Source organism: Phascolarctos cinereus, unplaced genomic scaffold (genome assembly GCF_003287225.1).
Source record: "Phascolarctos cinereus isolate Bilbo 61053 unplaced genomic scaffold, phaCin_HiC Scaffold_8;HRSCAF=390, whole genome shotgun sequence".
Taxonomy (NCBI): domain Eukaryota; kingdom Metazoa; phylum Chordata; class Mammalia; order Diprotodontia; family Phascolarctidae; genus Phascolarctos; species Phascolarctos cinereus.
In genome coordinates this window covers 52,630,119-52,774,297 of record NW_027556291.1, presented here as the reverse complement: position 1 = coordinate 52,774,297, position 144,179 = coordinate 52,630,119, and the positions used below count along the sequence as shown (strand labels likewise).

The 144,179-nt window shown below is 37.2% G+C and overlaps 1 protein-coding gene, 1 non-coding gene and 1 pseudogene across 2 annotated transcripts; 2 read left to right on the top strand and 1 right to left on the bottom strand.

The window, feature by feature from the left end:
- The first annotated feature begins 25,499 nt into the window (after positions 1–25,499).
- On the top strand, positions 25,500–25,601 carry LOC144455080 (U6 spliceosomal RNA). Its single transcript, XR_013483743.1, has one exon. It is a non-coding gene; the product is annotated as a U6 spliceosomal RNA (small nuclear RNA).
- Positions 25,602–47,989: 22,388 nt separating this feature from the next.
- On the bottom strand, positions 47,990–136,813 carry LOC144454980 (uncharacterized). Its single transcript, XM_078147796.1, has 5 exons — positions 136,419–136,813; positions 134,633–134,731; positions 133,998–134,091; positions 48,206–48,291; positions 47,990–48,126 (listed from the first exon to the last, which is right to left on the bottom strand). The coding sequence occupies exons 1-5, from the start codon at positions 136,520–136,522 to the stop codon at positions 48,111–48,113; spliced, it is 399 nt and encodes a 132-aa protein (XP_078003922.1). The 5' UTR covers positions 136,523–136,813; the 3' UTR covers positions 47,990–48,110.
- Positions 65,341–66,733, top strand: LOC110203378 (ubiquitin-protein ligase E3C-like; annotated as a pseudogene).
- Positions 136,814–144,179: the final 7,366 nt, after the last annotated feature.

The window sequence follows — 144,179 nt, the reverse complement described above, 5'->3', positions numbered from 1 at the left end:
GGTGGGTAATGTGACTGCTTTCTATAGTGGAATACAAGTGTTGGGATGTCACTTCATCTTCTCTAAGCTCACCAAAAGAATTTTTGCAATATCTCCAGGAGCAGACGGGATGATGGTGATGACAAGAACCTCATCCTGTTCCCACATGGTTTTGATTTCTTCCACTAGGACTTTATATTTTTTTCAATATTTGGCCCCTCATAGTTTGGGTTAAAGTAAAAACCTAGGTTCAGGGATTTACAAGAAATTGGTATTCTGGAAGCTGGTACAAATGTAAGCTTTTTGCTATGCAGTGCAGCAAGGCAAAAAAAGTATACTATATGGCAATATAGTTAGATAGAAGTTTGGCCCCACAGATGCAAAGAAACTCACTTAGCTTGAGTGGGAGAGAGATGTGCATGGTGGCAAAGCTCTCAGTGGAAGTATGTGCTTAGAGTGGGGGAAGCAATGAAGTTTTATACCTTAAAAATGGTCTTGGTTGAAAACAGATAATTGATGCAAGATATGGGAAGGGGCATTCCGAATCGGACCCAGATGTGGTGAGGAAACTCACTAGGTCACTTATCGATACTAGACTCAGGTGGGAGGAGTTTCCTTATTTGGATCAGCAATTGGGTGAGGATTTGAGTTGATAATCTGAGAATCCAGGAATAGGTGTGACTCACAGCCATTTCAGTTGGCCAGGAGTCTTGTCCAATCAAGAAAGTCCATAGTTTACACGTTTGGCATAAAGTCAGAATGATTCAGGACAGTGGAAAAGTAAGACTGTCTGTCATTGTTTATATGTTTATGGTCATTAGGACCATTTAGCTTAAGTGACTCCATATTGGAGTCCTATCATGTATAACCACAACCTCAAACAATATATTTCAAAATTCACAATCATCACATTTTTTGAAAGCTTTTCATTCTATGTAGCTTGGAAATTATGCAATTTGGTATGTTGACATCTATTAAAATGTTGTCATAAATGTTTATAGGTCAATGTCATATCTGGGTGATTATGAATTACAGTTCTGTCTGTGATAATACTCAGGTTACAGGGCAGTTTTTTGGTGAAATTCTCAATGGCTATATCTCTAGGACAGGGATTTGTCATCTATTAGTTTCTGAAAGATATTGATCTTCCAATGTGTAATTCTAGCTACGAGGTCATATCTTACTGCATGGTGCAGCATTCAATAGGTGCTAATTTTTGCAGCCTGAATCGCAGTTTCTACCATTTTCAAATAATCTACATTGATCCATAAATTCAGGTTCCTTGATGATAATCAGTCTGTAGTTGCTGGTGGCGATGACCATGGTCCTGAAATGCCACAGCAACAGACCAAAGCTGCCTGACTCAGCCGTTTGTTTGGCACTTCTGTCAACATCTTGTCGGTTGAGTTCGTGTGTGTACATGCGTGCATGTACGTGCTCGTTCACACACTCATGGAGGATCTTTTGATTCCGCTGTTGAATCTTAGCTGTTTCAAAGGCTCCATCTGGAGGCAAAACCATGTTTGGTTAGATTCAGCTATTGCAATGGCATATGCCTATCCACCTTCACTATTGCTCCGTGGAACAATGTTTGCTTGTTTCAAAACTAAATTGTTAATCTATTTATCACGTGCTCTGACAATGTCTATCAATCCCCTTACTTTTTTTTTGTTGTTGTTGTTGAGGAAATGCTCATCTTTCCACAGCTGCCTTAGGGGGGATGGACCTTGGATTTCATTAATATAGTATGGGTTTTGGTCAGGGATACTTTCCAAATCTGTTTTGGTCTATTTGACAGTTCCAAAAATGTATGTTAAGACTGGTGTTCCATAGGTGTTAATTGCTTTAAATGGGTTCTTCTATGGGGCTTTGATTTCAGGGTACCAATAAATCTCTTGACAGACACAGCCACAGATATCTCACTTGGAGGATACCGAGGGATCTGTTAAATATCACCTTATGTCTTTTGGTTCTATTTGACCTCCAGATTCAAGTTCATAGACTTCTGGTCTCTGTCTGTACTTAGCATACATATAGAATTTTCTACCTCCCAAGTCCAAATGACATTTTAATATCACTGGAGAAAGAGGCCACAAGATGGAGAAGCTATTAGTTGTGTTTTGGGGGGAGCCACATAATTATATGTAACTGTTGTTGTTTGCATTATTTGTGTGTAGCAGGGGCAATCAGAGAATAGCTGGGCTACATTAGTAATACTGAGAATTTCACCATAACCACTGTCTCCTTCCTGAGTTAAACCTCTAGTGAGGGCTGCTAAGTAGTGGTCTGACTTCACCAGTTGGGGTTTGCCTCTCCTCTCTCTTTCCCCTCTGGTGCAGATATAAAGGAGTGGGAGGAATAAGAAGCCAATAGCTTAAGTGACTGGACCACTCTGAAGTGGTTTAGATTTCCTCTCTCTATGCCTTTGTGCTATTTCCCATGCTTGGGATGCTCTGCCTCCTCACCTCTGCCTCCTAGTTTCCCTGGCTTCCATCAAGATTCAGCTCACATCCCACCTTCTGTAGGAGGCCTTTCCTGGTGCCTCCCCTTCCCTCTACCCATAATGCCTTCCTTTCTGAGATAACCTCCCACCTACTCTGCGCATAGCCAATTGTTTGCATATTGTTTTCCCATCATAGGGGAAGTCAGGGACTATTTTTTTTCTTTTGTATACCCAGTGCTTAGCACAATGCTTGGCACAAGATAAGCACCTAATAAGTGCTTGTCAACTGACTGATAGAACACAGCATCCAGAGGAACAGATAACTATTTTGTTTTCCACTGATATCTTTTGCTTTTCCATCACCTTCATTTCATCTCTCCCCTACACCCAGAGAACCATCCCTTATAACAAAAAATAAAAAAGAAACAGCAAAAAAAAAAAGCAGTTCAGCAAAACCAACCAATGCACCAGCCATGCATGTGTGGCAATATATGCAACATTCTACACCCATAGTCCCCCACCTCTGCAAAGAAGGGATGGAGGGACATTTTGTTAACCCTTTTCCAAGGCCAGACTTGGTTGTTTTAATTACACAATGTTTGTTTGTTGTTGTTACTGTTGTTGATTTTGTTGAGGTGACTCTACTCTTATCATCACAAATGCAAAATGAGGATTGGGAAATTGAATTTGAGGAGCTACCATGACTGCCAGATAAATCCCCCCTTTCCAGGAGGCAGCTGGACTACTCTCCTCTCCCTATTTGACAGGAAAATTGGCATTTATCTCCAAGGGCTTGAGGAATAGGCTGTTCTGATTAGTTGAATTTTTATGGACCAGCAGAAAGTCCCTTTTTTGTCTTGCCCTTTGTAGCGAAAAACCTTTCAAAAATGTCTGAGTCTGTGTCCTTGTCACAGCTGGGACAGTCTAGTGACTGCGGATATTGCAGGACTTGGCCCAGAGCTGTGTGACTTTGGGCATCTTATTTTACGTCTCTGGCCTTCCACTTCCTTATTGGCAAAATAGAGACAAAGCCTTCTCTACCTATTTCCCTCACAAGGGTGTTTGTGAGGATCAAAAAAGGTCATTCATGTGGGGCTCTTGCTTTGCTTTCTGGCAGTGTTGCCATGGAGACAGGATGTAGGAAGTGACGATTGTAACTGACGTGACATCTTTTCCCAGCTTTCCCAAATGCTCATGACGTTGAACTCGAGAGACTTCCACAAAGGGTATTTCAAGCAGGATTGGCACTTTTTCTGCTCAAACTGACTGCAAACTCCCCTCTTTCTGCCAAGGGTCATCCATTGTAACCTCAGAATGATCTTGTGCGCCCCATATCCAATCGGTTGCTAAATCTTGCCGTTGCTACCACTACAGCACCATGGTGCTTTCTCTCTCTGTTCACCCAACCACATCTCTAGTTCAGGCCTACACCTTTTGCCTGGGCAGCATCCTAATTAGTTTCCTTGTCTCCAGTCTCTCCGGTCTCCAATATGTCTTCCCCACAGCAGCCAAAGGGATTTTTCTAAAGCATAGATCTGACTGTATTACTCCCTTACTCAATAAACTCAGGTGGTTCCCTAATGTCTCTAGAGATCAAACATAAAACTCCTCAGTTTGACTTCAAGCCATTCATAAGCTGATCCATTCCTCCCTTTCCAGCTTTATTATACATTATTCTCCTTTCCTCACTCTAAGGTGCAGCCAAACTGGCCTTCTTTTCTGTTCTTCACACATGACATATCTTCTACCTCTGGACCTGTGTTCTGATTATGCCTGGAATGCTTTCCCTCCTCACTTGGTCCCTAGAAGCCCTATGTTTCTTTGAGATAGTTTTCAAGTACAGCTTTGTTTAAAGGAAACAATAATGCTTCATTACAGCTTTCAGAGTATAGAACATTACAAAACTGGTGATAAACTCACTTCAACATATTTGTCTGTTTTCAGTTACTAAAAACTTTACAGTTTCTCATAAAGTGAAAGCTTTTTCACATTTCACATTTGGATTTGCATTTGTGGAAGGTTTGACAGGAACTATGGAAGAAAATCACCCAAGTTCCTTGAAAGACTTCATTCAAAATTGCAAGCAATTTAAAAGATATGATATCTTCTAAGAAGAGTAAAATTGGAGATAGGTGCTCAGTTTAAATAGCATCACCTACTGGAATCCTTTTCTTGACACTTGTTAGGCTTTCTCTACTCTTCTTAAATGATCACACACCCACTTGTCTGTTTTTATCTGTTTATGTGTTATATCTCCCCCTCCTCCCCCCCAAAACCATGTAAACTCCTTGAGGTCTGGTTCTGTTGAGGTTTAGAGGTTTAGGGGTACTGGGACTCCAAAATCACTATACGAGGGTCCTGCCCAAATGAATTCGACCCAAGCCCTCTTTCAGCCAAAGACAAGGTTTATTAGAACATCGATCAGGGGTGGGTGAGATTTAAAGAATCTGCCATATTGGCCAGACTCCTAAGGTATCTAAGCATTTGTATTGCTAATGCAAGCAGGCCTGATATTAAGAATCTGAGCCCAAGCACAACTTTCTATAGGAAGCCTTTCCTGACTCTCTCTACCCCCTCCCCCTGCCAACTGCTAGTGGCCTCTTCTCTCCCTAGAAGGTGATATGGATTAATATCTAGACCAGACAGGAAAACCTGAGTTCAAAATCTGACCTGAGGTATTTACTAGCTGTGTGACCCTGGGCAAGTTATTAACCTCTCTGTGCTCCAGTTTCCCCATCTATAGAATGGGGATAAAAATAGTACTTACCTCCCAGGGTTGTTGTGAGGATCAAATGAGACATTTGTAAAGTGCTTACACAGTTCCTGGCATGTAGTAAACACTTAATAAATTCTTGTTTTGGGGTAGCTAAGTGGTGTAGTGAATAGAGCTCTGGCCTTGGAGTCAGGAGGACCTGAGTTCAAATCCAGCCTCAGACACTTAACACTTACTAGCTATGTGACCTTGGGCAAGTCACTTAACCCTGATCACCTCACCAAAAAAAAAAAATTCTTGTTTCCCTTTTCTTCTTTCCTCCTTCTATCCTTTCCTTTCCTTTCCTTTCCTTTCCTTTCCTTTCCTTTCCTTTCCTTTCCTTTCCTTTCCTTTCCTTTCCTTTCCTTTCCTTTCCTTTCCTTTCCTTTCCTTCCTTCCTTCCTTCCTTCCTCCTGTTCTGAATATATCCTCATAAAATATATATATATGCACATTGGCTCCCCTGTAATTTTCCCCATTTCAGTGATTCTGAACCCCAAGCTGCTAAAGAACAAACCCTTCTCCCCAACCTCTACTGACTGTTTCTTCCTTCCCATCCCCACCAACCCCACCCCAATACTCCATTCCAGATCTGCCTGCCCCTTCCCATGTGACCTGTTCCATAACTGATAAACTTCCTCTCATTTTAAGCCTCTTCCTTTCTCACTCTTCCATTTTCTGGCAGTCCTCCTCCTGATGACATGGCATCTCTGGCCAGTACTGGTTACACTTGCTGTCAAACCTTCTCCCTCATTGGTCACAGTGTGGGAGTCAGAATACTCCTTGTTCCACTTTGCCCCTTCCAGACTCTGCCTCCACCACCATTACTCAGCAGCTTCTCCTCCTTAGAGGTTCATGCTATCCCAAGTTATTACCCAATTCAGATCCTAGTGGCCATTATCTATCAACTTCCAGCATATCCTCTCTCCTTTCTCAATAAATTAGTGCTTTGTTCACAGCCTCCTTCTCCATTCTAACTCCTGCCTTCATAACAGAGGACTTAAAATACAAGCTGATGTTTCCTCAGATACCCTAACTTCCCAGTTCCTCAATCCATTGGATTCCAATGACCTACTCTTGAGATGGCCACAACCCTTGGGTCTCACTCACAAGTGTTCTGCTTCCATATTCACAAACTCTAAAATCCTTTATCTAATCATAATCTTTTGTCATTCCATCTTTCCTTCTGCCTTATGACCCCCTAACCCTATTCTTTGCCCTCACCAGGACCTCTAACCCCTCTAAACCTCAATATTATCCCAAGGCCATGACCCTTGCACTGGCTACTCTCTCCTCCCTTCCTGATTGCTACCCTTTTGTGAATCAACTCCACTTTACATTGTTATTATCCACTCTTGAAACCTAGCCCTCTTATATCTCTAGTCACCCCTGGCCAAACACCAACCCTAGGATTACTCCCATCATCTGCCTCTTTCTTTCCTGTGCCAACTGAGTCCACTACAAATTTATGTTATCTAATCTCAACTGGGCCCTCAGTGTAGCAAGGTAATCCTTCTGTTCCTCCCTAATCAAGTCTCTATCCCACTCATTCCAGGGGCTATTCTAAGGCTTTTTACCTTAAGCATCCCACAGCATGCTTTATTCCTTCCTCTAAACTGAGGCCCCCATTTTATACTTCACCAAAAATTGAAACCATTTACCAAGAGCTACCTTTTCTCTTCCCTCTTCATGGCCCTCTAACATCATTCACCCACTATCTCCTCCTGCATCTTGTCACTGTTGACGTGGCTTTTCTCTTTGCCAAGGCCAGTTCTTGCCCTGGCTTCTTCAGCAGATTGCCCCACTCCTTATCCTCCTCTTTCTCTCTAATCTTTAATCACCCCCTGTTCTGGTCTCTATTGCCAGCAGATCTATGTAGCCAAGAAACAAGTCCCTGATTGTTTACTGTTGTTTTACATATTTTTTGCAATATAAAATTTGTTGGTCACCAACTCACACAGATGCTTAATGGCAGTGTGTGTGTGGAAAAGGGGAGGAAAGGAGAGGGAGAGGAAGAGGGAGAAGGAGAAGATGGGGGAGAGGGAGGGAGGGAAGGAGGGAGGGGAGAGAGAGAGAGAGAGAGAGAGAGAGAGAGAAGAGAGAGAGAGAGAGAGAGAGAGAGAGAGAGAGAGAGAGAAAAGGAGAAGGAGAGAGAGCCAGAGCCAGAGAGAGAAAGAAGAGAGGAAGAGAGAAAGAGAGAGAGAGGAGAGAGAGACAGGAGGCAGACAGAGCCAGAAACAGAGGTAGAGACAGAGCCAGAGAGACAGCCAGAGAGAGCCAGAGACAGAGAGACAGAGAGAAACAGAGAGGGGAGAGAGGGAGAAAGAGAAGGAGAGAGAGGGAGAGGGAGAGAGGAGAGAGAGAGAGAGACAGATAGAGACAGAAAGAGGGATAGCGACAGAGAGAAAGAGAGAGAGAAAGAGAAAGACAGAGAGAGAGGGAGAAGGAGAGAGAGAAGGAAAACGAGAGAGGGAAAAGGAGAGAGAGGAAAGAGAAGGAAAGAGGAGAGAAGGAGGAGAGGAGAGAGGGAGACAGAGAGAGAGAAAAGAAGGAGAGAAGGAGAGAGGGGAGGAGAGAGATAGAGAGAGAGAGAAGGAGGGGGAGAGGGAGAGAGGAGAGAGAGAAGGAGGAGGAGAGAAGAAAAATAACAGAAGGAAAGAGGAGAAAGGGAGCAGAGGAGAGAGGGAGGAGAGAGGGAGAAGAAGGAAAAGGATAGAGGGGGAGAAGAGAGAGAGAGAAGGAGGAGAGAGAGGAGAAAGCGAGAGAAAGAGAAGAGAGAGAAGGAAAATGAGGAGAAAGAAAAGGGGAGAGAGGAGAGGGAAAAGGAGAGATAGAGAAAAGGAGAGGAGAGATAGGGAGAAGGAGAGAGGAGAGAGATAATGTGAATTCTTATGATCCCCTAGATATCAATACGGAGACCCATAAGGAAAAGCAAACCAAGAAAAAGCCCAGTAAAGCTGAGTGCTGGCGAATCAGTGCTGCGTCTGCCAGGGGTCCCGAAGCTGCTTGACCTCCATCTTTCTGTGGCAGGCTAACTAGCCTGTAGCGGCTGCTTGCTGTTGGAGTTCTCCCAGCACCAGGAATCGACCTATTGCCCCTTCCAATGAGGCTACAGGACATCTGGGGCTCACTTTCCATGTCGATTATATTGCACACAAGTCATTACATGTGAAGAGAGGCAGTAGTCGCTCAGTCAATAAACATTTATTAGGCACTTACTATGTGCTAGGGCTACAAAATTCTAAGGGCTACAAAGACAGGGAAAACCAGCCCCTTTCCTTGAGAAGTCTGATGGGGGAGACGACATGCAAACACTCAAGTACAAACAAGATATATGGAGCCCAAATCAGAGATAATCAACAGAAGGAAGGCACTAGCCTTAAGATAGAAACAGGGAAGGCTTCCTGCAGAAGGGGGGGTTTTAGCTGCGACTTGAAGGAAGCCAGGGAAGCCAGGGGCAGAGATGAGGAGGGAAAGCATTCCAGGCATGGGGGGCAGCCAGAGAAAATGGCCGAAGGCAGGGGATGGAGCATCTTTTTCAAGGAATAGCAGGGAGACCAGTGTTACAGGATTGAAGAGTGTGTGGTGGAGGGGATTGCGATGGTATATGGTGTAAGGTGCAAAGGATATAGAGCCAGAGGACCTGAGTTCCAATCCTGATTCTTCCCTTCACTAGCTGCAACATCAATGTATCTGTTTGAGCTGGAAGAACTCTTGGATTTTTTTTTTTTTTTTGTTGTTGTTGGTTTTTTTTGGTGAGGGGAGAAGGTGCTAGTCCTCTTCACCCTTTGGAAGATGGGAAAACTAAAAGAGGGTGAGGTCTACCTATATAACCTTGAGAAAATCCCTTAACTTTCTTGGGTGGCAGTTTCTTCTTCTGTAAAATGAGGGCGTCAGACTGGATGGCCTTAGAGGTCCCTCCCAGGTCTATTAGGAGACTATTTGTGATCTTGGGCAAGTTAATTCCCCTCTCTGGGCCTCCGTTCCCCCCCTTCCCATAAAATGAATATGCTTGGACTTGATTTCTGAAGATCCCCCAGCTCTAAATCCCATTGCTATGGGGGTTATCAGGGGAGCACGCATGCTCTCCCCATCTATGGACTGATCCGTATTCCCTGGAGCACCGAGCAGGTGTTCGGGCCTCTTACTAAAAGACATTGAGAATTCAGGGGCTTTTGGCCGATTCCTTTGTGCCTCCCCCATTCCCATAATGAGGCAGTGCCTCAAAGAGCATTGGGAACTGAATAAGAGGCACTCACTCAGTAGTCTTGAAAGAGACAATTTTGCTTTCATTATCTTTTGTTTGTGTGGCTTAAGAGCCCAATAGCTTCCTTAGACTTCCTGTGAGGGGAGGGAGGGAGATTTTTTTCCCCGTCCCCTCTCCCCTACCTCCTCCCCTTCCCTACCCCCTCCTCCCACTGGCAGCAGTGGCAACTGCCCACACATGGCAACCAGTACGTGTACTGGTCCAGGTGGACCTGAGGCTGGATCTCAAAGCTATAGTTGATAACGCTTCTTCTTTCTCTTCCTCCTCAGCACAGGCAAATCCTGAAATCCTGAGATGAACATTTCCTGCATATACTCAAAAAGTGGGGAGTCATTGAGAAGTCTGGGTGACCAGCAGCAGGAGGGGCTTCCTGGAGAAAATGGCCACTGCCAAGAGGTGAAACCCAAACCATGCGGGGCTTGCTAGAAGACACCGACCTTGGGGGAGTGCCTTTAGCCAGTCAGCAGCCTCACAAATTGTGTGGGATGCCACTCAAATTTAAAAACACACACACACACACACACACAGGTATCCAGGGAGAAACAGAAAGTTAATTTATTATTATTATATCAAACCTCGAGATTTGGGTGTCCCTCCACCAGAATGCTCTGACGAAAGGAGACACAGACAGAAGCAAAGGACCTGATTATATACCCTAATGGGCAAATTCCTCCCTCCCACCAACTGGCCAATATTTGGCTCACATTCTCAATGTCCACAGAAACTGAAGACAAAACAATGAACACAATATACATACCTATATTTCTTAGTTTGCTGAAGTAATACCAAAGAAGCAATTAAAGATGTGCAGTCAAGCTAGACACTGTACTGTACAGCCAGGTCACCATGACCGAAATATAGCAATAGGTACATCAACAAAATACAGGGGGGGCTTCTTCAGGAGTTTCAGCCTTGGCAAACTTTAACTACTTAACAATGGCATAAGAGGGGTGGTACTTGGGGTTGAATTCCTGTAAATCAGGTGATTTCTAGTAAATTGAAACTTAGGCCTGTCAGGCTGCTATGCCTGCCTTGAGTCTAATGCAATTTCTATTTATTGTTCTAAGAAGTTTTCATGGGACCCTCATCCCACTCAGCCTTATCCCAAACCTTAATTACACTGAGGAGTCTTCACTGGGACATCCCATTCACAAATTGTGGCTTCCTTTAATGTTTTAAGTATCAGCCTCATGGGAGAGCATAATGGAAGCCATGGGGTTGTTGTTTCATTTTTTTATTTGTCCATGTATGTTTATGAGTCTTTTGTGTTTCAAGCATTTCTCTTGTCCTGGGAGAAATAAAGAGCTTTCTTATACCTGATGCACATTGACCCTACTGATCCTTTTTGAAGAGACCCTAAAAATGAACCAAACCCTAAGCTTTATGATTTTCCCCAGAGTTTCCCCCTGGAATCAGGTAATAATGAGTCAGAAACAGCAAGAAAAGCCAGCCTGCTTGAGTCTTTAGTGAGGATGCCTTTGTGGGAGAGGGCACCCCAGCCTCTGGGCCAATGGGTCTTAACATGATGAGCCTATGAACCCAGGTGTCCTGACTCCCAATCCCATGCCCCCTTTACTCCACAGTGTTGCCTCTCCTATAGATAGATTCCTCTTAAAATGGGCTCTGATAGATTAGATGGATTTGTTGCACAGGTGGGCACCATCGTAAGTAATTTTAGCCTCTTATGAGGCCATCTAATCCAAACCACACATTTTACGGCGAAGGAAACTGAGGAGTGCTGGCCCTGGAGTCAGGAAGACCCCAGTTCACATTTGACTTGGGACACATATTAACTGTGTGACTCTGGGTAAGTCACAATTTTTTCGACTGTAAAAAGGGAATCATAATAGCTACCTGCCTCCCAGGGCTGTGAGGATCAAATGAGATGATATTTGTAAGCACTTTGCACTGCCCCTGGCACACAGTAGGCAGTATGTAAATGCTATCTAGTATTATTAATATATGTAAAGTGCTTAGCCCAATGACTGGCACATAATAGGTACTATAAATGCTAGCTAGTATTATGATTAATATATGTAAAGCGCTTTGCACAGCCCCTGGTACATAGTAGGCAGTATGTAAATGCTAGCTAGTGTTATTGATATATGTAAAGCACTTAGCACAGTGCCTAGCGCAGAGCAGGCACCTAATAAGGCTTGGCTTCTGCCATCCTTCCAATAGTCTCTGAGTTTTTAAATGGTGAGGCACTTTGGAAGAGGGCAATGTCGGGCTCTGGGAGCAGTTAGGTTTCCCAGGCTATTGGGGAAAGTACTGCCTGTCTGCTTCTTAATGAGACATGGCGGGTCAAATCACTCGCAGGCTGTTCTGCATTTCTGGGTAACACCGTGGGGATTCTTATTGTAATTCAATTAGGTCAAGCCCCTGCAGCATCTTTCTGTGTGTGCAGATTGTGTGAGTGGGCTGGGGTAGCTGGAGGAGTTTGTCTCCTCCCTGGTTCAGCTGGGAAATCCCAGGTGGAATTCTTCCATTTAGTACCACTGCCGAAATGTACCCTTTTCTTTCCTGGGACCACCGTGTATTGGGCTGTTTCTTTTGCTAATTGCTGTCAGCTCCTTGGAACAGCCTGGGCCAAGTCTTTAATTTATTGCTCTGGAAAGGAGGGGAGGGAGTGGGTGCTGAGATTTCCCCTTTTGTTCCTGTGGTCTTATTAAATATAAATGCACTAATGCTACATCAGGGGAAATCGCTAAATCAGATGAAATTTGTTGCACTTTGCCTAATTATGCATTGAGAACAATGTATAATTAATACAGTGATCCTGGATGAAGAAGTATATAATAGTAGTTAACACTTAGATGGTGCTTTTCATCTTTAAAGCACTTGAACAGACATTCATTAATTCCCATACCACTCTATAGGAAGAGGTAAGTAAATATTCTTTTAATTGATGGGCGGAATCAGGCAGAACCCCACTGAGGGAGCTGGGACTAGTCATGGCAATTATCTTCTGAACTCAGACTGTTTCTGGGCCATGGCTACAGACTGCAGTTTCAGCTAATGTCGGAAATAGGGAAGAACAATTAACAAATTCGGTTGCCCCATGCCCTGGGGTCTAGCCTTGGCCCTGTATTGCTAAAAGACTTTTTTTCTTCCAGGAACTGGGATAAAGGCAGAGATGGCATGTGGGCTGAATCTGTAGCTGATGACAGAAGAAATTACTGATGTACTGGTTTGCAGCCAGAAGCCAAAGAAAACTCAGCTGGGTCAAACAATTGGTTGAGCCTAAAAAGATGAAGCCATCACTCAGACTCTAACTCAGAGGTATCCTTGATTCTTTTCTTTCCCTTATCTCTTGTAAGAGGCTTTCTTGCATATACCTAGATCACCTAACATGGAGTCACACCAGCTTCTGGGAGAAGACATCCTGTGTTTCCCTACCATGTGGATGGCAGTAACGGAGGCATAGTGGGAAAAGGCTTTGTCATTCAAAACTGTCAACTGAAATTAATGTCCTGTTCACTCAGGGAACTGACTTGGGGTAGAGTGGAAGTCTGCCTTTCCCAATTTTACACTGTGGCCCTGAGAAATGGGCTTGGGTTTGGGGTTTTGTTTTGGTTTATTTCATTTGTCCTTTTTAGTCCTAGAGGCAAGTGGTGGAATTCCCAGTGGACCAGTATATCAGCCAGCCAACTCAGCCAGGAAGCCCTGAGAAGCTAGGATTCCGGGGACTCAAGCCCAAGGGGTGTATGTGTGTGGTGTTGTTCGGACTTGGATTGAGGTAGGACTGTGCTATGTACGATCTGAGCTAAACTGCAAACCTTTCTCTTTCGCAGAGACTGAGGTGGTGGTGGTGGGGAATTATGTTTCCATGTGTTGGGAGATGTTTGTGTGTTCATTCATGCTTTATCTTTGAAGTAAATATTCTTTTGTAAAAGCAATGTGATATTTAAGTGGAACTAGGGTTCAGGGGATCCTTAAAATTGAGGCAATACTATTGGTGGGAACTGGGACCAGTAGCAGAGACCAGATACCTGCAATCCCCCTTAAAAGTAAAGCAGAACTCTGAGGGGATAGGTGAAATGAAATCTAGCTGGCCTTCAGGCAGTGGGGGGCAGAGTAATCACTGTTAGGTCACCATATTTAATCTCTTGTTAAGTCTTGTTAATGCCACGTCCACCATGTCTCCTGTACCTATCTACCTGGACTATAGTAACATCCTCTTAATGGAGCTCCCTGCCTCTTCAATCCCCTCCCCATACATTTGTTAAAATAATCTTCCTAACGCATGGATCTGACCACGTCACTCTTATCCTCAAAAGCCTTTAGTAGTTCAGTCAGTCAGTCCAGACAGTCATTAAGCACTTTCTACATGCCTGGCACTATGCTATGTGCTGGCATCACAAAGAAAGGTAAAAGACAGTTCCTGCTTTCCAGGAGCTCACAGCCTCATGCAAATAATTATGTACAAACAAGGTATATGCAGGATAAATTGGAAACATTCAACATAGGGCAGGCTCTAGAATTAAGAGGGATCAGGAAAGGCTTCCAATAGAAGTGGGCATTTGAGTTGGGACTTGAGAGCATCCAGAAGGCAGTGATGAGGAGGGAACAAGTTCCAGGTATAGGGAAAAGCCAGAGAAAATGCTCCAAGTTGAGAGATGGAGCGTCTTCTATGAGGAACAGCAGGGAGACTGGTGTCACTGGCTCTAAGAGTCTGGGTGAGGTGGAAGAAGACTGGAAAGGTAGGAAGAACAGGTCACGAAGGGTTCTGAACATCAAGGGATTTTATATTTGATCCAGGAGGTGATTGGGAGCCAATGGAGTTTATTGAATAGGTAGGGGGGTAACGTGATCAGCCATGAGCTTTAGGAAGATCGCTTTGAGGGCTGAGTGGAGGATGTACTGACGTGGGGAGAGACAAGCAGAGAGACCATCCAGCCATCTCCATATGATCCACAGGATAAAATACAGATTCCTTAGTCTAGCATTTATGGCCATCCTTCAATCTGTACCTCTTGTCTTATTTCACAGCATTCATGCATCTCAACTAGACTGTTAGCTGTACCATGAACTTGAAATTCCCTGTCTTGACTTTGAGCCTTTGTAGAAGCTGTTACTTATTTCTAGAATCTAGCCCCTTCCCATCTCTCTTAATCCCTATCTTCCTTCCAAGCTCTGTTTAGCAGATGACCACTCCCTGGTTGAGTATTTTGTGATACCCCGAATTGTTAGTGCTTTATTTTTCTCAAATTACCACATATTTATTTATCTCCACCAATGTGCATGATGTCCCGAGAGGCAGGGACCTTCAGGGTTTCTGTGTTTATATCCCCAGTGTCTACCAATGCCTTGCATAATGGGAAGTAAATATAAAATCCTATACAGTTATTCCTTCCACGTCTCAGGGGTTAGAGGTATAGTGCCTCTAGAAAATCTGTGTAAAACTTTTTGGCCCTCCCTTCACACGAGAGAAGAAGTCTGAATTTTTTCTCTTTCTTTTATGGGGTATTTAGAATACCTTACTGTAAAATTTGGGTTAAGTATTTAGTCATAGGCTCTGTGCTGTCTGGTGGTCTTTGCATGTCATCTGCGGCTTCTGCAAAACCCCCCAAATTCCCATTTAGTTTCTTATGCTGACCTTTAATATATCAAAACCGTGATGGGGAAAGTTGCAATGTGGAAGGAATAATTGTACTTACGTTTTTAGAAAAAGTAGCACTTGATGTATGAGTTGAAGGACTGTGGTTAGACACCAGTTCGTGTAACGGAAGATTGGACAGCAAGTTCATTCTGAATCAGCTGGGTAGCCAAGAGAGCAAAGGTGATCGGAGACTGAATTCAAAGAGAGAGTCTATGAACAACACAGGTAGCACTGCTATTTTCTGTCCTGGTTAGACCGCACCTAGAGCATCAGGTTCAATTCTGGGCGCTACATTTTAGAAAGTGCTATCACCACCCCAAGAGTAACCAAAAGAGGGCAAGTGGGAAGATGAGCAGACTAGATGACCAGGCCTTGGGAGGACTAGATGAAAAACCAGAAGAAGAGATTGAAGGAGATTATAGCAACATCATTCAAGGGGCTACTGTCATATACAAGATGAAATTGCCCAGAGAGCCCGACTAGGAACAAAAGCGGAGAGGTAAGGGAGGGGGAGGAAACAGAGTAGCAGATTTTGTCTCAATGGAAGGGAAAACCTCTAAACCATCAGAGCTAGCCTCAAATGGAGTCAGGCTCCCTTGGGAGGTGGTGGGGTCCCTGGGGAGGTTTAGGGGGATTGGGGTTCTCAAGAAGGGGCTTGAGGACAAACTATAGGAGAGGCTTTAGAGCAAATTGTGTTTAGCCAGAGTATAGGACCTTAACATACATTTGTGTCCTGGACCCCTTTAAGGTCTATCAGTGCAAAAGTGTGGATGACCTTCTCAGGAAAATTAGTAAACCAGCAAGGTGCCCTAGGGGATGGAGTAGGGCACTGGGAGGCCAGAAGACCTGAGTTCAAATGCTGCCTCAGACACTTACTAGCTGAGTGACCCTGAATCCCTTAACCTCTCTGTGCCTTAGTTTTCCCATCTGTAAAATGTAGCAGCACCTATCTCATAGGGTTGTTGTGAGAATCCAATAAGTTAATATACACAATGTGCTTTGCAAATTGTAAAGCACTATATAAATGCTAGCTATTATTATTAAATAATTGAAGGAAATGTTAAATTTCAGTCGGAGGTTAGGGAAAATAAACATTTAACTTTTTTTTTTCTCCATCCAAGTTCACAGACCCTTTGAAATCATGCATGGGCTCCCCAATCTACTCCAACCCCCACATTTTACAAGGGAGAAAACTGAGTCCTAAGTAGGGAAAATGACTTACTAAAAGTCATGCAGAGGTTCTTAGACCTAGGGCTAGAAATGGACCTCAGGGGCTACTTAGTCCAGTCCCCTCTTTTTAGTAATGAGGAGGCTGAGGACCCCAAAATGAATTGAGTTGCCCCAGGATCACAGAAAGAGTCAGCATCAGATCCTGAGCCCATCAGGAAATCGACCATTCATTTCTTGACAATAGAGAAGCAGGGGGTCGGGGTTGGGGAGAAGTGGGGGTTTGGGGGTGGTTTTATAGAGGAAGAAAAAAACCAAAACAAAACAATGGAGCACCCGAGAGGTCAAGGAGCTTGCTCAAGGCCCCATGACAGGAGAGTAGCAGAGCGGGGGAACCGGGGCTAGAACCCTAGGTTCTCTGGCTCGGAAGCCAGCTCTCTTACCACTCGACCATGCCGCCTCCCGAAGAAACAGCGGCTGCAAGTGGGCTCTATGCTGAGGCTGCTGATGATGCAGAGGGGGGAGTGATCTGCTGAGGATGACATCAAACCTCATCTAGCCCATGGATTCTTAACCCTTTTTGTGCCACAGATGTGTGACAGAGTCTAGGCAGCCTAAGGACCCCTTCTTATGATAAGCTTTATAAAGACCTGAAAGAAATGTTCAGTTGCAGTTAGAGGTTTATAAAAGTGAAGATGGAGAATTTTTCCCATTCAGGATCAAAGACCCCTTGAAATTTATTCATGAACTTATCCAAGGATTTATTCAAGGTAGGAGGTGGTCTCTGGATCCCAGGTTAAGAACCCCTGATCTAGTTCAACCTCATTTTACAGAATGGGAAACTGAGTCCCAGGGAAGGGGAAATGACTTACTCCAGATCACACATAGAAACCTAGGTCCAAATCTGGAAGGGTCCCCAGAGGGCATTCAGTCCAACTCCTTCATTTTACAGAGGAAGAAACTGAGCCCCAAAGAGGGGAAATGACTCATTCAAGGTCACACATCTGGACCTGAGAGGTTATCTAGTCCAACCCTCTCATTTTAGAGTAAAGGAACGTGGCCCTATGGAGGGAACATGACTTACTCAAGGTCATGCAGACACCTAAATCTAGATCTGGGACCTCGGTGGATATCACGCCCAACCCTCTCATTTTACAGAGGAGGAAACTGAGGCCCAGAGATATGAAGTGACTTGTCTAAGGTCATACATAGGTTCCTAGATCTAGTGCTGGAAGGGACCTCAGAAGCCATGTGGTTCAACCCCCCCCTCCTTGCTTTACAGAGTAGGAAACTGAGCCCCAGGCAGAGGAAATGGCTTATTCCAGGACCCACATAGAAACCTAGGTCCAGATCTGGAAGGGCCCCCAGAGGGCATTCAGTCCAGCTCCCTTATTTTACAGAGGGGGAAACTGAACCCCAAGGAAGGGAAATGACTTACTCAAGGTCACACATAGACACCTAGGTCTAGAGTTGGGACCTCAGTGGACATAAAGTCTAATCTCTTCATTTTACAGAGGGGGAAGCTGATCCCCAAAGAGGGGAAACGATGCATTCAACATCACACATAGACCCTAAGTTTAGAGCTGGGACCTCAGAGGACATCAAGTCCAGTCCTGTAACTTTACAGAGGAGGAAACTGAGCCCCAAGTGATGGAAATCATTTACTCAAGGCCACACAGACACACACCTTAGTCTAGAGCTGAGACCTCACTGAACATCTTGAACCAATTTAACAAGCTTGAATATCTTGTCCAAGCCTCTCATTTCACAGAGGAGGAAACTGAGCCCCAAGGAGAGGAAATTACTTATTCAAGGTCATACATAGACACTTAAGTCTGGAACTGATATGGAATCCAATCCCCTCATTTTACAAAGGAGGAAACTGAGTCCTAAGTAGGGAAAATGACTTACTAAAGGGTCATGGAGAGGTTCTTAGACCTAGGGCTGGAAGTGGACCTCAGGGGCTACTTAGTCCAGTCCCTCCTTTTTAGTAATGAGGGGGCTGAGGACCCCAAAATGAATTGAGTTGCCCCAGGATCACAGAAAGAGTCAGCATCAGATCCTGAGCCCATCAGGAAATCGACAATTCATTTCTTGACAATAGAGAAGCAGGGGGTCGGGGTTGGGGAGAAGTGGGGGTCTGGGAGTGGTTTTATAGAGGAAGAAAAAAACCAAAACAAAACAATGGAGCACCCGAGAGGTCAAGGAGCTTGCTCAAGGCCCCATGACAGGAGAGTAGCAGAGCGGGGGAACCGGGGCTAGAACCCTAGGTTCTCTGGCTCGGAAGCCAGCTCTCTTACCACTCGACCATGCCGCCTCCCGAAGAAACAGCGGCTGCAAGTGGGCTCTATGCTGAGGCTGCTGATGATGCAGAGGGGGGAGTGATCTGCTGAGGATGACATCAAGCCTCATCTGGCCCGTGGATTCTTAACCCTTTTTGTGCCACAGATGTGTGACAGAGTCTAGGCAGCCTAAGGACCCCTTCTTATGATAAGCTTTATAAAGACCTGAAAGAAATGTTCAGTTGCAGTTAGGGGAAGGAGGAAGGGATAGAATACACATGTCATTTTTTTCCCCATCCAAGTTCACAGACCCCCTGAAATCTCTCCATGGAGCCCTTGGGGGCTTGTAGAGGGAACAGGGGGAGGGAGGGCTTCCCTGTGGACTCCCGGTTAAGAATTTTTGAGTTAGATGGATGTTGAAGTCACTTTCAGGTCCAGGATTCTGATATTGTCATGGGCAATCATTTGTTTCAAGTGAGATGATCTACCTTCTTGGAAACATGCTTCAATGTGCCCATGTGAACTGGCCACTGCTATGGGAAGTGCTCCCATGATACAATAGAGAGTAGGATTGAGCCACTGCTTCCCCACATTGACTGGGAAGGAAGGCATGAACAAGGTTTGTCTTAGACTGTTGTAGATAAATTGTTTCTTTCCAAGTTTCCCAGCATGGGATTTGGGCTCATAGGACCTTGTCTTGAATCCTGACCTCTGTGCCCCACCCTTTACTACCCGTAGGACCTTGGACAAGTCCCTTCTCCTTTCTGGGCCTCAGTTTCCTCCTCTGCAAAATAAGGGGGTAGGATTAGAAGGCCTCCGAGGCTCCTTCCGGGCCCTAGGTATGTGACTCTATGAGTGACCTTGGAAATGTCACTTTATTTCTCTGGGCCTCAGTTTCTTAATCTGTAAAAGAAAAAGGCTGGCCTAAATGATCTCTAGTGTACTTCCAAGCTTTAAATCCTATGATCTCATGATTCTATGAATGACTTGGCTAGAGGCCTGCAGAGACAGGGCTGTGTACTTGGTGCTTCAGGTTCCTTTGGCCCATCCACTCAAAGAGAAGTTTATCGAAAAAAGGCCCTTCCTCTTCTACCCTTTTTCCAGTTTGATCACCCTCAGGAATATTTTGAGATCTCAAAAGAAAAAACAACAAAGCTACCATTTAACATTTAGCTGAAGTAATCAGATTCACCAATCAAGGTCAGAGGTTCTCTCTGGGGACTGGCACAAGGCAAAGCTTGCCAATCTCACTGAATTTGAATTGACAGTCTCCTTCTATGGCGTAAACTACGAGCACTCCAAGATATTCCTGCCTCAAAAGCTAAGTGAGAAGAACTGGAGACAAATGACGTGTAATAACTCCTACTTTTATAAGCTTTTTTCATGCTTATCTGTTGGGGCAGCCAGTACAAATGGTAGCCCCTATTTTAAAGATGAGAAAACTGCGCTACAGATTAGAGAAGTGACTTGCCCTATTTCACATACATGCTAGTCCAATACTGCTTCCGTTATACCATATTCTCCCTCTACATATGTATAAGGAAGTATGGAATTGGGTAGATCAGACACCAAGTGTTTATAGGAAGTCAAGAAAGTAGAGGTGAGTGTGGACTCCCTAGATCATGGAATGGATGACTGAAAAAGTAAGCATTAGGTGTTTATACCTTAATAGGGGGAACATACCACATAAAGAGGAGCGATAGCCAGGCAAGGGAACAATCACCAATCTGCAGGCTCTTGAGAAGTATTGGAACAGGAAGCGGCAACAATATCTGCTGGCAGCTGGGGAGAACCACAGGAAAGATGGCCTGAGCCAAAGCAAAGCATGATGATGTAAGGGCTTGCAAGGAGAAGCCACAGGTGGCAACTTCCTTGAGAGCCGTTGAAGGTGTGAGCTGCAGGAAGAGAGATGCTGAGCAAATTGAGCTCTCACCCACTGCTTCTCTGGCAAATGCCTCTCTTTGTATCTGCAGTGTTTAGCACAGTGCCTGGCACATAGAAGGTGCTCAATAGAAGTTTTTCGATTGCTTGAATTTGGAGGAATAATACTAGGTGTCCTCACGCTATTACCCCCCCCCCCCTCCAGGTTGTACTCTAAGTGGCTGCATCTCTATAGGACTCCGGGGCAGGGTTGCTTATATGTGGCTACTAGTATTTTTACAGACCCCAACATGAATCCTATTTGTTTTCCTGAACCTATAAACAAACCTGTTCACGCTTTGATCCTTGTGAGCCAATGTACTTGCACAGCTTAAGGGAAACAAATAGAGCTCATATCAGAGTCTATAAAAATACTAGTATACTAATAATATTCACCTGTAAGCAGCCCTCCCTCCCTCTAGAGTCCAGCATAGTCTTAGCTGCTTATGTAGTATTACTCTGGGAAGGGCCACAGCATCAGAGCACCCAGGGTTACTCAGGGATGGGGAGAGTATCAGACACTGTGTTCCCAGCTTACCTTGGGTGGGTACAATGAGCTGGAGAAGTGGGAAGAGTCTCTAGGCCCTTTGCATCAGGATGGATACAAGAGTTATACTTGTCATGAATAGATCCTGATACTCCTGGAGGAAGTTTGAGAATAGTGCCTCCCTAGGGCCATCAAGAGGAATAGCAGTTACCATTGTCCTGAGTGACACCCTGATGATTTAACCAGAACTCACACAGGACATAGCACAAAAGAAATTTCCTGCTGGCTGGCGGGGACAGAAGAAGTGAGCAAGGACTTTCAGGTATTAACAATAATGTTGATATCAAACCATGTTAAAATATGTTCCTCTCTGTTGAGAGTCCCATGTTCTGTTCTAGCTTATCCTCCGTTCTAGCTCTGTTCTAGTTCTGTTCTACCTTGCCTCTTCCTCTCTCAATAGTCCTGACTCTGGCTATAGCTGATCTAGCCAAGCCCATCCTGCCTCACAGCACAGCAGAGGAAACCCACCATAAAGCTCCCCTCTACCACATGGCACGAGGCATAGCATCTGAATTGAGAAAGCTAAATCTGTCACTAGAATTAATTAACAGTTGATGCATTTTTTAATAGAAATGTTTTCAGGTGCTGGAAGAAGACTGCTCCAGGCCCTTGTTCCAGCTTAATAAGGCAAGAAAGAAATGCCCAAGGATTTGACTCTTACCTGGTATTGCTGATATCTGCCAAGCAGAATTGAAAGCTTTGAATTAAGCTCTGGACTTCAGGGAAGCAAAGTAGCACCTGCGGGATCTGTCTGATTTCTAAACAATGGAAATGTTACTCCCCCTTTTTCTTAATAACTCTTTGTCATAGAAAATCGAGCCTTTTTCCCTACAGACTCTCCCCCCCCCCGCCACTTAATTCCATTTGGAAAATACTGCGCATTATGAATGTGTATGTTCTGCCCTTTTTTTATGGTGCTAGAACTGTCTCCCTTTGGGCTTGTGCACCCGCATCCTTGGCATCGTCAGTTCAACCAAGGAAATAGTGCCTAGGATTCAGCAGCAGCTTTTGGCTACTGGGGACCAAAATGGGAGCTTGTAAAAATGAATCTTTGCATAGACTCAGAGGTGGCTGGAGGGAAAATTAGAAGGTACACTAAGTCTTCTTTGGTCTTTCCATGTCCTTGCTTTCAGTGCCTACGTCCAGTTAAGACCTTGAAGGCTTTCAGACTACAGCCTGGCTACCAGGGTTTCCCTCCTTCCTTTTCTTTTCCTTTCCTAGATGATGGGGTGTCAGAACTGAGGGAGCTCTTAAAATGCAGAACATCGGAATGTCAGAACTGAAGAGTCTAGAGCAGGGGCGGGGAACCTGCAGCCTCGAGGCCACATGTGGTCCTCAAGTGGGGCCCTTTGACTGAATCCAAACTTCACAGAACAAATGTAGCCTTGAGGCCGCAGTTTCATCACCCCTGCTCTAGAGGATTGCAGAATCTCAGAGTTGGCAAGGGCTTCTGAGGCCAACCTTTGGTTAAACAGGAGTTTCCCCTGCAGTATTGCTGACCAGTAATCCTCCAGCCTCTGCTCGAAGGCTTACTTCCAAGGAAGGCAGATTGGGTGTCTCCAGAGGCAGCCTACCTTTCCTTCAGCAACCTAGGATGTATTCCATCTGGTTCAGGGGCCTGGAACTTCAGAAAGGCAGTTAGGGGCTCTCTTACTTTCTCTTTATTTGTCTTGGCTACCAACTCAATGAAAATAATTTTTATTCTGTCATAACCAGTCCACAGGTTACTCTTCTTGGCAAAGGAAACAGCGATGAACAGCTCCATGGCCTCTCTGTCATCATTTATCATTGTTTCATCCTTCCTGAATGATGTCCCTGTTTGAGTCTCCTCTAGAGATAGCTAGGTGGTCTGGTGGATAAAGCATTGGGCCTGGAGTCAGGATAGACTGGAGTTCAAATCCAGCCTCAAAACAGTTACTAGTTGTGTGACTCTGGATAAGGCACTTAACCTCTGTTTGTGTCAGTTTCTCCTTAAAAATACCTACCTCAATGAAAAGAAATAACATTTATAACGGGCTCAGCGTAGAGCCTGACATATTTATTTCCTCCCTTCTGCTTTTGCCTAATATTTCTTTGAAAACACTTTCTGTTGTTCTTAGTTTTCCTCATTTCACTCATTTAGAGCTTTTGGGCTCTTAACAGGATCCTTGCAAGACTGTCCTGCCTTTCTATTTATCCTCCATTATTTGGCTCTGCTTCCATCTCTAATATATGTCTTAAAAAACTATGTCGGTACATCTTAAACAAATTAGAAGAGCAAGGAAGAAATCACCTTTCAGATCTCTGGATAAAAGAAAAGTTCAGGACCACGTATGAGATACAGAACATCACAGAAGGTAAAATGAACAATTTTGATCATGTTAAGATGTTTTTGCATAAATAAAAAGCAGTTAAAGTCAGAAGAAAAACAATTAACTGGGGAAAAAAAATCTTTGCTGTAAGTTTCTCTGACAAAGGTTTCATTTCCAAGATACATAGGGGGGCTGATTCAAATTGATAAGGCTAAGAGCCATTCCCCAATTGATAGCTGGTGAAAGGATATGAATAGGCAGTTTTCTAAGAAATAAATCAAGAAAAAGTACTCCAAATTGCTAATGGAGAAATGCAAATTAAGGCAACTCTGAGGTTTCACCTTATACCCATCAGAGTGGCAAAATTGACCAAAATAGGGGAAAATGACAAATTTGGAGGGGCTTTGGGAAAACGCACGTACTAATAGATTATTGGTGAAACTGTGAATTGGCCCCATCAATTGCTGGAAAGCAATTTGGAACTACACCCAAAATGTTATTGAACTGTACATGTCCTTTGAACCAGTAATATCACTACTAGGACTATGTATACCCAAGAAATCAAAGGGGAAAAGACCTGTATGGGGAAAAAATTAGAGGAATTCTTTTTGTAGTAGTTGTTTCAGTTGTGTCTGACTCTCTGTGACCCTATTTGAGATTTTCTTGGTGAAGATACTGGAGTGGTTTGCCATTTCTTTCTCCAGCTCATTTTATAGATTAGAAAACTGAGGCCAACAGGGTTAAGTGACTTGCCCAGGGTCACACAGCTAGTAAGTGTCTGAAGCTAGATTTGAACTCAGGTCCTTTTCTGACTCCAGGGCAGGCACACTATTCACTGCACCATTTGATTACCTGGAAACTAGAAACTAAAGGGGTGCTGAACAGTTAGGGAATGGCTGAGCAAATTATGGTGTATTAATGCAATGGAATATTATTGTACCATAAGAAATGACAAAAAGGATGGTTTTAGACAAACCTTGGAAGACTTGTATGACCTGATGCAGAATGAAGTGAGTAGAAACAGAACAATGTCTACAATAACAAGATTGTAAAGAAACAGCCTTAAAAGACTCAAGAACTCTGATCAATGACCACCCAGAACTGACAAGGACCAGAGATGAAGAAAGCTATCTACCTCCTGACAGAGAAGTGATAGATTCAGGGTTAGCACAGTACCTGGCACACAGTACATGCTTAATAAATGTGTATTGATGGACTGATAGGGTGTAGACTGAGACATACATTTTTTTGGACATGGCCAATGTGGGAATATGTTTTGCTCAAATATAAATATTTGCTAACAAGATTTTGTTTTTCTTTTATTTTCCAGTGGGGAGAGGCAGGAAGGAAGAGGAAAGGAATGCCTGCTAAATGCAAAAATGAAAAATAACAAATTTAAAAATATGTATTGGTCAGTGAGTTCCTTTTGAACCTATATGGATTTCTTTAGACCAGAGATCTGTGGAGAGCTTTTAGTGAATCTGAACTTGGATGGGCAAAAAAAAAATAATATCTTTATTTTCACTAAAATTCCACTGAAATTTAGCATTTCCTTCAGTTATTTAAAATCACGATTCTGTGAAGGGGTCTATAGACTTTACTAGATTCCAAAGGGATCCATGAACATAAAAAGGTTAAGCACTCCTATTTTAGATAATACCCCACTTCTTGCTTATCAAAACTGGCTTCTCTTTAAGTCTTCAATATTTGATTCTTTAGCTTCTCATCCTTCCTGGGCTCACTTTGCCTGTAGAATATTTATTTTATAGGATCCTACCTATCCTTCATCTGAACACCTTGATATCTGGTCTCTTAAGATCTAAGATAAGATTATTCCCAGGTTTTGGTTTTTCTTTATCCCTGATTCTAAGATGGAATGGTCATTTACCCCTCAAGGTTCTCACCATTCCCACTCCAGTAGCCAATTTTTATTAAAAAATCAGACTGAGAATAGAATTTCCTAGAGAGAGACAGAGGCACAGAGACAGACATCTCCAGCAACATCCAGATACTCAAAGTCCCACATCACTATTATATCCTGACTCTGTGTCAAGCTTATGATCTGTTTTCTGACTTCAATTATTTCCTCCTTCTGTCCTGATTGTGCTAACTCAAATGACAAAATTGTTTCTGCTTTGGTCTCTGTTGACCTTCATCCAAGTCTTCTCCCTCCTGGTTCCTGGATTCCTTCTTAATTTCAAATGAATTAATTAATTTAATTAATTAATTTAAAATGCAATTAAAATAACTTGCTTCAGCAGCGCATATACTAAAATTGGAACGATACCAAGAAGATTAGCATGGCCCCTGTGTAGGGATGACATGTAATTTGTGAAGCGTTTCATATTTTTACAAGTACTCTGTGGGAGTGCACTTCCTTCTCAAAAGCTGGATGGAGCTGTGGCTGAGGCCCACCTTAGCAAACTGAATGTGAAGCTGATGGAAAAACAGTCCCAGGATCTGGGCTTCCCCTTTAAACCTGACCATCACCAGTACTAAGTTCTGGCCAGCTCAAAGACTCCAAGTGACCAACCATGTCTTCTTGCCTATTCAGCCCCTTCTGCACAGAGTAATCAATGGGATCTAGGTTTGAAAAAAAATACTATTAAAAGGGGAGACATTTGGGACTGGGGGGTCCTTCCCTGACTTCCTTAATTCCTACTACATAACCAGTTGCCTATACTAAGATTTCTTAGGTTATGAAGCTGTTCATAGAATATGTTCTCTAATGCAGTGGTTAACTATGTTCTAGTATTTAAAAGACTCTCACCTGGGAGAGGGATTCAATTTTTGATGCTTTTCCCAGGAGCAGTGGTAGAAGTTACAGAAAGTGACATTTAGGCTTAAGGTAAAAATTAATTTTCTAGCAATGGGAGCTGTCCAAAAGAGGCATGAGCTATCCTGGGAGGTGGTAAGCTCCCACTCAGTGATATTCTAGAAGCAGAGCCTGGATTCCCACTTGTCAGATATGTTAGAGAGAGGATTCTTGTTACACACAGGTTAGCCTATAGGGCCCCTGAGGTTCCCTCCAATTTCTGTATCTTGAGGGTCATAGTATAGTGCCCTGCACACAATAGGCACCCAATGAATGCCCAAGCAACTCATTTGCTGTTTGGTTATACAATTTGCTCCAGACTCCCTTGTATTCCTCCCTTCTGAATTAAAAAAAAAAAAAACCAATCAGGCACAGAATTCTTTCCATGTGTCCTAATTCCCAGCTTGTTCTGTCAATACATCAAGGTTATTTGAATACATGCAATCCAGCAGGTAACAGAATGTCAATCTCAGCAGACTCCAATTAGAAATTCCTGGGCCAACAGGGCCCTTGGGCACCTGATATTGCATAACATAAAACTGTAATCAGCTGGATGGACTAGCTGGGTTCACCAGGCATAAATCTTGCTGGAAACTGCAGTCTCTAACAGATGGCCACTCTGGGAGAGGAGAAGGAAGACCTTCCTCCAGAGCAGCCCCAAAGAACAATCTCTCCACACGTCTGAGGCTGGACCTATTGGGAATATTGCCCCCCAAGAGTCACCCAAAAAGAATCTGAATGGGCACAAGTGACTTCAGGAAATCCTGGGAGAGTGGAGGGATTAATGAAAAAGCACCTGGTAGGTGCTCACTATGCCCCGGGGATACAAAGTTAAAAAGCAAGAGAGTCACTGTCCTCAAGAAGCTTACCTTCTAACAGGGGAAGACAACAGAGGCAGGGGAGTAGTGGCCAGGAAGAGTATTTTGGTCTTGGATGACACAGAATGGCGAGTGGAACCATAGGGCAAAACTGAGTGACATGTCCTTTCTATAAATGGTAGTGTTGATTTGACTACTGATCTCAGAGCTAGTGGTGGTTAGGGGGGATGGGCAGAGGGAAGAGGATACTAACAGTCTGAATCTCTATCACTCTCTCTGTCTCTTTTCTCTCTTTGTCTCCTCTCCCCTTCTCTTCCCCCTCCTCACCCTCCTCTTTCTCTCCCAGATATTGCTGCAAAGTAAATATAAAAGCCTGGACAACTCACCTAAGGCCACATGGTGACTCCATAGCGACTACATTCGATCAGCCTTGAAAGACCACCTAGCCTCCTTTCTAGCCACTAGTGGTGGCCTTGTGAGCTAGTTGAAAGGCAGCAGTGGGGAGGAACTAAGCATTTATGTAGTGTCTACTATGTTCTTAGCACTTTACAATTATTATCTTATTTGTGCCTCATAACAATCCTGGGAGGTAGGTGCTATTATTGTCTGCATTTTACAGAAGAGGAAACTGAGGCAGCCAGACATTAAGTGACTTGCCCAGGGTCAAATATCTAGTAAAGATCTGAGGTTGGATTTGAACTCAGATGTTCTTGACTCCATTGCCCCACCAGCTGCTAGAGCCCTCATCCTGTCAAGGAATCTTGGTGCTGTTTCCCACATATTAGCGACATCCTGCAATCATGTCCAAATGGGCATGCTGCAGTGAAGCATCATGGGAGCTGTCAGTTTCAGCATTTTTAGGTAACTATTTTTTTTTTTTTAATCAGGGAGCCTCTGGCCTTTACTGCAGCAACAGCTTCTCTATCAATTGGGTTTTAGCCTTTGGACATTTTCCCGATAGTAAATTTGCAGCAGGGCTTTAAAAATTATTTTGCTTTTGGCTTCATTCTTTAAAAAAGGTACATTTTATTGATGCCTTTGCCTTTGTTTTTGCTTCATTCTATTTCACTCTCTCATAATCGTAGTTGTCTGTCTCCCTCCCCTCAGCACAATTTTTTGTAGTGGATTGATTTCTCTTAGGTAGCTGGTGTCAGAGCCTCACTCCTGATACAAATGGCTTGGTTACACTTTAAGGACTTCTCGATTATGTGCTTTATTTGCCCCTACCTAGTGGAATTTGGGAATTTCTATATCTGGCACTTCCCCTCATGCCCAGGGTATTATCATCACTTCCGCCCCTCCTTCACCAAGGTATTATTACCAGTTCCCCCCCACCCCCACCCCCGCCAGCAATCAGGTTCACCAGGCATTAAATCTGGTACAGGCTTTGTTTATACACCTAAGGACATACAAAGCAATTGTGCTCACAGGGTTAAAAGAACTCATTTCCCCCCTTCCTGTGGTACCCATTTTATTGGAGGCAATGCCTCAAGTAGGTTCAGAGTTTTCAATGCAGCAAGCTCTGGTGAAATATAAAACACAATCAAGGCCAACTTTCTTTACTAAGAATTAAAAGAATCCATTAAAAAACAGACAAGATTAAATGAATATTACTTGCCTTGGCCTGGAGAATCAACCCAGCAAACTGGCAGGAAAGCATTTCCCTAAGGGTGGTGAGAGAGACAAGTTAAAACTTGACTTTAACTCTTCCTGCCCTGTGCCTTTTATGCTTCAGGATGCCAGGAAACCAAAAGACCATCTTTCCCCCCCCTTAAGGGACTGTTCCTACCACACCCCAGAGACTTTTACCCTCCTTGACTTACAGTCCTACCTCGGGTGGGGCCCCAGTGAGGGAGAAGGTCAGCGTTTCCACCCCATTGTCTCCTATAACTCACCATCATAGCTTTGTTCCCGAATGACATCCACTGCCTGTCCTCCCTCCCACCTGCCTCCCCAATAACTGTCCTCAATTCCTGGCAAATATCGGGGGTCCCTCTTGCTGTAGTTATAGTGCTACTCCCAGGAATTTGCCCAGGGTCTCAAGCCAGTGCAATGATTACCCTAGTGCCTCAGGTGAATACGATTACTCTTTCCCCTCCCCACCCCCATACCTCCAGGCAATAGCAACAAAAATAAGAATAGACTTGAAGGCTTGCAATGTTCTTTCCTTACCACAACCCCCTGAGGTAGGTGGCCCTGGGATTATTATTGCCTCTTCACAAATGGGAAGGGGGAAGCTCTGAGAGGGGGCGTGACTTGTTTACAGTCACACAGCTAAATGTCCCAAAGCCCGGGACCATAGTTTTAGAGCTGGAAATGGAGTCTTTGAGAGAATAGTAGCTTCTTAAGAGTAGCGATTGTTTAATTCTTTTGTACGGGGGTCCCCAGAGCCTAGCCCTGTGCCTGGTACTGATATCTTTTCACGTATCCAAATGACAAAACTAGCCCCCACTTTCAAGCTTGGTCTGTGAATGCATCAAGGTTATTCAAATTTAGGTGATCCAATAGGTTATGTTAATCTCAGAAGATTTTATCAATCACTCAATCAACAAACACTTATTATGTGCCCACTAAGTGCCAAGTATTGTTCAAGGCTCTAGGGATACCAAAGCAAAAGTGAAACAAGCCCCATGTCAAAGAGCTTATGTTCTGTTGGAGGAGACAATATTTTCCTTGGGCAGGCAATTCTTTCTTTTTTTTTTTTTTTTTGCGGGGGTGGGAGTGGGAGATAGACGCTGGTAGCTAGTAGGCTCAGGAAAGACCTCCTGTAGAAGTCTGTGCTTGAGCAAATTTTGAAGGAGACTAGGGATTCTGAAGAGAATGAGCGAGTGCTTTCTATGCATGGAGGACTGACATTGCAAAAGCATGGAGGTTAGAAATAGGTGCCACTGAATGAGGAACAAAAAGAAGGCCAGTTTGTCCCACAGGGTGCTGGAAGGAGACTAATGTGTATTATTAAGTCTGGAAAGGTTGGCTGGGTCCAGTCCATGAAGGGTTTTCAAGTGCCAAATAGATGAGTTAATAGGGAGCCATTGGAATTTATTGAGTAGCGACATGACATGGTCAGATCGGAGGTTTAGGGAAATCATTTTGGCAGCTGTGATAGCTTGGGATGGGGAGAGGCTTGGGGGAGGGAGACCAATTAGGAGGTTAGTACAATAGTCCAGGTGAAAGGTGATGAGGGCCTGAAGTAGGGGGGTGGCTGCGAACAGATGAAGAACGGTGAATGTCAAGAGAAGGGAACAGATGAGAGAGGTGGAGATCATAAAGCAAGACTTGGCGACTGATTGGATCCCTGTGGGGTAAGTGAGAATGAAGAGATAAATATGGTACTGAGGTTGTGAATCGAGGTGACTGGAAAAGCAAATACCTTTGACAGAAACAGGGGAGTTGGAAAGAAGGAAAGGTTTTTGAGGAAAGGAAATGAGTTCTGTTTTGGACACGTTGAGTTTGATATGTTTGAAATTTCCAATAGGCAATTGGTGTTGCAGGACTGAATTCTGGTGAGAATGATGAGGTTTCCAAAAGAGAGACTATAGAGCAAGGGTTCTTTTTAAAAAATTACTCATTTATTTTTAGTTCTCAATATTCACTTCCATAAGATTTTGAGTTCCAAATTTTCTCCCTCTCTCTTGCCTCTCCCCACCCAAAGATGACATGCAGTTTGATATAGGCTTTACATATACATTTGTATTAAACCTATTTTTGCATCGGTCATGTTGTAAAGAAGAATTAAAACCAATGGGAGAGACCACAAGAAAGAAGAAACAAAAAAAGAGAGAGAGCAAATAATATGCTTTGATCTGTATTCAGACTCTACAATTCTTTTTCTGGATGTGGATAGCATTTTCCATCATGAGTCTTCTGGAGTTGTCTTGGATCCTTGCATTGCTAAGAAGAGATATGTCTATCAAAGTTGGTCATTGCACAATCTGTTACTATGTATAATCTTCTCTTGGTTCTGCTCATTTCACTTAACATCAGTTCATATAAGTCTTTCCAGCCTTTTCTGAAGTCTGCTTGCTCATTATTTCTTATAGCACAATAATATTCCAATACATTTATATACCACAACTTGTTCAGCCATTCCCCAATTGATGGGCATCCCCTCAATTTCCAATTCTTTGCCACCACAAAAAGAGCAGTAGAGGAAGATCCACAAATACCCAAGAGATCCATGGATATATTTCAGGGAGTCCATGAACTTGGTTGAGAAAAAAAATTATATCTTTTTTTTTTTATCACTAATCTAACTGGAATTTATCATTACCTTTGATTATTAGTTGCTTTAAAAATACTGTTCTGGGGCAACTAAGTGGCACAGGGGATGGAGCAACTGGCCCTGGAGTCAGGAGGACCTGATTTCAAATCTGGCCTCAGACACTAGCTGTGTGACCCCAGGTGAGTCTATCTGCTCCAACATCCTGTCTACCTGTCTACTACACTGTGCTGTCTAGGCAAGCTATTGGACAATGAGTGTCTTTTGATGAGATCTACATCTGAATGGGGGCCCTGCCTGTCCTTACAGGGGTAAGGAATAACTCATTATCCCTCAATTTGGGTTGTCCAGATTTGGCCCAGCCAATGATGATTAGGCCAAAATGTTGTGAAGTCAGTGATATTTGTCATGGCCTTGATTGTACCAGAAGGGTGCAAGGCCCTCCACCATAGCACCCTTTCTGGTCTTGAGCCTGCCTTCCTGCCAACGTCCCAAGCTACTATGCTTCAGCCCTTTCTCCATTCCCATCTTCCCCTGGCTTATGCCTCATATTTCATCAGGGCCTCTTGAGGGCACTGGTGAGCTGTGCTGATAAATGAATCTGATCCATGGGTTGTAAACCAGTTAAGAATTGATGTGTTCCCTTCTCAGGAAGCATAGACTCAAATGGTAGGGATTTCAGGTACCCGTGGAAGGTGGTGAGGAATAGATTTGCAGTCTATGGTCTGGGAAGGAGGGCTTTCAAAATCCCTCAAATAGACTACTTCTTCTGCCTGTGTTTTTCTGTAAGCTCATAGAAAGATAGAATTTGAAAGTATCTAAAGATTATCTAGTTTAACCTCTTTATTTTACAGTCAAGGAAACTGAGGCTCTGAGAGGGAGACTGACTTGTCCGAGGTCATACATCTAGTTAGCAGCAGAATGAGAACTGGAACCCAGGTCTTTTACCTCCCAACACAGGGTTTCTTCTACTGTAGTAATATCTACTCATTATTAGGCCAGCCTTTAAGGCAGGTTTGCACAACCTTTGGCCCACCAAAGGCAAAAGGCAGGATGAAGTTTGTGCAGGCGTGCTTTAAGGTTTATAAACCATGTTTTCACAACATCCCTGTGAAGTAAGTAGTGGATGTGTTATCACCATTTTGCAGATGAAGAAATTGAGGCTCAGAGAGGTTGTGATAAAAAATAGCAGTTAGGTAAACATTTGCATTGGAATTCAAATCCACATTTTCTGATGTTGAGTTCAGCCCTCTTGCCCCACCAATCCATGTTCAGGCACTGGGGATGTTTAGGTTGGAGAAGAGAAGGTCCCACCCAATGTCCTCAAGTATTTAAAGGACTACCATGTTCTGCTTAACCCCACAGGGCAAAATTGGGCCCATAGGTAGAAGTTACAAAGGGGTCAACTGAGGCTGGATGTTGGAAACACTTTGGAACAATGGAAGCCGTCCCGAAGTGGAATGAGCTGCTTTTTGGAAGGTCATGGGTTGCCCTTCCTGGGAGAGCTTTGAGAAGAGGCTGGACAACTACTCATCAGCTATCTTATGGGGATTCCTTTCAAATATAGATTAGATTAAATGGATCCTGAGGTCCCTTTTGACTCCAAGTTCTGTGATTTTGTGATTCTGTGACTCGGTGGATTATTTTGGTGTGGCCTTACCTACTTTGGGTTAGTCTTGACTAACACAGCTGACTCAGCTCAGCTGTGGATAGCTCCCCCTGAAATTCCCAGTAACATGCCGTGGGAGACTTAAGGATGAGCTTCAAGGGCACCTTGGCCCTTGGGGCAGAGTCCTAAGCTGCTAAAGGAGCAGGATTTCAGGAGGATATGTTCTTGGCCAATGCCCTTCTTTGAAGCATTGCAGCCCCAGATGAGAGGGATGTTGTTGTTTGGGTCTCACTCAGATTTGTGTGAAGTCTTGCCCCCCCCCCCCCAATATGTCTGTACCTCGCTGGAGAGAGCACGAGTCCAGCATGGCCCTTTGTCAAAATCTGTCAACAGGCGCCTAATGCAGAGACAAATGAGACCCAGAGGCTGGTGACTACAGAGGCATTTTGCTGTCAAAGCTGTCATTCTAGGAAATTATAGACTATGGACTGAAAGTAAGATTATAGGCTTAAACAACTTCCCCCCACCCCACAACAGCCTAAGCAATGTCCCAGTGTCCAGATGCTAAATTTGTTCCTGGTCATTAAAAAATGAAGTTAATGCTTTACAATTAGGAGTTCCAAAGCAGCCTTTAATTTAGATTCCATAAAACATTGAGTGGGGCTTCAGGGCAGGCAGCGAGCTGGTATTAAAATGTGACTAGAGGCTTTTAGAGCCCAGCCATGAGTTCAGATGGGGTGCAAGGGCCATTGTAATTGCAAGTCATTAGCATGTGATGGGCAGGCATTGTCCTGAGACATGCAGTATGCCTCATTTCCATAGCAAATACCACTGGCCACATGGCCAGCATAGGTCATATGGAAGCTAAGATTCAGGATAAGCTAGACAAAGTTTGGTTTCCTAAAGGAAAGGGGTTTGCTCGAAGTCCATCTGCTAGGCAACAGAGCCTAGGCTTTGGTCTAGTCCCATACCTTGGCCTGCAATGGGTGAACTGATACTTCCATAGTGCAGTAGCCACATGATCTTACCTATGTGGGCACTGCTTCCAGTGGGGCATGTCCTAACCTATCTATTCCTCCCCATCCAGTGCAACTCTCATTCATGTAATCCCTGATGAATCTGCCATGGCACTAGAGGTCCTCCTCTGGTTCTTTTAATGTTTTGTGGTTAACAGTGCATGCAGCACACTGGTAGTTCATATGTTAACCCTCACTCTTGAAATTCACATCGCTGGCCCATCTCCTTTTCTGGTCCTGCATGTCCTTATGTCTTATGGCTTTGCTACTAATGAACTCTTGTTTATGACCCTGATCAGGCTACTTCATCTCACTTGGCTTTAGCTTCTTTTTCTGTCCAAATGAGGTTGACCAAGATGATTTCTAACGTCCTTTCCAGCTCTAAATCTCACAATTCTCTGATCTTTTCTGCAAATCACCAGTGTAGCTCTTTGAGTCACCTGCCTTTTGGATTCTTCTGAGTCTGTGGTATTCCATGAGTTGTAGCCATATATACAGTGCACTAGCAGGATGTTGATAGTAAAGAGTCTAGCTGAGAGTAAAGAGGACTTCTATGCCAGGGAGCTGCTTGAGATCATTGAAACTGTTACATAATTTTCCAAGAGCAATCCAACTTCATCTCCTTCTTGCCTTCTATTCTGGGCCTAGTTTATTGACCTTCTGCAGTGCCCTCCAAGATTGAGTTAACTGATGAACTAACTAGCTCTATGGTCTGTTCATCCAACTGCAGGTAGCAATTTGGGTAATATGAACCTCCATTTTAAGGAAGGGCCCCTGGGCCAGCTATGTTCTCTCCTTAATTCCTCCCTGGCCCTCTTCTAACTTCTTTCCATCATGTCCAAGCAGCCTTCAGACCCTGGAAGCTGCTTTTTGCTACCATATTCTAGCAGTCTTCTTATCTGGGAAAGAGTTCTCTTTCCCTGTGGTACCTTCCTCTGACTGGTTATTTCCACTTAAAACATTCATTTTTAAGAAAGGGCCCCCAGACCAGTCATGTGCACTCCTTCATTCCTTTCCAGGTTCAGCTACAGACTTCTTTCTTCCCTAATCCTCCATGGAGTACCTCCCTTTCCACTTTCACCTGCATTTTCAGCTCCCCTTTAGGTATAGTTTCTCCCCATTAGAATGTAAGCTCCTTGAGGGCAGGGACTATTTTTCTTTTTGCTTGTTTTGGTATCCCCAGCACAGTGCCTGGCACATGCTAAATGCTTAATAAATGCTTGTTAACCTGACTTGACATGTGAATCCTTCATCCACTTGCTTTACCCTGTGTGGATGGCTGCTCTAATAACTTTAGAGTTGCTGTGGATGTCAACACATAAGTAAAAAGAGTTTATATTCAGGATCAGTCTTATGCTTCAGTGTCCTTGAGGGGACTTGAGAGGTTCCAAAGTTATCTCCTTTACTGGTCTGCCATAATGCCTGAAATTCCACCATTATGATATAATTAATATATAATTAGTATATAGTGATCCTACTCCTTGCTGGCTCCCCCAGTAGTCTGTACCCTTTATCATCCCCACTCTCTTCTTGTTTATTGGCTGCTTCTCTACTGTCTACAAATGTGTACATGTCTTCCCCATCCTCAAAGAACCCTGCTGATCCATCCATACCCACTAGCTATCCTCCCATATCTCTTCTCCCTTTTGTGTTGAAACTCTTTTAGATCATCTACAATAAATGCCTCCACTTCATTGTTCTTGACCTCTCTAAAGCCTTTGACATTGTTAATCATCCTCTCTTCCTTGATATTCTCTTATCCCTAAGGCTCTCACCTGGTTTTCCTCCTACCTACCTGATCACTCCTTCTCAGTCTCCTTTGCTGTATATTCATCCAGGTGGTGCCTACTAACTACAGGTATTACTGTCAAGGGTACAACTATTCTCTCAGCTATCCAAGTCCTCAGTCTCAGGGTAATCCTTGACTTTTCACTCTCTCACCCTACCCCTCAGTTCAATCAGTTACCAAGTCCTATTGATTTTATTTTCATTATGTCTTTTGATAATACTTCTTTCCTCTGACACTGACATGAAAATGAATAGAGTAAATGAAAAAAAAGTATGCTTTGATCTGCATTCAGAGTACATCAATTCTTTATCTAGATGTGGATAGCATTTTCCTTTGTGAGTCCTTTGTACTTGTCTTAGATCATTGTATTTGCAGGGAAGAGCTGAGTCATTCATAGTTGATCATCACACAATATTGCTGATACTGTGTACAATGTTCTCCTGGTTCTGCTTATTTCACTTTGCATCAATTTATACAAGTTTTTCTAGGTTTTTCTGAAATCTGACTGCTCATCATTTCATATTGTACATTTGTATTCCACTACATTCATATACCCCAGCTTGTTCAGCCATTCCCCTGATGGGTATCTCCTCAATTTCCAATATTTTGCCATCATGAAAAGAATTGCTATAAATATTTTTGCACAGGTATATCCTTTTCCCTTTTGTGTGATCTCTTTAGGATATAGACCTAGTAGTAGTATTGCTGGATCAAAGGGTATTTGCAATTTGGTTGTCTTTTGGGTATAGTTACAAATTGTACTCCAGAATGGTTAGATCAGTTCACAACTCCACCAACAGTGCATCAGTGTCCCAATATTCCCATATACTCTCCAAATTTATCATTTCCTCTTTTGTCACATTGGCCAATCTGATAGGTATGAGGTGAAACTTCAGAGTTGTTTTAATTTGCATTTCTCTAATCAAAAGTGATTTAGAGCACTTCTCCATATGCCTATATATAGTTTTGATTTCTTCATCTGAAAACTTTCATACACTATGACCATTTATCAATTGGGGAATGGCTTGTATTCTTATAAATTTGACTTAGTTTTCTATATATTTGAGAAATGAGGCCTTTATTGGAGACATTTGCTGTAAAGATCGTTTCCCAGCTTTCTGCTTTCCTTTTAATCTTAGTTGTATTGGTTTTGCTTGTGCAAAAGCCTTCTAATTTAAGATAATCAAAATCATCTATTTTACATTTTGTAATGCTCTCTCTCTTGTTTGGCCATGAATTCTTACCTTCTCTGTAGATCTGTCACCTCCTTAGTTTCTTTCTTGTTTATTTTTTGGTTGGATTTATTAAGTTCTGAGAGGGCACAGTTGAGGTCCCCCACTAGCATAATTTTGCTGTCTATTTCTTCCTGTAACTCACTTAACTTCTCCTTTTAGAATTGGGATGCTATACTACTTGGTGCATATATGTTTAGTACTGATATTACTTCATTATCTGTGATACCTTTTAGCAAGATGTAGTTTCCTTCTTTATCTCTTTTAATTAGGTCTATTTTTGTTTTTGCTTTGTCTGAGATCAGAATTGCTACCTTTGCTTTTTTTTTTTTCACTTCAGCTGAAGCATAATAGATTCTGCTCCAGCCCCTTTACTGTGTGTGCCTCTCTGCTTCAAGTGTGTTTCTTGTAAACAACATATTGTAGGATTCTGGTTTTTGATCCACTCTGCTATCCATTTCTGTTTCGTGGGAGAGTTCATCATCCCATTCACAGTTATGATTACTAACTGCATATTTCTCTCTATCCTATTTTTCCTCCTGGTTGTCTTTACTATCCTTTCATTCTTTCCCTCTTCAGTAGCATTTTGCTTCTGTCTACCACTTCCCTTGGTCTGCCCTCTCTTCTGTCAGTCCCCCACTCCTCCTCTACTTAATCTCCTCCCCTCCTACTTTCCTGTCAGGTAAGATAGAGTTCTATATTCAACTGATTGTGTATATTATTCCCTCTTTGAGACAATACTGATGAGAGTATGATTCAAGCGATGCCATCTCCCACCCTCCCATCTTTCCCTCCACTGTAATAGGTTTTTCCACGCCTCTTCATGTGAAATAATTTACCCCATTCTACCTCTCCCTTTCTTCTGCACCCAGTGTATTCCTCTTTCTCATCTCTTAATTTTTTATGTCATTCCCTTAAATTCACCTTATACTCATACCTTCTGTCTATGAATATTCCTTCTTGCTGTACTATTAATGGTATAATTTTAAAGAATTATAAGTATCATCTTCCCATGTAGGGATGGAAACAGTTCAGTTCCACTGAATCTCTTGTTTTCTTTTCTCTTTTTAGGCTTCTCTTGGTCTTCTCCTTATGAAAGCTTGAAATCCTTCTATTTCATTGAGTAACCATTTTTTCCACCTTGAAGTACTATACTTAATTTTGCTGGGTAGGCGATTCTTGGTTATTGTCCTAGCTCCTTTGCCTTCCAGAATATCATGTTCCAAAAACTCTGATCCTTTATATTGCAGCTTCTAAGTCCTGTATAATCCTGATTGTGTCTCCTTGCTATTTGAATTGTTTCTTTCTGGCCACTTGCAGTTTTTTTTTTTTTTTACTTGACCTGATAGTTCTGAAATTTGGCTATCAAGTTCCTTGAAGTTTTTATTTTGGGATCTCTTTCCTGAAGTGATCAGTGGATTCTTTCAATGTCTATTTTGCCCTCTGGTTCCAAGATATCAGGACAGTTTTCCTGGATGATTTCTTGAAAGATGTTGTCCAGGTCTTCCTTTTGATAATAGCTTTCAGGTAGTCCAATGATTCTGATATTGTCTCTCTTGGATCTGTTTTCCAGGTTAGTTGTTTTTTGCAATGAAGTATTTTACATTTTCTTTTATTTTTTACTCTTTTGAATTTGTTTGATTCTTGATGTCTCATAGAGTCATTAGCTTTCACTTGCCCAATTCTAACTTTTAAGGAGTTGTTTTTCCTCAGTTAGCTTTTGTACTTCCTTTTCCATTTGGCCAATTTTACTTTTTAAGGAGTTGTTTTCTTCAGAGGATTTTTGTATCTCCTTTTCCATTTGGCCAATTCTACTTTTTAAGCAGTTGTTTTCTTTTTCTAAGCTGTTGACTCTTTTTTCATAATTCTCTTGCATCACTTTCATTCTTTCTCCCAATTTCCCCCCTAGTTTTCTTATTTGATTTTTAAACTCCTTTTTGAGCTCTTCCATGAATTCTTTCTGGGCTTGAGACCACTTCCCATTTTTCTTTGGGGCTTTGTTCACAGGTATTTTAACATTGCTGTCCTCTTCTGAGTTTGTGTCTTAATCTTCCCTTTCACTATAATAACTTTCTATGGTCAGATTCTTCCCCTTCCCCTTCCCCTTCCTCCTCTTTCTCCTCTTTCTCCTCTTCCTCCTCTTTCTCCTCTTCCTCCTCCTCTTCTTCTTCCTCCTCCTCCTCCTCCTCTTCTTCCTCCTTCTCCTCTTCCTCTTCTTCCTCCTTCTCCTCTTCTTCTCCTCCTCCTCCTCCCCAGTTTTTTGGCCTTTCCCCCCCTTTTCTTTTAAATTCAAGCTCTGCTTCTGGGGTGGAAGGTGCACTGTCTTGGGCTTCTTGTGCTCGAGGCTGCAGGCCCTGGCTGTTTACCTGGTGCTGCACTGATGTTGCCCTGAGGCCCAGGGGGGACCCTCATATCTGGTGCTGTACTGAGGGGGTAGGGGGTAACTGGTGCTGCTGGAAGCTGAAGGGGTTCGGCAGTTTACCTGCTGGTGAGCCGAGATCCAAGTCCTGGCATCTGGCATGTGCTGAGACTGGTGGGGTGTTTCTGCATTTCCCTGGGGCTGCACTGAAGCACGTGGCAGTCTGGCTGCTGGTGGCTACCTGTTTACCCAGGGCTATGCTGAAGCCTGTGGTGGTTCTTGGAGCTGGAGTCTGCTCACTCCCCTGGCTATGCTGAGGTACTGGTGTTGGCGTTTGCCTGCTCTACCACACTGGGGCTCAGGATCCACCACTGGTTTGCTGAGGTGTGGCTTACTCCTGACTTGTTGGGATGTTTCCTGTAATGGACTGTGTTCCCCCTTTACCTGAGTGAGACGTTCCTTTTCTGCTGCACTTCCAGGTTTCTTGGGCTAAAAGATTGTTTCACTGTTTTTTGCTGGTTCTGCTGTTCCAGGATTTGTTTGGGGGTGCTATTTTATGGTTGTTGGGAGATGAATATGGGAGAGTTACGGCACTTTGCTGTTCACTGTGCCATCTTGGCTCCTGGAAGTCTCTTACAGCCTACTTAGTACATTTTTAAAGGCTTATTGACTGACTAACTAGTATATAATTACAATAATATAGAAGTACTCCATTGGGGTAAGTCCTCTGTTAGTTGACTATTTTTTTTCCTGGGAAGGCCACTTCATTAAGCCATATAGATGTATTAATATCTTAGTGTGACTAATCTCTGATGTCCCTTCTAGCTGTACAAATTCATGATGAAAGACAGACAGCCCAAGATTGTCAGTTAAATTCTTCTTTGTGTCTGAGCCTTCCCTCATGCTATTCCCCCTAAATGGAAATCAACCCCTACTTTCCTCTCCCCATTGCTCACTCCATGGCTGTTGAAGTCTCTCCTTTCAAGAATCCACACTGGTGCCCAATTCCCCATTTCTCTGAAAAAGTGACTTCTCTCTCTCTTTTTTCCTTCTAATTTTAATTTTTTATTTTGAATTTAAGAAATACCCATCAAAATAAGCTTTTCCATATACGTGATAGAATAGAAAAAAGAGGATTGTACGTGAAAGTGTGAATCTCTATTATGTACATTATTATATACAGCTGGCTTTTCTTTTAAGTATATGATCAACTCAACATGTAACTTTCAAAGGTGTCTGGCTTATCTGTGATTGCTTCTGGCCTTGTAAAAGAAACTTTTCCTCCATCAGATGCTTTATAGCACTTTTCCTGGACCTCTCTCTTATTTGATCTTATCTTACCCAGTTTTGGTGTATGTGTGTTTTCTTCTTATTAGATTGCAATATCCTTAAAAGTAGTGCTTGTATCCCCCACACTTCAGGTACAATGTCTGGAATCGAGTGGGTACTTCGTAAATAATTATGAAATTGAATGTGTTGGAGGGAAATTTTGGTACTCAGTGGACTTGTACTGTGGATTAACCAATCAATTATTTTATCAAACAAACACATTTTTAAAATAACTCAATTACATGTCTACTCTGTGCCAGGCAGTATGCTAGATTCTTAGCCTACAAAGATGAAACAGTTTCTGCCCTCAAGGAGAATATAAATATTCTTTCCAGTGGGCAGAAATAGGATTCTCTATAAATAGGTTCTCCTAGTGGGGTACTTGGACAGTGGGGATATGGGAGTTCTAGCTGCTTGGAAGAAGAAAAGTGCCAAAGGAGGATAGGTACCAACGACCAACTTGGCCTTCTTTACAGTTTTGCTAAAGACTGGTTCAGCAGGGCAGCTAGGTGGCACTGTAGTAGATAGAGTGCCAGGCCTAGAGTCAGGAAGCCTCATCTTCCTGAGTTCAAATCTGGTCTCAGACACTTACTGTGTGACCCTGAGCAAACTACATAAGTCTGTTTGCCTCAGTTTCCTCATCTGTAAAATGAGCCGGAGAAGGAAATGGAAAACTACTCCAGTATCTCTGCCAAGAAAACCTCAAATGGGGTCATGAAGAATCGCACACTGATGAACAATAAACATACCTGCCTTAGAATAATAAGTATCTGTGTATCCCTTTGACTCATTTATACTTTCTAAAGTACACTTCTACCCATTATCTCATCTGACTCTCATAATAACTCTGTGAGGTAGACAGGGCTTGCATATTACCTCCATATATTGACAGAGAAATAAATCAATACACATTTATTAAGCACCTACTATGTGCCAGGCATGTGCTAAGCACTGGAGATACAAAAAGAAACAAAAGACAGTCCTTGCCTTCAAGAAGCTTACAATCTAGTGGAAGAGACAAGATGCAAACAGATACATACAAAAGTTTTATATACAGGATAAATAAGAAATCAGTAAGAAGGATAGCAGTAGAATTAAGAGGGGTTAGGGAAGGCTTCCTGCAAAAGATGGGATTTTAGTTGGGACTTAAAGGAAACCTAGGAAGTCAGTAGGCAGAATTGAGGAGGAAGAGCATCCCAGACATGGGGGACAGCCAGAGAAAATGTCTGGAGTCGAGAGTTGGAGTGTCTTGTTTGTAGACCAGCCAGGAGGCCAGTGTCACTGGATTGAAGAGTATGTGGTGGGGAGTAAGGTGTAAGAAGACTGGAAAGTAGGAAGGGGCTAGTTTATAAAAAGGCTTTGAATGCCAAACAGAGCATTTTGTGTTGATTCTGGAGGCAATAGGGAGCCCCTGGAATTTATTAAGTGGGACAAGGAGTGAAGTGGTTGGACTTGTATTTTAGGAAAATCACTTTAGTGCCTGAATGGAAGGTGGATTGGAGTAGAGAGAGACTTGAGGTGGGCAGAGCTCCCAGCAGGCTGTTAAAACTGTATAGAAGTGAGGTGATGAGGGCCTGCACCAGAATGGGGGGCAGTGTCAAAGGACAGAAGGGCTCAGAAAGATGATGTGACTTGCCTGAAAGCCTATGGTGAGAAGGAGAAAATGCCCTTAAATTGGCATTTGAGACCCTCCACGATCTGGCCTCAGCTTACCTTTCCAAATTACTCTTTTACTCTTGGATGGCCAGTTTACTGTCCTATGAGTAAGATTTGTGTTTTCCTGTATCTGTGAGTTTGCTCATGCTATTCTCTTGATAATCAGATGAGGTATGATAATAATAGTTACAATAATAATGATAATTGCAAACATTTCTATAGTGCTTTGAAGTGTGCACAGTACTTTACAGGTTATCTCATTTGAGCCTCACAATGACCCTGTAAGGTATATATTATTTCCATTTTACAGATGAGGAAACTGAGGCTGAGAGAGATTAAGTCACTTACCGAAGGGTCAGTCCAGTCAGGCAACAAGAATTTGTTAAGTACTTACTATGTTCCAGGCACAATGCTAAGTGCTGGAGGTGTAAATAGAAGCAAAAAGACATTCCTTGCCCTTGAGGAACTCGAATTCCAATGGAGGAAGGTACCCCAAAAGGGGCATGGTCTTGAAGGCCAGAGAGTCAGAAGCAAAGGCAAGAGAGGAATGAAGGATGGCCAGTCTGTGCCTCTTTCCAAAATAGAAGAACTCTTAGGATTGGAGAGATGTTCCAGCTTGAAAAGGCAGCTAAAGAGTCAAAAATCCAGAGTCATGAGCAAAGCCAGGAGAAGAATCATAGCTAGTAAGTTTCAAAGGCAGAATTTGAACCCAGGTCTTTACAACTCTAAAGCCAATACTCTGTTCACTGCACCACCTAGTTGTCTCAAGAATGCCTTCTTTATTCCATCTACCCAAATCTTACCCACCCTTCAAGGCCCAGCCCAAACCCCTCTTCCTTCTCTAGAAAGTTATCTTTGACCAACCCTAGCCCACAGTGAGCCCCTTTTCCTAGAAACTCCTCCGGCCTTTCTTGTGTAGCATCGTGGAACTTCATTTGTAGGACCATATGTTTGTGTGTGCCAAGGCCTCCCAACAGAATATAGTTCCTTGCGGGGTAGGGCCTGTTAGCTTTTTGTCTTTGTATGCCTAGAACCTGGCACATAGTAAAATAAATGATTTGCCTAATGTCACATAGTACGTGATAGGGTGGGACAAGAATGTCAGTCTTCTGAACTCAAGTCCCACGTATCTTTCTGAAGAAATGCCATAGCATACTCCAGGGGCATGAACATGTATTAAAGTGTCACATTGCTAGAGGTTGCAGGTGGGATTGAACTTGCAAAAACCCAAGCCCAGTGGCTTTGCCTTGAGTGCCAGTGGTCCACTGGGTTTTTCTCAGGCCTGCTGCAGGGTACGATGGAGTTTGAAGTCCACACACTTTCCCTATAGAAAGTGGTAATTCATTTGGACTAATCAGATTAGTTATACTCGTTAGCTCCCTTTTCATTAAGCCCAGTGTAATAACTGCCATTTGAACAAGGGGGAGGCTGTAAGGTGCTGTCATAATGAATGTGACAGCAGGAAGGGAAAAAATCACCAGCCAGCTGGTGACACTTAGGGAATGAGGAAATCTACCAGCAGGGTCCAGAGCCTGAATGCCTGGCAGAAAAGGAATTTCAATATTAATATCCTTTTGCTCTATAAGGCCACTCTAAGACTAGGACTTCTTGAAGGTGTTACCCTCGCCTGGTTTAGCTTTGTATCTGAGAGGCAGCACAGTGTAGTAGGAAGAATGTTGGACATTGGAGTCACGGGATGTGAGTTCTAATCTCATCTCTGCCATTTACTATCTTGTGACCTTGGGTAGGTCATTTCCTTCCTTCCCCTATTTGGTCCTAAGCTCCCTTACATGTCCAATATTCTATTTTCTCATGTCCCTTCCAATTCTATCATTGTATGCCTCACTGAACTCTCTATGATGCAGAGCAGGTATTGTTGATATATGCTGGTAGAGGGAGTTTTCTTAGAACGTCCATTCACATCCTGCATTCTCCCTTACCTGCTTCCTTTATTTCTTTCATTGATTTTATTTTTCTCCTCCATAATAAATTGGAAAGTTCAAACCCAACATGCTCTTCCATGTAACTGACCCTCCCCAATTACCCTCACCAGATTCTGGGAAAGGATCTATTTAAATACACAGAATATACAAAGCTGGCAGCCAGGTAGGCCAAGGGTTAGAACATGTTAACATGGACAGCATTGTCATTTTATGCACCATGAGGGCCAATGAGCTTTGGTGCTTTCCACAGCTACAGACCAAATCCCAAAGCAGACCACTTATTTTGCAAGTGTGTATTCCTAGCTCCAAGAGAGACTGAGGGAGAAGAATATAGTTAGTTCTTTGTAAAGCCAAATCTACAATTAGAAAGTCATTTTTGAAGTATGGCGGGTAGGAAGGAATGAAGGAAAGAAGGAAGGAAGGAATGGGATAAGCATTTCTATGCCTATGTGCCAGGCACTGTGCTAAGTGCTTTACAATCCTCACAACAACCTGATGAGGTAGGTGCAACAATCTGGAAACTGAGGCAGACCAAAGTAAAATGACTTGCCCAGGGTCACATAGCTAATGAGGGTCTAAGGCTAGATTTGAACTCGAGTCTTCCCGACTCCAGGCCCATGGCTCTATCCATTGCATAACCTAGCAGCCTCTTGTAGCTGATAGATGGCCCATGTTATGAATTCCCCTACCCAAATGGAGCTTATTGCACGTAGCATAAGGAGAGTTTGATGGATAGAAGGGTTTCAGTGGAGAAGATAGCCTTGGACCAGACTTCTCTGGGAGTAGGTCTAGATGGAGAGGCTCATCTCACACTATTTCACATACTCTGTGGCCCCACCAAACTGGACAAAACTTGTCACTCTCCAAACACATCCCACACTTTCCCAAGTCTGGGCCTATGCTCACAGTAGCTTCTCCCCAGAAGGCACACTCCCTAGTGTCAACCAGAAGTCTGACTCTTCCATCAAGGGTCCAACTTAGGTGCCATGTCCTCCAAAAAGAGACCATCAAATCCCACCTCCTATTTTTAAAAAGGAGGAAACTGAGGGTCATAGAGGGGCAGTGACTTGACTAAGAGCACACACAGGATCCTAGGTCTAGACCTAGAAGGAACCTCAAGACCCCCTAGTCCAATCTTTTCATTTTACAAAAGAGAAAACAAGCCCAGAGACATGAAGTAACACCCAACATCCCATTAGTATTAGGTAGCAGGGCCAGGATTTGAAGTTGGGTCACCTGACTCCCAATCTAGGACTTTTTCTATCTTAAGGATATCTACCTTTTTTTAAAATTTATTTTTATTTATTTAGGCAATTGGGGTTAAGTGACTTGCCCAGGGTCACACAGCTAGTAAGTGTTAAGTGTTTAGTCTGAGGCTGGATTTGAACTCAGGTCCTCCTGACTTCAGGGCAGGTGCTCTAACCACTGCACCACCTAGCTGCCCCAAGGATATCTATCTTAAGCCTAAGTTAGTACTCCGTGCCTGGGCCACCATAGCTATGTTTCCTTTGGATGCCAAATACTTGGCTCCTCCCCCTGTCGATAAAACCTCACCAGAGGAATGCTGATGGCTACACTGCCTCCACCTCCCAGCTTCATCTCCCACACATACTTTCCCTCCAACAAGGAAATCCTTTCTCGCCAATGACGTATTTGGAACCATATACTTTCAAGGCAATTTCTGGCAAAGACAAGATTGCTTCCATAAGAGGATGGTTGATGGGAAAAGCAGGGTATGATGAGCTATACACATGGTGTATGCCACTCATGATAAAAAAAAAAATAGCATTTATAACAGAAGCCCGGAACTTAGCCAGCCAATGACAGGACCAACTAGTACCCTCCAAGATTTACAAAGCCCTTTCTCTACAACCTTGTGTAATGATGTTGTTCAGTTATTTTTCAGTCGTGTCTGACTCTTTGTGACCCCATTTAGGGTTTTTTTTTGGGGGCAAAGATATTGGAGTAGTTTGCATTTTCTTCTCCAGTTCATTTTACAGATGAGGAAACTGAGGCAAACAGGGTTAAGTGACTTGCCCAGGGTCACACAGACAGTAAGTGTCCGAGGCCAGATTTCAACTCAGGAAGATGAGTCTTTCTGACTCCAGGCTGGCACTCTATCCACTGTGCCACCTAGAAGTCCGTGTTATGGTAGGTAATGCAAATAATATACCCCCTTTCTATCAATGGGCAAACTGAAGGTTATAGAAGGGAAGTGACTTCCACAAGGTTAGATCCAAGATCCAAATCTTCCTATACCACACCCCAGGCAGCTAGGTGGCACTGTAGTGGAGAGAGTGCCCTGCCTGAAGTCAGGAAGACTCATCTTTTGAGTTCATATCTGACCTCAGACACTGACTAGCTGCGTGACCCTGGGCAAGTCACTTAACCTTGTATGCCTCAGTTTCCTTATCTGTATAATGAGCTGGAGAAGGAAATGGAAAACTATTCCAGTATCTCTGCCAAGAAAACCCTAAAAGGGGTCACAAAGAGTCAGACACAACTGAAATGACTGAACAACAAATGCCACACATGAGCATAGATTTAGGACTGGGAAGGACGTTACTAGTTGGCCACTGAGGTTCCTTCTAGTACTAAGATCCTTGATTTTATGAAAGATCATAAAGTCTGATTCCTTTGATGTGCAAACGAGGAAACTGAGGCCTACGGGAGTGAAATGATCTACTCAAGGGCACACACACACATGTAGTAAATGGCAGAGCTGGGATTTGAACTCAGGTCCTCTGACTCCAGTGTCTAATGTTCTTTGCACTAAACCCTGCTGCCTCTCAAATCCAAAGATAAAAATAAGGTAATTGGGACACCCTCAAGGAGGTCCTAGTAGGCTGGCCTTCAGCTTATAGAATAAACTACTTAATGTCTATCAGAAAGACAAAAGGGACTTTAGAACATTGGATGTTCAAGCTTGAAGGAACTTAGGAAAGTGGAAAATAGACTGGCAGAGCTGGAAGAAAAGGTCCTTAGATCGGAGAATGTCAGAGCTAGAAGGGACATCAGAACTCCTGATGACAGAGTTGCAAGGGACCTTAGAACAGAGAATGCAGAATATTAGACCTAAAAAGGACCTAAGACCCCAGAATATCAGTGCTAAAAGTCAAGAAGCATTTATTAAGTGCCTACTATATTCCAGGCACCGTGCTAAGCCCTGAGGATGCAAAGAAAGGAAAAAAAACCCGTAACTAGTCCCTGCTCTCAAGGAGCTTGCTCTCCAAAGAGAGGAGACATTAGAGGCTTCTGTATTGGACCCTGGAGGTGATAGGGAGACCCAGGGAGGGGAAATTACTTACACAAGGTCACAAGTTGTGACAGAGGCAGGTCTTTCCATCTCCAACACCCCACAGTACTCTGAGGGCAATGCTCACTTTTTACATTTGTATCAATAGTGATATATCTCCCTGTCTTATTTCCCCTTCTAGACCAGAAGCCCCATAAGGACAAGGACCGTTTGCCATTTGTATCTATATTCCCCTTAATACCAGCTTGCAGCTTGGATGGGTTTAGCTACTTGTTTAACCCATGAATGAATAGACCAGATTAGCTGGGGGAGGGGAGAGGAGGGGACAAGGGCTGACTGAATGAACAAAGCAGGAAGAAATGTGTTCGCAGCTGGGTCTTACATCTAGCTTCAGGCAACCTGAACCATACATGGAACAGGACACTCTGTCATCCTGGGCTGTAGCAATGGAGTTTCTCTTAATCCTGAGAAACTTGGCCTGGGTGTGCATTTTTTGAGAACTCTGAGCTGCCTCAATGGGGACCCACCTGGCCAGTTCCAGTTGGGCAACTCAGCTCCTCCTCTCCCTCACCTCTCCTTCCCTCTCCCTCTCTGTGAGGTGGGTTACCAGAGTGGTAAAAGCCTTCAGGATAATCATGCTTGATACACACCTAAGAAAAGCAGAGCCCAATGGATAACTGATGTATTTCAGCCATAAGATTTATTGAAGGAATTAGCACAGCAGACAGGGTCCCAAGGTGACAAAGAGCAGCTCTGGGTAGCTACTGCATCCGATGTTCCTCCAATATTCCTTTCAGGTTCATGCTGGGACTTCATGTCTCATTGGCTCCCATATCTGTGGAAGGCAAGAAGCAGTGACTCTTTAGCATAGAGCCATTTAATACTCATACTGAGAAAAAATTCTGCTGATGTACCTGATTAGAGAAAAATCTTGCCTCCTAATTTGGCTCATGGACAGTCTTTCTGTCAGCATCACCCTCGTACACATCTCATGACATGTCTGGATGAGAGGAAAAGAGGCTCAGTGCTGGACTTACATGTTCAAAAGGGAATCTGTCCCCTTGCCCTAACCCATGTCCCCTTCCTTGTTATTATTCAGTCATGTCCAATTCTTCCTGACCACATTTTGGTGTTTTCCTGGCAGATACTAGAGTGGTTTGCCATTTCCTTCTCCAGCTCATTTTATAGATGAGGAACTGAGGTAAACAGGGTGAAGTGACTTGTCCAGGATCACATGGCTAGCAAGTATCTGAAGCTGGATTTGAACTCAGGTCTTCCTAACTCCCAGACCAGTGCTCTGTCCACTATGGTGCCACCTAGCTGCCCTGTGTGCCCCCTTCCTAGCTTCCCTATTTCCAGTTTCTCAGGCTCACACCTTTAAGAGTCATCCTTGACTCATTCTCCCCTTTTCCCATATATCCAATCACCTTTCAAGTCCAGTCATTTTGACCTCATTAACGTCTCTCCTACCCATCCCCTTCCCTCCACTTGCCCAGTCTCTAACCTAGGTCACTGCTTCTCATTTGGATCATTACCATTGCCTCTCAGCTGGTCTCTCTGCTTTGTGTCTTTTCCTTGTAAGCTACCAGAGTAACACTCCTAAGACACAAGTGTGACCATGTCAATGCCTTCAGCAAGAAACCTCAGTGGCTTGCTATTACATGAGGATCAAATACAACCGACAATGCATTTGGCATTTAAAGCTCTTCACAGCCTATCTCCGTGCTACCTTACAGGGTTTATCATACATTCCTCCCTTCCTGAACTTTCAGGTCCAGCCAAACTGCCCTTCTTGACATTCTTACATCCTCTATGTCTGTATCTTTGCACAGACTGTCCTCCATGCTTAGAATATGTTTCCTCCTCACTTTGACCTTTGACCTCTAAGAAACCCAGTTTTCCTTGAAGAGCCAGCTCAGGTACCCTCTTCTACGTGAAGCCTTTGCTGCTTCCCGCTATTTTGACTATCATTACTGCCTTCCCTTTACTGTCTCACCCCATAGAATATAAGCTCCTTGAGGGCAGGGAATGTTTGGGGTTCGGTTGGCTCATTTTTGGTCTTTGCATTTCAATGTCTGACACAGAGTAGACACTTAATACATTCTTGTGGGCTGATTAATACCCATTCCTTCTTCATATCTATACTTGTGGGAACTAATACACATCAGCCTTACACCTGACTAATTGATATATACCCTCCAGCAGGGTACTCACCTGGACTCACCAGTGTTAGATTACCACCCTCCCCACATCTGTATTTATTCTCAGACCCAATACTCATTTGCTTTATAATACCATTCTTTCCTCCAACTTTTCAGCACTTCTTAAACCGTGGGTCATGACCTACGGTTTAAGAAGTGCTGAAGGGGTCGAGAGTGGAAAAAGTTTAGGAAGCCCTGCATGCACATCTGTTCTGTACCTTGCCCCCTCTTTATCCTTGCCCCTATGACATGTCTTCTGTCTCTGAGCTTGCCTGTAGTGGCCACTGCTACCTCTTCCCCCTCCAAATTACAAAAATGCCCTCAAATTGGACACGGTGTCAATGCTATCCCTTGCAGACTCAGTATGTCCTACTCTCAATGTCCTGTACACGTCACACTACAGTTATAGTCAACAATGAGCTCCTAGAAGGCAGAAGTTGGGTCAATGGAGTTGTTGTAATGAGACCTCAGCCTACAGTAGCTGTGATGTAGACAATAGACAAATCCCCAGGGATGGGACAGACTGCAGAGCAGATGGATGTCCCAGCAAGCCAAGCATACCACATGTTAGCTCTCCCTCTTCATTTTGAGCCCACATTCACTTTTGTTCTGAAATTCTGTGTTTACTCTGAGCCCCAAATACTTCTCTGGGGAAGCCATCTGTTCTTACCTGGCTTGCGGAGTGTCTTTCAGAGCTATGGATTTGAGTCTCCGAGCCCCTAATACTTCTCTGGGGATGTCATTTATTCTTACCTGGCTTGTGGAGTGTTTCCGTGTTCTTGATTGCAGTCTTTGGGGCAGCATGACATTGGTACACACCCTCCTTGTCCCTGTGTACTTGCCTTTAGCCCTAATGGATTTCTATCTCTTGCTTCTGAACTGGCCCACATGCCCCCTAATGTACATCTTCTATGTGGCTCTCTTTCTGTCTCTAACTCTCTCTCTGTCTGTCTCTCTGTCTTTCTTTCCCCTTGATCTTAATATTGGTGTTGCACTTACCTTTGGCTCCAGGACTTGTATTCTGAACCTTTGTTCTTACACTGAGCCTCCCTAATGCACACTGGCCCTGAACAACATTAGCTTTACCCGTAGCCCTAATAAACATCTGGCCTTTACCTCTGTACTTAACCACGGTTCTTCCACTAGACAAGTGTTCTGAGACAGCCTAGAGGAGAAGATAATAAAAGTAAGTGAGTGGGGGAGGAGGAGGAGGAGGAAGGAGGTATCTCACATCAGAAGGATGAAAGAAAAGGTGTTTCCTTGGTAGAGGAGACGTGTATTTGTTGTGAGGGATGGATATCTTATAATGAGCCTCTTTTGGGGCACATTTGCCCTTTGGAACACCTTCCTTGAGAAAGGGTTGCACATCTCTGGACAGCATCCCATCCGAGGAGAGGGGATACAGGAGTCTCCAAATGCAGTGCTAGAAGCTAGGTTAACATGGCCTTAGGAATGGAAACTGATCAAGCCTTAAGGGTAAGGGATAGGACCAGGTCTCCTCATTAAGGACTCAGAGGGATTGCTACCACACAACAACATTTCCCTAAAAGATTGTTTCCCTTATGAATTGTCATTTTTAATAGTGAGGCACAGCAGAAGAAAAGAAGAAAGGGGTAATATCTACAAAGGTAATAACAGAAATTTCTAAGAGCAAGGCAGAAAAGAGGAAGGATGCAGTAAAATCTACAAAGGCAGAAATTGGCTAGAAGAGGGGGCTCAAACCTGATACTTCAGAAGCGTTATCCTTATGGGGAACACAGCAAAGAAAAAAAGGAATGAGTACGATTCTGAGAATAAAAGTCAGAACAAGCTGGAAGATAAGAGGAATGAGGAGGGAGACAAAGCAGAGCAGAATTATTTAAAATAAGAGATTGGAGGGAATGAGCAGAGAAAAGATTCTGAATCATTTACTTAACTCAGCAGGGTAAGGAAAGGGACCAAAGATGGAAAGGAATAAATGGATAGATTAGATTCAAAGAACTTGGGATAGGATGGGTGAATTGAATGGGAGCCAAGAAGCAAGAGAGAGCCTGTGAGAATGGACTAGGATGAAAGTATTCTAATCAAAACTAATTGCAGAGACCTAAAGTACTGACTTAAAAGAGGAAAAGGATAAAAAGAAAATTGAAATAAATAAATGGAAGACTATATGAGTAGAACAATAATAATTTGAAACGTGAATGGATTAAACTATCCAACAAAATGAGATTGGCACAAAATGGATAAGAAAACAAACCCCAACAATCTGCTCTATGCAATTAACAAATCACAAAATAAACACACATATGGAATGAAAATGAGAGGCTAGAACAAAGTTTACTATGCATCAGGTGATTGAAAAGGGGAGAAGTTGTGATCATGTAATGAGACAATACAAAAACAAAGTCAATTTTAACAATTAGAAAAACAAAAAATGGCAAAATTAGCATAAAAGAGAACAAATATGGAAAATTAAAGAAGTCAATAACAGAAACCAAAAGACCATAGAATTGATGAACAATATTAAAATCTAGTCCTTAGAAAATACTAACAAATTTGATAAGTCTTCAGCTAACCTGATCAAAAAGAAGAGTAAGGAAAAATCAAATTACTAAAATAAAAAATGAACAAGGTAAAATCACAACTGAGAAAAATAAAAAGAATTATTACCAGTGCCTACTATACCACAATCAAGTGCCAGCATAACTCAGAATTAAAAAGAAATGGAGGATGAATTACACAAATATAAAATACACAAGTTTGCAGAAGAGCGAGAGGCCTTAAATAATTCAAACTCAGAAAATCAAAAGGAACTAGACATAAAGGAACTATGAAAGAAAAAAAATATCTTGGCCCATTTAGATTTATAGATGAATACAATAAATGTTTAAAAGGCAATTAAAATCTACTCTGAACATAGTCTCAAAAACTGGAAAAAAACCCACTATACCAAATGACTTTATTGGGGCAAGCATAATTCTAATATTGAAACTAGGGAATGGTAAAGAAAAAGAGAACTATAGTCTAATATCACCTATGAATGCTTATATAAAACATTTAAATGAAATCTTAGTAAAAAAGATGGCAAAAATACATAAAAATTATTTACTGTGACCAAGTTGGATTTATACAACATTCATTTGTTCTGAAAACCTTACCAAGCAAAGGCATAGAATGGCCATTTAAAAAATGAAAATAGCCTAGGAGAAAATAACATATAAGAGGCAGCGTGGTATACTGGACAGTGGGCTGGCTACAGTCAGGAAGACTCTGAGGCCAAATCCCACCTCTGACGCATTTTGAGGGTGTAAAACCGAATTAGAGCTCCAAGCAACTTTCAAAGACTAAGTAGTAAAGACGTTGACAATCTACATTGGTATAAGAGATTTTCTCAGAGGGAGTTTACTGAACCAATGAAATCACAGGTCCAGGAAAAAAACTGTATGTATATCTGAAACAAAAAGCTAGCATTATACACAATGGTGAAACACAGGAGTGATGCAAGGATGTTTCCTTTCCACAGTCATTTGACATAGTTTTAGAAATGTTATTGATAGCAACAAGAAAAGAAATTAAAGCCATAAACATAGGCAAGGAGACAAAAAATGGATTTGCTGATGATGTGATAAATTACTGGGAAAATCTCAGAGAATCAGAAAAGCAACTAAGTGTTGCAATTATTAGCCTCAGTATAGTAGCAATATATGAAATAAACACACCAAAATCAACAGTATTTCTAGAGAGCAATAACCCACCTCAGGGAAAATATAGTAAGGGCAGTAACATTCAAATTAATTATGAAATGTGTAGACTATATGGGAGTGAATCTATGAAGATGCTCAAGATTTATATAAATACAACAATAAAATATGCTTTAAAGAATGGCAAATAATTAGAGAGTGGTTCATGGCCCAAGGTTGGGTTATACTAATACCATAAAAAAAGATGATGCTATCCAAACTAATGAATAAATTTAGTGCTCTACCAAACTACCAAGGGGTTACTTTATAGAGCTAGACAAAATAATAATAATCAAATTCATTTGAAAGAACAAATAACTGGTCTAGAATCTCAAGGAAACTAGTTTTTTTAAAATATAGGGATAAAGGAGGGGAATAGCACTTCTTTCCTTCAAATTATATTACAAAGCAGTAAGCAAGATTTTGGGCCTGGTTATAAAACAAAAATAAGGTCAGTGGAACAAACTAGATGAGGAAGAATCAGAAATAAGCGAGTTGAACCCAGTGCCTGCTTCTCTCTCCCTCTCTCTCTCTCTCTCTCTCTCTCTCTCTCTCTCTCTCTCTCTCTTATATATATATATATATATATATATATATATATATGTATATGAAAATATAAAGTATATGTGCAAGAACTAATTTGCCAAGAACTACTGGGAAAATTGCAAAACACTTCGGAAGAAATTAGGTTTAGACCAACATCTGATACCATCTACCACAAGAAGTTTAAAATGGATATGTGATTTGAATATTAAATATCATGTCATTGAAAAATTAGAAGCAAATAAGATCAGATACCTTTTATAGTTAGGCTTGGGGAAGAGTTCTTAATTAAATATGGGGTAGTAGTGATCACAAAAGATTAAATAGATAATTTTAATTACATGAAATTGAAAGACTTTTATATGACTAAAATCAGTACAGCTAGGATAAGAAGGGAAGTAGTCAGTTGGGAAAAATCTTTGCATCAAATTTCTCTGATGACAGTCTGATATTCAAGATACATAGGTAACTAATGGAATTATATAAGACCAAGATATAATTTCCGATTGATAGATAAAGGGTAAGAAAAAAAATTTCTCAAAAGAAGAATGGCAAACTCTTAACCATTTAAAAGACTGTTCCCAAATCACTAATAATGAGAGAAATGTAGATCAAAAGAACTTTGAGGTTTTACCCTCTACCCATGCAAAGATAATAAAAGATGGGAATAATCAGTGACAGTGAGACTATGTATAGAAAAGCATACAGATATACTGCTCAGAGAGCGATGAAATGGTTCATCCACTTTGGAAAGCAATTTGCAATTATGCCAAAGAAGTGATTAAAATGTTCATAGCCAGAGATCTCACTACTAGGCACGTATATTCAGGGAGATTAAAGACAGAAAGGAATGTCCCATATAACACCAAAACGTTCAAAAACAGATTTTTTTTCTAGTAGGACAGAACTGAGAAATAAAATAGATTCCCCTTAAATAAAGAATTACTAAAAATTGTGGTATGTGAATGTAATGAAATGTTAACTGTGATATACGAAACAATGAATAGCAAAAATTCAGGGAAGCACGAGATTTAGATGAACTGTGGAGTAAGCAGAACCAAGAAAACAATGTTACACAATTACAATAATGTAAATGGGAGGAACAAAAACCCCAAACCAAATGCTGTATATAATTATAATGACCAAACTGGGCCATGGAGAAGAGATGAGATCACCAATGGAAGTTGTATAGAGGGAGAAGAGGGCCCTGGATAGAACCCTGTGGGGCACATAATCAGGGGACATGATTGGGATGAGGAGTCAGCGAAGGAGAGGTCAGATAGGTAGGAGGAGAACCAGGAGGGAACAGTGGTGGGAAACCCTAGAGAGGAGAGACTATGAAGGAGGAAACGGTCATTGACAGTGTCAAAGGCTGCAGAGAGGTCAAAGAGAATGAGGTTTGAGAAAAGGCTATTGGATGTGGCAACTAAGAAATCAAGCAAATCCAGAAGAGAAACAATATTTTTAAACGAAGAAATTAGGGATAGCTTTAGGTTGGCAATTGGAGCCCTTAATATAGAATTTAAAAACAGAAATAGCAAGGGAGGAAAAAGTTAACAAACAATGAAGAATATCTTCAAAGAAATAGAAGCACTGAGACAGAAAATAACACATGTGAAACACAAAAATAGCAAAGTGAAAGAAAATACTGCAGAAGAGAAGCAAAGACAGCAATGGCAAGGTATATATAAATTCAATCTAAGTCAAAGCAGTTGACTTTAAAGAGAGGATATACAGAGATAACTTTTTTTTTTTTGGGTGAGGCAGTTGGGGTTAAGAGACTTGCCCAGGGTCACACAGCTAGTAATCAAGTCTGAGATCACATTTGAACTCGGGTCCTCCTGACTCCAGGGCTAGTGCTCTATCCACTGCACCACCTAGCTGCCCCCTACACAAAGATAACTTAAGGATTGCTGGTATCCTGGAAGAACATTACAAATAATAAAAAAAAAGAATGCCATATATTGGAAGAAAATAGTTTCAGAGATCTATTGTTTGGACATGCCAACGCAGGGATTTGTTTTACTTAACTAAGCACACTTCCTACAAAGTTTTTTTTTCTTCTCTTTTCTCTTTCTTTTTTAAAATGGGGGCGAGGGATGTGGGGAGAGAAAATAAATTCAGAACTTTTGAATACGGAGAGCAAAGGCACTGATTGAGAAAATTTACATAGGATCATCAGTAAAAATCTTCAAACTTCAAAGTGCTTAAATTTCACAATTTCAATAACAACAAATTTTACAAGCAGTTATGATAAAGACCTTAAAATATGAAGGAAAGGCAATTCAAATATTGAAGGATTGTTTTGCACTCATGAAAAATCAGAGAAGGGAGTGAAATAACATATTCCAGAAAACAAAGGCACTCAATATGTAACCCAAAATAACATATCCTGCAAACATAAGCCTAGTCATCAAGAAAGATGATACCTATATTTTTGAAAAGAGAGTCATTTGACAGTAACAGAATAAAGTACAAACATCAAGAAAAAATCTCAAGCCAATCTCTTGTGTCTATATGCTATTGTGGGGGAGAAAGGAGGAGAGGAGAGAAAGAGAGAAGGGGGAGAAGGAGGGAGAGGAGAGAAGAGGAGAGGAAAGGGGGGTGAGGGGGAGGGAGAGGAGGGATCATCAAGTGAAAAAAAGAACCTAAGGAGTTAAAGATTCAAAGTGAACTTAATGAATCTGGAGGGGGAAAACACGTTGAAGGAATACCCCAGGGACTAAATCAATGTATTTTGTAGGAAGGGATAACATAGTGGGAAATTTTAAGAATGAACAGAGGGGTGGTAATGAGGGATGGAATGAAGGAGTTTAAATTTATAGGTGAACAGTAAAGGGATAGTAATTCCTTTACATCAGAGATGTTTAGGCTGGAGTAGTGCAAAGAGAACCAGATTAAAATGTAATTGGGAAATGTTTAATGAAATAATTAAGAGCAAAATTCAAAATAGATAACATTAACTTGTGGCTTTCTCTGTTCATATGCAGCAACAGCAATCAGTTGCTACATGTTTGACACCACTTTTTTAGGCCCTTAAGAAGAGTAGAAATTGTGGGAGAATAGGATAAAAACAATGGATGTGGAGGGTTCCATATTGGTACTTTAGAAGCTTTATTTTTGTTCAGTTGTATCCAACTCTTTATGATCCCATTTGGGTTTTTCTTGGCAAAGATACTAGAGTGGTTTGCCATTTCCTTCTCCAGCTCATTTTATAGATGAGGAAACTGAGGCACACAGGGTAAAATGACTTGCCCAGGGTCACACAGTAAGTTTCTGAGGCCAATATGCACTCAGGAAGATGACTGTTCCTGTCTCTAGACCTGGAATTCTATGCACTGTGCCACCTACCTGCCCTTAGAAGTTTTACCCTCACAAGGAACATAAAATAAAGGAGGAATAAATAGGGTTATATAAACAATGAGTCTAAAAACAAAATCCCAAATAAACTTGAAGAGAAATAATGGGAAGAACAAAAGGAAAACTTCCTGGGAAATGGGCACAACAAAAGAAAGTTACATAAAATAAGAGGCTGGAGGAGAGGGTGGAATGTATGCTCATCTGGGTAAGAAAAGAGAAGTTTCAAAAGCCATGGAAAAATATATTAATAAATAAAAAGAAAAAGTATTGAACAATTTAAAAAAATTCAAATAACAGAGCAGAGAATGGGAATAGGGAAGGAAAGAGCCTATGGAAAAAGATTAGCATCAAAGGAGTAGAAGCAAAATTAATCATAGGGACAAAGAATTTATTTAAGAAGGAAATAAAAATCAACACAAAAGAAATAATAGAGGAAAACATCATCATCGTCATCATCATTGCTAACATTTCTATAGTGCTTATTATATGCCAGGCAGTGTGCTAAGTGCTTTACAGTTAATCTCACTGGATTCTCATATCACCACTGAGAGGTAGGTGCTATTATTATCCCTATTTTACAGATGAGGAAAATGAGGCAGAGAATGGTTAAGCGACTTGCACAGTTACACAGCTAGTAAGTATCTGAGGCTGGATTTGAACTTGAGTCTTCCTGATTTCTGGTCCAGTGCTAAGTCTAGTAACTATTTCAAATATGAATGAATTAATCAATCCAATAAAATGAGAGAACAGAAAAATGGAAAAGAAAACAATACCTAACAATGTACTATGCACAAAAATACCTTTAAAAACAAAGTTGTACAGAATGAAAATAGAGGCTGGAGCCAAATTTACTATAGGTCAGGTGATTCCAAAAAAGCAAGACCCACAATCATGCTGTCAGATAAAACAAATATCAAAAGGCATAATACCAAAGGAAAAGCAGATTATGTTTAAAGGTATCAGAGATGGTGAACCAGAGGAAAAAGTAATTAGGTTCCACAAAGGACATAAATAGCACAATAACATTCTTAGATCAGAGCTGGACAAATCCACAAGCAGATTTAAAGAAAGGAAATTATAGAATTGAACAAAGTGCCAGAGGAATTAGAGTTTAAACATTAAAGTATATACATATGTCTCAGAAAAAGATTTTCTTCTTCTTCTTGTCGTTACCACAAGCTAAGTTTACAAAAAATAGACCATTTGCTAGGGCACAAGAAATTACAAATAAATATTTAAAAAAACCCCCCAAAATATTGAACATATCCTTTATAGACTGTAATGTAATAAAAAAAATAGTAATTAATACAGGGAACATAAGCAACAGATACAGACCAAAATGGAAACAATGACATTTTGAATAATGCATGAGTTAATGAACAAAGCACAGAAACAATTGGTAACTATGAATGAGAATGATAATTAGATAACATATGATAATTTCTAGGATATAGCTAAAGAAATCCTCAGAGGAAAAAAATGTTATATTTGAAACATACCATAACAAAATAGAAAAAAGATTACAATAAAAAAAGCCCAAATCTTGAAAATTAGAGGAGAAATAGATATGATGGAAAACAAGAAGACCATAGACTTAATAAGCAAAACTAAAAGATAGTCTTTAGAAAGACTAGCAAAATTGATAAATGTTTCAGTGCTGGGATTGAAAAGAATGAGGAAAATCAAATTATGAAAATAAAAAATTATCAGGTGAAATAAATTTTAAAAATTCTTAGTACCTCTTACATGTAATTATATTATAACAAAATAATTTAAAAGAAATGGAGGATTGATGAAAAAAATAAACTATTAATAGAACCAGAAATAGAAAATTTAAACCCAATCTGAGAAAATGAAATTGAATAAATAATAAAGATGTCACAGAAGAGAAACCCCCTCCCCCAGCATATACATATTTATAGATTAACTCAATCAAATGTTTTAAGAATAGTTAGTAGAAATACTGTGCAAATTATTCTCAAAATTTAGAAAGAAATAAAATTTTACTCAAGTCCTTAATATAATATAATATTATATATAATACTAGTAACCTGGGCCAGTCAAGTATGAAGTTAAAAAAAGAGAACTATATGACAATGATATTCATGAATATTGATGCAGAAATTTTAAATGAAATACTACTAGCAAAAAGAATACAGAAATATATGAGAAAAATTACTCAGTATGACCAAGTTGGATTTGCACTAAAAATGCAAGGATAGTTCAACATTAGGAAAATGATTAGCATTATTAATCATAGTAAAAACAAAAGCCCACCCTAGGAAAAAGTGCAGAAAAAGCTTTCAACCAGGTGTATCACTCACATGAAAATACCAGAAAGCACAGGAATAGAAGGGACATTTTAAATATATAATCTATTACCAAGAGTTAACATTATTCACAACTGGGAAATTATAAGAAACATTTCTAATAAATATAAGAGTAAAGCAAGGCTGTCGCCCTTGTCCTACTGCTGCGAGACAGTTCTAGAATTGCTTGTAACAGTAATAAGACATGAAAAAGAAATTTAAGGCATAAACATTAGACAAGAGGAATTAGAATCATCTCTATTTACTTATGATGTGATGATTTACTTAGAAAACTACAGAGAGTTGGCATAGAAATTAAGATAACAGTTACAAAAGAATAGCATGACACAAAATGTATCCACAAAATAATTAGCATTTCTATATGTCAATAGGAAAATGGAGAAGGAAGTTATAGGAAAGGAGGTCCCATTCAAAATAACTACAAATAAAAGTTCTTGGAATAGAGACATAAATGAAAAGCTTTTAGCTAATCTGATCACAAAGGGAAGGGAGGAAAATCAAATTGCTGAAATAAAAAATGAACAAGGTAAAATCATAGCAGAGGAGAAATAGAAGGAATTATTATAAGCTAGGGTACATACCAGCACAAAAAGGAATTTTTAAAAAATGGAAGCATATATGTAAAAATATAAAAATAAATTTACTAGAACTTGAAATTGATATCTTAATGTCAGAAATGAAACTGAACAAGCTTTAAAGGAATTATGAAAGTCTACTAAAATTCTTTTACATCATAAAGAGTAATGAATAAAAAAAGAGAAGAATAAAACACAGAAAACTATAGATTATATGAATAATGAGAGCCTGCAAAAGACTCCTTACCTGTAAAGTTAACTGGAGAAGGAAATGGCACTCCAGTATCTTTGCCAAGAAAACTCCAAATGGGGTCATGAAGAGTTGGACACAAGTAAAAAATGACTGAACAACAATACCAAGCAAAAGACCACAGCAATATATCAAAATAATCATTCACTATGATTGAGTTGGATTTATACAAAAGATTTATAGAGGGATAACAGGATGACTAAACAAACATTAAGAAAAACATTTAACATAATCATCTTACAAAACAGAAACACCATCACAAATTTAGATGATGACAAGATGTATAAAAAAGATTTTGACAAAGTACAACAATTATTTGTACTGAAAACCCTACAAAACATAAAAAAGAGAAGGGACAGTTTTTAATCTGATAAAGAGTATATATCTTAACCGAAAAAGTAGCATTATTTTTTTCTCTCGAGATGGATAGCATTTTTCATTGTGAGTCCTTTGGAATTGTTTTAGAATTTAGATCGTTGCATTGATCAAAGTAGCTAAGTCTTTCACAGTTGATCATCATTACAATATTGCTGTTAACTGTGTGCAATGATCTCCTGGTTCTGCTTGCATCACTTTATATAATTCTTCCCAGACTTTTCTGAAGCCATCCTGCTAATCATTTCTTGTAGCACAACAGTATTCTCAGAACAGAGAAGTTAAGAAATGTTACAAAGTAGAAAGAGTAAGAGAAGCTCAAAATAGTACATGATTTAGACAAAAAAGGTGATATCAGATAATTGAGCATAGAAGAAACTGCCTGTCAGATTATGGATAGAGAAACAGCTCGTGATTAAACAATAAAGAGAGAGGTTTATGGGAGGTATGATGGATAATTTTGATTACACAAAATTAAAACATTTTTGCACAAACAAAACCAATGCAGCTAAAATTAGAAGAAAAGCAGGAAACTGGTGAAAATGTTATAGCAAGTTTCTCTGATAAAGGTCTCATTTCTCTACTATATACAACACTGAACCAAATTTATAAAAATAAGATCTATTCCCCAATTGATAAATGGCCAAAAGGCATGTAAGTGTGCCCTCTGTATGATGAAATCAAAGCTATCAATGGTCATATGAAAAATGCTCTAAATAACAAATAAAGTCAAATAAAAGATTAGTTATTAGAATTAATGTACACATTAACATCAATATTTATTAATATAATTATATTTATCAAATATTTTAAATAATATAGTATTATATTTTACATACTACCAACATCAATGTTAATATTTATTAAAATATTTATATAATAAATTAATAATGGAATTAAATAACAAAATAATTAAAACAACTCTGAAGTACCTTCTAAAACCCATCAGATTGGCTAAGATGACATAAAAGGAAAATAACAAATGTTGGAGGGGATGTGGGAAAATAGTACACTAGTACACTGTTGGTAGAGCTGTGAACTAGTCCGACTCTTCTGGAGAATGCTTAGGAACCATGCCTAAAGGTCTATGAAACTGTGCATACCTTTGACACAGCAATACCAAGACTATACCCTAAGGAGATCAGAGAGAGAAAAAGGACCCATATGTATAAAAATAAATACAGCAACTCTTTTGTGGTACAAAGAATTGAAAACTGAGGGGATGCCCATCAATTGGGGAATAGTTGAACAAGTTATGGTATATGAATACTATTGTGCTATAAGAAATAATGAAGGACACGGTTTCTGAAAAAACATGGGAAGGTTTAAATGAGCTAACACAAAGCGAAGTGAGCAGAACCAGGAGAACAATCTACATAGAAACACCAATATTGTAAAGATAGTCAACTGTGACTTAGTAACTGTGATCGATACAACGATCTACTACAGTGCCAAAGGACTCATGATGTTAAATGTTATCCACTAACAGATGGAGAACTGATGTGTGGTGCATAGTGAAGACTGAATTTTACTTTTTTCTTAATTTTTCTTAAAGTATGGCTTACGTGGAAATAGGTTTTGCATAATTTCACAAGCATAATAGGTATTGTGTTTCTTGCCTTCTCAATAGGTGGGAAAGAAGGAGTTGGAAGGTGGGAAAGTATTTGGAAATTAAAATAAAAAGTATCTGGATAAAAAAATCATCAATAGGGGCAGAGCCAAGATGGTGGAGTAAAAGCAGTGACTTGCTCGAGCTCTCCCCCAAACCCCTCCAAATACTTGTAAAAAATGGCTCGCAAATTCTAGAGCAGCAGAACCCACAAAAAGACAGAGTGAAACAAATTTCCAGCCCAAGACAACCTGGATGGTTGACTGGAAAAGTCTATTGCACTGAGCTAGGAGAAGAGTGCAGTTCAGCGTGGGCCATGCAGGCAAAAACAGGGCCTCAGTGAACCTGGAGCAGTCCTCAGGGGATTGAATCAAGGGCAGCTGTGGTGATTTCCAGACTTCTCAACCCCAAATGCCAAAGACATCTTAGAAGTTCAGCAGGAAAGATGTGTTTGACCACGATGAGAGAAGAGCTCGGACCCAGCCCCAGTCCCAGCCCCAGTCCTGGCACAGTGGCTGCTTTCAGAGCTTCTGGCCCACAGATAGAGGGGGGATCAAGCAGTTGATCAGAGGGGGATTGCAGGGATCTCTTTGTTGGTGCTGAGGCAAGGATTCTTTTGCTTTGCCCTTGCTTGGATCTGGGTTACAGTTCCGGGTGGTGGTCCTGGGGCGAGAAGGAGTGCTGGCGTGGTGGAGCTCATAGTGGTGGTACAGAAGGAATCCTTCTCACAGTTCCAAGGCAGAAAAGAGTGCTTGTGGTCACTCATATGATTATTTTTTTTTTTGGGCTAGGCAATGAGGTTAAGTGACTTGCCCAGGGTCACACAGCTAGTAAGTATTATGTGTCTGAGGCCGTGTGGTCACTCATAGGCCAGAGCCCAGGCCAGGAAAAGTGTAAACACCTCGCCCTTGATCGTGTCAACTTGGATTAACTGAAAATTTACAGGTCCCTAGAAGTATCTCTGAAAACAGCCACACAAAACCCCTGAAGCTTGGGACAGTACATTCTCCACATTGGAAGCACACCCCTACTTTAACAAAGAATTTAAAACTCAAGTAATTGGCTGGGAATGTGAGCAAACAGAACAAAAAATGTCAGACCATAGATCTTTCTTTGGTGACAAAGAAGATCAAAACATACAACTAGAAGAAGACAACAAAGTCAAAGCTCCTACATCCAAAGCCTCCAAGAAAAACATGAATCAGTCCCAGGCCATGGAAGAGCTCAAAAAGGATTTTGAGAAGCAAATAAGAGAAGTAGAGGAAAAACTGGGAAGAGAAATGAGAGTGATGCAAGAAAATCATGAAAAACAAGTCAACAGCTTGCTAAAGGAGACCCAAAAAATACTGAAGAAAATAACACCTTAAAAAATAGCCTAACCCAAAAGGCAAAAGGGGTCCAAAAAGCCAATGAGGAGAAAAATGCCTTAAAAGCAGAATTGGCCAAATGGAAACTAATGACTTTATGAGAAAACAAGACATTGTAAAACAAAACCAAAAGAATGAAAAAATAGAAGACAGTGTGAAATATCTCATTGGAAAAACAACTGACCTGGAAAAGAGATCCAGGAGAGATCATTTAAAAATTATTGGACTACCTGAAAACCATGATCAAAAAAGAGCCTAGACATCATCTTTCAAGAAATTATCAAGGAAAAATGCCCTGATATTCTAGAACCAGAGGGTAAAATAGAAATTGAAAGAATCCACTGATCACCTCCTGGAAGAGATCCCCAAAAGAAAACTCATAGGAATATTATAGCCAAATTCCTGAGTTCTCAGGTCAAGGAGAAAATATTGCAAGCAGTCAGAAGAAACAGTTGAAGTATTGTGGAAACATAATCAGGATAACACAAGATTTACCAGCTTCTACATTAAGGGACCGGAGGCTTGGAATATGATATTCCAGAGGTCAAGAAGCTAGAATTAAAACTAAGAATCACCTACACAGCAAAACTGAGTATAATCCTTCAGGGGAAAAACTGGATATTTAGTGAAATAGAGGGCTTTCAAGCATTCTTGATGAAAAGACCAGAGCTGAACAGAAAATTTGACTTTCAAATACAAGACTTAAGAGAGGCATAAAAACAGGAAAGAGAAATTATAAGGGACTTATTAAAATTGAACTGTTTATATTCCTACATGGAAAGATATTTATAACTCATGAGACCTTTCTCAGTATTAGGGTAGTTGGAAGGATACAGATACACACACACACACACACACACACACACACACACACACATACACACACAGAGGGCACAGGGTGAGTTAAAGATGAAGGGATGTTATCTAAAAAATAAAACTAAGTGGTGAGAGAAGAGTATACCGGGAGGAGGAGAAAGGGAGAGGTAGAATGGGGTAAATTATCTCACATAAAACAGACAAGAAAAAACTTTTACATTGGAGGGGAAGTGGGGGAAGGTGAGAGGGAATGAGTGAATCTTTCTCTTATCATTTGGCTTAAGGAGGGAATAACATACGCACTCAATTGTGTATGGAAATCTGTCTTACACTACAGGAAAATGGGGGAAAGGATAAGAGAGGGGGGAATGATAGAAGAGAGGGTATATTGGGAGAGAGGGTAATCAAAGCAAATATGTTTGAGGAGGGACAGGGTCAAAGGAGAGAATAGAATAAATGGGAGGTGGGATACAATTAAGGGAAATATAGTTTTTCACAATATGACTATTATGGAAGTGTTTTACATGACTACACATGTTTAACCTGTATTGAGTTACTTGCCTTCTCAATAAGGGTGGGTGAGGAGGGAGGAAGGGAGAGAATATGGAACCCAAAGTTTTAAAAACAAATGTTAAAAATTGTTTTTACATGCAACTGGGAAATAAGATATACAGGCAATGGGGTATAGAAATCTATCCTGCCCTACAGGAAAATAGAAGGGGAAGGGGATAAGAAAAGAGGCGGTTAATAGAAGGTGGGGTAGATTAAGGGAAGGGGTATTCAGAATGCATGCCGTTTTGGGGTGGGGGGAAGGATGACATGGGGAGAAAACTTGGAACTCAAAAATCTTGTGGATGTGAATGTTGAAAACTAAAAATAAATAATTAAACCCCCCCCAACAACAAACACCCTACTAAATATGGTGCAGAGGGATTCAGCCAGTAAAGATGTATTCACAATGACGGCATCTATCTGCTACACACTAATGGTGTGACACCAAATGATGGTGCCAAGGCTTCTCTACAGTTTAGCCTTTAATGCCAGGTTTCTGAGACACCTTTGGTGTCTAATATCATCAATGACAACCTGGATGATTACAGGGTCTATGGTACCATTACTTCAGGTCATATGAAATGGTTCTCCCATATCTTTAGAAGTTTACACTTGAATCATCCCACTCTTTTACCTTTTTAGCTCCTTGTTTAGTCATTCTCTAATTTCCATACATGATAATGAATTCTTCAGTGATCCCATAGACGCTGTAGGTCAGAGACAATCATCAATGATGCCTTTTACATTACAAGAGCTTATATTATCAAGATGCCTTTGATAAGCCTGCTTAGGAATCATCAAATTGGCTTATCCAGAAACAAAACCAGAAGTTTGTGAAGAATATATTATAGCATTTAAAAATGTGGGAGTTCCAACTAATACTGAAATGCAGCAATGTATACAAATGGAACAAAACTGGTGGTTTCAGTTATTCAACGTTATCACCAATCCAGTAAAAATATGATTTTTTTGTCCACCAAATCACTGACTGTCAGAACAAGAGAATATTAAGCTAGATAAGGTTACACAGCTCTATGTGCCATCAGCTAGACATGCATGGAGAGTCCAAAGAATGGGAAGAATAGGTCCTTTCCAATCTACCCTGGATGTAGATCTGGAACCAGCACCACTTACAGTAACCAAGGAAAGGCAGCTTGTGGTTCTCACAAATTGCCCTTCGTAGTTTCATTTGAAGAAAGAGTAAAACTTTTTCAAAGATTAATCTATGCTGATAGACAAGAAGTACAAAGAGATGGTCCATTTCTGGATGGAATTAATGTTACAATCTGAAGAAATTACGTTTATGAAAATAAACTTTCCCAGAAAATGAGTCTGATTTGAAAAAAGTGGATTCATGTGCACTTACTTAATGCACATGGCCTGGATGAACCTGGCATTGATGGTGGTGGCATATTTAGAGAGTTCTTGAATGAACTACTGAAATCAACGTTTAACCCCAACCAAGGATTTTTTAAGACCACTAATGGAGGGCTTCTATATCCTAACCCTGCTGCACAGATACTTGTTGGAGATTCTTTTCCCAGACATTACTACTTTCTTGGCAGAATTCTGGGAAAGGTAGAGAATTTATTTTATATTGGAATAAATATAAAAACCTATATTTATAAATATTTTCTCAGAAAGTATTGGAAAATATCAGATTTCTTTGTTGTTGACCTAACCTATAGATTTCTACTTAAAACTAAGCATTTTTGTCTTTACCGTAGATTTATATGAAATACTAAAATGATTGTTATTCAAAAACACTTAATTGCTTTAGAAAAACTACAATCCATGAAAGCCAGACCAGAACTACCTCATGTGGTTGTCATCAAATATGTTTAATTTATATGCTAGTATGATAGAAATCATACTCCCCTTTGTCTCCAAAATAAAAATTAAAAAAATTCAAAATTCAAAAAAGTCTACCAAAATCTTTTCATATGATGACTCGATTAAAAAAACTGGGGAAGACTAAAGCAGAGAAGGAGAACTATAGACTATAATGCAAATGAATACAGATTCAAAATAATTTAAAAAGATCTTAGCACAAGATTACAACAATATATCCAATAAATTATTCACTATGACCAAGAGGGATTTATACAAGGGATATAAGGATGATTCAACATGAGGTAAAACATTTTACATAATTAGTTATATTAGAAAAAAATCCCACCACCTCTAATTCAGATAGAGTTGGCTTTGACAAAGTACAACAATCATTTGTGCTGAAAACCCTACAAAACATAGAAAGGAAAAGAAAGGCCAGTTTTTAATTTGATAAAGAATATATGTGTGTGTGTGTGTGTGTGTGTGTGTGTGTGTGTGTATATATATATATATATATATATATATATATATATATACACACACATATATATGTATATATATATATGTATATATATATGTATATATATGTATATATATATGTGTATATATATGTGTGTATATATATATATATATATATATATATATATATAAAAAGCCAAAAGGGAGCATTATTTCCTATAGTAAAACACTAGAAGTATTCCTAATAAACACAGGAATAAAACAAACATGCTACTTTTCCCTGCTGCTATTTGACATAATAGTTCTAGAATTCTTGTGCTAGCAATAATCCACAATACAGGAATTAAAAGTACACACATGGGCAAAGAGAAGACAAAATTATGCTTGTGTGTTGAAAAAAATAGGTGTTTCCTTAGATTTCACAATTCAAAATAGATCAGAAGTAGAGATAAATAACGAAGAGAACAAAGTCAAGGAAAATTTTTTGGAAAGTAGGGGTGAAAAAAATGAAAAGCAATGAAGGGTTACAGTGGAAGAGGATAGGGAAGTTTTCCAACTACTCACTTTCCTGGATTGTGAAAGAGAAGGGGCAGAAATGGGGGGCTGGATAGATAGAAAAATGATGCAAAATCAGAGAATTTTGGATAAGGCAAACAAATCAGAGCAGGTCATCAAGAGCCAGCCTGGGGAGAATAACTTATATTAGTGTATTATTAACCAAACTACTTGTAGGTTTAAAGCACTGACTTAATAGAGGAAGAGAAAAATAAAAAAAACAAATATAGGAAAACAGAAGTATAATGAATAAAAATTCAAGTATGAGTGGATTAAATTACACAATAACATGAAAGAGAAAGAATGGCTATAGCTAATTTAACCCTCAGAGAGAAAAAAAATCATGTCTCCAAAAATATGTATTAACAAAATAAAAAATAGAGGAATAATGAACCAAATTGGGCATTCAATAACAAGACAATTTACAAACCAAAATAAGAAACAAAAGAGGGAATCTTGAATATCAGAGGAGAAATAGGAAAAAATAAAAAAAAGATAGAATACATAGAACTAAGGGTTCTTTGAAAAGATGTGCACAATTGAAACATCTTCAATTCTTAAGACAAAGGAGGGAAATGAAATGGTTAAAATGAAGCATAATCAAGGTAAAATTGCAACAGAGCCATAGAGAGCATTTGTTATAAATGAGTATACACAATTACATGGTAGCACAGCTTAGAATTCAAAAGAAATAAAGGCTTAGCTACACAAATATAAAATAGCAGCATTAATAGAACATGAAAACAATATCTTAGACCATTTAATGTCAGAAAATGAAATTGAATGAGCTTTAAAGGAACTACAAAAAAATCCTGGTACAGATAGATTTTGGGGTAAATACCATCAAAGTTTTAAAGAACAAATAATTATATTACAAAGAATTATTCTATAAAAATAAGTAAGGAAACAGTCTAAAAATTCTTTTATATGCTAGAATCTTGAAAAGTAAACCAGGCAAAAAAAGCAAAGAATGATGACAGACTATATTACTAAAGAATGTTGATATAAAAAATTTAAATAAAATAGCAAAAAGGCTATAGCAGTATAACCAATACATTATTCACTGACTGAATTGGAATTATACAAGGGATAAAAGGATGGTTGAACATTAGGAAAAAATATTTTACGTAATTATATTCTTAAACAGAAACACCAGCTCCAAATCACCTGAGTATTTGATGAGACACAAGAAAAGCCTTTGAAACAAATACCAAGTTCATTTGTACTGAACACCCTACAAAACACATCAAGAAAAGGGACATTTTTTGAATGTGATAAAGATTATATTAATATATACTCTTTATATGCTTTATACAGAACAAAAGGTAGCATAATTTCAAATGGTAAAGTAGAAGCATTCCTACTGTATAGAGGAATAAAGCAAGGATGGATTCTCGCTTCTCTCCACCTTCCCCCGCTCCATGTCCCTGTCAATTTCTCAGTTTTTTGACATAGTTCTGGAAACAGATATTAAAGACCTAAACATACACGAGGAGACAAAATTCTACCTATTTAGTGACAATATGGTGATTAACTTAGAATTCAGAATTAAAAATGGACTGGAAAAAATGAATAATGAATGAGAAAAGTAAAGGAAAACTTCTTGGAAAGGAGACAGTAAAAGAAAATGACAAAAAAGTAAGGATGAAGGGCTAAGGACAGAAAAGATTCTGAACTATTTATTTGATAGACAGGGAAAGAGAATGAACAAAAATGGGAGAGAGATGGATATAGAAATGTATAGAATAAAAATATAAATCAGAGAACTTGGGATGGGGTAGAAAAATCAGAACAGGTAATCAGGATAGAACCTGTGGGGTAGACTAGCATCAGGCCTTTAGGAGCAAAACTATTACAAATAAAAAGTCCTCACTTAATAGACAAAGCAGATACAATTCAGTACAATAAAGAAATGGTGGAAAATGCAAATCTAATTATTAAAATTTAAATGTGAATGGATGACATAATGCAGCAAAATGAAGGAAAGAATAAATGGACAAGAACCAAACCCTAAAAATTATAAAAACAAAACAGAAAACCAAACATCTAAAATACTCATACAGAATGAAAATGAGAGATTGGCTCAAACTTTGTTTTAAAAAAAGTAATATAAAATAAAAAGCTGTAACCATGGTATCACACAAACAAAACTAAAGATTCATATCAAAAGAGAGAAATACAGAAATGACTTTCTTCTTTTTTTAAATTTATTTTGATTTATCAACAGTCACTTCCATAAGCTTTTGAGTTTTAAAATTTTTTCCCTTTCCCTTCCCATCTCCCTCCCCAAGACGGTGTGCAATCTGATATAGGCTATACATATACATTCCTATTAAACATATTTTCACATTAGTGATGTGAAAGGAAAGGAAGAATTAGAACCAATAGGAGGAACCACCAGAAGGAGGAAACAAAACACAACAGAAGAAAAAATATTAGCAAATAGTATCCTTCAATCTGCATTCAAACTCCTTAATTCTTTCTTTGGATATGGATAGCACTTTCCATCATGAGGCCTTTAGAGATGTCTTAGATCCTTGTATTGCTGAGAAGGGTTAATTAAGTCTATCAATATTAGTCATTGCACAGCATGGCTGTTACTGTGTACAACGTTCTCCTGGGTTCTGCTCACTTCACTCAGCATCAGATAATAAAAGTCTTTCCAGGTTTTTCTGAAATCTACCTGCTCATCATTTCTTATAGCACAATAGTATTCCATTACATTCACATACCACCACTTGTTCGGCCATTCCCCGATGGATGGGCATCCTCTCAATTTCCAATTCTTTGCCACCACAGAAAGAGCTGCTATATATTTTTGTACATATGGGTCCTTTTCCCATTTGTATGATCTCTTTGGGATATAGCCCTAGAAGTGCTATTGCTGGGTCAAAGGGTGTGGACATTTTTATAGCTCTTTGGGCATAGTTCCAAATTGCTCTCCAAAATGGTTGGTTCATTTCACAACTCCACCAACAATGCATTAGTGTTCCAATTTTCCCACATCTTCTCCAACATTTATCATTTTCCTGTTTTGTCATGTTGGCCAATCTGATAGGTGTGATGTGGTACCTCAGAGTTGTTTTGATTTGCATTTCTCTAATCAATAGTGATTTAGAGCTTTTTTTCATATGACTATAGATGGCTTTCATTTCTTCATCTGAGAACTGTCTGTTCATATCCTTTGACCATTTATCAATTGGGGAATGACTTGTATTCTTATGAATTTGACAATTCTCTGTATATTTTAGAAATGAGGCCCTTATCAGAGAGACTGGTTGTAAAAATTCTTTCCCAATTTTCTACTTTCCTTCTAATCTTGGTTGCATTGGCTTTGTTTGTGCAAAAAATTTTTAATTTAATATAATCAAAGTTATCCATTTTGCATTTTATAATGTCCTCTATCTCCTGTTTGGTCATGAATTCTTCTGTTCTCCATAAATCTGATAGATAAACTATTCCTTGCTCTCCCAGTTTGCTTATAGTATCAGCCTTCATATCTAAATCATGAACCTGTTTTGACTTTATTTTGGTATATGGTGTGAAATTTTGGTCTGTGCCTAGTTTCTGCCATACTCTTTTCCAGTTTTCCCAGCAGTTTTTTTCAAAGAGTGGGTTCTTATCCCAGAAGCTGCGGTCTTTGGGTTTATCAAATAATAGATTACTATAGTCATTGACTACTGTGCCTTGCATACTTAACCTATTCCACTGATCCACCACTGTATTTCTTAGCCAGTACCAAGCAGTTTTGATGATTGCAGCTTTATAATACAATTTAAGATCTGAAATGGCTAGGCCATCTTCCCCGAATTTCTTTTTATTAGTTCCCTTGATAATCTGGACCTTTTGTTATTCCAAATGAATCTTATTATTATTTTTTCTAGCTTTATATAATAATTTTTTGGTGGTTTGATTAGTATGGCACTCAATAAGTAAATTAGCTTAGGTAGAATTGTCAGAAATGACTTTCTTCTTAAAGGAACTCAAAATCAATGAACAAATGCCTACCCATACACACACACACACACACACACACACACACACACACACACACACATCACGTGGTTAAATTGTGTTGTTCCCCCCAAATTATTATTTATTTTCACCATCCTCTTTTTAAAAATTGAGTTCTAAATTCTTTCCCTCCCAACCCTCCCTCTCCTATTGTGAAGGTAAGAAATATATTAATTATACATGTGAAGTCTATGTTTACATTAAAAAAGGAAAATTTAGCTGAATTACAAGAAGACATAGATATCAACACAGTAACTGCAAGACGCTTTAATGTTAATCTCCCAAAGATGGGCAAATCTAAAAGAAAGATAAATGGGAAAGAAAATATAGAATGAAAAAAAACCTTTGATGTTAGAGCTGAAAGGTTTCTCACATCTTAAGAATGTGAAGATTAAAGTACCAGATGATATGTTTACAAAAATAGAAGATATGCCAGGGCACAGAGAAGTTAAAAGAAATGTTACAAAGTAGAAAAAGTAAATACATGTATTGTACTTGATCACATTAAAAACAATCATAGTTAATATAGGAGTTCTAAGGAAAAGCTAGAGGTCCAAAAGGAGGATTAATCGTGACATCCTGAAAAATGAGTTTGTCAAAGAACAATTCATAGAAACAAATTGAAATTATGTGCAAAAGTATAACATGAAAAACAATGCAGCTAAAGAATTCATCAGATGAAAAAAATGATGTCTCTGAAAACTTTATTAATAAAGTTGGGAATAATGAACTGAACAAATTAATTAATAAGAAAATCAACAAAGAAACAAACTCAAAATAAACACAAGAGGAAAATTTGAAAATCAGAAGTGAAATAGCTAACAAATAACAAAAAGACTATAGAATTGACATGCATAATCAGAAGTTCTTTAAAAGGGTCAAAGTTTAAAAATGTTTAGCTAACCTGATCGGAAAGAGGAGAGAAGGAAGTAAAATTGCCAGAATAAAAAATGATCAAGGCAAAATTGCAACAGAGGAGAAATTAAGAATTTTCATAACTCGGTGTACACATAAGTTCAGCTAGCACAGCTGGGATTTTCAAAGAAATAGAAGCTTATCTAATGAAATATGAAACAGCAAAATGACATGAAATCAAGATCTTATACAATCTAATGTCAGAAAATGAAATTGAATGAGCTTTAAAGGAATTAGGAAAGAAAGAAGCCTCTTGTCCAGATGGATTTATGAGTGAGTACTATCACACTTTTAAAGAACAATTAATCATACTACAGAAATTATTCTAAAAAGGTTAAAAGGAAAAGAGTCTACCAAAATCCTTTTATCAGAATCCTGATAAGCAACCAGGAAAGAATAAAGTAAAGAAGGAGAAATATAAACTTTATTACTATTGAATATTAATTCAAAATAATTAAAATCCTAGCAAAGTAACTACAGCAATATGTCTGATAAATTATACACTATGGCCAAGTAATATTTTATGAGGGATACAAAAATGATTTAACCTTAGGAAAGAAAATTGGAATTATTCATTACATTAAAAAATTCATCAAGTGTTTTGATTCTATGACAAAAAATATAGAAAAATTCCTTGAAAAAGTGTGATATGCAGCCCAGAGTTGTGAGTTGCACCAGGCACATGGATTTTCTTATTCATGTTGGTAGGAGAGTGTGACTCAGCTTTTGGGGTGAGCTTATGTTTTGATTTTACCTCCCATTGAGTAAATGTCATAATTACAAAAAAAAGTATGACATTCATTTGTGTTGAAAACACTGCAAAGAATAGGAGAAAAGCTATTTTTTAATATGATAAAGAGTATTTATTTCCAACCGAAGGGTTGCATTATTTCCAACTGCAAAACATTAAAAGGATTCTAAGTAAATGCAGGAATCAAACATGGAAACTGCTCCCCCTCCTCCATTTCCCACTATTATTTGATACAATAGTTCTAAAAATGTTAGTGCTAGCAATAAGAAAATAAAAGAAATTAAAGAGACAAACACAGGAAAAGAGGAGACAAAAGTATACGTATTTAGTGACAATATGGAGGTTTACTTAGAATGCAAGATTAACAAACAAAATGAAGGAAAGCTAAATAAAGAGGAAGGAAAGTTTCTTTGAACAGAGAGCAGTGAAAGAAAATGACAAAAAATGATAAGGTGGCAGGGATGAGGGGAAGAGGACAGCAAAAATTCTCAACTACTCACTTTCCAAGGAAAGTGAACAGAGAGAAATGAGTGCAAAAAATTAGAGACACCAAATAGAATCAAAATATAAATAAATTCAGAGAACTTGGAGTAGGGCCAACAAATCAGAATAGGTGCTCAAGAGAGAGCCAGTGGGGTAGACTGGCATCAAAGTATTAGGAGCAGAATTACGTGCTGGTACAAAGTACCAATTTAATAGAGGAAGCAGAAAAAATCCATATAAAATGAAGGAAAGCACAAGGCTCAAGATGAAAAATCTGAGTATGGATGGATGAAATAATAGAGCAAAATGAGAGGGAGAATGAATGGATACGAAGCCAAATTGAACAATCTGCTATATACCAAAATATTCATACAGAATGGAAATGAAAGGCTGGATCAAAATTGACTATATAACAGGTGATATAAAAAAGTAGGAGTTGAAACCACAGTATCAGATAAACAAAAACAAAGATTAATAAGATTAAGAGAGGGAAACAGAGAAACTACTATTCACTTGAAGGTACCAAAGGAGAATTCTGACCATGGTATCTAACAAGCAACAATAAAAATTCATAATATCAAAAAAGAGAAAGAGAAGAACTACTTTCCATTTAATGGAACCAAAGTCAGCGAACAAATATCAATACTAAACGGAAGCACAGAACAGCATAGCATGAAAATTCAAAAGGGAACATTGAATTATAAAATGACAGAGATAGCAACACAGCACAATAATTGCAGGACACTTTAATAATCATCTCTCAAAGATGAACAAATCTGAAAAAAAATATAAAACAGGAAAGAAAATATAGAACTAAAAAAACCCATTGATGTTAGAGCTGAAAAACTCCTGATGTTTTTTGAATGGGAACATTAAAGATTACATATCTTTTTCAGTACCAGATAATACGTTCATGAAAAGAAAAGGAAAAGATGAACTAGGGCACAGATAAATTATTAAGAAATGTTACAAAGTAGAAAAGTAAACACATCCCATACAGTTGATAACACAACAAAGATTATCACTAATATAGGAATGCAAGAAAAGATACAGGTCCAAATTAAAAATTAGTAATGGCATCCTGAATAATGAGTTGGTTGAAAGAACAAATTATTGAACCAATAATTATGTGAAAGAGCACAATAATCATGGGCAAACAAATGAAACTTTCTGGGTTGCGGGTAAAGCCGCATCCCTTTTGAGAAGAAAAATCACATCTCTGAAACCACACTTTGACAAAATAGAAAAAAGGAGATATAATATATTAAATGAGAAATCAACACAAAAGTTAATAAAGAAAAAAAACACAAAATAAGCATGAAAGGAAATCTGGAAAATGGGGGGGGTGGATAAATTATAAACAAAAAGAATGTGGAATTGACAGAAAACACTAAAAGCTGTTTGAAGACATGGACATAATTGAAAAACATTTAACTAGTCTGTTCAAAATGCAAGGATTTGAGGGGGTTTAATGAAGAGATATCAACTTACCAAAATAAAAAATGAATAAAGCAAAGAAATAGAAGTATTTTCATACTCTAGTGTAAACACAATTACTTGCCATCAAGACTGAGAATTTAAGAGAACTGGAGGGCTATCTACAAAACAGATAATAGCAAAATTAATAAAACATGAAATCAAGACCTTAAGCAATCTAGTGTTAGAAAATAAACTACCTTTAAAGGAACTGAAAAAGAAAAAAAAAGAAACTCTTGATCCAGATGGATTTATGGGTGAAATACTATCACACTTTTAAAGATCAATGAACAATTTTATTTAAATAATTCTAAAAAGTTGAGAAAGAAAATCCTACTAAAATCCTCTTATATAATGAGTTGCAATTAAACAAGAACTGAAGAATGCTAAAAAGCAAAGAAATAAAAGTATAGACTCTTTAACTTATGAATATGCAGTCCAAAAGACTACAGAAATATCTCAAAGAAATTATTCATTATGACCAAGATGGATTTATAGAGGGATACAAGATAATTGTTAGGAAAAAACATTTAACATAATTATATTAGAAAACAAAAACATCACCCCTAAATCAGATGATTCTATGACAAGAGACATAATAAAGGCTTTGACAAAGTACAAAAATCATTTGTACTTAAAATCCTACAAAGCACAGGAAAGAAAGGGCTAACTTTTTATCTGATGAAGAATATATATATATATATACACACACACACACACACACACATATATATGTATATATACACACACACATACATATATATACATACATACATACATACACACACACACATATCTTAAAATACAAAGTAGCATTTTCCAATGGTAAAAAACTAGGAGGATTCCTCATAAACACAAGAATAAAATAAGGATTCTCCTTTTTGCTACTGTTATTTGACATAATGGTCCTAAAAATACTAGTGCAAGCAATAAGCCAAAATAAAGAAATGAAAGACTTGAATATTAAAGTGTCCTAAATTATTACATTTCTATTTGAGGTTGCCATCACTGCTTAAATGCTCTTCTACTCAATAGGTTTTCCCCTGTTCATGTTCTCTGATTTGTTTGCCCTAGTTAAAATGATCACTGATTGGTTGATCAATCTCTCCCCTAATTTTGTCTCCTCTCTTTCTCAGCCCAGTAATGTAAGTTTAGAATCTTTCCTGTTCTGTACACCTAATCCATGCCAACCTTTAATTATTGTTGTCATTTCTTTTCAATCCCCTCCAAAAATATGCCTTTGTTTTGTCCTCATCATATATCATTCCTTCCAGTCAAGACTGAATATTGAATTCTAAGCAAATCATCATTTTGTCCACATAATGGTTCTAGAAATGTTAGTGCTAATCCAAAATAAATAAATTAAAGGCACAAGCATGGGTAGGGAAGAGACATTATACCTTTGTGTTGAAAAAAATCACCATTTACTTAGAATTCAAACTCAAAATAGACCAAAAGTAAAGGGAAATAATAATAAGGACAAAGTCAAGGAACTCTTTTTTGGAGAATAGTGAAAGAAAATGGTTAAAAAATGTGAAGTTCATGGAAAAGGGAGAAAGAAGATTTATATCTACTTACTGTACTGGACTAGGAAAGAAAATGGACATAAATGGGAGATAGAAAGATAATGCAAATTCAAAGAACTTGGGATAGGGCAAATGGATCAGGAGCCAACCTGTGGGGTTGAATAGTAGTAGGGCATTATTAACAAAACTATTTGCAAGTATAAAGTACTGACTTAAAAGAGGAAGGGGAAAAATGAGAAAAGCAAATGGCAGAAAACACAAGTATATTGGGAAGGAGAGAAATGAAATGGCCAAAATGAAATATGAACAAGACAAAATCACAACAGAGAAATAGAGAGCATTATTATAACCTAACATATACAATTACATGCTAGCACAAATGAGAATTCAAAAGAAATGGAGGCTTAGCTACAAAATATATAAAATAGTAGCATTAATGGAACATGAAAATAAGATCTTAGACCATCTAATATAAGGAAATGAAACTGAATGAGCTTTAATGGAACTATGAAAACAATTCTGGTTTAGATGGATTTATGAGTAAATACCATCAAACATTTAAATAATAAGTAATATTATGAACAATATTCCAAAAAGATGAAAAAGGAAAGTCTGCAAAATTTCTTAATAAGAGTCCTGGAAAAAAAAACACCTAGGGAAGAATAAAGCAAAGAACAACAACAGAGTATCTTACTAAAGAATGTTGATATAAAATTTAAATAATATCACAGTGAAAAGTTACAGCATTATATAAAAAAATTAATCGCTGTGTTCCAATTGGCTTCATACAAGGGATACAAGGATGAATACACATTAGGAAAAACATTTAACATAATTAATTATATAAAAAATAAAAATACTAGTGCTAAATCACACGTTTATTTGAGAAGACACAGAAAAAGCCTTTGAAAAAGTACAAAGCTCATTTGTGCTGAAAACCCTGCAAAAATTAGGAAGAAAAGGGCCCTTTTTTGAATCTGTAAAGAGTATGTGTATATACATACACACATAAAGGAAAAGTAGCATTATTTCAAATGGTAAAACATTAGAAGTATTCCTAATTCATATGGAAATAAATGAAGTATGGGATCCCTCCCCACCCCCCACTCCCAGTTTCCCACTCTTCTCTGACATAGTTCTAGAAATGTGAGTGCTAGCAATAAGACAAAGAAAATAAATAAAAACCTAGAGATACACCAGGGGAAAACAAAATTATACCTATTTGGTGACAGCTTAAAATTCAAAATTCAAAATGGACAGGAAAATGATAAATGATGAAGGGGAAAGACAAAGGAAAACTGTTGGAAGGAGAATAGTGAAAGAAAATCACAGAACTATAGGGGAAGAGAGGGAAAAGAACAGGAAAGACTGAACTGTTTTCTTTATGGATAGGGAAAGAGAGTGAACAAAAATGAGATAAGACAGATGGATAGAGAAATAGAATAAAAATATAAGTAAATTCAGAAAACTTGGGATAGGGCAGACAAATCAGATCAGGCAATCAGAACAGAGCTTATAGGCTAGACCAGCATCAGAGCTGTACAAGCAAAACTATTTGCAAGTACAAAGTTAAGACTTAATGGAAGAAACATATAAAACCCAATACAAAAAATGAATGGGAGAAAAACACAAGATTAATCATCAAAAATTTAAATGTGAATGAATGAAATATTGCAGCAAAATGAAAGAGAGAGTAAATGGAAAAGAACAAACAGCTAACACTATGTTGTATACCAAAAAAAATCTAAAATACTCATATAGAATGAAAATGAAAGGCCAGATTCAAATGGGCTGCAAAATAGGTGAAGCAAAAAAAAAAAAAAAAAGGAAGAGTTGCAATCGTGATATCAGACAAACAAAAAATAGCAATTCAAAACACCAAGGAGGAACATAGAAACTACTTTTCATTTAATGGAACCAAAATCAATGAACAAATATCAAATCTAAACATATAAGCACAAAACAGCATAATATCTAAATTCAAAAGGGAAAAGTTAACTGGACTACAAGATGACATAGATAACAACACAATAATTGCAAGACACTTTAATTTCCAAATCTCAAATATAGACAGATCTAAAAGAAATATAAACAGGAAAAAAAAATTTAGAACTCCAAAAATTGTTGATGTTAGAACTAAAATGTTCCTGGCATCCTACAAATAGGAGCATTAAAGATTATGTATTTTTTTAGTACCTTATTATATGTTTATAAAAATAGAAGATACGCCAGGGCACAGAGAAGCTGTAAAGAAATATTACAAAGTAAATCATATATTGCACTTGAAACAATAAAAAATATCACGAATATCGCAGATGCAAGTAAAAAATACAGACTCAAATAGAGGATTAATAATTTATTCTTGAAAACTGAATTGGTCAAAAAACAAATCATAGAGACAAACTGCTCGTTATGTGAAAAAGTATAATGATGGCAAAACATTGCAATATCTCTGAAATGCAACTAAAGCAGTCCTCAGAAGAAAAATCTGATCTCTGAAAACTTACATTAATAAAGCAAAGAGAGGAACAATAAACTGAAATGACAAATTAAATAACAAGAAAGTCAACAAAAAATCCAAAATAAACAGAAGAGGTAATTGTGAAAATGTAACAAATAACAAAAAATACTATAGTGTTGACATGCAAAATCAAAAGTTCTTTAATAATATGGCCAAAATTGAAAACTTTTTAGTTAATCTGATCATAAAGAGGAGGGAAGGAAATCAAATTGCCAAAATAAAAATGATCAAGGCACAATCACAACAAAAGAGATATAAAGACTTTTCATAACTTGGTATGCACACAATTACCAGGAGCACAACTGAGAATTTTTTTTTTTTAGACAATTGGGGTTAAGTGACTTGCCCAGGGTCACACAGCTAGTAAGTGTAGTGTTTGTTCTGAGGCCAGATTTGAACTCAGGTTCTCTTGATTTCAGGGCTGGTGCTCTATTCACTGTGCCACCTAGCTGTGCCCACAACTGAGAATTTTAAAAAAGGGAGGTTTAAGGGGCAGCTAGGTGGCACAGTGGATAGAGCAGCAGCCCTGAAGTCAGGAGAACCTGAGTTCAAATCTGGCCTCAGAACAAACACTTTACACTTACTAGCTGTGTGACCCTGGGCAAGTCACTTAACCCCAACTGCCTCATAAAAAAGGGAAATTTATCTAATAAAATATGAAATAGCAAAATGAAAAGGACATGAAATAAACATCTTATGCAATCTAGTGTCAGAAAATGAAATTAAATGAGCTTTAAAGGAATTATAAAAGAAAGAAGCCTCTGGTCCAGATGAATTTATGAGTGAATACTATCAGACTTTTAAATAACAATTAATAATACTATGGAAATTATTTTTAAAAAGATGAGAAAAGAGTCTACCAAAATCCTTTCATCAGAGTCCTGATAAGGAACCAAGAAAGAATAAAGTAAAGAAGGAGAAATAGAAACTTTATACTACTGGATATTAATTCAAAATAATTAAGACACTTGCAAAATGACTACAAACAATATATATATAAAATTATTCATTATGGTCAAATCATGTTTTATGAGGGATACAAAGATGATTTAACATCAGGAAAAACCTTTGCCATAATATATTTTTTTAAAAAAAATCATTAAGTCTCATGATGATATAAGAAACAGAAAAAGCCTTTGAAAAAGTATGGTACTCATTCCTGTTCAAAACTCTACAAAGAATAGAAAGAGAAAGGACATTTTTAATCTGATAAAGAGTATATATTTCCAATCAAAAGGTAACATTAATTCCAATGGTAAAATATTAGAAGGATTCTTAATAAATGCAGGAATAAAGCAAGGATGGCTCCCCCATTTGCCACTGTTATTTGACACAGTATTTCTAGAAATGCTAGTGCTGGTAATAATAAAAGAAAGAAAGGCATTAAAAACATAAGTCCTGTAAAAGAGGAGACAAAATTACATCTATTTAGCTATAAGAAAGAAGTTTGCTTAGAATTCACAATCTAAAATAAACTGGAAGGAAAGCTAAATAATGAACAAGAAAGAGCAAAGGAAATGTTCTGGAGCAGAGAACAGTGAATGAAAATAATCAAAACATGGTAAATTAAAGAGAATGAAAGGAAGAGTACAGGAAAGATTCTGAACCACTCATATTACTAGACAAGTAAACTGAACAGGCAAAAATGGGTGAGAAATTATAAATAGATACCAGAAAGAATAAAAATATAAGTAAATTCAGAGAACTTGGGGTAGGAGAGACAAATGACAACAGGTGATCAGAAAGAGCCAGTGGGTTAGGTTAGCATTGAAGTATTATGAGCAAAATGATTTGCTGGTGCAAAGTACTAAATTGACAGAGGAAGCAGATAAAAATCAGTATAAAAATGGAGGAAAATAAAAGTCTAATGATCATAAATTTGAATATGAATTGATGAAATAATACAGCAAAATGAGACGATAAACGCATAAGAACCCAACCAGGCTTAACAATCTCTAGTATACCAAGAAAGCCTCCTAAAATATTAATACAGAATGAAAATGATGGGCTGGATCAAAATTAGCTACATAACATGTGATACACAAAAAGTAGGAGTTATCACTGTCATATCCAACAAACAACAATAAAGATTTATAATATCACAAAAGAGAAACAAAAGAATTACTTTCCATTTAATGGGACCAAAGTCAATGGACAAATATCAGTACCAAACATAGAAGCACTAAATAGCATAACATGAAAATTGAAAAGGGAACACTGAACTGAATTATAAAACGACAGAGATAGCAGCACAATAATTGTAGGACACTTTAATGTTCATCTCTCAAAGACGGACAAATCTAAAAGAAAGATAAAACAGGAAAGAAAATATATAACTGAAAAAAACCCATTGATGTTAGAGCTGAAAAACTCCTGACATCTTGTGAATAAGAACAATAAAGATTACGTGTTTTTTAGTACCAGATGATATGTTCACGAAAAGAAAAGATGGACTAGAGCACAAAGAAGTTATTAAGAAATGTTACAAAATAGAAAAGTAAACACATGCCATACAGTTGATAACACAATAAAAATAGTCACTAATATAGGAATACAACAAAAGATAAAGGTCCAAATTAAAAATTAGTAGTGACATCCTGAATAATAAGTTGGTTGAAGGAACAAATGATTAAACCAATAAGTATGTGAAAGAGCACAATAATGATGGGCAAATAAATGAAAATTTCTAGGATGCAGGTAAAGCCACATTTTTTTTGAGAAGAAAAATGATATCTCTGAAACAATACTTTGACAAAATAGAAAAAGGGAGAAACAGTATATTAAATGAGAAATAAAAAACCACAAAAGTCAATAAAGAAAAAAAAACACAAAATAAGCACAAGAGGAAATATGGAAAATGGAAAACTATAAATTAAAAAGAAAGTGGAATTGATGGACAAAAATAAACGCTCTTTGAAAAGATGGACATAATTGATAAACATTTAGGTAGTCTGTTCAAAATGTTAGGGGTTGAAGGGGGAATGAAGAGACACCAAACTACCCAAATAAAAAATGAACAAAGCAAAATTATGAAATAGGAGAAATAGATTTTTCAAGACCTAGTATACGCACAATTATATAGTAACACAACTGAAAATTTAAAAGAAATGGTGGCTTATCTACAAAATATTCAATAGCAAAATTAATAGAACATAAAATCAAGATCTTAAACAATCTAGTGTCAGAAAATGAAATTAAACTACTTTTAAAGAAATTATGAAAGAAAAAACCTCTTGGTTCAGTTGTATGTATTGGTGAATACTACCACACTTTTAAAGAACAATAATATGACAGAAATAATTATTAAAAACTTGAGAAAAAAGTATCAAAATCCTCTTATATGATGAGAGTCCTGATTAAAAAGAATTGGGAAGACTAAAGCAAAAAGAACTATAGAATATATTGCTAATGAATACTGACTCAAAATAATTAAATAAGATCTTAGCAAAAGACTACAGCAATACATATCCAATAAATGATTTGATGACAAATATGAATTTATAGGAGGGATACAAGAATAATTGGACATTAGGAATAACATTTAATATAATTAATCACATTAGAAAGCAAAAACACCCTCTCTAATTTAGATGATTGTATGACAAGATACATTAAAAAGTCTTTAATAAAGTACAACAATCATTTATGCTGAAACCCCTATAAAATATAGGAAGGAGAAAAAGGGCTAGGTTTTAATATGATAAAAGTACAAATCTTAAACCAAATGGTAGAATTATTTCCAATGGTGAAACACTTTAAGGATTTCTAATAAGCAGTAGAACAAAGGAAGGGTGTTTCCTTTTCCCACTGTTACTTGTCATAGTGCTAGCAATAATCCAAAATAAAGATATTCAAGGCACAAAACATGGGTAAAGAGGAGACAAAACTATACCTGAGTGTTGACAAAACAGTCATTTGCTTAAATTTCAAAATGGTGTGGAAATAAAAATAAATAATAACGAAAAATCAGAGAAAAAATTTTGGAGAGCAGTGAGAGAAAATGAGAGAAAAGAGAGAGAAAATTGAGAGGCTGGAGGTGACAGGGACAGGGAGAATATGTATCTACTCACTTCATTAGACTAGAACAGAGAATAGACAGAAATGGGGGGCAAGACAGATAGAAAGTAATGCAAATTCAGAGAAATTTGTATAGGGCAAATAGATCAGAGCAGGCAATCAGGAGCCAGCCTGTGGGGTTGACTAGTATTAGGGTATTATTAACAAAACTATTTGCAGGTTTAAAGTAGTGACTTGATAGAGGAAGGAGAAAAACAAAAAAATGGGAGAAAACAAATATAATGAAGGGAAATTCATCTATGAATGGAATAAATTACACAGCAAAATGAAAAAGAAAGGATAAGAAACCCAAACCAATCTGCTATATAGAAGAAGCCATCTAAAATACTGGTACAGAATGAAAATGATAGGTTGGATCAAAAATGACTATGCAACATGTGAAATGAGAAAAGCAGGAGTTTCAAGCATGGAATCAGAAACAGTGAAAATTAAGATGAAAATATCGAGAAACAGAGAAACAACTTTATGCTTAAAGGAAACAGAGTCAGTGGACCAATATCAATACTCACATCTAAATCCAAATGGAAATGTTAACAAGCTTAAAAAATAGTGATTCTATAGAGTTAGGATGCTTTAATTTCTACCTCTCAAAGATGGACAAATATAAAAGAAAGACAAAAGAGAAAGCAAATATAGAATGGAACAAAACATTGATATTGGAGCTGAAACATGTCTAGCATCTTCTGAATGGGAACAATAGGATTATAAGTGTTTTTCAGGACTAGGTGAAATGTTTACAAAAATAGAAGACATATTAGACCACAGAGAAGTTATAAATAAAAGTTACAAAGCATAAATTGTAAACATATTCATTACAGGTTAAAATATGACATAAATACTCATTAATATAGGAGAGACAAGTGAAAGATCCAGACTCAGTGAAGAATTAATAATGACATCATGCACAATGAATGAGTTAAAAGACTTACCAAAGAGAATAAATTAATGTGAAAGAGGATGATTTTAATGAACAAACAATCCAAAATTTCTGGGAGGAACTAAATTAGTACTCAGAGGAACAATCACCTCTCTGAAAATGTACTTTTTTTGTTTTATTAATAGTATTTTATTTTCCCCCCATTATATGTCAACAATTTTCAGCATTCATTTTTACATGATTTTGAGCCCCAAAATTTTCCCCCTCCCTCCCTCCCTTCCCTTCTTCCTAAAATGGTGGGCAATTTGATATAGCTTATATATGTGCTATCATGTAAAACATATTTCATATTTGTTACATTTGTGAAAGAAGAAACAGATCAAAAGGAAAAAAAACCTACAAAAAATAATGTAAGTGAAAAAAAGTATGCTGTGATCTGCATTCAGAGTCCATTAGTTCTTTATCTGGATGTGAATAACATTTTCCACAATAACATTTTCCATGTTGCTGGGAAGAGCTAAGTTGTTCATAGTTGATCATCATACATTGTTGCTGATACAATGTACAATGTTTTCTTGCTTCTGCTCATTTTACTTTGCATCAGTTCATATAAGTCTTTCTAGGTTTTTCTGAAATCTACCTGTTTATCATTTCTTACCGCACAATAGTATCCCATTACATTCATACACCACAACTTGTTCAGCCATTCCCCAATTCATGGACATCCCCTCAATTTCAATACTTTGCCACCATGAAAAGGGCTCCTATAAATATTTTTGCACAGGTAGGTACTTCTGAAAATGTATATTAATAAAATTTTAAAAAGAGGACTAATAATCTGAATGAGCAATTTAAACAAACAATCAACCAAGAAACAAACAAAATAAGCATAAGAGGAAATCTTCAAGAGTAGACAAGAAATAGATAAAATAAAAAAAAAGATGGAAGAATTCAGAAAATAACTAGTAATTCTTTGAAAAGATGGGTATAATTAAAATATTTTCTCTAATCTGATCAAAAAAAGGAGATAGGGAAATCAAACTGCTAAAATAAAAAATACCAAGGCAAAATCATAGCAGAGGAGAGATAGAAAGAATTATCATAACTTAGTATACACAGTTAAAGGCTAGCTCAACTGAGAATTTAAAATAAATGGAGGCTTATCTACCAAAATATAAAATAGTAAAATTAATAGAACATGAAATCAAGATCTTAAGAAATCTAGCATCAGAAAATGAAATTGAGCTTTAAAGAAACTACCAAAGAAAGAAAACTCTGCTTCAGATTTATGGGAGAATACTATGAAACTTAATAAAGAACAACTTACTATAATACAGAAATTATTTTTAAAAGTGACATAGAAGACAGCCAACAAACATTCTTTTACATGATAAATATTACTGATAAAAAGGAAAGCAGAGAACTATAGACTATATGATAAATGTATATTAAGCAAAAAATTTGAATAAGCCCCCCCCCCCAAAAGTTTACACCAGTAATGTCAAACTCAAATAGAACCAGGGCCATTAAACCATACATAAGGATCCAATAGGCCACCTATTGACTAGGAAAATCACATATTCACATCATCTATGTTCTGTTGTATTTTTATTTATTTTGGTTAAATATATCCCAATTACTTTTTAATCTGGTTCAAACTGCACAATGGAGCACACGGCAACCATTTGTTTGACACCTTTGGTCTATACCAAGAAATGATAGAATTTATATTATATATAATCATTATAAATTATATATAATAATAATTCAAGGAATTATTTACTATAACAAGTTGGATCTATATGAGATACAACTGTTTTAAAATTAGAAAAAATATTTCACATAATTCATCATATAAAAAAACTCTACCTCTAAAACACATGGTTTGATGAAAAATGCTATCTACCTTGAGAGAAAGAATGATAGAATCTGAATGCAAATTGAAACATACTATTTTTAACTTCATTTTTCTCATTTTTTTGGTCTGTATTTTATTTTACAACTTGACTAATATGGAAATATGTTTTGCATGATTGCACATGTATAACCTATGTCAAATTGCTTACTGTCTCAGGGAGCAGTGAGGGAATGAAGAGAGGGAGGAAATTTGGAACTCAAAATTTTTAAAAAATGAATGTTAAAAATTGTTTTTACATGCAATTGGGAAAATAAATATTAAAAATAATAAAACATATGATTATATGACAAAACACATAAAAATGGAACAGGCCTAAGTGATAAATTATTGATACTGAATATTAAATGGCTTAAAGAACAATCATAGAACAATATTGACATGAAAGAGAACAATAATGAGAAAACAACTCAAAATTTTGAAGATGTAGCTAAATCAATCCTCAGGCAGAAAAAACTCATCTTTGAAATATATATTAATAAAAATAAAAATAGAGTAATTATCAGCTAAACAAGCCATTCATTAAGAAGAAAATTAACAAAGTAATATAAGGACAAAAAAGGAGATCTTGAATATCAGAGGAGAATAGTTATCCCTTCCACTTCACAAATTTCCCCATCACGGTTTCAATATATCATGGGTTGGCATAGGAAATTAAATGAGAATTTTTGGGAGTTTTGTGGAAGCTGCAGATGACACAAGAAGGTCAGCTGATGACACAGAAAAAATTTAGAAACTCAGAAATGCATAAAAAATGTGTAGAGTATTGTATAATATCAACATACTTTATCTTTTAGTATCATAATAATTCAGACTTCTTTTCTGGTATGAAGGGAGGGCCAAAAAATTTTACATGGATTTTCCAGATCACAGGGTTGGGGAGCGGGCACTGTGTCCCTAGACTGCTCCCATATGGGAGGGCAGATAAAATATAAAAGAAAAAAGATGGTAGGATTCCCAAACAAAGCTAAAGGTTGTTTGGAAAGGTGTGAATAATTGAAACTCTTTTAGCTAATCCTAAAGACAATGGAGAGAAATCAAACAGTCAAAATAAAACATGAACAAGGCAAATGCACAACAGAGAAAGAGTATTGTTATAAGCAAGCATACACAATTAAATCACAGCACAACTAAGAATCCAAAAGAAATGGAGGCCTAGCTACAAAAATATAAAATAGCATCAACAGAACATCAAAATAAGATTTTAGACCACCTTATGTCAGAAAATGAAACCAAATGAACTTTAAAGGGACCATCAAACAAAGCTTGGTACAGACAGAATTACGGGTAAATACCAGCAGACATCAAAAGAACAAGTAAATATATAACACAAATTATTCTAAAAAGATGAGACAAGAAACAGTCTACCAAACCCTTTTATAAGACAGTCCTGAAAAAGACAAACAAACTAACAACTAGGGAAGATTTGAAATGGTGGGATTAAGTGAACTGAGATAAGGAGCTGAGAAAGGCATACCTTGAGTTGGGAATATTTCTGGCAGAAGCGTTTTGTTTACATCTAGTTTTTGTTGTTGGATTTTTTTCACATTACTTGCTTGGAGGTCTATGAAAGGACCTGACTTCAATGCAGTTCTTATAACCTAGAGGCCTTAGAATTTTTTCTTTTTTTCCCTCATTTTTGGCAATGTCTGAGAATTTATTATTTCCCATTCCCATTAGGAAACCATAGTAGAGGGGAGAAGGGATGGAAGGTACGATGGGAAGGGGACATATTTTCTCTTCAGGGTATTATCAGAGCATATTTAGAAAAGACGTGTTGGACTAGGCATGCAGGGTGAGCTATAATTTTGAGACTCTGAAAAGGTATTGATTTGTTTGGTCTGACTTGACTTGTTACAAGGGTGGGATGCTGTTTGGGAAGTATGGGGAAGGGAGATTGTGCGTAGTGAAAGAGATGTTAAAAAAGAAGAGAGTATCAATATGACATTTTAAAAATATACAGGATAAACAAAAAAGAATAATCATATTTCTAGCTTGTTAGACAATATACTATTTTATGACAGATTATTTACAGATGGTAGACTATGTTTCTAAAGAATGTTGATATAAAAATTTAAATAATATCAGAGCAAAAAAGCTATAGCAGTATATCCAATAAATTATTCACTATGACCAAACTGGATTTATAAGCAGGATATAAAGATTACTGAACATTAGAAAAACCATTTAACATAATTAATTATATTAAAAAATAAAAACACCCACTCCAAATCACATGATTCTGTGACAAGACAGAAAAAATCCTTTGAAAAAGTACAGTACTCATTCATCCTGAAAACCCTACAAAACACTGGAATAGAAGGCTCATATTTTGAATAGGATAAAAAATGTATATATTATATATATAGTAGCATTCTATCAAATGGTGAAACAGTTGAAATATTCTTAATATATATAGGAATAAGGCAAATATACATTCTCCATTGTCCAACACTAATTTCCCACTCTTCTGTAACATAGTTCTGGAAATGCTAGTGCTAGCAATAAGACATTATTTATAATAGTAATTAAATAAATATAATAAATAATTAAATACCTAAACATACACAAGGAGGAGAAAAAATTATATCAATTTGGGGTCAATATGATCATTAATTTAGAATTCAAAATGGATTGGAAAAAGTCAAATGATGAAGAGGAAAACTGAAAGAAAACTTAAGAGTACACTCCACTCTGACTATGGACCTCTTAGCTAAAATCCCACCTCCTACAGGGAGCCTTCACCAACCATTCTTATTCCAGTGCTTTCCCTCTATTAATCATTTCCTATTTATCCTATATATAGCTTTCTTTATATATATATTTGTTTGCATGTTCTTCCCTTCCCCTTCTTTAGATTGTAAGATCTGATTCTTGAGGGCAGGGGCTGTCTTTTCCCTCTTTTTGTATCCCCAGTGCTTAGCACAGTGCCTGGCAGATAGTAGATGCTTAATAAATGTTCAATGAATTTAATTGAATTGAGAACAGTAAGAAAATATGATGAAAATTTGAGAATGAGGGGAAGAGGACAGGAAAGTCTCTGAACCATTTACAGACAGGACAGAGAATGGACAAAAATGGAGAAATAGCATAAAAATAAAAGTAAACTCATAAAACTTGAGACATGGTGGAAAAATCAGAGTATAAATCAGATGAGAGCCCATGAGGTATACTAACATCAAATAATTATAGGCAGAACTACATTCAGGTACAAAGTGCTGACTTATTAGTAGAAGCAGTAAAAACTCAATACAAAAAAATCAATGGAGGAAAAACCCAAATCTAATGATCAAAAATTTAAATATGAATGGATGAAATCCTGCAGCAAAATGAAAGGGAAAATGGACAAGAACAGAAGCTTAAAAACAACATGCATTTAAAAAAATCTAAAATACTCATACAGAATGAAAATGAGAGGTGAGATCAAAACTGGCTACAAAATAGATGATAAAAAAAAGAAAAATGTAGGACCTGCAACCATGGTATCAAACAAAATAAAAGATTTATAATATCCAGAGAGAGAAACACAGAAACTACTTTCCACTTAAAGGAACCAAATTCAATGAACGAATATCAATATTAAATATAAATAAAGTAGCATAATGTCTAAGTTCAAAAGGGAAAAGTTAATGGAATACAAGAAAACATAGATAGCAACTCAGTAATTACAGGATATTTTAACGTTCATCTCTCAAAGATGGATAGAACTAAAAGAAAGATAAACAGGAAAGAAAATACAGAACTGAAAAAACTTGATGTTAGTAGAACTGAAATGTTTCTGGTATCCTACGAATAAGAGCATTAAAGATTATGTATATTTTTTTAGTACCTCATTACATGTTTGTAAAAATAGAAGATATGCCAGGGCACAGAGGAGGTATAAAGGAATATTACAAAGTAGAGTAAATGCATATATTGTACTTGAAAACATAAAAAAGAATGGTCATGAATGTAGGAGTTATAAGCAGCAAAAGATACAGGCCCAAAAAGAGGGTTAATAATGTCAGCCTGAAGATTGAGTTGGTCAAAGTACAAATCATAGAAATAAATTGCTAATTATGTGAAAGAGAATGATGGTGAAAAAACATACCAAAATCTCTGGAATGCAGTAAAGCAGTTGTTGGAAGAAAAATCTTTTCTCTGAAAACATACATTAATGAAATAGAGGAATAATGAAGTGAACCAGCAAATTCAATAATATGAAAATCAGCAAAGAAATAAACCCAAATTAAACACAAGAGGAAATCGTGAAAATCAGAAGTGAAATAGCTAAAATATAAGACAAACTATAGAATTGACATGCATAATCAAAAGTTCTTCTAAAACAGGGAGGCAAGTAAAAAATCCATACTCAATGGAGAATTAATAATGACATTGTGCATAATGAGTAGGTTGCAACATTTAACAGAGAAAAAATTCATCTGAAAGAGTATGGTTGTAATGAGGAAACAATTCCAAATTTCTGGGAGGAAACTTGAATTGATAATTAACTTATGAAATTATGAAGTCGGGGAAGGCATACCTGGTTCTTTGGCTACTCACTGGGAAAGATCATAATTGGCAGTGGGAAATGGGGCAGCAATCACATTTTAATGAGGTACAGAGACAAGTAGCAAAAAAAGGTACAGAGGTAGACAGTGGTGTGGGGATAGGGAATGAGATGGCAAAGGAAAACAGGCAGGTGGGGAAGAGAATGGTGAGGAGGAGATGCAGAGAATATCACTCTTAACACCATGGATTAGATTTGGGAACACTCAACAGCATGGGCCAGATGGAGAGGGAAGAGCGTTCTGGTAGGGCAGGAGTTTGAAGTCTCAGTTTTACAGGGAGTTTTTGGAAAACAGACCAACTCCTATCTGTGCCACTTTGGGGTTAGGTCATTAAAATATCCAAATCATCTCAAAGTTATTGGGAAAACTTTAAAATTGTCATCCCAAAGTTATCAGCACCTTTAAGATGCTCTGCTGGTCTGGGAGGTCTGGAATTTGAGTGAAATTTACATACCATAGGACAAGCTACTCAGTAGATAGAGCACTGGGCCAGAAGTCAGAAAGACTTGAGTTCAAATCTGGCCTAGACACTTAGAAGCTATGTGACCCTGGGCAAGTCATTAATCCTGTTTGCCTTAGTTTCCTCATCTGTAAAATGAGCCGGAGAAAGAAATGACAAATCACCAGATAAGCAGTGCCTTGGTGGTTTCCCCTGATTTAGCACATATTACCAGGATGTGAATTTCAGTTAATATATGATTCAGTTTGTAAATTATGCTCCTTTGACCTTTGGGACCATTTGCATGTGATTTCCAGGTTCTCCTTTGAAATCTTATTTCTTGCTATTTCCCCTTTAAACTGGTTACTATACAAACTAGAAGATGGGGGTGGAGGAGAATTGGGAGGGGCGGGGTGGGGAGCCTGAGGTGGGTGAGTGGGTGGACCAGTGGTCAGGGGACTGGAACAAGATTCAGTTTTAACACATTACTAAAGTAGTCCTCAGAGGAAAAATCATAACTTTGAAAATATGCATTAATAAAATTAAGAGAGGATTAATGAACATATCAAGCAATTTTCAAAAAGAAAATAAAAAAAGAAACAAACTCAACATAAGCATGAGTGTAAATCTTGAAAATTAGAGGAAAACTAGAAAAATACAAAACCAAAAAAATGAGAGAATTACCAAGCACAACCAGTAGTTTGAAAATATGGATATAATTGAAAAAAAGCTTTTCTGATTAAAAAAAAGTGGAAGGGAAATGAGATTATTAAAATAAAAATAATAAGGAAAAATAGAGGAGAAATAGGAATTGTCATAACTTTTAATATATAATTACGTGCTAGCACAACTGAGAATTCAAAAGAAATGGAGGTTTATCTTTTTAAATATAAAATATAAATATAAAATATAAAATATAAAGTATAAATATAAAATATAAATATAAACTATAAACTATAAACTATAAAGTATAAATATAAAATATAAATATAAAAAAGGAATATTACTTGGACATGAAATCAAAGTCTTAAGCAATCTAATATAAAGACACAAAATTGAAACAGAGCTTTATAGGAACTACAAAAGAAAGAAAACTCTGCTCCTGGTGGATTTATTAGTAAATACTATAAAACTTTTACAGAATTATTTACCAAACTACAGGAATTACTTTAAAAAGTGAGATAGAAGACAGCCTACCAAAATATTTTATGTGGTTAAGATTACTGATAAAAAAAAACAACTAGAGAATAAAGCAAAGAACTATAAATTATATGACTAATGGATATTAAATAAAAAATTTAAATGGGACCAACAAAAAGTCTACACCACTGGTGTCATACTCAAATAGAAACAGTGCCATTAAACCATAATAAGGATCCCTGTAGGCTGCATGTTGACCACATATTCACATTGCCTATGTTCTATTGTACTTTTTATTTTGTTTATGTTTCTATTTATTTCTATTTTATGTTATTTCTATTATTTATATTTCTAAATTACATTTTAATCTGGCTCAGGCTGCACAGTGTTGCAGGCCACAGCCATGTGTTTGATAACTTTTTTCTGCAGTAATATTTTCAAGAAATTATTCACCACACAAATAAAGTCAGATCTAAATAATTGGAAAAACATCAGTGACTCATGGGTAGGCCGAGCTAATATAATAAAAATGACAATTCTACCTAAACTAATTTACTTATTCAGTGCCATACCAATCAAACTACCAAAAAATTATTTTATAGAGTTAGAAAAAATAATAACAAGATTCATTTGGAATAACAAAAGGTCCAGAATATCAAGGGAACTAATGAAAAGAAATTCAGGGGAAGGTGGCCTAGCCATTCCAGATCTTAAATTGTATTATAAAGCAGCAATCATCAAAACTGCTTGGTACTGGCTAAGAAATAGAGTGGTGGATCAGTGGAATAGGTTAAGTATGCAAGACACAGTAGTCAATGACTATAGTAATCTATTATTTGATAAACCCAAAGACCCCAGCTTCTGGGATAAGAACTCACTCTGAAAAAAAACTGCTGGGAAAACTGGAAAAGAGTATGGCAGAAACTAGGCACAGACCAAAATTTCATACCATATACCAAAATAAAGTCAAAATGGGTTCATGATTTAGATATAAAGGCTGATACTGTAAGCAAACTGGGAGAGCAAGGAATAGTTTACCTATCAGATTTATGGAGAACAGAAGAATTCATGACCAAACAGGAGATAGAGAACATTATGAAAAGCAAAATGGATATTTTGATTACATTAAATTGAAAAGTTTCTGCACAAACAAAGCCAATGCAACCATGATTAGAAGGAAAGTAGAAAATTGGGAAAGAATTTTTATAACCAGCATCTCTGATAAGAACCTCATTTCTAAAATATATTGAAAATTAAGTCAAATTCATAAGAATACAAGTCATTCCCCAATTGATAAATGGTCAAAGGATATGAACAGGCAGTTCTCAGATGAAGAAATGAAAGCCATCTATAGTCATATGAAAACATGCTCTAAATAGCTATTGATTAAAGAAATGCAAATCAAAACAACTCTGAGGTACCACATCACACCTATCAGATTGGCCAACATGAAAAAATAGGAAAATACTACATGTTGGAGAAGATGTGGGAAAATTGGAACACTAATGCATTGTTGGTGGAGTTGTGAAATGATTCAACCATTTTGGAGAGCAATAAGGAACTATGCCCAAAGGGGTATAAAAATGTACCTACCCTTTGACCCAGCAATAGTACTTCTAGGGCTGTATCCAAAAGAGATCATGAAATGGGAAAAGGACCCCCATATACAAAAATATTTATAGTAGCTCTTTCTGTGGTGGCAAAGAATTGGAAATTGAGGGGATGCCCATCCATTGGGGAATGGCTGAACAAGTGGTGGTATATGAATGTAATGAAATGCTATTGTGCTATAAGAAATGATGAGCAGGCAGACTTCAGAAAAACCTGGAAAGACCTGCATGGACTGATGCTGAGTAAAGTGAGCAGAACCAGGAGAACATTGTACACAGTAATAAAAACATTGTGGAATGACTAATGTTCATAGACTTAGCCCTTCTCAGCAATGCAAGGATCTAAGACCTCTCCAAAGGTCTCATGATGGAAAATGCTATCGACATCCAAAGAAAGAACTAAGGAGTTTGAATGCAAATCAAAGCATACCATTTGCTATTTTTTTCTTCAGTTTTGTTTTGTTTCCTCTTTCTGATGGTTCCTCTTATTAGTTCTAATTCTTCCTTTCCTTTCACATCACTAATGTGAAAATATGTTTAATAGGAATGTATATGTATAGCCTATATCAGATTGTGTACTGTGTTGGAGAGAGGAAGGAGAGGAGGGAGAAAGAGAAAAAATTTAAAACTCAAAAGCTTATGGAAGTGATTGTTGATAAATCAAAATAAATTAATAAAAAAAGCACATACTAAAAAAAAAGAAATTATTCACTATGATAAACTTGGATTTACGCAAGAGACATAAGGATGACTTCACATTAGAAAGCTTTTTAGCATAATCCATCATATTAAGAAAATAAAGCACCTTTAAAACACATGACAAGTTACATAAAATGATACAAGCATAAGTGATGAATTACTAATGTGATCCTTAATACGTAACAATAAGTGGGTTAAAGAACAAATCATAGAAAAATAATTATATGAAAAGGACAATAATGACACAAAACTAACCCAAAATTTCTGGGATATAGCTAAATCAGTCCTCAGCAAGACAGAAAAAAATCATCTCTCTGAAAACATATACTAATAAAATAAAAAAAAGCCAGATGAATAATGAACTGAGCCAACCATTTAATAACAGAAAAATTAACAAGCTAAAATAAGGACAAAAAAGGGAATTTTGAATATCAGAGGAGAAATAGATAAAATAAAAAAGAAAGTGATGATAGAACTCTGAAACAAAGCTAAAGTTTCTTTGAAAATATGTGCATAATTGAAATCTAATCCTAAAGACAAAGGAGGGAAAATAGATGGTTAAAATGGAACATGAAAAGGGCAAAAATCACAAAAGAGAAATGTAGAACATTGTTATCTTAGTGTACAAAATTACATACCAGCACAACCAAGAATTCAAAAGAAATGGAAGTTCAGTTAAGAAAATATAAAATAGTAGCATTAATAATGCTATTAATACTGAAATAATAATTTAATAATAAATATATAATGATAAAATAATTTCATTAATAATGATCAAAACAAGATCTTAATGTCAGAAAATGAAACTGAATAAACTTTAAAGGAATTAGGGTGGAGAAATCCTACTACAGATGGATTTCAACTTCAAAAAGAATAAGTGATTGTATGACAAATTTTTTTTCCTGAAAAACTGAGAAAAAAACCAATCTAAAAATCCTTTTATGAGATACAGTTCTCATCCAAAAATAAGAACCTGGGGAAGAATTTTTTAAAAGGGGCAACTGGGGCAGGAGCTGGTGACCTGAGATAAGGAGCTGAGAAATATCTTCTTATGTTAGCAGTATTTCCAGTGTAATGCATTCAGTAACTTTTTGTTTATGTCCAGTTTTTGTTGCATTTTTTTTAACCTTACCTGCTTAGAGTAGAGAGGTCTGTGAAAGGAACTGACTTCAATGCAGTTCTAATAATCTAAAGTTTTTGGAATGTTTTTTTCTTTTTTTTTTCCCTGGGAGTGGGGGGAGATTGCAAATTTATTATTCCCCATTGCCAAGAAACCATAATAGGGGGGAGAAGGGATAGAGGAGGCAATGGGAAGAGAATATATTTTGTCCTCAGGGTATTATCAGAGCTCATTGAGAAAAGATGTATTGGACTAGAAGAGCAAGATGAGCCATGCTTTTGAGATTCTGAAAAGGTGTTGATTTGCTTGGTCTGACTGTATTTGTTATGAGGTAGGGCTGGTATTTGGGAAATATAGGAAACAGAGATGGTATGTAGTGATAGAGATGTTTAAAAAGAAGAGAGTATCAACATAGCATTTAAAAATACATAGAAGAAAACAGAAAGTTTAGGAGAAACTAAAAAACAGAACAATTCTATTAGCTTATTAGACGACATACTCTATTACTCTGTGTATCACAAGTTATTTATAGATGATACTCCATTTTTTTTCTTTTTTCTTTTTTTGGTTTTGGAGGCAATGGGGTTAAGTGACTTGTCCAGGGTCACACAGCTAGTAAGTGTCTAAGGTCACATTTGAATTTGGGTCCTCCTGAATTCCAGGGCTGGTACTCTATCCACTACACCACCTAGATGCCCCACTGATACTCTATTTCTAAAGAATGTTGATATAAAAATTTAAATGATATCAGAGCAAAAAGGCTATAAGCAATATATCCAATAAATTATTTGATCAAATTGGATTCATAGGATGGATACAAGGATGACTTAACATTAGGAAAATAATTTTAACACAATTATATTAAAAACAAAAACACCAGCTTTAAATCCAATGATTATTTGACAAGAAACAGAAAAAGCCTTTGAAAAAGTACAATGTTCATTTATCTAGAAAACCTTACACAACTTAGAAAGAGAAGCACCAATTTTTCAATCTGATAACGAATATATCTCTATCCTATCTATCTATCTATCTATCTATCTATCTATCTATCTATCTCTCTATTTATATACACATACATACATATTACATATCTCAAAACAAAAGGTAGCATTATTTCAAAAGTTAAAATATAAAGTATTTCTAATACATACATGAATAAAGGAAAGATGCATTCTCCACCCCACCCCCACTGCAATTTCCAATCTTATTTAATATAGTTCTAGAAATGCTAGTGCAATAAGACAAAAGAAATAATTGAAGACCTAAACATCTGCAAGAAGCAGACAAAATTATACCTATTTAGTGACAATATGTTGTTAACTTAGAATTTAAAATTCAATATGAATTGAAAAAAGATAAGTGATGCTGGGGGAAAATTAATGAATACTTCTTGGAAAGGAGAACAATGAAAGAAAATGACCAAAAATTAGAGATGAGTGGAAAAGGACAAGAAAGAAACTGAACTATTTAGTATGGAAAGGGAAAGAGAATGGACAATAATGGGGGAGAAATAGAGATAGATGAATAGAGAAAAAGATAGAGTAAAATATAAATATAAAATATAAAGAAATTCCCATAACACAGGACACAGGACACAGCCTATTGGGTAGACTAGCATCTAAGTATTAAGAGGTAAACTAATTGAAAGTTTAAAGTACTCACTTAATAGAGGAAGCAGATAAAACTTAATATAAAAACAAATAAAGGAAAACACATGACTGATGATCAAAATTTAAATATGAATGGTTAAAATAATGTAGCAAAATGAAAGAGAGAGTAAATGGAAAAGAACACCTGACAATATATTGTATAGCTATAAAATATAAAATACTAATATAGAATAAAAATGAGAGGCTAGGACAAAATTTACTAAAAAAAAATAGGGGATGCAAAAAATAAAAAAGGAAAAAGCAGGAGTTGCAACCATGGTATCAGACAAACAAAAATAAAGAAATAAAGATCCATAATATCCAGAGAGAGAAATGCAGAAACAAATTTCCACTTAACAGAACCAAAGACAATGAAGGAATATCATTACTACATTTATTTAAAGAGTATTGGTGTGTTTGACACCTCTAGTATACAGTCATATGTTCGAGGAATTATTTACTATGACAAAGGTGGATTTATATGAGAAACACAAGGATAATTTAATATTAAAAACATTTAACATAATTAATCATCTTTTAAAAAAACCTACCTGTAAAACACATGATTACATGACAAAATACATAAAAATATATAAGCATAAATGATAAATTATTAATATGATACAGAATAAGTGGGTTAAAGAATAATCAGAAAAAATTGTATGACAGAAGACAATAATGAAAAGAAAACAATCCAAAATTTCTGCAATATATCTAAATCAGTCCTCAAAGATAAGAAAAATCATCTTTGAAAACACATCTTAATAAAATTAAAGGCAGAGGAATAACGAACTGAGCCAGCCATTTAAGAACACAAAAATTAACAAGTTAAAATAATGATAAAAGAGGGAATTTTGAATATCAGAGGAGAAAGAGATAAAATACAAAAGAAAATGATGATAGAATTCTAAAACAAAGCTAAAAGTTCTTTGTAAAGATGTACATAATTGAAATATAACCCTAAAGACAAAGGAGGGAATCAAATGGTCAAAATGAAACATGAACTGGGCAAAATCACAGCAGAGAAATAGGAAACATTGTCCTGAGTACACACAATTACATGCCAGCATGAGAATTCAAAAGGAGACTTGGTTATGAAAATATAAAATAGCAGCATTAATAGAATATGAAAACAATTTTCTTAGATCATCTAATGTCAGAAAATGAACCTGAATGAGCTTTAAAGGAATTATGAAAAAAATCCTGGTACAGATGGATTTATGGGCAAATACCATCACACTTTGAAAGAACAAGTAAATATAAACATCATTCAAAAAAAAGATGAGAAAGGAAACAGTCTACGAAATTCTTTCATGAGATAGAATCCTGAAAAAAAAACTAGGGAAGAATAAAGCAAATAAGAACAATGATAGATTATATTACTTATAAATGTTGATATAAAACTGAAATAACATCATAAAATGGCTACAGCATTATATCCAACAAATTATTCACTATGACCAATTTGGATTTATATGAGGGATACAAGGGTGACTGAATAGCAGGAAAAACATTTGACAATTAATTACGTTAAAAAACCTAGCTCCAAAAGACTCAATTACTTGATGAGATATAGAAAAAGCCTTTGAAAAAGTACAATGCTCATTTGGGCTGAAAGCCCTACAAAACAGGAAGAACAGGCTACATTTTGAATCTGATTAAGTGTGTTTTTGTGTGTGTGTAAAAGGTACCATTATTTCAAATGGTAGAGCACTAGAATTATTCCCAATACATACAAGAACAAAGCAAGGATGCACTCCCCCTCTCCCCACCCCTAATTTCCTACTCTTCTTTAACATATTACAATTAATAACATTAAAAATGGCCATTAATATGGTAGATGCAAGCAAAAGTTATATGCCCAAGTGGAGGATTAACTATGACAGACTAAAAAATGAGTTGGTCAAAGAACAAATGATAGAAACAAATTCATAATTATATGAAAAATCATAATGATGGTGAAAAATAATTTCAAATGGATGGGATGCAGTTAAAGAGGTCCTCAGAACAAATATCTTATCCCTGAAAACATACATTAATAAAGTAAAGAAAGGAACAATGAACTGAACTGACAAATAAAATCAACAAAGGAACAAACTCAAACACAAGAGGAAATTATGAAAATAAGTAAAATAGCTAAAACATAAAACAAAAAGACTATAGAATTGACATGCAAAACTAAAAATTCTTTTAAAAGATGGTCGAAATCAAAAAACTTTTAACTAATCTGATCAGAGAGATGAGGGAAGGAAATAAAATTGCCAGAATAAAAAAAATGATCAAGGCAAAATCCCAACAACAGAGATGAGACTTTTCATAACCTAATATACACACAATTAAATGCTAGCACAACTGAGAATTTCAAAGAAATGGAGGTTTATCTATCAAAATATAAAATAACAAAATGAATAGGATATAAAATCAATGTCTTACACAATCTAATGTCAGAAAATGAAATTGAATGACGTTTAAAGGAATTATGAAAGAAAGAAGCATCTGGTCCACAAGGATTTATGAGTGAAAATTATCAAACTTTCACAGAACAATTAATCATACTACAGAAAATATTCTAAAAAGATAAGAAGGCAAAGAATCTACCAAAATCATTTTATCACAGCCCAGGGAAATAATAAAGTAAAGAAGGAGAACTATAACCTGTATTACTATTGAATATTAATTCAAAATAATTAAAATCATAGCAAACAGAATATAGCAATATATGTGATAAATTATTCACTATGACCAAGCCACATTTTTCTTAGGGATATAATGATGATTTCAACATTAGGAAAAAACTTTTGGCATAATTCAATATATGTTTAAACAATTATCATCAAGCCTCGTTATTATATGACCAAAGTACAAAAAAGTGTTTGAAAAAATATGACACACATTCATGTTGAAAATTGTACAAAGAATAAGAAGAAAAAGGCCATTATTAATATGCTAGAAAAAAAAATTTCCAACCAAAAAGTAGCATCAAATCCAATGGTAAAACATTAGAAGAATTCTTAATAAAATCACAAATAAAGCAAGGATGATTCCCACATTTCCCACAGTTATTTGAGACAATATTTCTAGAAATGCTAGCTTTAGCTATAAGAAAACAAAAAGGAAACAAATTAGAGACATAATTTACAATAAAAGGATGCTTTAATGTCGATCTCTTAAAGATGGACAAATGCTTAAGAAAAAACAAATAAGAAAGCAAATATAAAAAGGAATAAAACATTGACATTAGCACTGAAGGACATCTGTAATCTTCTGAATGGTAACATTAGAAATTATATGCCACAGGGGGCAGCTAGGTGGCACAGTAGATAGAGCTCCCTCCTTGGAGTCAGGAAGACCTGAGTTCAAATCTGACCTCAGACACTTGACACTTACTAGCTGTGTGTGTGTGTGTGTGTGTGTGAGAGAGAGAGAAAGAGAGAGAGAGAGAAGAGAGAGAGAGGAGAGAGAGAGAGAGAGAGAGAGAGAGAGAGAGAAAGAGAGAGAAATTATATGCCACAGAGAAGTTATAAGGAAAAGTTGTTGTTCAGTAGTTGTGTCCAACTTTTCATGATCCTATTTGGGGTTTTCTTGGCAAAGATACTGAAGTGATTTGCCATTTCTTTCTCCAACCCACTTTACAGATGAGGAAACCAAGGAAAACAGGGTTAAATGACTTGCCAAGGGTCATACAGCTAATAAGTGTCTGAAGGTGGATTTCAACTGAGGTCTTAGTGATTCCAGGCTGAGCACTATATTCACTACGCCACCTAGCTCCCCCATAAAGAAATGTTACAAGCAGAAATTGTAAACATGTCTACTACTGATGAAAATGCAACAAAAATAGTCATTGATATTGGGGAGAAACTCAATAAAATAAAAAATCCAGACTCAATGAAGAATTAGTAATTACATCATACATAATGAATGGATTAACGAATTTACCACACAGAGAGAAAACTGATGCAAAAAAAGAATGGTAATAATAAGCAAACAACCCCAAATTTCTGGGATGCAACTAAAGCAGTCATCAGAGGAAAAATCATCACTGAAAACACAAATTAATAAAATTAAAAAGAGAGGATTAATGAATTGAACAGGCAATTTTAAAACAAAATCAAAAAGGAAACATTCAAAATAAGTATAAGAGAAAATCTTGAAAATTAGAAAAGAAATAGATAAAATACAAAAACAAAAAGATGAGAGAATTCACAAACACTATTTCTTTGAGAAGATGGCATAGCTAAAAAAGGTTCTAGCTAATCTGGTTTTTTAAAAAAAATTAGGGGAATCAAACTGGAAAAATAAAAAAAAGACAAAATTTTTAACAGAAGAGAAATAATATTGTCATAGCTTAGTATACACAATTATATGCTAGCACAACTGAGAATTTAAAGTAAATTGAGACTTACTACTGAAATATAAGATAGCAAAACGAAAAGGATATGCAATCAAGATCTTGTACAATCTAATGTCAGGAAATAAAATTGAATGAGCTTTAAAAGAATTACAAAATAAAGAAACTTCTGCTCTGATTCATGGGTGAATCCTCTGAAATTTTGAAAGAATCACTTACTACCCTACAGAGATTGCTTTAAGAATTGAGATAGTCATACGCACAAACACAAAAACAAAGATCAGGAGTAGAATTTGTTAGGGGAAAGTTTATGTGTGTATATATGTATAAGTGTAAGTATACATCTATATATATAAATATAATCCTTGCTTAATTGTAGTTGCGGGGGAGGAGGAAGCGGAGAAAAAGAACAAAGTAAAAAGTGCACATCAGAGAACTAAAGAAAGCTTACAAGGAAACAAAGAAAAGATGGACAGTTTTCAACACAATGTGTAGCATTTATTGCATAGGCTTTCTTGAAATGGAAATTTATTGTTATATATTTTGAATCCTCTTTTACGTTCTGCTGTGCACATGACATGCATCCTTTTCTTATTTTGTATTTAAGTTTCAGTACTTAAGTTTATAATGTTTATTTTTCTTTTCTTTATTTTGTACTTGTTTTAGTATTTAAGTCTAAAATGAAAAAAAATGAAAAAATGAACAAAAATGAGATAGTCTTCAAAAATCCTTTTATGTGATAAAGATTACTGATACAAAAAACCAGGGACAAATAAAACAAAGGAGAAGAACCATAGAGCAAATAATTAATATTGAGTAAAAAAAAAGAGTCCTACAAAAAGTCTACAACAGCGTTTTCAAACTGTCATAGAAAAGGGGACACTGAAAGATACCTAAAGATCCATGAAAGCCCCATGTTGACTTAGAAAAGCACATAGTCACATTATCTAGGATCTATTATATTTTTATTTATTTTGTTAAATATTTCCCATGTACTTTTTCATTTGGTTCAGGGTACATGTTCTTGCAGGACACAACCATATTTGCCACCTCTCTTCTACAGTAACATATTCAAGAAATCATTCACTATGCCAAAGTTGGATTTATACAAATAATACAAGGTTAATTTAACATTAGAAAAAACATTTAGCATAATTCATCATATTTAAAAAAACAAAAACCCTCTAAAACACATAATTATGTGGCACAATAATAAAAATGACATAGGCCTAAGTAATGAATTATTAATGTTATCCTGAATAAGTGAACTAAAGAGCAAATCGTAGAAAAATAATTATGTGAAGGAGGACAATAATGACAAGATAACAATCCAAAATTTCTGTGATGCGGCTAAATCCATCCTCAGGAAGAAAAATATTCTGTCTCTGAAAACATATTAATAAAATAAAAAAATAGTACTAATGAACTTAACTGGCTGGAAAATCAAGAAATTAAGATAGGGACAAAAGAGGGAATTTTGGTTACCAGAAAAGAAATAGATAAAATATAAAAGAGAAAGTTGATAGACTGCCCAAATGAAGACAAAGTTCATTTGAAAAGTGTGCATAACTGAAAGCCCTTAAAATTAATCCTAAAGACAAAATCAAATGGCCAAAATAAAAAATGAATGAGACAAAATCACAACAGAGCAATAGAATTGTTATAACCAAGTATACACAATTACATGCCAGCACAACAGAGAATTCAAAATAAAAGGAGGTTTTGCTACAAAAATAAAAAAGCAGTATTAATATAACAAGAAAACAAGATCTTAGATTAATGTCAGAAAATGAAACTGAAAGCTTTAAAAGAACTACAAAAAAAATCCTGGAACAAATGGATTTGTGGGTAAATACCACAGAACTTTGAAAGAACAAATAAACACATTACAAAAATTATTCTAAAGATATGAGAAAGGAAACCATCTACAAAAATCCTTTTATTAGATATGCCCCCCCACTCCCAGAATAGACAAGAATAAAGTAAAAAACAACTGTGATAGACTGTATTGATAGACTCTATTTCTAAGGAATGTTGATATAAAAATTTAAATCGTAGTTTAGCAAAAACGGCACAGTATATCCAATAATTTATTAACTATAACAAAGTTGGATTTATGTGAGGGATATAAGGATGACTGAACATTAAGAAAAATATTTAACATGTTTATATAAAAAACCAAAAATACCATCTCCAAATTACATGATTATTTAATGGAAAAGCCTTTGAAAAACTATAACCCTCATTTATGCTGAAAATCCTATAAAACATTGAAGAGAAGAGACTTTAAAAAAATCTTATAGAGTGTGTATAAATATATATATATATATATATATATATATAATGTATATGTACATATAAACATATACAAAATGTTCATATGATATATATGTATGTTTCATATATATTGTATTTGTTTTGATGTCTCAAAACAAAAAAGCATTATTTCAAATGGTAAAACACTAGAAATAGTCTGAATACATAGAGGAATAAAGTAAGGATGCATTTCCCTCTTCCACCTCCAATTTCCCACTCTTCTTTGACATAATTTGTGAAATTCTAGTACTAGCAATAAGATAAAAGAAAGAAATTAAAGACGTAAATATGCACAAAGAGGAGATAAAATCATACTATTTAGTGGTCATTAACTTACAATGCCCAATTCTAAATGGAGCAGACAAAGTTAAATAATGAAGAGAAAAAGTGAAGGGAAATTTCTTGGAAAGGAGAAGAGAGAAATGAAAAAGTGGAGATGTGAGGAAAAGCAGAGGAAAGACTATGAACTGCTTACTTTAAGGACAGGGAAAGAGAATGAACAAAAATGAGGGAGAAATAGAGATAGACAGATGGAGAGAGAAATCGATAGGATAAAAATACAAGTAAACTCAGAGAAGTTGGGATAGGCAGACAAATCAGAGGTATTCAGGCAGAGCCTTTGGGGTAGACCAGTATCAGAGTATTGGGAGCAACACTTCGCAAGTACAAAGTACTGACTTAATAGAGGAAGCAGATAAAACTCAAAAGCAAAAATCTAAATGGAAGAAAACAAGTCTAATAATCAGAAATTAAATATGAGTGGGTGAAATAATGCAAAATAAAAGGGAGAGTAAATGGAAAGAACCATAACCCAACTATATACTGTACTAAAAAAAAAAAAACCCAACATGTGAAATACTACTACGGAATGAAAATGAAAGGCCAGGTCAAAATTACCTACAAAATAAGTTATGAAAAAAAGAAAAGCAAATGTTGTGACTATGTTATCTGAAAAAAAGTTTCATTGTATGAAGAAACAGGAAAACAGAAACTATTTTCCACTCAAAGGAACCAAAGTGAATGAACAAATACCCAAACTAAACATTTATGCACAACAAAGCATTATGTCTAAATTCAAAAGGAAAAAAATTAACTGAATTACAAGAAGACAAATATAGCAACACAGTAATTGTATAATACTTTACTATTTAGCTCTCAAATGTCTATCTCGAATGAAATGTACAAATCTAAAAGATAAACAGGAAAGAAAATATAGATATGAAAAAACCCCCATCTATTTTGGAGCTGAAAAATTTCTGGCATCTTATGAATGGGAATGTTAAATATCACATAAGGTTTTTAGTACCAGATGATAGGTTTACAAAAACAGACGATCTGCCAGGGCACAGTTATAAATGAATGTTACAAAGTAGACAGAATAAATACATATGCTCTATTTAATTACAATTTTTAAATGGTCATTAATATAGAAGTTACCAGCAAAAGATACAGGCCCAAGTCGAAGATTAATCATGACTTCTGAAAAACGAATTGGTCTAAGAACAAGTCAGAGAAACAAACTGTTATTTATATGAAAAAGTGTATTGAAGATGAAAAAAACCATCCCAGTTTCAGGAATGCAGCTAAAGCAGTCCTCAGAACAAAAGTCTTACTCTGAAAATACATATTAATAAAATAAAGAGGGGAGTACTGTACTGAACTGACAAATAACAAAAAAATCAACAAAGAAACAACTCAAAATAAACACAAGAGGAAAATGTGAAAATCAGTAGCCAAATAGCTAAAATATAAAACAAAAAGTCTACAGGCATGCAAAATTAAAAATTCTTTAACATGATAGTCAAAATTGTAAAACTTTTAGCTAATCTGGTCAGAAAGAGGGAAAGAAATCAAATTGCCAGAAGCAATAATGATTAAGGCAAAATCTCAATAAAGGAGAAATAAAGAATTTTCATAACCTAGTGTACATATAAGTACATGCTAGCATAACTGAGAACTTAAAAGAAATGGAGGCTTATCTCCCAAAATATAAAATAGCAAAATGAATAGGACATGAAATCAAAATTTCATATACTCTAATGTCAGAAAGTGAAACAGAATGAGCTTTAAAGGATTTATGAAAGAAACTCTGCTGCAGATAGATTTATGGGGGAATGCTATTACATTTTAAAACAACACCTAATAGCATTACACAAATAATTCTAAAAAATTGAGAAAGAAAACTCTACCAAAATCCTTTTATACAATAGGATTCCTGATTAAAAACAAACATATTTGGGAAGACTAAAGCAAAGAAGTATAGACTACACTGCTAATTTATATTGAGTCAAAATAAATAAGATTTTTATGAAAGACTATATATATTATATCCAATAAATTATTCCTTATGTCTAAGGTGGTTCTGTATGAGGGAAACAAGAATAAGTGAATATTAGGAAAAACAATAAACATAATCATATTAGAAAACAAAGATACTACCCCTAATTCTGATGACTATGTGACAAGTTACATAAAAAAGGCTTTGACAAAGTATAACAATCATTTGTGCTGAAAATCCTATAAAACATAGGAAAGACCAATTTTTCATTTGATAAAGAGTATATATCTTTGGATAAAGGTATCATTGTTTCCAGGGGTAAAACAATGAAACGATTTCTAAAAAACACAGGAATACCATATTGTTTTAAAACTCAAATAAAAACAAGAAGACTAAGCGAAACATAAGGATTCCAGCAGGCCAAATCTTGACTTGGAAAATTATATATTCCCATTGTCTATGTTCTATTATATTTATATTTATTTTTAAAAATGTTTCCCAATTCCATTTTAATCTAGTTCAGGGTATACAGTGCTGCAGGCTACAACCATGTGTTTGATATCTCTGGTGTACAGATACATATTCAAGAAATAACAGAGTTGGATTTACATGAGGTATACAAGGAAGATTTAACGTTAGGGAAAAAATGTAGCATAATTAATCATATGAAAAAAATCACTTTTAAAGCACATGATTATATGTGACAAGCTACATAAAAAAAGATACGGGCCTAATTGATGAATTATTAATGCAGTCTTGAATTATAAGTGGGTTAAAGAGCAATCATAGAAAACAACCATATGAAAAAGGACAATAATGATGAAAAAACAACTCACAATTTCTGGGATGTAGTTAAAAGTCCTCATAGAAAGGAAAAATAATGTCTGAAAAAATATATTTAAAAATAAAAAATAAAGGAATAATAAACTGAGCCAGCCATTTAATAACAAGAAACTTAAACTAAAATAAAAACAAAAGAAGGAATCTTGAATATCAGAGGAGAAATAGATAAAATATAAAAACTAAAAGATGATAGAAAGGACAAAGCTATAAAGGTTCTTTGAAAAGACATGCATAATTGAAACCTATTTAGCTAATCTAATAAAAAAAAACAAAGGAGGGAAATTAAGATGGTGAAAATGAAACATGAACAAGGAAAAATCATAACAGAGCTATAGAGAGAGCACTATTAGAACTTTGTATATACAATTACCTGGCAGCGCAACTGAGATTTCAAAAGAAATGGTGGCTTAGTTACAACAATATAATGTAGTAGCAACAATAAAACATGAAAGTAAGATCTTAAACCAACTAATGCCAGAAAATGATACTGAACAAGCTTTTATTAAAAACTAAAAAGGTGGATTTATGGTAAATATCAGCAAAACTTTAAAGGATGACTAAACATTAGGAAAAAAAATTAATTTTATATTTAACATATTTATAATTAAAAAAACCAAAAATACCAGTTCAAAATCAAATGAGTATTTGATAAGATGCAGAAAAAGGCTCCGAAAAATTTCAATGCTCATTTGTGATGAAAACCCTATAAAACCTAGGAAGGACCATTTTTTGAATACAATAAAGAATATATGTATATTTATATTTAAAGTGTATATTATATATTATTTACAGTATATATATAAAACCATCTTATTCCAGTCCATTTTGAATTTTGCATTCTAAGTTCATTTCCATTGTCCCTAAATAGGTATAATCTTATCTTGCATCTTGCATATGTTTAAGTCTTTAATTTCTTTCTTTTGTCTTACTGCTAGCATTAGAATTTCCCAAACTATGTCAAAGAAAAGTGGGAAACTGGGAGTGGGAAGGTGGAATGCATCCTTTCTTTATTCCTTTATGTATTAGGAAAACTTTTTGTGTTTTACTCTTTGAAATGATGCTACCTTTTAATAGATACATACATATATCTCAAAAGAAATCTATAATATATACAAAACAAAAATATGTACATATATACACATAAACGTATACACGAAGATGTACGTATGTATATGTGTATACATACATGCATATACACATACGGAGACAGCAACATAATAACTTTAATGTTCATCTCTCAAAGATGGACAAATCTAAACGAAAGATAAACTGGAAAGAACATTTAGAACTGAAAAAACCATTGATGCTAGCATGGAAAAGTTTCTTTCATCTTACAAATAGGAACATTAAAGTTTATTTATTATTTTTTTTAGCACCAGATGATATATTTATAAAAACAAAAGATCTGCCAGGGCACAGAGAAGTTATAAAGGACTGTTACAAAGTAGAAAAAGCAAATCTGTATCTTGTAAAAAAAAAAGCCATGCATACAGGAGTTACAGGCAAAAGAGTTAGGTCCAAATGAAGAATTAAGAATGACATCCTGATAAATGAGTTGGCTAAAGAACAAATCATAAAAACAAATTGATGATTATGTGAAAAAGTATGCATGAAAAATATCCCCAAACTTCTGGAATGTAGCTAAAGCAGTTATCGGAAGAAAAATCTTATTTCTGTAAAGGTATACTAATAAAATAGAGGAACAATGAACTGGGCTGACAAATTAGATAACAAAGAAACAAACCCAAACTGAAAACAGAAGAGGAAAATTAAAATCATAAGCAAAAATCATAAGTGAAAGCTAAAATGTAAAACAAAAAGTATAGATTTGGCATGCAAAATCAAAAATCTTAAAAAATGGACAAAATTGAAAAACTTTTAGTTTCTCTGATCAGAAAGAGGAAGGAAGGAAATCCAAACACCAGAATAAAAAATGATCAATGCAAATCACTACAAAGGAGAATTACATATACTTATGGTAGAAGAAATACTTTTCATAACTTAGTGTGCACACAATTACTTGCTAGCACAAGTGAGAATTCAAAAGAAATGGAAGCTTCTCTACCAAAATATAAAATAGCAAAATAAGTAGGTTATGAAATCAAGACCTTATCCAATCTAATGTTATAAAATGAAATTGGATGAGATTTAAAAGAATTATAAATGAAAGAGACCTGTAGTCCAGATGGATTTATAGATGAATGCTATGAAGCTTTAGAAAAAATTACGACCGTGGAAATTATTGTTAAAGGTGAGATAGATAAAGATTACTGATGAAAAACCAATGAAGAATAAGACAAAGAAGAACTATAAACTATTTGACTAAAGAATAGTAAGTAAAAAGTTTAAGTAAAAGCCCTCCAAAATGTCTATACCGGTTGGGATAAACTCAACTGAACTGTATATAAATATTGCTAAAGATCACACATTAACTTAGAAAACCACATAGTCCCTCCCATTATCTATGTTATGTTTAAAAATTTTGTTAAATATTTGTCAATTACATTTTAACTTGGTTGAGGCTGTAGTATTGCAGGCCACAAACATGTTTTTTACACTTGTAGTCTATAGTATTTTTATTTATTGTAGTATTTTTATTTATTTGTAGTATTTTTGTAGTATTTTTATTTACTTATAGTGTTGTAGTATTTTTATTTACTTCATTAAATATTTTCCAATTACATGTAAAAAATTTTAACATTCATTTTTTGAAAATTTTGAGTTCCAAATATTCTCCCTTCTTTGTATTGCTCTCCCACCCACTGAGATGGCAGGCAGTATAATATTGATTATACAAGTGATGTTATGCAAATCATTACAGTAACATATTCAAGAAATTATTCACTATGACAAAGTTGGATTTATATGAGTGATACAAGGATGATTTGACATTAGAAAAAAACATTTAGCATTATTCATCATATTTAAAAAAAACCCACATCTAAAATATATGATTATATGTGACAAGCTACATAAAAATGATACAGGCCTAAATAATGAATTATTAATGCAATACTGAATAACAAGTGGCTTAAAGAATAATCACAGTGAAATAATTATATGAAGGAAGACAGTAATGAGAAAATAACTTAAAATTTCAGAGATGTAGCTAAAAGTCTTCAGAGAGAGAGAACAAATCTTACCTCTGAAAACATTTAATAATAAAATAAAAAATAGAGTAATATTGATGTGAACAAATCATTTATTAACAAGAAAATTAACAAATTAAAATAAGGTAAAAAAAGAATCTTGAATATCAAGTAGAAATAGATGAAAAAAAATAACAAAAAGATGATAGAATTCCCAAACAAAGCTACAGGTTTTTTTGAAAGATAGGCATCATTGAAAACCTTTAGCTAATCTAATCTTAAAGACAAAGGAGGGAAATCAAGGCAAAATCACAAAAAGGAAAGCATTGTTGCAACTGAGTATACACAATTCCATGCCAACACAACCCTAAGCTCAAAAGACATGGAAACTTTGTTACTGTTCAGTCATATCTGACTCTTCATGACCCCATCTGGGGTTTTCTTGGCAAATATACTGAAGTGGTTTGCCATTTCCTTCTTCAGCTCATTTTACAGATGAGGAAACTGAGGCAAACAGGGTTAAGTGACTTGCCCAGGGTCACACAGCTAAGGATGTGTCTGAGGTCACATTTGAACTCAGGAAGATGAGTCTTCCTGCCTGACTCCAGGCCTGGTGCTCTATCCACTACAGTGCAACCTAGCTGCCCTAATGGAAGCTTAGCTACAAAAAATATAAAATAGCAACATTCATTGAATATGAAAACAAGATCTTAGACTTAGACCATCTAATGTCAGAAAATAATTCTGAACAAGCTTTAAAAGAACAATGAAAAAAGAATCCTGGTACATCTAGATTTATGGGAAAATAACATTAAACTTTGAAAGAATAAGTGATTGTATTACAAAAAATATTCTAAAAAATAAGAAAGGAAATAGTCTACAAAATCATTTTATAAGATATAGTCCTTAAAACATAAATGAGAAGAGATGAAAAAACAAAAGCATTGGGGCAGAAAGTAGTGAACTGAGATAAGGAACTGAGACATACACACCTATGTTGGGAGTTTTTCTGGTGGAAGGTATTTGGTAGCTTTTTGTTTTTGTCCAGTTGTTGTTTTCACATTACCTGCTTGGAGTACAGAGGTCTATGAAAGGATCTGAATTCAATGTAATTCTAATAATCTAGAGTCCATAGAAAGTTTTTTTTCCCTTTGAGAGTATATGAGAATTTATTATACCCCATTCCCAGTAAGAAACCATAATAGTGAGGAGAGGGAGAAGAGGGGGTATTGGGAAGACCATATTTTCTCCTCAGAGTCTTAATGGAGCTCATTGGAAGCTCATGTGTTGAGTAGGAGCACACGGTAATTTGAGACTCGGAAAAGGTGTCGATTTGTTTGTTTTGAGTATGGAGAAGGGAGATTGTGTGTAGTGATAAAGATGTTTGAAAAGAAGAGTGCATCAATATAACCTTTAAAAAACACACAAAAGAAAAGTTCAGGAGACAGAGTAATCTTATTACTAGCTTGTTAGACAATATGCTATATTACAAGAGACTATATATAAGCAACTTTCCCCAAAATGGATCTCTTGGCCAGGAGCATCAGCTTGGCTCCCTGCCCCTCCCATGGTTCTCTTAGGGCCCTGGCTGGCAGACAGCCTCTGTAGTCTCCTCCCAACCCTAAAGAATGTTGATACAAAAATGTTAAATAATATCATAGCAAAAAGACTATAGCAATTTATCCAACAAATGATTCCCTATGACCAATTTGGACTTATGTGAAGGATACAAGGATGACTGAACGTCAGGAAAAACATTTTACATTTAATTTGATTAAAAAACAAAAACACCAGTTACAAATGACCCAATCACTTAACAAGGCACAGAAAAAAATTACAACACTCATAAAACCCTACAAAACATAGGAAGAAAAGAGCCATTTTTTGGAATTTGATAAAGACTGTATACGTAAATAGAGTTTTAAAATAAAAGGCAGCATTATTTGAAATGGTATATTCCAAATACATTCAGGCATACATTCTCCACTCTCTACACCCCATTTCCCACTCTTCTTTAACATAGTATTGGAAATACTAGTGCTAGCAAAAAAATGAAAGAAATCAAAGAGCTACACACACATAAGGAAGAGGCAAGTTTATACAAAACTGGTGTCAATATGATTATTAATTTAGAATTCAAAATTTAATATGGACTGGGAAAAGAAAATGATGAAGAGGAAATGTGAAGGAAAACTTCTTGGAGAGAGAACAGTGAAAGAAAATGATGAAAAATTGGGAATGAGGGGAAAAGGTAGGAAAAACTATTTACTTTATAGACAGGAAAAAGAGAATGGAAAAAATGGAGGAGAACGAGGTAGAATAAAAATATAAGCAAATTCAGAGGACTTGGGATTGGGTGGAATAATCAAAGCACGTAATCAGAAGAGAGCTGATGGGGAAGACTAGCATCAGAACATTATGAGCAAAATTATATTCAAGTACAAAGTACTGGCTTAACATCAGAAACAGATGAAACAACGCAAAAAAATTAAATCAGTGGAACAAAGCATAAGTTTAATGATACAAAATAAAATACAAATGGATAAAATAATTCAGCAAAGTGAAAGAAATTAAACGGACAAGAACAAAAACCTAACAATATGCTGAATACAAAAACATTTTTAATATCAAAAAATACATCTCAGATGCTTGTGCAGAATGAAAAGGAGAGATCAGACACATAACACTTACTAGATGTGTGACTCTGAGCAAGTCACTGAACCCAAATTGCCTCACAAAAAAAAGAAGAATGAAAATGAGAGGTTAGATGAAAATTGGATACAAAATAGTAAATAAATAAAAAATAGCAAAAAAAAAATCCAGGGGTTACAACCATGGTATTGGACAAACAAAATTAAAGATTGATAATATCCACAAAGAAAAACAGAGAAACTACTTTACACTTAACAGGAACCAAAGTCAATGAACAAATATCAACAGTAAATATAAATACACAAAGCAGCATGTATAAATTCAAAAGGGAAAAGTTAACAGAATTACAAGAAGACAAAATAGCAACACAATAATTGAAGGACCCTTTAATCTTTATCTCTCAAAGATGGACAAAACTAAAAGACAGATTAACAGGAAGGAAAATTCAGAACTACAAGAACTGTTGATAGTATAGATGAAAAGTTTCTGTCATCTTACAAATGGGAATATTTAAGATTATATGTTTTTATTCTATTTATAAACATAGAAGATATGCCAGAGCACAGAGAAGTTATAAATAAATGTTACAAAGCAGACAGAATAAATAAACAAATGAATGAACAAGTCAATATTGTATTTGAAACATGGAAAAAAATGATCAAGTCAAAGATATAGGCCCAAATGGAGGATTAATTATGACATCCTGAAAAATGAGTTGGTCAAAGAAGATATGATAGATACCAACTGATAATTATGTGGAAAAGTATAATAATTATGAAAAACATTCCAAAATTTCTGGAATGCAACTAAACAGGTCCTCTGAACAAAAATTTATTTCTGAAAATATATATTAATAAAATAAAGGCATTATGAACTGAACTGACAAATTAAATAATAAGAAATCAAGAAAGAAACCCAAAATAAACACATGAGGAAATTATAAAAATTAAAATAAAAACAGCTAAAATATAAAACAAAAAGACTATAAAATTAACCTGCAAAATCAAAAGTTATTTAAGAATATGAAGAGGCAGGTAAAAGATCCATACTCAATGAAGAATTAATGATATCCTACATAATGATTGTGTTAAAAAAACTTACCAAAGAGAAAAAATTGAGGTGAAAGAGGTTGATAACAATGAGCAAACAACCCTAAATTTCTGGGATGCAACTAATGCAGTCCACAGAAGAAAAATCGTGTCTCTGAAAATGTACATTATTAAAATGAAAAGAGAGGATAAAAAAAATCAAGGAAACAACTCAAAATAAGAGAGGAAATCTTGAAAATCAGAAGAAAAATGGGTAAAATACAAAATAAAAAATATGAGATTCACAAACCCAATCAATAGTTCTTTGAAAAGATGGATGTAATTGAAAAAAAAATCTTTTAGCTAATCTGATAAAAAAAAGAGGGAGGGAAATCAATCTGCTAAATAAAAAATAACAAGGCAAAATCATGGCAGAGGAAAAATAGAAAGAATTGCCGTGACATATTATTATACGTAATTAAATGGTAGCACAACTGAGAAATTAAAAGTAAGTAGAGGATTATCAAGATATAAAATAGCAAAATGAATAGGATGATCTATCAAAATATAAAACAGCAAAAGGAATAGGACATGAAATCAAGATCTTATACAATCTGTCATGAAATGAAAGCGAATGAGCTTTAAAGTAACTAAAAAAGAAAGAAACTTCTGCTCCTGATGGATTTATCGGCGAATCCTAGAAAACTTGGAAAGAATCATTTAGTACACTGCAGAAATTGTTTTAAAAAGTGATAGAGGATTCTGGGAAGATGGCAGAATAAGTCGGGGTAAAGCAGGAGTCCAGCCTCAGACAACTTGGGAGGACTTTTTGAGAGACCTGACCTCCAGGGTAGATGGTTTGGCCAGATTGAAGTACAAATACCTCTAAGCAGATCGCCCTGAATCAACAAACAACAGGCTTGGGGGGGACAACTGTGGTGGCAGCCACAGCTATAGGAACTTTTGCCCCAGGGCCACGTTGGGTCAGGTGGCTGATCAGGGGGATGATTGCCCCTCCCTCCTCTGCTGTTGGACACTGCACGCAGGGGACCTAATGCGGTCCCAAGCTGTGGCCATGGGCAGCAAGGAGGCGCAAGCATACCTTGGAGAGTGCTACTGTCGAAGAAGGGCGGAGCTCTGAAGCAGAGGGAAGAGCTGAGTCTTGAGCTTTTCATTTCTGCAGGCCGAGCACAGAGGCGAAGAGTATGGTAAGTCAGGACCAGGGATAGAGCTCAGAAAAAAAATGCCAGCACGAAAAACCTGAAGCTAGAGACATTATCTCCCAAAGCCCAGGAGTAGAGTCTGACTCGAATCTAAAGTAAACAGCCGAGAACTAAGCCAAAAAAAAAAAACCCAACAAAAAAACAAAAAACAAAACCGAGCAAAAGAGAAAGAACCTCACCAGAGAGGGTTACTATAGTGATAGAAAAGATCTGGGTTGAAACTCAGAAGAGGATAGTGAAGTCAGAATAGCTACTTCTACTTCAGAGAAAAATGTGAGATGGTCATAAGCCCCCCAAAGTTCTCGGAAGAGCTTAAAAAGGGACTTTAAAAATCAAATAAGAGAGGTTGAGGAAAAATTAGGAAAAAAAAATAAGAATAATGCAAGAAAATTATGAAAAGAAAGTCATTCAACCAATTGGAAAGAGATCTAAAAATTTACAGGAGAAAGTAACTCCTTAAAAATTAAAATTGGGCCAGAGGACGATAATGGCTTCAAAAGACACCAAAAATTAAAAAACAAAATGAAAAGAATGAAAAAATAGAAGAGAATGTGAAACATCTTATTAGAAAAACAACTGCCCTGGAGAACAGATTGAGGTGACAGTGTAAGGATTGTTGCACTACCTGAAAGTCATGATTAAAAAAAAGAGTCTAGCTAGACACTATACCTCAAGAAATTATTAAAGAAATTGCTTTGAAGTTTTAGAACTAGAGGGCAAAATAGAAATTGAAAAAAATCTACCAATTACCACCTGAAAGAGGCCCCAAGACGAAAACTCACAGAACTGTTATAACTAAGTTTTGAAGGTCCCAGGTCAAGGAGAAGATATTTACAAGCAAGTAGAAAAAAAAATTAAATACTATGGAGCCACAGTGAAGATAACACAAAATTTAGCAGCATCTACATTACAAGACTGAAGAACATGGAGCATATTCTGAAGAGTAAAGGAGCTGAGTTTTCAACCAAGAATAACTTAGCCAGCAAAGCTGAGTATAACCCTGCATGGGAAAAATGGATATTTAATGAATTAAAGGACTTTCAGATAGTTGTGAGGAAAAGACCAGAACTGAACAGCAGGTTTGACCTACAAGAATCAAGAGAGACGTAAGAAGGTAAACATTAAAAACCAATTATAAGGGATTTAATAAAGTCAAACTTTTTACTTCTTATATGGGGAAATGTTATCTATAACAAGAATATTATCATTACTTGTATAGTTTGAAAGAAGGTACATAGAAGGCTTGGGGTTGAGTTGAGTATGGTAGGATGGTCTTAAAAAATAAAATTGGGTAGGGACAGGTAAAATGGAGCAATTGCCTCATACAAATGACATAGGAATGGAGGAATCATTACAATGGAGGCAGGAGGGTGTGGAGGGCTGGTAGTGCTAGAACTTTATTCTCATCAGAACTAGTTAAAGGGGGAATAACATATACATCTAGAAGGGTATAAAAGTCTTCTTAACTTACAAAGAAAAAGGAAGTTCAGAGGATAGGGTAAGGGTGAGACTCTTAGAAGGGTGTGCAAATCAAGAAATAGGAGGGTAAGGGGAGAGGATAAAGGAGAGATTCTTAGAAGGGGTGGGGGTTAGAGAGGCAGTGGTTAGAAGTAAATTAGATGTCTGAGGAGGGATGGGATAAAAAGAGGAGAGGATAAACAGTGACAAAAAATAGGATGGAGAGAAATGCACAACTAGTAATTATAACTTTGAATGTGAATAGGATGAACTCACTCATTAAACAAAAGTAGATGGAGTGCAATTAATAAAAAAAAAACCTAGAAAAAAATTAAAAATCCCCAATCCCACCAGATTGGGAATCCTAAAAATTAAAGGTGATTTTGATAAAGTTGAATGTAAAACAACCCATTGAATTAGTAAATAAAACTAGGAGTTGATTTTATGGAAAAAACCCCCAATAAAATAGATAAACCATTGGCTAATATGATTAAAAGAGAGAAAATCAAGTCACTAATATCAAAATGAAAAAGATAAATATATCACTAATTAAGATAAAATCAAAGCAATTATTGGAAGTTATTTTGCACAGTTATATGCCAAATGAATTTAACAATTTAAGTGAAATGGAAGAATACTTACAAAAATATATGCTGTCTAGATTAACAGAAGAGGAAATAGAACATCTAAATAAACTTATTTTAGTTTTGTTTTTTGTTTTTAGGCAATTGGGGTTAAGTGACTTGCCCAGGGTCACACAGCTAGTAAGTGTCAAGTGTTTGGTCTGAGGCCAGATTTGAACTCAGGTGCTCCTGACTTCAGGGCTGGTGCTCTGTCCACTGCACCACCTAGCTGCCCCAATAAGCTTATTTTAGAAAAAGAAATTGAATAAGCCATAAATTAGTTTCCTTAGAAAAAAACCTCAGGACCAGATGGATTGACAAGTGAATTCTACCAAACATTTAAAGATCAACTAATTCCAGTATTAAATAAATTTGGAATAATAGACAAAGAAGGAGTCCTACCAAACCCCTTTTATGAAACACATATGGTGCTGAAAACCTAAGGAAGAGCAAAAACAGACAAAGAAAATTATAGAACAATTTTGTTAGTGAATATGGATGCAAAAATCCTAAATAAAATACTGTCTAGGAGACTACAACAATATATCACAAAGATTATATATTGTGACAAGTGGGATTTATCCCAGGAATGTAGGGATGGTTTAACAGAAAGAAAACTATTAGCATAATTGATTCTGTTAATAACAAAAGTAAAAAAAAATCAATAGATAGAGAAAAAGCTTTTTGACAAAATACAATATTCATTTGTATTAAAAACACTTGAAAGCAAAGGTGTAAGTGGATTTTTCCTTAAAATGATAAGAAAAATCTACCTAAAATCATCAGGAAGCATTATTTATAATGGGGATAAGCCATAAGCCTTCCCAATAAGATCAGGAGTGAAACAAGGATGCCCATTATCACCAATATTATTCAGTATTATATTAGAAATGCTAGCAATAGCAATAAGAGAAGAAAAAAAATAGAAGGAATCAGAATGCACAGTGAGGTAATAAAATTATTTCTTTCTGCAGATGATATGATCATATACTTGGAAAATCCTAGAGATTCAACTAAAAAGTTACTTGAAACAATCAATAATTTTAGCAAAGTAGCAGGATATAAAATAAACCTGCATAAATCATCAGCATTTTTATATATCACCAACAAAACCCTGCAAAAAGAGATAGTAAGAGATACCCCATTTAAAATAACTGTAGACAGTATAAAATACCTGGCAGTATACCTGCCAAGACAAACCCAGGAACTACATGAATATAATTATAAAATACTTTTTATACAAATAAAGTCAGATTTGAATAATTAGAGAAATATTAATTGTTCATGGGTAGGCAGAGCCAATATACCATATTTCACGGCATAATCGTCCCCACCACATACAAGTCACACCCCATTTTTTAGTCCAAAAATTGGTTTATAACCTTTTATCACATAATCATCTCAAGGCATAAATCTGTTTGTTAGGCCACTTAAAAGGTAAACAGAGCAGCAATGTATCCACTATTGGCATATGGATACGCATTTATCTCTCCCATTGTGAGCCCTGAGCCTAGAATTCTCAGTGCACCAATATTGTCAGTATATTTCCGAAAACCAGCTCCTGTGGTTTGTTTAGAGCACTGCAGTACTAATTGTATTGTCCCTCAATCCAATGAAAAGCTGTTAGGTGCAAGGGGAGCAGGTGGGCAGGCAAAGCTGCCATGAGTAAGTCATGTGATAATGGTAAGACCTGCATCTTCCCACGCTAGCTAAACTGCACGGTTCATCTGCCAGGGATACATTAATGTGTGAAGCATTTCTTTCTGATTATGGGTAAATATAAAAACTGTTCTGCAGTCTTCAAACTGAAAGTGATTGTGTTCACTGCACAGCAGGGGAACAGTTTTCAGGGGATGAAAAATTGGTGTGAGATTGGTGGAAACTAAAAGACAAGTAATGCCACAACAATTTTTAAAAAATTAGCTTCACAGAATGGTTGCACCCCACCTTTTTTTTTTTTTTGCAAAAATTGGTATAAAATCTGTGATGATTATGTGGTGAAATACGGGTGGTAAAAAATGACGATCTACCTAAACTCATCTACTTATTCAATGCCATCTCAATTAAATTACCGAAAGAAAAATTTTTATTGAGCCAGTAAGAATAATAAAAATTCATTTGGTAGGGCAAAAGGTCAAGAATATAAAAATAATTAATGAAAAAATGTAAATGAAGGAGGTTTAGCAGTAACAGATCTTAAACTATATTATAACGCAGTAGCTAAGAAATAGAAAGGTGGATAAATGGAATAGAGTAGACATATAATACACAGTAAAAAATAATTATAGTAATCTTGTGTTTAAAGATTAAAATTTTTGGGATGAGAATTCAGTATTTGTTAGCTATTATTGGGAAAACTGGGAAGCAGTCTGGAAGAAATTGGGTATAAACCAATATCTTATATAATTTACTAAGATGAGGTCAAAATGGATACATGACCTAGATATAAAGGGAGGAATCATAAGAAAATTAGAAGAAAATGGAACATATTACCTATCAGACTTAGGGATAGGAGACTTTATGAATAAACAAGAGATAGACAACATTGTGAGATATAAAATGGGTAATTTTGATGACATTAAATTAGAAGGGTTTTGTACAAATAAAAGCAATGTAGCCAAAATTAGAAGGAAAGCAGAAAATTGGGGGGAATTTTTTATACACAGTTGCTCAGATAAAAAAAGACATAGACCTAAATGATGTATTATTAATGAGATCCTGAATAATAAGTGGTTTAAAGAACAAGTCATAGAAAAATAATTCTCAAAAGACAATAAAGAACAGAAAACAACCCAAAATTCTAGCATATAGCTAGGTAATTAATATAGGAGATGCAAGCAAAAGATATAGGCCCAAATGGAGGACTAATCATGATATCCTGAAAAAAATGAATTGGTCAAAGAACAAATCTTAGAAACAAATTGATAATTATGTGAAAAAGGTATAACAATGATAAAAAAAAAAAACATCGCAAAATTTCTGGAATGCAACTAAAAGCAGACCTCAGAAACAAAAATCTTATCTCTGAAAACATACATAAATAAAATAGACAAACAATGACCTGAACAGACAAATTAAATAACAAGAAAATCCATAAAGAAACAAATTCAAAAGAAATACAAGAGGAAATTATTAAAATCAGAATTCAGCTGCAATATAAAACAAAAAGACTATAGACATATAAAATTTAAAATTGCTTAAAATTGTAAAAAATTGAAATATGTATAGCTAATCTGATTAGGAGGAGAGAAGAAAATCAAATTGCCAGAATGAAAAAATGACTAAGGCAAAACCCCACAAAAGAGAAATAAAGAATTTTCATAACTCAGTGTACATATAAGTGCACGCTAAGCACAACTAAGAATTTTGAAGAAATTGATGCTAATCTACCAAAATACCAAATAGTAAAAAACAATACACATGAAGTTAAGATCTTACACAATCTATTGTCAGAAAATTAAATTAAATGAGTTTTGAAGGAATTATGAAAGAAGACTCTTTTCCCAACAGATTTATAGATGAATATTATTACACTTTTAAGAAACAATTAATAATGATAGAAATTATTCTAAGAAACTGAGAAAAAAAAGTCTGCAAAAACCTTTTTCTATGATAAGAGTCCTGCTTTAAAAAAATCAGGGGAGGAGAAATACAGACTATATTGCTAAGTAATATTGAGTTAAATTAATTTAGTGAGAATTTTGTTAAAGACTGTAACAATATATTCAATAAATTATTCATTATGACCAAGATGGATTTACAAAAGGGATACAAGGATGATTAAACATAAACAAAACATTTCAGATAAGTAACTATATTGGAAAACGAAAATACCACTCTAAATTTAGATGATTATATGACAAGTTGCATAAAAAAGTTTTGACAAAGTACAACAATCATTTGTGCTGAAAACCCTACAAAACATGGGAAAGAAGGACACATTTTTAAGCTGATAAAGGGCATATATATCATCCCCCAAGAGGCAGTAATATTTCCAATGTTTAAAACACTATAATTTTTCCTAATAAGCACAGGAATAAAGCAAGAATCTTTCTTTTCTCACTGTTGGCATAATAGTTTCAGAAATGTTAGTGCTAGAAATAATTCAAAATAAAGAAATTAAAAGTACACACATGGGTAAAGAAGAGACAAAATTATACCTGTGTGTTGACAAAATAATAATTTACTTAAAATTCAAAACTCAAAATAGACTAGAAACAAAGAAAAATAATGAGGATGACAAAATCAAGTAAAAATTTTTGGAAAGGAGATCAGTGAAATAAAATGATAAAATAAATCAGAAGTTGGAGAGAAAAAGGATAGAAGATTTTTAACTACTCATGTTAATGGACTAGGAAAGAGAGTGGACAAAAATGGCCAGATAGACAGATAATAATAATAATAATAGACACCATTTATATAGCATTTACTATGTGCCAGGCACTGTGCTAAGTATTTTATAAATATCTCATTTGATCCTCACAATAACCATGTGAGGTAGGTTCTGTTATCTCCATTTTGCAGTTGAGGAAACTGAGGCAAACAGCAATCATGTGATTTGCCCAGGGTCACACAACTAAGTGTCTAAAGCCAGATCTGACCTCAGTTCTTCTTGACTCTAGGCCAACTATCTATTGTACCTCCTAGCTGCCCCATGGTAAGATAATGGAAATTCAAAGAATTTGGGTTAGGGCAAACATATGAAACAAAGGATCAGGACAGAGCCTATGGGGTTAATTAGTGCTAAGGTATTATTAACAAAATATTTACAGGTATAAAATAATAATAAGGGAAGAGAATAATCCCCAAAAAATAAAGGATAACACAAATATAATAAATAATATAATATAAATATAATAAAGAGACATTTGAGTATGAGTGGATTATAAGTAACACAATGAAATGAAAGAGATTGAATGGATAAAGAATCTAAACCCAACAATCTGCCGTATATAAGAAACCCATCTAAAATACTTATACAGAATCAAAATGAGAGGTTAAATCAAAACTCACCACACAGCATGTGCTTTTAAAAATGAGGAGAAATTGCAGCTATGGTATCAGAAGAAACAAAAATTAAGACTAAAATATCAGGAGAGAGAAACACAGAAATTACTTTATGCTTAAAGGAAATATAGTTAATGAACCAATATTAATATTTGCATCTAAATTCAAAAAGAAATTGTGAGCAGGATTAGAAAAAGACAGGCAGCAATTAAGTTTAGGATCCTTTAATGTCCATTTCTCAACGATGCACAAATGTAAAAGAAAGATAAATGAATAGAAAATAGACAGTATAACAAAACATTGATGTTGGAGCTGAAAGACTGTAGTCTTCTAAGTGGAAACATTAAAGATAATATATGTTTTCCAGTAGTAGGTGATATGTAGAAAATGTGCTAGGCCACAGAGAAGTTATTAGAAAATGTTATAAAGTAAAAATTGTAAACACATCCATTACAGGTGAAAATGACAACAAAAATAGTCCTTAATAAAGGAGAAGCAAGCAAAAGATCCAGATTCAATGGAGAATTTGTAATGACATCATGTATAATGAGTGGATTAAAAAACTTACCGAAGAGAGAAAATTGATGTGAAAGAAGATGATAATAAAGAGCCAACAACCTCAGATTTCTGGGATGCAACTGAAGTAGTCCTCAGAGGAAAAATCATGTCTCTGAAAATGTATACTAATAAAATTAAAGAAGGGGTTAATGATCTAAAGAGGTAATTTAAAAAGGGAAAAATCAACAAAGAAACCCAAAATTAGCATGAAAGGAAATCTTGAAAAGTGGAAGAGAAATAAATAAAATACCAAAAAAGGTGATAGGATTCACAAAAACAACTAAAAGTTCTTTGAAAAAAATAGACATAATTGAAAAGTAATCTTTAATCTGATCAAAAAAAGGAGGTAGGGAAATCAAAGTGCTGAACTGAAAAATAAGGCAAAATCATAGCAGAGGAGAAATAGAAAGAAGTTTTGTAGCTTAGCATACACAATTATATGCAAGCAGAACAGAGAATTTAAAATAAATGGAGGCTTATCTACCAAAATATAAAATAGCCAAATTAATAGGATGTGAAATAGAGAACTTAAAAGATCTGATGTAAAAAACTGAAATTGAATGAGCTTCAAAGTTACTACAAAAGCAAGAAAACTATGTTCCTGATGGATTTATGGGTGAATACCATGAAACTTTTAGAGAATAATTTGCCACACTACAGAAATTATTTTTAAAATGAGTCAGAAGACAGTCTAATAAAATCCTTTTACATGATAATAATCACTGATTAAAAAAAACCCACAAGAGAATAAAGCAAAGAAGAACTGTAGACTAGATGACTAATGAATATTAGGTTAAAAAAAAGCAAATAGGAGTCCAACAGAAAGATTACAACAGTGGTTTCAAACTCAGATAGAGACATAGAGACTAAACAAATATATACACATATGTATATATTTATGGGTAAATAATATCAAACATGTAAAGAACAAGCAATCATATTACAAAGATTATTCTATTCTAAAAAATGATTAAACAGTCTACAAAATCTTGTTATAATGCATACATATATGTATATGTTTGTTTAATTTCCTTGTTTCTATACACACATGCACAAACTCACATGCTGTTAGATTAAAAAAATGGCCCATCTCTTCTTGTGTTTTATAGGATTTTCATCACAATTGAGTGTTGTGTTTTTTCAGTCTTTTTCTGTATCTCATCAAATAATCATGAGATTTGGAACTGGTGTTTTTGTGTTTTTTAATATAGGTTGAATGTTTTTCCTAATGTTCAATCATCTTTGTATCCTTTGCATAAATCCAATTTAGTCATAGTGAATAATTAATTGGATATACTTCTTTAGCCTTTTTGCTATGATATTTAACTTTTTTGTAACAACATTCTTTAGTGATAGTCTATCATTGTTGTTTGATTTATTCTTCCATAGTTGGTTTTTTTTTGGGGGGGGACCTGTATCTTATAATAGGATTTTGTAGACTTTCCTTTCTCATCGTTTTTAGAATAGAATAAGTTTTGTAATAGGATTATTTGTTCTTTAAAATGTTTGATGGTATTTACCCATAAATCCATTAACTAATCTAATCCTAAAGACAAAGGAGAAAAACAAGATGGCCAAAATGAAACAGGGCAAAATCACAGCAGAGAAATAGAGGATTGTTATAACCAAGTGTACACAATTACATGGCAGCACAAATGAGACTTCAAAATAAATAGGAGCTTAGCTACAAAAAAGTATCAAGTAGCAGCATTAATAGAACCTGAAAATGAAATCTTAGACCTTATAATGTCAGAAAATGAAACCAAATCTGGGAACGAATGGATTTATACCATCAGATTTTGAAAGAAAAAGTAATCACATTACTGAAATAATTCTAAAAAAGATGAGAAAGAAAACAGTCTACAAAATCCTTTTTACAAGATATAGTCTCAAAAAACTAGGGAAGAATTAAAAATTGAGGGATTAGGGTAAAAGGTATCAAACTGAGATTTGTTGTTCAGTCCTTTCAGTTGTGTCCAACTTTTTGTGGACAGCTGAGAAGTGTACACCTGAGTTGGGAGCATTTCATGTAGAAGGCATTCAGCAGTTTTTCGTTTATGTTCAATTTTTGTTGCATTTTTTCCACCTTAACTGCTGAGAGTAGAAAGGTCTGTGAAATGACTTGATTTCAATAGGAAGAAAGCATAGTTTCTCTTCAGAATATTAGCAGAGCTTATTGGGAAAAGATTTATTGGACTAGATATGCAGAATGAGTCATATTTTTGAGACTCTGAAAAGGTGTTGATTTGTTTGATTTGACTACTTATTACAAGGACAGGCTTCCATTTAGGAAATATGGAGAAAGGAGATTGTGTATAGTGATAAAGATGTTTGAAAAGGAGAGCGCATCAATTTAACATTTTAAAAATACACAAAATAAAGGTCCTAGCTTGTTAGAAAATATACTATATTATATATATAACGTATAGTATATTCTATACTATATCATATATATAATATATAGTATATTCTATACTATATTATATATAGTATATAATATATTCCATACTATAATATATATAAGTATATTCTATACCATATATAGAAGATAGTTCTAAAGGATGTTGATATAAAGAAATTTAAATAACATCATAGTAAAAAGGCAATAGCATTATATCCAATAAACTATTCACTGTGACCAAATTGGATTTGTAGGAGGGATACAAGGATGACTGAACATTAGGAAAATTACTTGACATATTTAATATAATAATTTAACATTAAAATATTTAACAAAATTAATTTAAACTACCTATTTTGATAATTTTATATTTTATAATGTATTTAATGTGTTTTCAATTTATATAATTTAGTAATTAATTTTAATAATGAATTATATTTTTAAAAAATACCAGCTCCAAATCATGACTATTTAACAAGACACAGAAAAAGCCTTTGAAAAGATACAATGCTCATCTGTGTTGAAAACCATAAAAACGTAGGAAGAGAAGGGCCATGTATGTATTTCAAAACAAAAAGTAGCATTATTTTAAAAGTAACATCATTAATAGAAGCATTACATAGGATGCATTCTACCTCTACCCCCAATTTCCCACTATTCTTTGATATAGATATGGAAATGCCAGTGCTAGCAATAAGAAAAAGAAAGAAATTAAGGACTTAAACACACACAAAGAGGACACAAAATTATACTTATTTAGTGACAGGTCTGTGGTCTTTAACTTAGAATGCAAGATTCAAAATGAAATGGAAAAGGATAAAGAGTGAAGGGGAAAAGCAAAGAAAAACTTAGAAAGGAGAACAGTGAAAGAAAGTTAAAAAAAGATGAGGGGAAAAAGGAGAGGAAAGATGCTGAAGTGTTTACTTTATGGACAGGAAAAGAGAATGGACAAAAATGGGGTAGAGAGATAGATGGATAGAGAAAAATAATAAAATATAAATAAATTAGGAGAATTTGGGATAGGGAAGACAACTCAGAGCAGGCAATCAGGACAGAGTCTGTGGGGCAGACCAGCATCAGAGCATTAGGAGTAGAACTATTTGCAAGTAAAAAGTACTGACTTAATAGAGGAAGCAGATAAAACTCAAAAAAAAAAATCTAATGGGAGGAAAACATAAGTCTAATGATCAAAAATGTAGTCAAATAATGCAGCAGAAGAGTGTGTAAATGGACAAAAGCTAAAGCTTAACAATATTCTGAATACAAAAAAAAAACCCATCACACATATAAAATACTCATACAGAGTGAAAATGACAGGCCAAATCAAAACTGGCTACGAGATAGGTGATAAGAGAAAGAAAGAAAAGAAAGAAAAAAGAAAGGATGAAAGAAAGAAAGGGGGGGAGAGAGGGAGGGAAGAAGAAAGAAAGGAAGGAAGAAAGGAAGGAATAAAGAAAGGAAGAGAAAAAAGCTGGAGTTTCAACCAATGTATTAGAGAAACAAAAAGATACATAACATTAAGAGAGAAAAACATTGAAACTACTTTCCATTTAAAGGAACCAAAGCCAATGAATGAATATCAATACAAAAATATGCAGAAAATAGCATAAAGTCAAATTCAAATGGGAAACCTTAACTGAATTACAAGAAGACATATATAGCAACTTAATAATGCAGGACATTTTAATGTTCATTTCTGAAAGATAGACGAATCTCAAGGAAAGATAAATAGAAAAGAAAATATGGAACTGAAAAAACCATTCATATAAGAGTTGAAAGGTTTCTGTCATTTTACAAATGGGAACATAAAAAAATTATATGTGGTTTTTAGTACCAGGTGATAGGTTTACAAAAATAGGAGATATGCCAGGGCAAAGAATAGTTCTAAGGGAATGTTACAAAGTAGAAAAAGTAAAGACATATATTGTACTTAATCACATTTTGAAACTCATCATTAATATAGGAGATGTAAGCAAAAGCTATAGGCCCAAAAGGAGGATTAATCATGACATCCTGAAAAATGAGTTAGTCAAAGAACAAATCATGGAAACAAATTGATAATTATGTTAAAAAAAAAGTATAATAATGATGAAAAATACATTCCAAAATTTCTAGATTGCGGCTAAAGCAATCCTCAGACCAAAAAGAAAGCCAAATTATCTCTGAAAACATACATTGAATAGAGGAACAATGAATTGAACTGCCATATTAAAGAAGAAAAAAAAAATCAACAAAGAAACAAGCCCAAAATAAACACAAGACAAAATTGTGACATTCAGGGAAATGGCTAAAATATTTTTAAAAAGCTATAGAACTGACATGCAAAATTAAAAGTTCTTTGAAAAGATGGTCAAAACTATGATTGCACATGTATAACCTATATCAGATTGCTTGCCGTCTTGGGGAGTAGGGAGGGGAAGGTGGGAGGGAAAAAAATTTGGAACTCAAAATCTTATAAAAAAAGAATGTTGAAAATTATCTTTACATGTAATTGGAAAAAATACTATTAAAATAAATGCTTATTAAATTAAAAAAAAAGGAAAAGATGGTCAAAATTGCAAATCTTTTAGCTAATCTAATCAGAAGGAGGAGGGAAGGAAATCAAATTGTCAGAATAAAAATGACCAAGGCAAAACCACAATAAGATAGAAATAAAGAATTTTTATAACCTAATGTTTACACAAGTACAATGTAGCACAATTGAGAATTTCAAAGAAATAAAGGCTTATCTCCCAAAATATAAAATAGCAAAAAGAATAGGACACAAAATCAAGATCTAGAAAATGAAATTGAGTGGAATTTAATGGAATTATGAAAGAAAGAAATCTCTGGTTCAAATGGATTTATGGATGAATTCTATCACACTTTTAAAGAATAATTAATTATAATATATAACACATTCTAAAAAAAGAGAAGACAAAGAGTCTATCAAAATCCTTTTATCAGAGTCCTGGTAAGCAACCAGGAGGGAGTAAAGGAAAGAAGAGAAATATAGACTATATTAGTATTGAATATTAATTCAAAATAGTTAAGATCCTAGTAAAATGACTACATCAATATATCTGGTAAATTGTTCACTATGTCTATGTCATATTTTATTGAGGGATCCATAGATGATTTAACATCAGGAAAAAATTTTGGTATAAATTCATCATATACCTTTTAAAATTACCAAGCCTCATCATCATATGGCAAAAATACAGGAAAAAAAAGCTTTTGAAAAAGCATGACCCTCATTCATGTTGAAATCCCTACAAGAATAGGAAGAGAATTGTAATTTTTAATATGATAAAGCTCATATATTTCCAACCAAAAGGTAGCATCATGTTCAATGGCAAAATTTTAGAAGGAGTCTTAATAAGTACAGGAATCAAGTGAAGATGCTACCCTCACTCTCCCATTTCCCGCTGTTATTTGACACAAGAGTTCTAGAAATGCCAGTGCTAGCAAAATAAAAAAATTAAAGACATAAACACAGGCAAAGAGGAGAAAAAAGGGTACATATTTAGTGATAATATGGAAGTTTACTTAGAATGCAAGATTCAAAAAACAAACTGAAGGAAAGCTAAATAAAGAGGAAGACAAAGCAAAGGAAAACTTCTTTGAACAGAGAGCAGTGATAGAAAATGACAAAAACTGATAAGGTGGCAGGGATGAGAGGAAGAGGGCAGCAAAGATTCTCAACTACTCACTTTCCTGAACAAGGAAAGTGAACAGAGGAAAGTGGGTGAAAATTGATAAATAGACATGAAATAGATAAAATAAAAATAAAAGTGAATTCAGAGAACTTGGGATAGGGCAGACAAATTGAATCAGTTGATCAGGTAACAGTAAATAGGGTAGACTGGCCTCAAAGTATTAAGAGCAAAATTATATGCTGATACAAAGTACTAACTTATTAGAGGAAGCAGAAAAAAGTCAATAGAAAAATGAAGGAAAACACAAGACTCATGATCAAAAATTTCAGTATGAATGGATGAAATAATACAGCAAAATGAGAGAGAATGATGAATAAGAACCCAAACCAAACAATCTCCAGTATACCCAAAAACCCATCTGAAATATTCATACAGAATGAAAACAAGAGGTTTAATGAAAATTGGCTATACAAAAAAAGTAGGAGTTGCAACCATAGTATCAGACAAACAAAAATAAGAGTCATATCCAGAGAGAGAAACAAAGAAATGACTTTCTTATTAAAGGAACCAAAGTCACTGAATGAATATCGATTCTAAACATATAAGCACAAAATCACGTAATGTGTAAATTCAAAAGCGAACAGTTAATGACATAATACATTTTACAACAGTAAAATGACATAGATAGTAACACAGTAATTACAGGACACTTTAATGGTCATCTTTCAAAGATGGACAAATCTAAACAAAAAATAAACAAGAAAGAAATATTGACCTGAACAAACTATTTGTTAGAGCTAAAAGGTTTCTGGTATCTTACAAATGGGAAAATTAGAGATTATATATGGTTATTCAGTGCCAGATGATATCTTTACAAAAAGAGAAGGTATGCTAGGTCATAAATATGTTATAAATGAGTGTTACAAAATAGAAAGAGTAAGAACATATATTGCAATTGACAACATCAAAAATACTCATTAATAAAGGAGACTGAAGCAAAAGATTTAGGCCGAAATGGAAGATTAATAATGACATCCTGAAAAATGAGTTGTTCAAAGGAGAAGTCACAGAAACAAATTAATAATTACACAAAAGAGTAAAATTACAATGAAAAAACATTGAAATTTTAGGGTTTCATCAAAAGCAGCCTTCAGAGTGAGGAAAATTCATATCTCTGCAAAAATACATTCCTTAAAGAGAAGAAGAAGGGATCAACCAAAAACATGTATTAAGCTCCTACTCTGTGCCAGGCACTATGTTAAGTCCTTGGATACAAAGAGGCAAAAGATGGTCTCTGCCCTCAAGGAGCTTACAATCTAATAGGAGAGACAACATGCAAACAGATATACACAAAGCAAGATATATACAAGATAAATAGGAAATAATTAGCAGTATGAAGGCACTGGAATTAAAAGAGTCTGGGAAAAGCTTCCTGTAAAAGATGCTATTTTACTTAGGATTTAAAGAAAGTCACAGAGGTCAATAAGCAGAGATGAAGAACCAGAGCATTCTAGCTAGACATAGAGGACAGCCAGAGGAAATGCTCAGAATTTAGAGGAAGAGTGTCTTCTTCATGGAATAGCCAGGAGGCCAGTGCCAATGTATCAAAGGCAACATGGTGGTGGGGGTAATATGTAAGAAGACTGGAAAGGTAGGAGGGGGCTAGGTTCTGAAGGGCTTTGAATGTCAAACAGGATTTTATATTTGATGCTGGAGGCAACAGGCAGCCATTGGAGCTTATTGAATAAGGGCAGTGATGTAGTTGGACCTGTGCTTTAGAAAAATTACTCTGGTGGCTGAATGAAAGACAGACGAGAATAGGGAGAGACTTTAGGCAGGCAGAGCCACCAACGGGCTATTACAGTAGTTCAGGAATGTGATGAACGGTCAGCTAAACAAGAAAATCAACAAAAACAAACTCAAAGTAAGCACAAAAGACATTTTGAAAATCAGAAGAGAAATAGCCAGAATATAAAACTAAAAGAAACTAAAAGTTCTTTTAAAAGATAGGCAGAATTGTAAAATTTTTAATCTGCTCAAAAAGGATAGGGAGGGAATTTGGATATCCAAAAAAAATGAACAAGGTAAAATCACAACAAATAAATAGGATTTTTATAACCTAGTGCAATGATGTCAATCTCAAATAGAAACAAGATCTCTGTGGGCTACATATTGACTTAGAAAACCACAAACTAACATTATCTGTGCAGTTTTGTGTTTTTCTTTATTTTGTTAAGTGTTTTCCAATTATGTTTTCATCTGATTCAGGCTGAACTGAGTAGTTTTGCTGGGAAGCATGAAAGTTCTATAAGGAAGATTCTTAATCAAACAAGAGGCAGAACCCAACAAAAGATAAGCTCATTTTGGTTACATGAAGTTAATAGGCTTTTGAATGAACAGAATCAATATAACTTGGGTAAAAAGACACGCTGATGATTGGGGAAAATCTTTGCATCAAATGTCTCTAAACTGTGTCTCATATCCTAGTATGTAAGGCACTAACAGAAATACATAAGAATGAAGAATGGATAAATTGTCAAAAGAAATGAATGATTGGTTCCCAAAAGAATTGAAAACTATTAATAGTCATATTAAAGATTACTTTAAATCACTAAAAATAAGGAAAATGCAAATAAAAGCATCTTTGAGGTTTTACCTCACACCTAACAAATTGGTAACTCTAACCTTCCTCGTTTTACAGAGGAGGAAACTGAAGCTCAGAAAGGGTAAATGACTTCCCTAAAGCCAGGTAAGATTTGAACCCAAGTCCTCTGACTTTGGAGCAAGTAATCTTGATTTGTTCTCATTGTCTCTGCAGCTTTGTCCTTACTTTTGGCCATAATATGCATCTCTCCTGCCACTCTGTACTCATCCTGGTAGCTAATACACACCTGTCCTACACTTATGTACTTTCCCTCACTTTGCCCCTTTCTCCCCATACACAACTGCTTTTGATCTCTGTACATAACCTGGGACCTTATATACAACTGCCCTGCACCTTGTTATCTGCCCCCTTAGTCCTAATAAATATCTGAGCTTTACTTCTATATTAACCCTGAGCACTAACTATATCTGCATGCATAGCTGTCTTTACCCTTGAAGGAACCATACATCTTCTGTGTCTTTGTGCTGACTCCTCCACCCCCACCCCACAATTCCCTTAGAAAGATTATACGTAAACTTCCAGTTTTACACTTATCCTCCATCTATATTAGCCTTGTAGGACTAGCTACAGTCCATAGCCTTCCTACCATACATTAGTCATGCCCCTCTGCACTTTATCTATGGCCCTGTTGGCCTTCTCCACTGGCTCTCCTCTTACCTCAGCCCCAATAAACATCGATTTGGTTCTTCTAGTCTTACCTTCACCCCAGATGACGTTTGCTCAGAAAGTCTCTCCTTACACTTTGTCTCTGTGGTATAATCCACCCCCTCCCGCATCATCCTCCTAATAGTAATAATAATTGCCCCACACAAATTAAACATGGCATCAATTCTGCCAAACTCTCCTTCTCTTCCTGTGTTCCTTGGATGCTCTGGAAATGTGATTCAGGTGACTTATGGATTTATTACAGGCAGGCCTCAGGTTGGTTTAGAATGGGGGCAACTTAACCCCCCAGGGATTGGACAGAAATGAGGCAACAGATGGATGTCTCCACATCCATCTGGGACATGATGGGGTGAGGGAGGGATGGCCTAGGAACTAGAATCTGGTATCAGGCAAAAGGAAACTTCTAAAGAATATGAGTTCATCCTCAGGGAGAAATGAGGGTAACTAACAAGGAGTGGTCTGGGGTCAGGAGAGGAGTGGACAAGAAGGATACAGGTGCAAGACAAGGTGGCAGGTGGGAGAAGCCGGATTGTTCCCAGAACCTGGATATGAGTTTATCATGGGCCCAGCTGACCCGAGGCTAAGTTGCTTTTCAGTGGATCTTCTTCTAAGTCTCAGGTCATGATTGCCCCACAGAACAGTGGCTGAGCTAGACCTCTTAGAAGGGGTGGTCATTATTACCATAAGTATCAACATGCATCTATAACATTTTAGATTATAAAAGCACTTTCAAAATAGGAACCCTGTTTTGTGATTCAGCTCTGCCCTACAACTCTGTAATTTCTCTTAGCCTTTCAATACATGTCTACACTTCAGGTTTCTAATTGTTATCATCCCAAATAAACATCTGTCCTGTGTGTCCATTAGATGTAGATACTATGCCCCATCACACCACTACCTCCATACCTATCTTGACAATATCTTTGTACTTAACCTCAGAGGCCCAATAGACACACTCACTGTGAGTCTATGGCCCTCTGTTCTCTCCAACATCACCTGTAAACACATCTCCTTTGCAGCTCTCTAGGAACCGGAGGCTATAGAATTCCAAGGTTGGGAGAGGATGACAGAGGACATCTAGTCCAACATGTCACTGAACAAAAGTCCCCTATTAAATGGCTGGATAAAGCGTCCTCCTAGCTTTTCCACGAAGCCCTCTATTAGAAGGGAACAGCTACCTCCTCCTGAGGTAGCAAGTTCCACTTTTTTTCCCCAATAAGTCCATGGTTTCTTCCTGACATGAAGCCAAAGTCCATCCATTTGTAAATTCTCCTGATTGCTCTTAGTTCTGTCCTTGGGAGCCAAGGAGAACATGTTTGATCCTGTATCTTAGCCCCAGTCTAAGTCTTCTTTTCTCCAGCCTAAGCACCCCTAATTCCGACCAATGATCTTTCTGTGGCATCAAGTGGAGTCCCTTCCCCATCCTGGTTGACCTCCTGTGGCCTCTCTCACTCTTCATTGTCCTCCCCACATTGTGGTACCCAGAATGCAGATGCAGAAGTTGCCTGAGCCAGGGAGAACATTTCAGGACTCTCCCTGCCCTAGTCTTGGCCACTTCTCCACCTTTTAATTGCACTAAAGATCGCATTAGTTGTGTTGGTTACCTTATGACATTGCTGACTCCTCTTGGGCTTGCCAACCATTGAAACACTCAGACTTTCTGGAGATGAAGTGCTGCTAGCCACAGGTTCTTCATCCCTTCGGAGCAGGAGGTTCAGTGCCCAAGTTAAAATCTGACCTAACATTACCCGATTGAACTGAATTTCATTCAAGTAAGCTCTGTCCAAGGTATTTTTGCACTGTGACTCATTCATTGTGTTATCTGTCTCTTCTAGCTTTGAACCCCCATTCACATAAGCCCTGTGCCTCTTCACCTACTTCCCACCCTAATACCCATTAGCCTTGAACCTTTGCTGTTACCGTTCCCCCTCAAATACATCTTCTCTGCAATCTGTGCTTGCCTGGGGCCCCTAATACGCCTGCTGACACGCTTATAATTGACCCTTGACCCTCCTACACATCCATTCTGCCCCTCAGTCCTGATATTTCCACCATCTCAGCCTCAATATGCAGGTGGTCCACACCACTTTCTTTGTCCACTGTTCCCAAGACGTATCTTTGGTAACTGTTCTTGTCCTAATCTCTCATCTCCATCTACCCTGGGTATCCATGCTGACCTACTACATCTGACCTACTACATCCCAAGTACCCATAGTGCTTCTCCAATGTTTATACTTACCTGAGGTCCCTAGAAGGCATGTCAGATTCAGAATTAGTCCAGTGTCTACCATGTCCATTCAGGAACTGGTTCTTTGTCTTCATCAGCTGTCTGTACATCCTGGAAAGGTTTCATAGCAGAGGTGAGGCAGACAGTGGGCTGGAGGAGGGAGGAGAAGTTAATATGATGGACTCATTCCTGTCAGAGCTCAGGCCATGGCCAGTGCAAAGTGCACAGGGGTGTGGGGATTGAATGTTAGGGGTTGTCAGACGATATCAAGAAATTGAGGGAGGTAAGCCAGCAGACCTTAACCTTGTAGAGGGATGAAGTTGTACCAGGCAAGGGAGCTTAGGCATGGGCAGAGGGAAGAGAGAGAGGAGAGCTCCAGAAATTCCAACTCAGGCACAAGGCAGAGGTCAGGGAGAGCACATTTATGTGGTCACCAGCAGAAAGGCCAGGGACGACTTGTCCCAGGAACCCAGTGGGACCCACTGTCCTGATTCAAAGTTGTTCCTCCTTGTACACTGAGTCCTTGCTCTTTGCCCAGCCCTTAGGCCAGAACTGGTTCCTAGGACAGTGGCAAGCTGCCCCTAGAGGTAGTGGCTGTGATTTACTATTAGCAGAAACAAACTCATAGTATTATATTTTAAGCTTCACTAAAGACTTTCTTCACAGACATGTATGTTGTGAGCCATATCTGCCCTGCACCTCTATACTTGCCCTCAGTATTCCAATACATACCTGTGCTTCAGTTCTCTCCCCGCTGTCATCCCAAATACACATCAGTCCCACACATCTGTTATTCTGCACCCCCCTCAGCCCACACACACCTTAACTAGATCTTTGTACTTAGCCTCAGCTACCCAATATGCTATGGCCTTGACCTCTGTCTTCTCCAGCATCACTGTAAACACACCTTCCCTGCAGCTCCCAAGTCCCCTGAAGCTCTGGAATCCCATGGTTGGCAAAGAGAAAAAGGGTATCTGGTCTAAGAAGTCACTGATCAAGAGTCCCCTCTCAATGTCCATGGAAAGTTCTAGCCTTGTCTTGAAGCCCTCTATTGGGATGGGGGAGCACATTCCACTTGGGGACAGCCCTAATAGCTGCCTAGTTTCTTCCTTGCATGAAGCCAAACTCTGCTGCCACATGGCAGGCCTTCAGATTTTCCAAGTCAGATGTTTCAGTTATCCTCTAAGCCTTTTCTTCTCTAACCCAACCACCCCCAGTTCCTATAGATGATCCTTATTTGGCATAATCTAGCATACCTTCCTAATCTTGGTGGCCCTCCTCTGGCCTCTAGGTCTCCATTGTCCCTCCCAGAATATGTTGCCCACACTGGACTATAGTACTATAAATGTTGCCAAGACAGAGCAAAGCAGGACTCCCCCCTCCCTAGCCCTGGTCACTCTTCCTTCTTTTCATTACAATGAAGACTCCATTAGTTGTTTTGGTTACCTTATTTCATTGTCAGCATGTATCAGGTTTGCCATCCACTGAAACGATAAGATGTTCTGGACATGAATTGCTATTATCCACAGCTTCCTCATCCCCTGTTCTTTCTGACCAGGAGGCTCAGAGCCCAAGTTAAAACCTGAGTATTGTTAGCCTTATTCAACTTCATTTGATTCCACAAAGTATTGTTTAAGAGATTTTTGTATTGTGACTCTGTCATCCAGTGGGTTCATTCTCTCTTTTGGCTCTGATTTGCACCTCATTCTTTGCTCATTTTGCCCCAATGACATATATTTGGTCCCTGTGTCCTTGTCCTATTCCCTCATTCCCCTTTGCCCTTGATCTCCATGCTTACCTGTTGGCCCGAAGTCCACTGAGTCCTTCTCCAGCCACCGGATTCCCCTGAGGTCCCTGGAAGCTTTGTGAGGTCCAGAATGAGTCTGCTGGGCCCCTGCCCATTCACAGACTATTTTCTTGTCTTTATCAGCTGTCTGTACATCCTGGAAAAGTATCACAGCAGAAGAGAGGCTGACAAGGCCAGAGGAGGGAAAAGTTACTACTGTGGCCTCGATATTATCAGAACTCAGGCTGTGGCCAGTAGAGAATGCAAAGGGACATGAAGCTTGAGTTTTAGGGCTTGTGAGACAATGTAGCAGGACTTTATCAGGAAGGAGAGGGAGGGAAGCAAGCAGGATGTAACCTTGGGGAGGGATAAGGTTGTACCAGCAAGGGAGCTTGGGCATGGGGAGGGTAAAGGGAGAGGAGAGAGAGAGAGAGAGAGAGAGAAGAGAGAGAGAGAGAGAGAGAGAGAGAGAGAGAGAGAGAGAGTGTGTAAAGACGGGGCTCCAGCAACTCCCACTCAGGCTCAAGGTGGTGACGTGGTCACCAGCAGCAAGGCCAGGGACTCACTGTTCCAGGAACCTAGATATGAGCTGATAGCGAGACCCACAGTCCTGTTACAAAGTTGTTCCTCCTTGTACACTGAGTCCTTGCTTTTTGCCCAGCCCTTTTCGCAGTTACAAAAACTCATGTTTTTTTATTTTAAGGTTTACTAACTACTGTCCTTTTGAGGCAGCTAGGCCTGCAGTCAGGAAGACCTGAGTTCAAATCCTCACACACTAGTTGTGTGACCCTGGACAAATCACTTCATCCTGTTTGTCTCAGTTTTCTCATCTGTAAAATGAACTAGAGGAGGAAATGGCAAATCACCCCAGTAACTCTGCCAAGAAAACTCCAAATGGGGTCATGAAGAGTCAGATACGACTGAAATAACTGAACAACAGCCACAAAAAAATATTGTCCTTAAAAGAATCTGCCCTGCACTGCTGTACTTGCCCTCAGCCCCCTAGTACACACCTGCACTTTAGTTCTCTTCCCACTATAGTCCCACATACACATCTGTTCTACATGTTTGTTGTTTCCTATAATCACATACAACACACACATCTTGACCAGACTCATGTATATGGTCTCAGCTACCCAACACACTGCTCCCCTGGCCCTCTATTCTCTCCATCACCTGTAAAGACATATCCCTTGCTGCCTACTAGGTTCCCAGAATCTCCAGGTTCCAGAATCCCAAAGGATAAGTTGTCCAGCCAATCACTCAATAAGAGTACCTTCTTTGGTGGCCAGGGAAAATGGCCTTATAGCCTTGCCTTGAAACCCCGCAGTGAAGGAGGCCCTACTATCTCCACAGGGCGAGTCTTTCTGCTTTTGGATAGCTCGAATGGCTGCACAGTTCCGTACTTACCTGGAACCAAAGTCTTTCCATGCATGGACTTTTTTGTGGAGCTTCCACTCCCTCCAGACTTCTCCCAGTTCTGCCTTCTGGGGCCAAGAACAGCAGGTCAGCTGCTGCTTCTGTATGACAGGCATTCAGATTCTCAAAGGCAGAGCCTGTCTTATCTCCTCTCTGAGTCTTAGTTCTCACAGCCAGTGATCAGGTGGCATAATCCCAAGGCCCTTCTCCTATTCTGGTTTCTCTCCTCTGGCCTCTCTGTAGCTTCAACTGTCCTTCTTAGAATGTGTGGCCTTGAATAGAATCTGGGGCACCAGATATGGCTAAGCCAGGTAGAGCCAGCCTAATACTAGGCAGAGGGCCAACACTCACCTTTCTATTGTCCCCACCTCCAAATGTACATCAGCCCACCTTACCCCTCAACACTTACCTAGGCAGCCCTGAATGTATGTGAAATGTATCCATTCACAGCCTGTTCTCCGTGATTGGCCTCCTCTTCTGTATGTCCTGCAAATGTGTCACATCCTGAGTAGGGGCTGCTGGGATGGAAAGGTGCATACAGGACCTACCTTGCAGGGTGAAATCATATTTGTGAAGCCTGGCACATATTAGGCACTCTATAAATGTTTATTTCCTTCCCTTTCCCTTTGATGTTGACCTTAATCACCATTTGTACTAGAGCTGGAGCCCTATCTCACCCACCCTTTCTCCAGCACCCAGGCCCATGTTTATCCGCTGCTCCCTAAATATTCATTAACACCCCTCCATCCTAGGAACCTCCTTAGGGAAACTTGAGTAGGCACCAGCCCTGGAAATGGTCCTGTGCCAATTCCGTCCATCTAGAACCTAGACCCTTTGTCCATCTAGGTTCTCTGGGTACTTAGGAAATGTACCAAAACAGAGGTGAGGGTGACCAAAGGAGAAATTAGACCCATTACCAGAACTCAGGCCATGGAAGGATTGTCCACAGAGTGGGTTTGTCTGTGACCCAGAGACCAGAATGCCTCCCTCTCCATACAAAGATGGGACAAACCAAAGACATCAGATGAATGTCTTGGCAGGCCAGGCCCAATATGGAGTTGGACAGGACAGAAGGCAATAGACACAAATCACGTGATCATAGAATCCTAGGGTCATAGGGTCCTTAGAAGGTCATTGCATCCAACTTCCCTCATTTTACAAAAGGAAACCAAGGCCCTAAAATGAAAGTGACTTGTCCAAAGTCACACATAGGTTCATCCCTCGATCTAGAGCTGGCAGGTCCCTTAAAGGCCCTATAGTCCAAATCCCTTTATTTGACAGGGGATGAAATGGAAGCCAAGGGAGATGAAGTGGCTTGTCCTAAGTTACATAGGTAGTGACTGACAATGTCAGAATTTGAACCCTGGTTATCTTGGACACCAAGGTCAGACTTTTCGCACCATACTACCCTGCACAAAGGTTCATTCTCAGGGAGAAACTGGGAGACACAAGCTCCCAGGAATGCCTTGGGTCTGGAGAGGTATCAGTATCCAGTAACTATAGCTGAGGCACAAGGCTGGAAGGTAGTTACTTGGTCACTAGCCACAAGGAAGTGGGTGGTTCTTTGGTTACTAGGTACAAGGCCAGAGCCTTGTTCCTGCAACCAGGATATGAGGCCTCAGTGGGCCCAGCTGATCTGATGGGGAGTTCCTCTTCAGTGGCCATAGTGTTCCTGAAAATCCCCTAAGCCTCAGGCCAGGATTAGTTCTCAGGATAGTAGCAGGGCTGACCCAGAAGCATCGATTATTATCATCATCATAATTAATAGTAACTCATCTTTTTACATTGTTTTAAAGTTTACGAAGCCATAGGAAAACTGCATTATGACTCACATCTGGACTTCCTTCACTCCCCTACTACACATCTATACTTCAGTTCTTTTCTTAACATAATCCCAAATACCATCTGTCCTACCCAACCATTCTTGCCAATAGCACCTCCCAGCCCCTGCATGTCAATTCTGCATCTTTGTACTTATCCCCAGTTGTCTGAAACTTCTAGAGCACAGATCATATTGATCATAGATTTATTTGTAGAGCGAGAAGGGCCCTCAGGGGCAATCCAACCCTCTTATTTGACAGAGGAGGAAACTGAGGCTTAGGTAGGTAAAGTAATTTGTCTTGGGCTACAAAGGGATACATTTCACAGGGGGATTTGAACCCAAGTCTCCTGACTCCAGGGTTAGTGCTTTATACCTCTTCTCAAACAGAACTGCCTCCCACACCATCTCTCCAATAAGTCTTTCCTTACCTTTTCCCCTAATTGTTATCTGTTCTAGAATTTCTTCATTACCCACTGACCTCTAAATACACATTGAATCTCTTTACTTGCCAACGATCCCCCAAGTGGTACATTAGTGCCAGAATTCAGTGTAGTGTCAATGTTGTCTATTCTCCAAATGTGTACATCAGTGCTAGAATTTGTCCAATGAGGATATTGTTTCCTAGTCTTCAGTGGCTGTCTCTAAGTCCTATAAATGAGTCACAAGAGAGGTGAGGGAGGGAGAAATAGGTACAATAGGCCAGACATAACTGCATCTAAGGCTATGGTATGATAGGTCAGACTAGGGTGGCATTGGGTGGGAGATGCCCAGGGGTCAGGAAGGGCTTCTCACAGAAGGTAGGTTTTTAGCTGGGACCTGAAGGAAGTCAGGCAGAGATAAGGAGGGAGAGAATTCCAGGCATGGAGGACAAGCTAATGAAAACGCCTGGAGTTGGGAGATGGAGTTTCTTGTGAGAGGAACAGCAAGGAGGTCAGTGTCATGTGATTGCAGATGATGTGGGGGGTGGGAAGAGGAAGTAAGGTGTAAGAAGACTAGAAAATTAGGAAGGGATCAGGTTACAAAGGTCTTTCAATACCAGAGGATTTTATATTTGATCCTGGAGGTAATAGGGAGCCTATGAAGTTTGTGTAGGGGTGGGTGATGTGGTCAGACCTGTGCTTTAGGAAGATCACTGACATCTGAGTGGAGGCTGGGCTGCAGTACAGAGAAATCTGAGGCAGGGAGACCGAACTGTTGCACTGGTGCATGTATGAGGCGATGAAGGCCTGGACCAAAGCGGTGGCAGTCAGCATCACGGAGAGAAATGGGCTGCAAAGAAGAGTTCCAATGATTCAGGGGCTTGTCCTCAGGGTTTTACCAGGCACAGCAGCCCAGGCATGAGGCTGGGTGTGGGCAGAGGGCCTACAAGGCAGGACTAGCAGTTCCAACTGAGGGACAAGAAAAGGGGGCTGGTTACTTAGTTATCAGCCACAAGGCAAGAACCTCAGTGTTCTAAGAATGAGAATATGAGGTCACAGGGACTAACTGATCTGGTGTAGAACTATTTTCACTGGGTCCAGGATTGGTCCCCAGAATGGTGCCAGGGCTTGAACTGTTCAACACAATCTAAAGTTTGCAAAGCACTTTCCTCATAGGAACCCCGCCTTGGAACTTACCTCTGCTCAGCACCTCTGTCCTTGGCCTCAGACCCCCAATATACATACATTTTCACATCAGTTCTCTCCTTATCATGGTCCCAAATACACATATGCTCCACACTATAACTCTGTCTCTCTCTCTCTGTTTCTGTCTGTCTGTCTCTGTCTCTCTCTTTCTACCCCCTGCCGCTTCTTGATTACCCACAACTAGTCAGTACATATGTCCCCTGGCCCATTGTTTTTTCCCTTTTCACCACTAAACACATTTTCCTGCATTTCTGCAGCTGCCAAAAGCCTTGAGAATCCCTGAATTCCAGAGACCTATGGTTGGCAGGACCTTGAGGGGCCATCTGGTCTAAGAAGTCACCAAGCAAACATCTGGTTGCCCTTCTCTGGCCTCTCTTGAGCTTTTCATTGTCCTCCCAGACTGTGGTAACCAGAGTAGAACATGATGCCCCACTTGGGGCCTGAGCCGAGAAGAACACAGCTGGACTCCCTAGTCCTTGACACTATGGAAGCTGCTTTTGATATACCTTAAGATCTCATTTGTCATGTTTCTTGCCTAATTACTCTGTTATTTGCTGAAGTATCCAGAAATTACCTAAATTAATTGCCCCCTACCTCACCTGCCCCAGACTTCTGAATTGGAAGTTATGAGCCCAAGTTTAAAGCTTGTCTCTTCACTTGATTCAATTTCATTTCACATTAGCATCAGACGAACCCTGTTGAGATCTTTAGCTTGCCCTTCTGGCTATAAAACTTCCTTCACATCAGCCATGTGGCTCTGTACGGGATTCCTCCTGCTTTGTCCACCCCAAACCATGCCCCCCCGTACATCATCCTGCACCTACCATCTTAACCCACCTCTCCCACCTTACCCTACCCCTCCCACCTTACCCCTCTCCCCCACAATTGGTTGCAGAGCTGATATTCACCTGATACAGCTTTCTAGATCTCAAGCCTCAGGGCAGAATTGATCTCCTGGAGTGTAGCAGAGTTGACCCTAGAGATAGTGACTGTAATTACTGTGTTAGCACTAACTCACACTTTGTGAGGTTCAAAGATTTACTTTCTTTACTAGAAGTCTGCCTCGTGACTCACCTCTGCCCAGCATGTGCTTGCCCTTAGCCCTCACAAACATATCTATACTCCAGTTCTTTCCATACTATGATCCTAAATACACACCTGGCCCTACACCTCTGCTGTTTCACACACACACACACACACACACACACACACATCTTGATGACATCCATGTACCTTGCCTCAGCTGTCCAATATACCCTGATCCTCTGTTCGCTCTATCATCACCTGTAAACACATCTTCCCTGCAGCTTTCAGAATCTGAATCCAAGGCTCTCAGAATCCCTAAGTTCTGGAATCCCATAGTTGGCAGGGAGAGCAAAAGACATTTAGTCTGCAAAGTCACTGAACCAGAGTTTCCTCTTCAGTGTCCAGGAAAACTGGACTTCTAGCCTTGCCCCATCCCGATCCTGGTTGCCCTAAACGATAATTTTTAGTGTCCTTTCTAGAAGTGCCCAGAATGGACCATGCCATATTAGATGTGGCTCGAGCTAGGCAGAGCATGGTGGGACCTCCCCTGTCTCATCCTGGCCGTTCTGCCTCTCTTAAGGCAGCTTCTCTAATAATCTGGATACTTTATCGCACTGTTGATACTCACTGGGCCTGCCAACCACTGAACTATGCACAGACTTTTGTCAGATGAGCTGTTATCCCATCACTCATAGGTGGAACTTCTGAGACAGATGTTTGGATCCCAAGGTTAAGACTTGATATTCCATCTGATTAAATTTTATTTCATTGGATTTGATCAAGCACTGCTGAAATCTTTTGGAATCCCATTATCTGACTATCCCTCTTAGCTTTGAACCCTCATGTACACCAGCCCTCTGACTCTGTGATTGCCCTCCAACCCAGTAATGTGCATCAGTCTTGAACCTATGCTGTTACTTTGCCCCTCAAACACACCTGCCCTGCACATCTGGACTTACCTGCTGCCTTTTAGATTTCCCCTGTACCTCTGGAACTAACCCTAAGTCCTCGTAGATATCAGTCTGGTCCTGAAGTTCTGCCATTTGGGCTTAATGCTGGTACATTAAGCTCTGTACTGACTGAGGCTCAATATTCACCTGTTCTATGTCCCAGTTCTTACCCAGAAATCACAACTCCTCCTCCCCATCTCTCCTTGATCTCTTTCCTTGCCCTTAATTGCCATCCATCCTGGAATTTTTTCATTACCCATAGACCCATAAATACATAATGTACCTCCTTGCTTACCTATTGCCCCCTAAGCATACATTGGTTGTAAAAATTCAATGTGGTATCAGTGATGTACAAGGCGTCCTAAGTTCGGCACTAGAGGAAGGAATAAGACCAAGTAAGATAACAGCATAGACAGTGTGTTACAGTGGATAGATACAGTGCTGGACCCTAAGTCCTGCCTCAGATCCTCATTAACTGTATGTTCCCAGTCAAGTCACTTAACACTAGGTCTCAGGTTCCCCATTTGTAAAATGAGTGGGTTGGATCTGAGGACCTCCAAGGTCCTACCTTCCTAAGAGAGAGGCTATGCCTGAGGAAGCACCAGCTGTCTGTGTGTCGGGGTGGAAGTGAAGTGGGGGTGAGAGGGCCAACATTCCGCCAGGAATTAAAGGGCACTACAAGACCAGAGGTCTGTTGTTCACATAATGGAGTTAGGAGGTCATCCTGGGGCTACAAAATCTGATTGGTCCCCAGGACAGTGGTAGGGCTTCCCCTAGAAGTAGTCAGTATTATTCTCTCTCCTTAGGGAGGGAGAATGATAAAGATTTTGGTAATGTTTGAAGACAAAGAACTTTATTCTCTGAAAGATTGACTTGTGACTCACCTCTGCCCAGCACTTCCTACTAGCCCTCAGCCCCTCAACATACATTT

Bases quoted from the DNA above. Each gene is read 5' to 3' on its own strand.
- LOC144454980 (XM_078147796.1), bottom strand. From the start codon at position 136,522: ATGGGCAGGGGCCCAGCAGACTCATTCTGGACCTCACAAAGCTTCCAG. The intron at 134,732-136,418 runs GTAAGCATGGAG...AAACCTTTCCAG, and splicing joins AGTGGACTTCGGGCCAACAG to GATGTACAGACAGCTGATGA. The intron at 134,092-134,632 runs GTAAGTATAAAC...CCTGCTCCGAAG, and splicing joins ATGCCTTCTAGGGACCTCAG to GGATGAAGAACCTGTGGCTA.